We start from the raw sequence: 144179 nt of genomic DNA, 5'->3' as shown, positions 1-144179 counted from the left end.
TTTATATTAGAGTTGGGTTCAATTATCCACTTAATATAAATAGAAGAGTTAGGTTGGGTTTGGTTTATTTTAGAATTTGGTTCGGCAAACTCCTCCCCTTCAAACCCTCACGCCGAACACCCTTCTTCTCTCCTTCTCTCGGTGCCAACCACAAGGAAGACCTAGGGTTCTCTCCCTAGGGCCCCAAGGACATCTTCCGGCGATAACTCCGGCACGAGGACGCTCTCCTTCGCGAGGGGAACGCTTAGACGCGAGAAGATCATCGAGAAGTCGTCTCCACCGGAATTCTAGCGAATAGAATTGTAAGGAAATTAGCGTACGAGGTAAGAAACCCCTCACCTGCAGTATAAGTAGCTCCGTTTGGGTTTTCTACGCATTAGTTTAGCTATAAGCAGATTTTTATCAACGCATAGCGTGAAATTGACCCTCCTCGCAGGTTTAGGGATTTAGTGAGCACTTCTAGATGGGCCGGACACGTAATCCCTCTTCAGTGGGGGGTTTCTAGACGTTGTCGAGTGCCTAGAAGTGGTCTCCCTAATAGAGAGGAGAGTTGGGGCACACTAAGTGTTCGATAAAATAGCTAGTTAAGTAAAAATGCAAACTAGGCATTTTAACAGCTCAGTTGAATGCATTAAAAGCATCTAAATCAGTAAATTAGTTTATTCTAGCTTATATGGGACTACGGTCCAATGGGTGGGCTCCCACAGTCGCCTCTGGGTTCAGACAACCTAGCTCTAGGTTCAGATAACCTAGAAACAGCAAATTAGAACAGTTTAGCTATATTCAGTATTTTACTTTTCAGTTGGCACTGTACCAGATTAGATATCTATTGGGTTGGACTCCCACAGTCGTCCCTAGGTTCAGATAACCTAGTAAACCCTACTAAATTCGGGACTTGCAAACCCGGATTTAGTTAGAGATGCACGCACAGTAAGTACAGTTGCCGGGCCCAACAGCACATGATTATTATTTTGATCTACTATGCTATTAGTTTTCAAAACTCATAAAATCAGTTATGTTAGTTGAGTTTGATTCCAGCTTCAGGTTAGCTTCAGTTAGCTTAGTTCTCTATTATTGTTTTATGTGATTAGCCTGCTATGCCATACTTCAGCTTACATGTTCAGTTATTTCAGTTTATGCTTGCAACCATAGTATGTCATGCCAGTACATGTTTTCAAATAGCATTCTTTAAAAGCATGTTTGCATCGTTGCATGTTTTAGTGAGGTAGTTAGTTTCTTACTAAGCTTTAAGCTTACAGATTCTACTTTCCTTATACTGCAGATAAAGGTAAAGAGAAAATGGACTAGCAGAGGAAGCTAGAGTTCAATGCAAAGATGTGTGTGTGGCAGGAACTGGAATAAAAGATCCTCAGGGGTTTTAGCAAGTTTAAATAGTTGAATTATTAGTATTTCTTCTTTCATGCATTTTTAGACCTTAGAATGTTTAAACCATGGTAGATTTATTTAGTTTGTTAGTAATTATGTTAGAATGCTGGTTAATAGTTGCTATAATATATTCCAATTGATTTTAGAATTGTTGTGTGAGGTTTTGGCACGCCAGAGTGCTGAAATCAGAGTTCCAGTGCGAAATCAGAAACTCTGATCGATCTACGGATCGTTCAGAGTGGAGTTGTGCCTCTGGATCGGTCAGCTGACCGATCCAGTTGCGAACAGAGAGTTTATGGATCGGTCAGCCGACCGATCCAAATGCGAACAGAAGGTGCAGCAACTCACTGATCGGTCAGCCGACCGATCAGTGAGCCACTGGATCGGTCTACCGACCGATCAGTGTGCTCCTGGATCGGTCGGTAGACCGATCCAGCCGCGTACAGTAGCGATGAAGCTTGTGGATCGGTCAGCCGATCGATCCAGAGCCTTCTTCCGTGCCATTATCAAGCTGGATCGATCACGGGATTGATCCGACAGCCCAATCGATCCATGGATCGATTGAAATGCCTGATTACAACTAGCAGGACATCTGAAAGGCATAGAATATCTCCCCTAGCATGTGTACGACTCCTAGGTACTCTTAGAATATTGAGTTCAGTTTACAGTAATTGGTTTAGTAAAAATTTTAATCAATCCAGATTTTTTTACAATAGTAATTTAGCACAGCATTACGTAACGATCGGCCTCGCAGCCTAGTCAGTAGGAGGTGGGTCGTTACACCCTGACCATCATAAAATCTAGATGCGGAAGCTGTACTAATTTAAATTTTTGCTAAACTGTTACTTTTCTTGATTCTATACATGCTAAAGGGTGTAATCTAAAGTATACCTAGCATATACTACATCCCCTATGGTCAAGGAACTGAAATAAATGTTTTCCAGCTGTTATCAGACCTCCCAATCGATCCCCAGATCGATTGGAATAGTTGATCGATCCAGTGATCGATTCAGCCAGCTACTGTAGGCGGGACATAGGTTGGATCGATCCAGTGATCGATCCAGCACGCTACTGTGCTCGGGGCGATATTCTGGATCGATCGGCTGATCGATCCAGGCTGGTCAATCGATCCAGTGATCGATCCCAGAGCTCTCTGTTCGCGATATAAATTGCTGGATCGATCGGCTGATCGATCCAGAAGCCTACTGTTCGCGGAGCAATTTGCCCAATCGATCAGCTGATCGATTGGGACCCCCCAATCGATCCACCGATCGATTGGGGTTTCTGCTTTTGCAGTTAAGCTCTGATTTCAGCACTGTTTCGTGCTTCAATCCTATTACAAGTTCTAAAACGACTAGGAATCACTCCACCACTAACAAATAACATTCTAACATCATAAAAGAAGTGTTCTAAGCATAATAAAGTGCATGGTTAACTAATTCATGGCAATTAACATACTGAAGTACAAAATACTAAAACACTGAAAAGTTCTAATATTTAAACAACTTGCTAGAGTTTCCTAAGATCTTCTTTCCAAGTTCCTGCCCACACACATCTTCGTAGCATTTCCCTCCAGCCTCCGCTAGTCCATCTTTCCTTTACCTTTATCTGCAGTATAAGGAAAAAGTATCTATAAGCTTTCGCTTAGTAAGAAACCATCTACCTCACAAAACATGCAATCGATGCAAATCATGCTTTGAAAACATGCTATTTAAAACATGTACTGATTAGGCTGAAACATGGCATGCTATCATACATAGAAATCAAAGCTAGTCATGGCATACTATCATCTAACATGTGTAACGAAACTGAACATGAACACCAAAGCATGGCATACAAAGCTAACCATAAACTATCATATGTATCAATAAAAAAAACTGAACTGAACATAAACTGAGCTAGACTGGAGCTGAATTCAAACTCAACTAACATAACTAATCTTTGTGAGTTTTGAAAAACTAATAATGTAATAGATTAAAGTACATAATCATACTGCTAACGGGCCCGGCAACTGTACATGCTATGCGCGCATCCTTAACTAGACCCGGGGTTGCAAATCCCGAATTTAGTGAGGTTTACTAGGTTATCTAAACCTAGGGACCGACTATGGGAGCCCAGCCCAATGGATATCTAATCCTGTACAGTGCCCCTACTGGAAGTAAAATACTGGATCATAGCTAATTAATTTACCTTGCTTTTACTAGGTTATCTGAACCTAGAGGCGACTGTGGGTGCCCACCCATTGGACCGTAGTCCCATATATGCTGTGGGAAGGCTAACTAAACTATTTAAATGCTTCTATTGCATTTACTGAGCTATTAAAATTCCTAAGTTGCATTTTTCTGTGCTAAATAATTTAATCGAACACTTAGTATGCACTAATTTACATCCTTGTGCCGAAAGTCTACATAGTACTAAACTAAAACATGGAATTCACACGGAAGCTACTTATACTGCAGGTGAGGGGTTTCTTACCTCCTGTTCGGATTTTCTTACGATTCTAATCGCTAGATTTCCGAAGGAGACGATCCTTTCGACGATCTTCTCGCTTCTATGCGTTCTTCTCGCGGAGAGGAACGTCCTCGTGTCGGAGATGTCGCCGGAAGGTGTCCTTGAAGCCCTAGGAGAGGAACCCTAGGCTTTCTTGTGGTTGGCGCCGAGAGAAGGAGAGGAGAAGGGAAGTCGGCGGTGAGGGTTTGAGGAGAGAAAAGCTACGATCCAAAATAACTCTTCACTTAATTCCTCCCTATTTATATTAAAGGATTAATTCGCCCAATTCTAACATAAATTTAATTGCCTCCCTTTCCTTTCAGCACGGCCCTGCTGGGTTCAACTGGTTACTAAAATTATCCGTAAACCATAGGTCTCGGGTTCAATTCCCGCTTAGGCCGTTTTCGTTTTCTATTTATTTTTGCTAACTCCGCTTCTCTAAAAATTCTGTAAAAATATCCTAAAATTCCAGAAAAATCATAGAATATTTCTAAAATAGTTTTGAGAATTTTCGGACGTTACAGTTATATTAGGTAAATTATTTTCTTCATCAAATATTACATTAGTTGTTTCTTCAACTTTCAAGGTGTTTTGATTATATACTCTAAAGGCTCTACTGGTTGAGGAGTATCCTAAAAATATTCCTTGGTTAGATGTGGGTGTAAATTTTCCTAGGTAGTCTTTAGTATTTAAAATGTGAACTTTACAACCAAATACTTTTAAATAGTTTAGGTTGGGAATTTTATGATAGTAGAGTTCATACGGTGTTTTGTTGTGATATTTGTTTATTAAGATTCTGTTTTGAATATAATTTGCCGTATTTATTGCTTCAGCCCAAAATTGGTGACTTAACTTATATTCGTTTAACATTGTCCTAGCGACTTCTTGTAGTGTTCTATTTTTACGTTCTACTAGTCCATTTTGTTGGGGGGTTCTAGGACATGAAAATTCATGTTGGTATCCATTTATTTTACAAAATTTGGTAAACCTATGATTTTCAAATTCTCCCCCGTGATCACTTCTTATTCTTTTAATTTTAGTATCTTTTTCATTTTCCGTTAATTTGCAAAAGTTACTAAATATTTCATAGGTTTCATCTTTTGTTTTTAGGAATTTTACCCATGCATACCTGGAGTAGTCATCAATTATTACTAGGCAATATTGGTTCTTGCTTAGTGACTTGGCTCCATGTGAGTCAAATAGGTCAATATGAAGAAGTTCGAGTATGATGTTAGCTCTTTCCAGATTGGTTGATTTGTGGATTGACTTGGTTTGTTTTCCTTTTTGACACGCATCACAGATTGAGTTTTCAATGAATTTTAATTTGGGCAAACCTCTAACTAGACCATTGTGACTCATTTTTGAAATGAGTCTAGTGTGAGTGTGACCTAGCCTTCTGTGCCACAGTTGGGTTTCCTCTTGTTGTGTCAAAAGACACTTTATTGAGGATATTGATAAGTCAATCGTGTAGATGTTATTCTTCCTAAGTCCCTTAAGTCTAATTTCAGGGTTTTCTATGTTTTTAACTAAACATCCAGATCTGTCAAAATTGACTAGATATCCACTGTCACATAATTGACTTATACTTAGTAAATTAAAGTTAAAATTTTCAACCAATAAGACATTTCGAATAATGAAATCGGAACTAAGTTCAATATTACCTTTTTCGATTACTTTAAGTTTACCGTCGTTGCCGAATGCAACCGATCTTAACTTTTTGTACTTCAGTTTTGTAAACTTCAACTTATCTCCAGTCATATGTCTAGAGCATCCGCTATCCAACATCCATTGATCTAACTCCTACACATGAAGGAGTTTGAGTTGGATTTAAATGGATTTAAAGATGGCTTATTTGAAGTAGACTCCTTAGATTTTCTATTTTACTCAATTATATTTGAAGTAATTCAGCAGATACTTAAACCTATTTTGAAGTTTTGAGTTGATATAATTAGATTTTGACAAGAATAATAAAGATAGTTTAGTAATTTTGAAATTTAAGTTTTTAAAATAATTTTGAAATTTAAGTTTTTTAAAATAATTTTGAAATTTAAGTTTTAAAATAATTTTGAAATTTAGGTTTTTAAAATAATTTTGAAATTTAGGTTCTTAAAATAATTTTTTTAATTGAATTTGAATTAATTATCAGTTTGATTTTAATTACTTAGTCATCTCACCCGATCTAAATTTTCAATCAGGGAATCCTATAATTTTTGTAAGATGAATTATGGTTGAATTTTTAGGGTAAGGTTTAACTTTGTGTTAGATTCAAGTTTAGCTTTGGGTTCAACAAGTAGGCATTCTTTGGATAAACTTCTGGACTATGGTGAGTCACAAGGAACTCATTAAAGTAACCATGCCTTCGAGGTCTTCCAAATAGTCCTACCCATTGAACTTAATACTAATCCTTGGTCTAACTAGTTAGGATCCATTTAAGGGTAGCTTCGGTCAATTCCACTTGGCCAAATGCACCAGGTCGAAGCCATATCTTTCTAGACATGCGATGCCCAAGCTTCCCTAACGTACTATCATCCAAAAACTTCACCAGTACTGTGGTTCAAGTTAAACTTATCCCATTTTAATCTGACCTTAATTACCCTGCCGGGTACCCTGCCGGGTAATCTATTCTTGTTCTACCCATTCCGGGTAAATTAGGTTCAGTTACCCTGTCGGGTAGTTCAGTTGGAGGTGCCAGCTAGTTTGGATCCTCCATCTATTTTTCAATTTTGAATTTATAATTTGTAATTTAATTTTGAATTTTTAATTTAATTTCGAATTTTGAATTTAGAATTTAGAATTTAATTTTGAATTTTTAATTTAATTTCGAATTTTGAATTTAGAATTTGTAATTTAATTTTGAATTTTTAATTTAATTTCGAATTTTGAATTTAGAATTTAGAATTTAATTTAGAATTTTTAATTTAATTTTTAATTTTTAATTTAATTTCGAATTTTGAATTTAGAATTTATAATTTAATTTTGAATTTTTAATTTAATTTTGAATTTTTTAATTTAATTACGAATTTTGAATTTAATTTCGAATTTTGAATTTAGAATTTGTAATTTAATTTTGAATTTTTAATTTAATTTCGAATTTTGAATTTAGATTTTTAAGATCGTTTTCATTTTAGCTTTCCCTGGTTCACGGTCTCGATATGGTCTGTCGAGGTAGTATATTTGATCCTTCGGAACCCAGTATTGGCCAAGTCCAACTTGATTGATCAATTTGGACTTGGGGACCCATGCTTGGACTGATTTACTACTTTGTTTGTTTATTAGGGATAAATAAGATTTATATTTCTTTTTACTTTTATATCCTAGCCCAGTTCTATTGTAGACGGCTCTTTGTGTCCCAAGAATTAGGTCCAGATTCTTGGATCCTAAAGAAAACCGTTCTAAGGTATTTTTTAAGTCTTTTACCTGATTTTTTAAACTTGAATTTTCCTCCTCAAGTTGTTGAACTTGAGTTGAATCTTCAGTTTGAACTTGATCAGGTAAGTATTTTGAGTTAGTTACTCCTTTAAGAATAGCAACTTCTTTTAGAAGTGACTTTATATTCATATTTGATTTGGCTAATTTGCGAAGTAAATAATTGACTAAATTATTAAGCCTAGGAATACTTACAGCGGAGTCTGGCCCTTCGGATCCGTGGCTTTGCTCGGAGTCGGCTTCTGACTCGCTCTCGGATTCGATGATCTGGTCCCGGACCATCAATGCGAGTAAACTCGTTTGGTCGAGTTCGTCGTCTTCGTCCTCCGAAGAAGATTCGTCCCAGGTTGCCTTTAGGGCCTTCTTTCTTCTTTGCTTCTTGGCTTCCTTTTGGTTGGGGCAGTTGGCTTTTATATGCCCCTTCTGGTTGCACCCGTAGCAAGTGACTTCGAATTTTACCTTTGAGTTCTGTTGGGCTTCCTTAGTTTGAACTGCCTTCTTCATATCTTTCTTGTTGAAGCCCTTCTTCTTCTTGTAGAGCTTCTTTACAAGATTCACAAGTTCGCTGGTCAGTTCATCTTCTGAATCTTCTGAATCGGGTTCGTCTTCTGATTCCGATTCAATTTTTCGCCGTCCTCTTGATTCCCGTGTTCGACTCGTTCCTGCAATCAAAGCAATACCTTTCTCGGATGGCTGTGCATTAGTTTGTTCATGGAGTTCAAATTCGCTAAATAACTCATCTAATTTTAAGGACAACAAATCCTTAGAGACTTTGTAGGCATCTACCATTGATGCCCACAATGTACTCCTAGGAAATGAGTTAAGTGCATACCTTATTATATCTCTGTTTTCTACCTTCTGCCCGATTCCATGAAGGGAATTCAGGATATCTTGAATTCGAGCGTGTAAAGAACTTGCCGTCTTGCCTTCCTGCATTTTCAAATTGTATAGTTTATTAAGTAACAAATCACGCTTACTTACCTTGGTTTCCGAGGTGCCCTCGTGAAGTTCGATCAGTTTCTCCCATAGTTCCTTTGCGGAGGAGAATGGACCGACTCTGTTGAGCTCTTCTTTGGTAAGACCGCACTGGATGGTGCAGGTGGCTTTGGAGTCGGCTTCCACCTTTTTGATAAATGCTGGCTCCCAGTTCTCACAGGATGTAGGCTTACCGTCGGTATCAGTTGGTAGTTGCAGTCCTGTTTTGACTATCATCCAGGTGTCGAACTGGATCTTCAGATATATCTCCATTCGCCCCTTCCAATATCCGAAGTCTTCTCCGGAAAATAGTGGGGGACGAACGGTGCTATATCCTTCTTGTTGGGCCATTTAGATCTACAAAAACAGAAACAACAAGATCTATTCCAAGACTAAGTCGTGGATTAGTAGTGCGGGAGGAAGGAAGAAAAAAATAACAGGCTCAAGTGGTATTGACCAACTTTGAGCAGAAAATCGATTCGTGAAAAGAAATTAGAATATAGCTATGAGGTTAGATTCTAATCGACCAAAAAAAATGAAAATACCATGTGAAAATTATTTTGAATAGTGGTTACACTGATTCAAAACGACCCCGCTCTGATACCAATTGTTGGATCGAGACGCGCTAGAGGGGGGGTGAATAGCGCTCGTGGCTATTTTGTTCGATTATCGGAATCGTAAGAATTATCGGAGTAATTAAGCAGCGGAATAAAAAAAAAACAAGCACACAGAGACAGGAGGATTTTTACTTCGTTCGGAGCCTTGATCGACTCCTACTCGAAGGCCCGCGATCCTTGATCACTTCCGGTGGGCAAAAACTATAAGCTCGATAAAATGATTACAAGATGAAGTACAAGTAAATGGAAAAACTAGTTATACCGACGACAAGAGTAGAATTTTGAAGCTTCGGGTCGTCGGAGACTTGTGGTAGCACTTCCGGGCGTCTTTCGGAGCAGCACGTTGAAGAGAGAAGACTTAGAATGCGTTGTCCTGAAGTGCTAGTCGAATCCCCCTTATAAAGGGTGTTCAAGGCGCCTTGAGGGCTGTTCAAGGCGCCTCCATGCTGCCTGATCTTCCGTGTGGATCAAAACTGACCTGGTCGAATTTCATCCATTCAAGGCGCCTTATATCCCTCTCAAGGCGCCTCCCAAGGCGCCTTCTGCCTGCTTCAAGGCACCTCCAGTGGTGCTTCGAAGCCAGCTCAGCTTTTGCACCCGAGGCGCCTCCAAGCTCCATAGAGGCGCCTCAGACACTGTTCATCCGAGGCTTTAGGTTGCTCCTTTGCAGCTGCAAGATACGTTAGTCCCAAACACTATCCTGCAACACAAAGTTAGCACAATACACATGATAAATGAAGTATAGACAGTCTCCGGACTGTCCGAGTCTGACTTCGGGTTTCCAACCGGAAACCCTAGGTCGACTCGACGCCTACTGTTCCCTCTTCGGGGAACGCGTCCTCACCTACTCCACTCAGGAGATTTACCTGTTTCCAGTCGATCCTCTAGATTGGCTGGACTTTTGCTCAGCACTCGATGCTTCCGGACTTTCTTGCTGGACATTCGCTTCCCTGGCTAGTCCAGTCTTTCACCTGGTTCGCGACACCAGGACTTTCCACCTAGGGTTACCACCCCCTAGGACTTTTGCCTGAAGACATCGACCTACCAAGACTTTCTGCATAGGGTTACCACCCCCTATGACCTAGGGTTACCACCCCCTAGGGTTTTACCCTTTGCCTAACTGCAGCTAGGACTTTCCTGAAATCCTCAAGTAGACTTGTTAGACTACAAACCATCTTAACTTTGAATTCTTTGCCATTATCAAAACAGGAGTTCGATCGTCGGATGCTTCCCGCACCAACACAAATTAGAACTATAAGGGTTAACCCAACCATCCACTTGATCAAGTAATTGGTGACCCAGACCTAAGAGTCCAAAATAGATCATCCTTTAGAAACTTAAGTCAAATAGCTTTAATCTCTAATATCGATCCCAAAACAATAGAAGAATCATTAAGTGATCCAGATTGAATCTTAGCCATGCAAGAAGAACTAGCCCAATTTGAAAGAAATGAAGTATGGGATTTAGTTTCATTACTAGAAAATAAAAGGATAATTGAAACCAAATGGGTCTTTAGAAACAAACTAATGAAAAAGGGGAAGTTGTTAGAAACAAAGTCAGATTAGTAGCAAAAGGATTTATCCAAATTGAGAGACTTGACTACGATGAAATCTATACACCAGTTGCTAGACTCGAATAAATTAGAATGTTTTGAGTTATGCAGCCCATAAGAGATTCAAATTATATCAAATGGATGTTAAGTCAGCCTTTCTAAATGGACTGATTAAGGAAGAGGTATATATAGGTCAACCCCTCAGGTTTGAAGACTTAGAATACCCGAATCATGTGTTCAAATTAAAGAAAGCCTTGTATGGTCTAAAACAAGCCCTCAGAGCTTGGTATAAAAGTCTAACCACATACTTAATCTCAAAAAGCTTCAAACAAGATCAAATAGACTCAACCCTTTTTGTAAAAGTAATTAATCAAGATCTATGTATAGCTCAAGTCTATGTGGAAGATATACTATTTGGATTAACTAACTCAAAATTGTTACAAGAATTCATAACTCTAATGAAACATGAGTTTGAAATGAGTCTAGTAGGACAACTAACATTCTTCCTAGGTCTACAAATCAAACAAACAAATGAAGGTAACTATGTTTATTAACAAAAATATACACTTGAATTAGTTAAGAAATTTGGAATGGAAAACTCCAATGGCTACCAATACAACCCTAGAAAGTGACCCAAGTGGAAAACCTATGGACCTCAAATATTATAGAAGTGTCATAGGAAGCCTACTGTACCTAATTGTAAGTCGACCAGATATCTCATTTGTAGTCAGTATGTGTGCTAGGTACCAGACTTGTGCTAAGGAATCACACTTGGCTTGTGTTAAAAGAAATTTTAGATACTTAAAAGGTACGTCCAACGTAGGAATGTGGTACCCTCAGGTAGAAAATTTTGAACTCTTAGGATACTCTAACTCCGATTATGTCGGCTGTAAACTTGATCGAAAAAGTACAAGTGGTGGTTGTCAACCACTTGGATCATCACTTGTCAGTTGATTTTATAGAAAGTAGTACTGTGTTACTTTATCTACTACTAAGGGAGAGTATATTGCAATAGGAGAATGTGTTGCACAACTATTATGGATGATGCACACCTTAAAAGACTACAATCTAAATGTTAAACACAAAGGTGTTAATTGATAATATTAGTTTAATCAACTTAATAAAAAATCCAGTGCATCATTCAAGAACTAAACACATTGAAATAAAACACCACTTTATCAGGGATCATGTCGCTAAAAAAGATATTGAACTCAATTATATTGATTATATATCCAACTTAGCTGATATCTTCACCCAATCACTCCCTAAAAGTGAATTTAGCAACTTATGATGATAACTAAGAATGTGTTTCATAGAATAGGACTGCTATTTTTACTTTCTTTAAAACAGTTTAAAAATTCTAAGGAAAAATCTTTACTTTTATTTTCTTAAAATTCTCATTTTCTTAGACTTTCAAAATTGATTTTAGCCTTAGTCTAGATCAGATCTATAGAAAGAATGTTCCTATAGATCTAGGACTTGAGCATCTCATAAATACACTAGGACTCCCTTGATTGTGTATTCCAAAACTTAGAATGACATGAGATGCGTAGGCCCTTTGCCTAAACTTAAAATGCTTATATTTGTGCATTAACACAAGTTTGGGCGAGAAGTACTAAATTACAGTGATTAGGTTAAGTAATCCATCTTAGTTAAATACTAACTGGACATAAATACTTAACTTGACTAACCAAGTGAACACTACTATCTTCTGATAGTTAGTTAGTAACTATTGGTTAGACATGGAAGGACACTTTCTAGGTGTTTAGATTATTTTTAATATCAGATTCAGGGGGAGGATTTTAAAACTAAATTTTCAAAATAATTTTAAAATACAAAGTGTCTTTGAAAAACTACTTGAAATATACTTTGAAAAATGTTTTCGAAACCACACTCAAACTTTTCCAAAATTCTTTTTGAAAAAATTACATTTCTAGATAATGTTGACTACATTTTACAAGTAGGTTGAGAAATATAATACAACTTATCTTAAGATATCTTGAAGAAATTATGAAAATGTTTTCAAATTCTTGTTTTGGAATTCCTTATTCAAAAATTCTTCAAAACTTTTTTTAAAATTATTATTTTTATAGAAGTACTTTTCAAAACCACTATTATGCTACTTTTGAAAATTACCTTGAAAGTTTCTTCAAAACTATTTGAACTTTAAACTTTACCGTTAGTTTTATAAAAGTTATCTTTTAAAACCTAGTATAAATTCTAAACTTTCCTTGCACAAAATTTTGATATTTTTTATATAAAATACAAGTACTTCAATGAAAAATTTTTTTAAAGGTTTATAAAACTCCTTTAACTCCTTTCCCCAATAATCCTAAAAAAAATTTGTTGAAAAATTTTATTATTCTCACTAATTACTTTACTTATCACACATTTTTTCTATTATCTACTCATTTTTTTTATGAATGTCAAAGAGGGAGGGTTAGGGGTTAAGTTAGAAAACAAACGAAAGAATAACTTAACTGTTGGATCGAGAAGCGCTAGAAGGGGGGTGAATAGCGCTCGTGGCTTTCACTTATCATATTCGAAAACTTAACGAGAGTTAAGCAGCGGAATAAGAACACAAACACAAAAAAAATGCCAAGTATTTATTTGGTTCAGAGTCTAGGGCGACTCCTACTCCAACGTCCACGCTCGTTAAGTGTTTACTTTGGGCAACAACTATATCGTGTAAAAGGTTACAACTTTAGAGTACAATATTAGAACTGAAATAATAATTATATCAGCGATGAAAATAGCAATCTTGAAGCTTCGGGTCGTTGGGGTCTTGTCATAGCTCAACCGGATCATCTTGTTAGCAGTACGCAGCTCAAAGATGTCTTGAAATTTGTTGTATGCAAGTGCTGGTCAAGGTCTCCTTGTATAGCTTGCTGAGGGCGCCCTCAATCCCCTTGAGGGTGCCCTCATCCGCGTCGAATCTGCCGCGCGGATGAGCTCTGAAGGAGTCCTCGCTGATCCTCTTGAAGGCGCCTCCATACTCCTTGAGGGTGCCTTCAAGGTTGTTCAAGGCACCTCAAGCCTCCATGAGAGTGCCTCCAGCTCTGCTGCGCACACCTCTGATCCTTTGCAACCGAGGTGCCTCCAAGCTCCATGAGGGTGCCTCGAGTACTGTTTACCCAAGGCAAACTTTGCTCTTTTGACCTGCAAGACATGTTAGTCCACAAAATAATAACATATCCTACAAAACAAAGTTATCACATAATAATAATAGCATAAAAATAAATGTATGTCAGTCACCGGACTATCTGGTTCTGACTTCAGATTTTCGACCGGAAACCCTAGGTTGAATCGATGGCTACTGTTCCCTCCGCGGGGAACGCGTCCTCACCTACTCCACTCAGGAGATCATACCTGATGTCAATCCGGTCCTCCAGACCGACTAGACTTTCTGCCTAGGGTTACCACCCCCTAGGGTTTTCGCCACCTAGGGTTACCTCCCCCTAGGACCTAAGGTTCCCCCCCCCCCCTTACGATTTCCACCACCTAGGATTACCACCCCCTAGGACCTAAGGTTGTCACCCCTTAGGGTTCTCCACCACCTAGGGTTACCACCCCCTAGGACCTAAGGTTACCGCCCCTTAGGATTTTCCACCTGCATAACCGCAGTTAGGACTTTCCTGCAAACTCATTCATACCTATTAGATAACACTTAACCTTAACTTTGAATCCCTTTGTCATTATCAAAACTTAGGTTCGATCGTCGAATGCTTCTCGCATCAACAATTTCCCCCTTTTGATTATGGCAATAAAAATTTAAAGTTAAGAAAAAATAATGCCATAAAAGATTATAGTTCAAGCATAAGCATGATAGTATAAACATAAAATTAAGAACAGAGCTCTCTCTTAGTCAAATCTCCCCCTTTAGTCAGAGCTTAAAGACTCCCCCTTAATAAAAGCTCCTCTTTAAGCTTGAAATAGAATTTCTTTGAATTTTTTTACTTTCCCCTTTTGCCATATATCAAAATCATCAACAAAAAGAAAGCTACTAAAGACTAAGAAAGTGATCATCGGCCTTAGCTAAAAATTTAGCTAATAAATTCGAAAAACATATTAGCTTTTCAGAAGGTTTTGAAAAACTTAGCTTTCAAAAAACATAGTTTTAAAGATTTAGGCTTAGAAAACTTTAGCTTTTTACAAAATCTTCTAGCTAAAACTTAATGAAAATTTAATAGCAGACAAGTACGTAAAATGTAACAACCCGGCCCCTCGGCCCCTTGGGGGGCCTAACTGACGGCCCATTTGGCGGCCCCTTAGCGGTCCCTTGGGCGGCCCAACTGACGACCCCTATGTCGTCAACTGACAACCCTCGACCGTGTCGTTACTCACTAGCACTTCCCACCCCTGGCCAGTGGATTTTTCCTTCCCCAGGATTCGAACTCTAGACCTCCAGGCTAAGTACTTAGCCTGGAGGTCTAGAGTTCGAATCCTGGGGAAGGCAAAAAATCCACTAGCCAGGGGTGGGAAGTCCTAGTGAGTAACGGCACGGCCGAGGGTCGTCGATCGATGACACAAGGGGTCGCCGGTTGGGCCGCCCAAGGGACCGCCAAGGGGCCGCCAAATGGGCCGCCAGTTGGGCCACCCAAGGGGCCGAGGGGCTAGGTCATTACATAAAATATTCGGATAAAACACTTAGCTTTTGGGAATGAATTTTCTTGAAGGCTTTTTAGCTAAGTAAAAATACGTTTTATCAAAAGCCAGGTATGGAGCTTGGTTAGAAAACCAAGTTTACAAGAATATTTTTAGCTAAAGAAAAGTTTTTGACTTGAAAGGTGACTTAGCTAGCTTTGAGTTAGAGAAACTTTTGACAAGACACTGTTAAATCCTTAATTATTAAAAGAAGGGAGTATATTAGAATAAATACTTAGCTTTTGAAATAAGTAATCAGATTTTTAAGAGAAACAAATTACTCAAAAAGGTTTGGAAAGAAAATTTAGCTAAGAAGATGATTTATCTTTGAAAAGATCACTTAGCCAATTTTGAGAAAAAAAAATTTAGTTTAAACGAAATTTTTTTTTTTAAATACTTAACTTAAAAATAGTATCAATTTGTAAAATTTTAACTAAGGCCATTTTCACTTAGAACCATAAAGAGTAAGAAAAGTTAGTTCTCTTTCCAAAAAGTCCTAACGCCCAAGCATGAGTAACTTAATTTCCTTAACAACATGTCTAACCATTTGCTACTAGCTGTTTACCTAGAGGGCAACAGTTTTTACTTGGTTAGTCAAGTTAAGTTAGTGATCCAATTAGTTTTGACTAAAACAAGATAACTTAACTTGATTAATGTAATTTGGTATTTAACGCCCAGACTTATGTCGATGCACAGACATAAGCATTCTTAAGTATAGGTAATACCCTATGCATCTCACACCATTCTAAGTATTTTCAAATACAAGCAAGTTAAACCTAGTGTGCTTGTGAGATGCTTTGGCTTTTTCTAGGGGTACATGCTTTATAGGGGTAATTTCCTAGGCTAAACCAGACTTTTGAAAAAACTAACAAAAGTTGGAATTTTGAAACATATTTTTCCTAGAATTTTAAAAGAATTTTAAAAATGAACTGAATTAAAAGTATAGTAAGCAGAAATAAACTCTATTCTACTAAGCACATCCCTATTTGTCTTCTAAGAGCACTGAACTCAAGTTTAGATAAGGGTTTTGTGAATATATCAGCCAGGTTTGATTTGGACTCAACATAGTTAAGCACAACATCACCCTTAGCTATGTGATCCCTTACAAAATGGTGTTTTACTTCTATGTGTTTAGTTCTTGAATGTTGAATTGGGTTCTTGGTTAGATTAATTGAACTTATGTTATCAATTGAAATTTTCATATTTTGATATTCTAGTTGATAGTCTTTTAGGGCATGCATCATCCATACTAATTGAGATGCACATTCACCTAGGGTTATGTACTCAGCTTCAGTAGTAGATAAAGCAACACAGTATTGCTTTCTGCTTGACCAACTCACTAGGCATTGACTTAGAAATTGACAGCTACCACTTGTATTCTTTCTATCTAGTTTGCGCCCGGTATAATCTGAGTCAGAATATCCAGTTAGATTAAAGGTGCAAGACCTATGGTACCATAGTTCTACGTTTAGGGTTCCCTTAATATACCTAAGTATTCTTTTGACATATGTTAAGTGTGACTCTTTTGCATAAGATTGGTATCTTGCGCACATACCTATTGCAAAAAGAATGTCCGGTCGACTTGTAATTAGGTACAGTAGACTCCCTATCGCACTTTGATAGTATTCCAAGTCTACTGGTTTTCCTTCTACGTCTGAGTCAATTTTAATGTTTATAGTCATTGGTGTATTAATATTTTTTGAATTTTCCATTCTAAATTTCCTAATTAATTCCTTAGCATATTTTGTTTGGAAAATATAAATTTCATCTTTGGTTTGTTTAATTTATAAACCTAAGAAGAAGTTAAATTATCCTACTAAACTCATTTCAAATTCATTTTCCATTAATTTGATAAATTCTTTTAAAAATTTAGAGTTGGTGGAACCAAAAATTATGTCATCTACATAAATTTAGGTTATAAATATGTCTTTTTCTAAGGTTTTTACAAACAGTGTTGGATCTATTTGACCTTAATTAAACCCTTTAGATATTAGATGATTTGATAAGCATTCATACCAAGCCCTAGGTGCTTGTTTTAGTCCATATAGGGATTTCTTTAACCTAAAAACATGGTTTGGATGTTCTAAGTTCTCAAATCCTGGAGGTTGGCTTACATATATCTCTTCTTTGATAAATCCATTTAGATAGGTAGATTTTACATCCATTTGATATAGCTTGAATCTTTTATGTGCTGCATAGGCCAGTAGTATCCTAATAGATTCATGTCTGACTACAGGGGCATAGGTCTCATCGTCTAATCCTTCTATTTGGTTGAACCCTTTAGTAACTAATCTTGCTTTGTTTCTAATTATTTCTCCCTGATCATCTAATTTGTTCCTCAAAACCCACTTAGTATCAATTATGGTCTTGTTAATGGGTTTAGGTACTAGTTCCCTGACCTGGTTTCTTTCAAATTGGGCTAATTCCTCTTGCATTGCTAATATTCAGTCTGGGTCTAGTAAGGCTTCGTCTATAGTTTTGGGTTCAATTTTGGAAATCAAGGCTATTTGACTTAGGTTTCTATAGGCTAACTGTAGCGGCCGAAAAATTCTCAAAAATACTTTTAGAAATATTCTATGATTTTTTCTGGAATTTTGGGATATTTTTATAGAATTTTTAGAGTAACGGAAGTAGCAAAAATAAATAAGTCGTAAAACAGCCTAAGCGGGAATTGAACCCGAGACCTACGGCTTGCGGATAATTCTAGAAACCAAGTGAACCCAGCAGGGCCGTGCTGAAAGAAAAGGGAATCAGTTATATTTATATTTGAGTTGGGCCGAATTACCCACTTAATATAAATAGGGAATTTAAGTGAGGAATTGTTATTTTCTTAAATGAGAAAAACTTTTCCCTCAAACCCTCACACACCCGCCGACCCCTCTCCCTCACCCTCTCGGCGCCCAAGACCAAGGGACCTAGGGTTCCCTTCCAAGGTCCATAGGAACACCTTCCGGTGACGACTTCAGCACGAGAACGCTCTTCTCCGCGAGAGGAACACGTAGACGCGAGGAGATCGACGAAGGGATCTTCTCCACCGGAAACCTAGCGTTTAGATTTGTAAGAAACTTCGAGCAGGAGGTAAGAAACCCCTCACCTGCAGTATAAGTAGTTCTCGTATGATTTCATGCTTTAGTTTAGTAGTATATGGATTTTTGGCACATAGGGTGAGCAATAGCGCAGACCAAGTGCTCGATAGTATGTGCAGCCCATTTAAAATGCAACTTAGGTGTTTTAATAGCTTAGTTAAATGCAAGAGAAGCATTTATTTAGTGCAGTCAGTGTTATTACAGCTTATATGGGACTACGGTTCAATGGGTGGGCTCCCATAGTCGCCTCTAGGTTCAGATAACCTAGCTCTAGGTTCAGATAACCTAGAAATAACAGGATAAGAAAAATTCAGCTATACTAGTATTTTACTTTATTAGTGGCACTGTACTGGACCAAATGTCCAATGGGTTGGGCTCCCACAGTCGTCCCTAGGTTTAGATAACCTAGTAAACCCTACTAGATTCAGAATTTGTAACCCCGGGTTTAGTTAGGGATGCGCGCACAGTAATTAAGTACAGTTGTCGGGCCCATCAGCAGCATGATTATATATTTTAATCTATTACGATAAATAGCTTTCAAAAACTCACAAATCAGTTGTGTGTACAATTTAATTTCAGTTCTAGCTTAGTTTTAGTGTAGCTCAGTCATGCTTTAGCTTAGCTCTTTCTTATTGATACATGTGATAGTTCTATGATCAGTTTTGATTCTATGTTTTGTATGATAGTATGCCATGCCATGCTTTAACATGTTCAGCATAGATTTCAATAGCATGTTTTAAAAAGCATACATTGCATCGTATGCATGTTTTGTGAGGTAGATGGTTTCTTACTAAGTTCTCAAGCTTACAGATACTTTCTTTTCCTTATATTGCAGATGAAGGTAAGGGAAAGATGGACTAGCGGAGGCTGGAGGTCAATGCTAAAAAGATGTGTGTGGGCAGGAATCTGGAATGAAGACCCTTGGGAACTAGCAAATTTAAGGAATTAGAACCTTTTGTTCTTTTCAATGTTTATGCACTTTTAGAATGTTTAAGAATTTTGAATTGTGAAACCATTCTTATGCCATGCCTAGGACACTAGCTAGCTGATTGATGAGTAGTAAATCATGCATGATGTTAGTGAAGACTAATTACAATGTTCTCTAGGTATTTTAGGTTTATTATATTGAGTTGTGTATGATCGAGCTCTGAAATCAGAGTTCTGTAGCGAAATCAGAAACTCCAATCGATCGACCGATCGATTGGAGGGACCTCAATCGATCGGTTGATCGATTGAGAGCTGATTTCCGCGAACAGTAAGCTCTGGAATCGATCGCTGGATCGACCGGGGAATTAGCCTCGCGAACAGAGAGCTTCTGAATCGATCACTGGATCGATCAGTCGATCGATCCAGAATATTACTCCGTGCACAGTAGCGCGCTGAATCGATCAATGGATCGATTAGTCAGGACGGATCGATCAGCTGATCGATCCAGGATCTTGTCCGTGTACAGTAGCACGCTGAATCGATCAGTGGATCGATCAGACTACTCCAATCGATCAACCGATCGATTGGGAGGTCTGATATCAGCTGGAAACCCTTAGTTCAGTTCCTTGACCATGGGGGGATGTAATATATGACATGTACATCTTAGATTACACTCCTTAGCATAGGATTGATAATCAAAATAGTGATTTGAGTATAAATTCTGAATTTAGTAGCAGTTAGCAAAGATTTTAATTAGTACAGCTTCCGTATCTAGACTTAGTGATGGTCATGGAGTAGCTTAGCACAGCATAATGTAACCCCGGCCTTACAGCCTAGTTAGTAGGAGGCGGGGCGTTACAGAGTGGTATCAGAGCAAAAGTTCCATACTTCCTACACACACATCAGCATTGCACCTGCAGTTTCCAAGTAAGAACATCTCTCACTTTATTTGTGCTTAGTTTGTTTTCATGTTTATAGATGACTAGAGCTTGTTTTTACATGATAACAATAGCTATGCAATATGATCCTATTAGTTATGTATGTCCTCTATTTCTTTAGAAAATGGTACGAGGACGCACATCTAGAAAGACACCAGCTACTGAGCCCCAGCATGAGGCAGGCAATTCAGTGCCTTCTCCAGACCTTACAGCAGTAGTGGCTCAGTTACAGAAGCAACTAGCTGAACAACAACAGGAGATAGCCACCCTCAGGACTAATCAGCAGAACACTCCCACTATCACCCCAGAACCCAATTTAGCAACCCCAGCAGTAATAGCGGTTCCACCAATCCAACCTACCGCACTAGTAGCCCCAGCAGCAGGGGCAAGGAGGGAAGCTTATCTGATCCAGTGGCAGAAAATTAAGCCAGAGAACTTCTCAAGCACCAGTGAACCATGGGATGCTCAGGCCTGGTTCAAAACACTGGAGAGTACGATGGAGCTTCTGGACTGGCCAGAACATGAGAAGGTGAAGTGTGCCTCCTTTTGCTTGACAGGGGATGCACGTATGTGGTGGGAGAGAATTAAAGCGAAGCGCCTAGTGAACCAGATGGCATGGGCTGACTTCGAGAAGAAATTCTTCGAGGAGTTCTTTCACATGCGGTTACAAACCGCCACTACGATGAGTTCACGGAATTTCGCCAGGGCAACCTTTCAGTGGAAGAAGCCGTGAAGAAATTCAACAGATTGGCTCGTCTATGCCTTGAATTAGTCAGCACTGAAAAAGAACGAGTCCGGTTGATGCTCAAGATGCTAAGGCCGGAAATAGCAATGAACGCGACCAGCGGCGTCCATAGGCCGCAAACCACTGAAGAACTAGTAAGCAGTGCTTTGACCACCGAGCACTACCAGAACAATATCAGACAGCAGAAGCAAGTCCTCTCAAAGCCAAAAGGTCAGGGAGGCTCAGATACTCAGAAACACCAGGGCCACAGCTCCCACGGCTCTAATTGGAAAGGGAACTCCAGCAACAAACGCAAACCAGGGAGTTACTCAAAAGGAGGGCCAGCCAACAAACAGCCTAGTTATCCCAAGTGTTCTACTTATGGGAGATTCCACCTAGGAGTTTGTCGCAAAGGCACATGGGGATGCTTCGAATGTGGACAAGAGGGGCATATGGCTAAGCAGTGCCCGAACAAGACCGGTTTTCCTCAACCACGACCAATTCAACATGGAGGCCAGCCAGCCCAGTTACACCTGATGTAGGCTGTTTTAGACGGTCCATCCATCAGCCAGGGCAGACTAGAAGCCCCCTCAGCCACGACGAACGCAAGGATCTATTCACTCACCAGAGAGGATGTAGTGAATGCCTCGACAGTTGTCACAGGTCAAATTAGTATTTTACAGCAAAGTGCAACTGTCTTATTCGATACTGGGGCAACCCATTCTTATATATCCAGGGCATTCGTCGAAAAGTTAGCAGTACCCCCAGAGTTATTCAGTGGTCAGTTTTTGACTACGCTACCTTCGGGAGAAGTTATGGCATCTACGCACTGGCTTAGAGCAGTGCCAGTCATTATAGCAGACAGAGAGCTGTTTGGTGATATGATAGTGCTAGATATGGCTGACTACGATGTCATCGTGGGAATGGACTTTCTGATCAAGTACGGGGCTTCCATAGAGTGTCGTAAACAGAAAGTCATATTCCAACCTGAAGCAGGAGTATAATTTGAGTACAACGGAGAATTAAAGAGAAAAGCCAAGAAATTTCTTTCAACTCTGAAAGCACAGAAATTGCTAGATTCAGGATGTACGGGATTTTTAGCGCATGCAGTCAATACCAGTCAGGACAAGGACCAAAAGCTAGAAGAGGTTCGAGTTGTATGTGACTACCCAGCAGTCTTCCCTGAAGAGTTACCAGGCCTAGCACCAGACAGGGAGATTGAATTCGAGATAGAACTCATTCCTGGTACAAATCCCATCTCCAAAGCACCCTATCGCATGGCTCCAGCAGAACTGAAGGAACTTCAGGAGCAACTACAGGAGCTGCTTGACAAGGGCTTCATACGTCCTAGTCACTCACCATGGGGAGCACCTGTACTGTTCGTGAAGAAGAAGGACGGGAGCATGCGCCTGTGTATAGACTACAGAGCACTAAACCAAGTCACGATCAAGAACAGGTATCCTCTTCCCAGAATAGATGACCTGTTTGATCAGCTAAAGGGAGCAGCTGTGTTCTCTAAAATAGACCTCAGATCAGGATATCACCAGGTTAGAGTTAAAGAAGGTGATATACCTAAGACAGCCTTCAGGACCAGATACGGACACTATGAGTTCGTAGTCATGCCCTTCGGCGTGACAAATACTCCAGCTACATTCATGGACCTCATGAACAGAGTATTCAGACAATATCTAGATAAGTTTGTTATTGTCTTCATCGATGACATCCTTATCTACTCAGGAACTCAGGAAGAACATGCAGAGCACCTGAAAATAGTACTGCAGACCCTTCAGCAGAACCAGCTGTACGCCAAGTTCATGAAGTGTGAATTCTGGCTCAATCAGGTAGCCTTCCTGGGTCACATCATCTCCAAGGATGGTGTCATGGTAGACCCCAGCAAGATAGAAGCTGTGAGTAACTGGAAAAGACCCAAGAACGCTAGTGAGATCAGAAGCTTTTTGGGACTAGCAGGTTATTACAGGAAATTCGTAGAGGACTTCTCCAGGATAGCCTCCCCACTGACAGCTCTTACCAGAAAGAACAGAAAATTTCAGTGGACAGAGGATTGTGAGAATAGCTTCAGCGAGCTAAAAAAGAGATTGACCAGTGCACCTATTCTGACTCTACCAGAAAACACAGATAGCTTTGATATTTACAGTGACGTCTCTAAATTGGGACTAGGAGCAGTACTGATGCAAGAAGGTAAGGTGATTGCCTATTCCTCTAGACAACTCAAGGATTATGAGAGGAACTACCCTACTCATGACCTCGAGCTTGCAGCAGTCGTTTTCGCTCTCAAAATGTGGAGACATTACCTGTATGGAGCTAAGTGTAGAGTGTATACAGATCATCAGAGTCTGAAGTATTTCTTCACTCAGAAGGATCTGAATATGCGACAGCGCAGATGGCTCGAGCTGGTCAAAGATTACGACATAGACATCCTCTACCACCCAGGAAAAGCTAATAAGGTGGCAGACGCACTTAGCAGGAAGTCCAGTGCTACCTTATTATCTCTAACAGCTATGTCACCGCCCCTACAGAAGGAGATTACATATTTCAGCCTCGAATTAATCGTTGGGCAGCTCTCTACTATGACATTAGAATCTACCCTGTTTGATGACATCCAGACAGCTCAGGAACAGGATCCTGAATTTCAGAAAATCAAGCAAGGGTTAGCAGAATCAGAAAGTGGAGAGTTCAGGGTGTCCGATAGTGGGGTGTTATATTTTGGTGACAGACTTTGTGTTCCAGATCAGGAGGAACTACGGAGGAAAATCCTAGACGAGGCTCACAGGACTCCTTATGCGATGCATCCTGGTTCCACCAAGATGTACCAAGATCTGAAGAAACGTTTCTGGTGGCCTGGGATGAAAAGAAACATCGCTAGATATGTCAGCACCTGTCTAACCTGTCAGAGGGTCAAGGCAGAACACCAGAGACCAAGAGGAGTTCTGCAGCCTATCCAGATCCCAGAATGAAAGTGGGAAGACATTTCTATGGATTTCATAGTGGGACTACCCAGAACCACGAATGGTTTTGATACCATCTGGGTAATAGTTGACAGGTTAACTAAATCAGCCCACTTCTTAGCTATCAGGATATCCTACTCCATGGAACAGCTAGCTCAGTTGTATCTCAAGGAGATTGTTAGACTACATGGAGTCCCACGAACCATTATTTCAGACAGAGACAGTCGATTCACATCACACTTCTGGGAGTGTGTACAGTCAGCATTGGGCACCAAGTTAAAATTCAACACAGCTTTCCATCCTCAGACAGATGGTCAGACGGAGCGAATGAATCAGGTACTCGAAGATATGCTCCGAGCATGTGCCCTAGACTTCAAGGGAAGTTGGTGCAAATATCTGAGTTTAGCAGAATTTGCATACAACAACAACTATCAGGCCACTATCGGTATGGCACCTTACGAGGCTCTTTACGGGCGGAGGTGTAGATCTCCGATCTGCTGGTATGAGAGTGGTGAACGGAAAGAGCTAGAACTTCAAACAGATCTAGTAGCAGATACCACAGCAGCTATACAGCAGATCCGCCAGAGGATTGAGACAGCTCAGAGCCGCCAGAAAAGCTATGCTGATACACGGCGCAGACCTTTAGAGTTTTCAGTTGGGGATACAGTATTGCTCAGAGTAGCTCCCATGAAGGGAGTAATGCATTTTGGGAAAAAGGGTAAGTTAAGTCCCAGATATGTGGGACCATACCTTATCATTAGAAGAGTTGGCAAGGTAGCCTATGAGCTAGAGCTACCTCAGGAGATGTCAGTTATCCACAATGTATTTCATGTCTCCATGCTGAAGAAGCATATCCCAGATGCCACCCAGGTGATTGAGCCCCAGTCAGTACAAGTCCGCGAAGACCTCAGCTATAATAGTCGGCCTATTCAGATAATAGACCGAGCAGTTAAGAAATTACGGAATAAAGAGGTACCATTAGTAAAAGTTATTTGGCAAAGTCACACAACAGAAGAGGCAACTTGGGAGACAGAAGCCAGTATGAGACAGAAGTACCCAGAGTTATTCTAAGTTCGAGGACGAATTTTTTATAAGGTATGGGGGATTGTAGCGCCCGAAAAATTCTCAAAATACTTTTAGAAATATTCTATGATTTTTTCTGGAATTTTGGGATATTTTTCTAGAATTTTTAGAGTAACGAAAGTAATAAAAATAAATAAGTCGTAAAACAGCCTAAGCGGGAATTGAACCCGAGACCTACGGCTTGCGGATAATTCTAGAAACCAAGTGAACCCAGCAGAGCCGTGTTGAAAGAAAAGGGAATCAGTTATATTTATATTTGAGTTGGGTCGAATTACCCACTTAATATAAATAGGGAATTTAAGTGAAGAATTGTTATTTTCTTAAACGAGAAAAACTTTTCCCTCAAACCCTCACACACCCGCCAACCCCTCTCCCTCACCCTCTCGGAGCCCAAGACTAAGGAACCTAGGGTTCCCTTCCAAGGGCCATAGGAGCACCTTCCAACGACGACTTCAACACGAGAACGCTCTTCTCCGCGAGAGGAACACGTAGACGCGAGGAGATCGACGAAGGGATCTTCTCCACAGGAAACCTAGCGTTTAGATTTGTAAGAAACTTCGAGCAGGAGGTAAGAAACCCCTCACCTGCAGTATAAGTAGTTCTCGTATGATTTCATGCTTTAATTTAGTAGTATATGGATTTTTGGCACATAGGGTGAGCAATAGCGCACACCAAGTGCTCGATAGTATGTGCAGCCCATTTAAAATGCAACTTAGGTATTTTAATAGCTTAGTTAAATGCAAGAGAAGCATTTATTTAGTGCAGTCAGTGTTATTACAGCTTATATGGGACTACGGTTCAATGGGTGGGCTCCCATAGTCGCCTCTAGGTTCAAATAACCTAGTTCTAGGTTCAGATAACCTAGAAATAACAGGATAAGAAAAATTCAGCTATACTAGTATTTTACTTTATCAGTGGCACTGTACTGGACCAGATGTCCAATGGGTTGGGCTCCCACAGTCGTCCCTAGGTTTAGATAACCTAGTAAACCCTACTAGATTCAGAATTTGCAACCCCGGGTTTAGTTAGGGATGCGCGCACAGTAAGTACAGTTGTCGGGCCCATCAGCAGCATGATTATGTATTTTAATCTATTACGATAAATAGCTTTCAAAAACTCACAAATCAGTTGCGTGTACAGTTTAATTTCAGTTCTAGCTTAGTTTTAGTGTAGCTCAGTCATGCTTTAGCTTAGCTCTTTCTTGTTGATACATGTGATAGTTCTATGATCAGTTTTGATTCTATGTTTTACATGATAGTATGCCATGCCATGCTTTAACATGTTCAGCATAGATTTCAATAGCATGTTTTAAAAAGCATACATTGCATCGTATGCATGTTTTGTGAGGTAGATGGTTTCTTACTAAGCTCTCAAGCTTACAGATACTTTCTTTTCCTTATACTACAGATAAAGGTATGGGAAAGATGGACTAGCGGAGGCTGGAGGTCAATGCTACAAAGATGTGTGTGGGAAGGAACCTGGAATGAAGACCCTTGGGAACTAGCAAATTTAAGGAATTAGAACCTTTTGTTCTTTTCAATGTTTATGCACTTTTAGAATGTTTAAGAATTTTGAATTGTGAAACCATGCTTATGCCATGCCTAGGACACTAGCTAGCTGATTGATGAGTAGTAAATCATGCATGATGTTAGTGAAGACTAATTACAATGTTCTCTAGGCATTTTAGGTTTATTATATTGAGTTGTGTATGATCGAGCTCTGAAATCAGAGTTCTGCAGCGAAATCAGAAACTCCAATCGATCGACCGATCGATTGGAGGGACCGCAATCGATCGGTTGATCGATTGAGAGCTGATTTCTGCGAACAGTAAGCTCTGGAATCGATCGCTGGATCGACCGGGGAATTAGCCTCGCGAACAGAGAGCTTCTGAATCGATCACTGGATCGATTGGCAAGACTGGATCGATTAGTCGATCGATCCAGAATATCACTCCGCGCACAGTTGCGCGCTGAATCGATCAATGGATCGATTAGTCATGACGGATCGATCAGCCGATCGATCCAGGATCTTGTCCGTGCACAGTAGCACGCTGAATCGATCAGTGGATCGATCAGACTACTCCAATCGATCAACCGATCGATTGGGAGGTCTGATATCAGCTGGAAACCCTTAGTTCAGTTCCTTGACCATGGGGGGATGTAATATATGACATGTACAACTTAGATTACACTCCTTAGCCTAGGATTGATAATAAAAATAGTGATTTGAGTATAAATTCTGAATTTAGTAGCAGTTAGCAAAGATTTCAATTAGTACAGCTTCCGCATCTAGACTTAGTGATGGTCATGGAGTAGCTTAGCACAGCATAATCTAACCCCGGCCTTACAGCCTAGTTAGTAGGAGGCGGGGCGTTACACTAACCTAGTTCTAACTCCTAGAGTTGGGTCACCCAAAATTTAGTCAGATGGATAATAAGTACTTACTCTTGTTGGTCTTATATTTGGGTCAGTTTCTAGTTCTTGTAATTCACTAGGTTTAGGTTGAATATCTTCATCATCTTCTATGTTCCTAATATTTTTTGTATTAATATTTTCATTTGTTACGTTGGAAAGGTTAGTTTCTTCATCAAAGAATACACTGGTTGATTTTTCAATTTTTAGGGTGTTTTTGTTAAAAACTCTATATACCCTACTGGTTGTCGAATACCCTAAAAATATTCCTGGGGCTATTTTTGACATAAATTTTCCTAAGTAGTCATTGGTGTTTAGAATGAAAACTTTATACCAAAACACCTTTAAATAGTTTAAGTTGGAGATTTTATTATAATATATTTTGTAAGGTGTTTTATTTTAAACTTTATTAATTAAAATTCTATTTTGTATATAACAAGTTGTATTAATTTCTTCAGCCCAGAATTGATTAGATAGGTTGTATTCATTCAACGTGGTCCTAGCGACTTCTTGTAGGGTTCTGTTTTTACGTTCTACTAAACCATTTTGTTGGGGGGGGGGGGGGGTCCTAGGGCATGAATATTCGTGTTTATATCCATTAATTTTACAAAATTCAATAAATTTGTGGTTTTCAAATTCTCCCCCATGGTCACTTTTAATTCTCTTTATTTGAGAGTCTTTTTCATTTTATATTAATTTACAAAAGATTTTAAAGACTTCGAAGGTTTCATCTTTAGTTTTTAGGAATTTTACCCAAGTAAATCTTGAGTAGTTATCGATTATTACTAAGTAATATTGGTTTTTGCTTAGTGGCATAGCCCCGTGTGAATCAAACAAGTCTAGGTGAAGGAGCTCAAGTATCGAAGTTGTTCTGTTCAGGTTGGTTAACTTATGGTTTGACTTGGTTTATTTGCCCTGTTGACAGGCATTACAAATTGGGTTTTCAATAAATTTTAATTTGGGCAAACATCTGACTAAACCATTTTGACTCATTTTTGCAATGAGTCTAGTGTGAGTGTGACCCAGTCTTCTGTGTCACAACTCAGTTTCCTCTTGTTGTGTCAAAAGATACTCTAGTGAGAAGGTTGGTAGATCTATTGTATGGATGTTCTTTTTCCTAATTCCCTTAAGTGTGATTTCAGGATTTTTAATATTCTTAATTATGCACCCAGTTTTTGAAAATGTGACTAAGTATCCTGAGTCACATAACTGGCTAATACTAAGCAAATTAAAACTAAATTGTTCAACCAATAAGACTTTTTGAATGTAAAAATTGGTATTTAATTAGATATTACGTATTTCGATTACCTTAAGGGTTCCGTCGTTGCCGAATGCGACAGACCCTAGGTCCTTGAGTTTCAGCTTAGTGAATTTCAATCTATCTCCAGTCATGTGTCTGGAGTATTCACTATCTAGCATCAATTGATCCAAATCTTTATATTCTTACATAAAGTTATCTGATTTGGGTCAATTAAATGGATTTAGAAGATAGCTTAATTGAAATCAACTCCTTAATGTTCCATCTCACCCAGTCTAGATGATCAAGCATGGTATTTGATAACCATGATTTTACTGCATTATTTTGATTCATATATGCATGGTTTGATGTTGATTTCATAGTTTAAATCATGGTTATATCACATTTTGTGCATAGTGTGTATTTTTAGACTTAATTACAAATTATATTATTTTTGGTGTTATTTGATGCTAATATTTGATTCTTATTTTGTAGGCATCAAAGGATCTTAGATTTGGATCTATTTGGACCGGAATTGGGCTCGAATCGGAGTTCAAAAGACAAGATCAAGCTTTGGGTCGATTTGGGCCGTTTATCAAGAATAGGACAGATCTGGACCATCCGTTGAAGATCTGGCCGATCCAACCTAATGGGGAGCAGATATTAGCCATTGATGAAGATCCAGAAGTTTTGATCCAGATCTGAGTTCATCTAGCCATTGATCCAGCTCGAAACAATCTGGGCCGTTCATTGAAGACTGGGCAGATCCGGGCCATCCAGTGATGATCTGATCGATCCGACCTACGGGAGGGTAGATCCAGATCCTAGATCAACATCAGTACTTTTGGATCAGATTTTGGGCAAGCTTTCACCGTTGATTTAGCTCCAAATTGCTCCCAGCCGTCCGATCAGATCCAGATCTGATTTAAATAGAAGCTACAGTAGCTACAGTGCCTTGGTCGATCTCCTCCTCCGCACAGCTGCGTCGCGCGTTCTTCTTCAACGAGTTTCGGCCCCTTTCCTTCTCCGACCAAATCTATCGAGCTTCAACCTTGGTGGAGAGTTTCTCGGCAGCACATCCCGATCATCTGGAGCCTCCGGCGGGTGTTCCCTCCGGTGAATTCTGCACTTCCGGCATTCTCTGTTTTCGCCAGATTTGGAGGTGGTCTTCCAAATCTGCGCTCCGATTCCATTCAGTGACGCTTGGAGGTGGTCCGCCGGCGTTATTGAGCTTCATCCGATGCCATCCGCAGTCCGCTACATCATCTCAAATCCAGAGAGCTCCGGAATGCAGATTTCCAGCATTTTCGGCCATTCATGGGGTTTTGGGTGTTCTTAGCTCGCCGGGGGTGGTCCGTCGGCACTTGTGAGCATTCCTCGAACTGATTTGCAGCTTAGAATCTTCATTGAGGTCCAGAGTCGGGTGGTTTCGACTTAGGCACTCTTGTGTGACGGCAAGAGTGTGAAGCTTGTTAGATTGGTTGTGAGTTGGATTGGTTAGGGTTTTATTTCATTTTGTTATTGTTTTTACATCTTAGAACATATTCATTTGATGTTTGTTATGATTTTAGCAAGTAATTTAGTATTTCATTACCTTGTTAAAGCTTGGTTTAATTTTAATTTGTTGCTTGGTTAAGTGTTTAGAGTTTAAATTCAAGCTAGGGTTTTAATTGGTGTTGTAGATCAGATTTATTTGCATCTTGTATTTCATTCCTTAGTTTAAGAGTGTGTCAATGATTTAATCTCAATGTAGGAGTGACAATACGTTAAGGTTTGATTGTTGGCACATAGGTAGGTTTTAGTTATGCTTTAGATTAATTTCTTTACTGCTGTGTTTTCCTTTGTAGATTTATATTCAAAGCTTTAAAACCCCCAACTCCATTTTTATATCGAAAACCCCAAAAATAGGAATAAAAAGACAATCCTAAATTACATTCTACCGTTGGTTCCTCGGATCGATCCTGGGCTCGTTACTACGACATTGTTGTTTAATTAAGGGGTTCAGTGAATATAATATACATTTGTACAATTTGATTAGCGGATGTGACAGATTCGTTATACCAAATTTTGGCGCCGTTGCCGGGGATTTTAATATGCAATGTTTAGTAATTTTAGGATTATTTTGATTGATTTCATGTTTATATATCCATGTGTTGATTTTATTTGTTCCTGAGTCTTCTAATTTTATTTGCTAGTTTTTCAGTGTAAGAACAGGAAATTCTTGTGACCATGGATCCATATTATCCGTATTTTGGAAATGGGATGGAGAATTATTTTTATCATCCTCAGACTCAGTTCTATCAGTCCTACCTACCTATGGAGCAACAGAATAGGTATGAGGATGCACAAGAACAAATTGAAGAATCAATGTGGAAATGCAATGAAGTTATGCAACAAATGAGAGAGCATCAAGAGCAACAATTTGCAAGGATACAAAATATTCAGAGTCAGTTAGATCAGATTGCATCGTCCATCAATCAGTTACAAATACAAAACGCCAATGAAGAGGTGGATTATGGAGATCTTGTCAGGCCTGACACTACTTCTTTTTCTTCACAACAATTTTCTAATTTTATTTGTGATGATGATGTAGTTGTTCAAATTTCTGAATCTACTGATGATGTTGCTTTAGATGATGTGAATGATGCAGGTATTGTTGCAGAAGATGATTTAAGTGTAGGGGATTGCTTACTGGAAGCATTACCTCAAGAATCACCAAGAATGGAGGATGTAAGTGTAGGGACTTGTGCTATGGAGCCAAGCACCCAAGAATCACTACATGAAGTTGAACCTTCACCAGAACAAGAGGTTGAGTCGTTATTTGATGATAAAGAGGTAATAAACACCACTCCAGGTACCTTTCTAGATGACAAGGTGAGAATTTTGTGTAATTTTTCATTAGAGAATTTCATAGATATACCATTTATTGATTTTATTAGATGTGATGCATTTCTTGATATATGTTTTACCCACACTAATTTTCTCCTATTTTATTTTAATCCCACATGCTTGTGGGAGGTGTTTTCTTTGATTGATGTTGTAGGAGAACATAAGCGTCCAGAGTGGATGCTTACACTAAACCGACTTAGACCTCCAGAGAGAATTTTGAAAGGAAAAATGAGTAATAAGAAGAATTTGAGTAGAACCATGATTACTCCACTTCCGGGGTGGCTTCTTTTGTTAGATCTTCTTCAACCACCGGGAATTAAAGGGGAGTTGGTTCCAATTTTGCTTGCTTTTGCATTTTAATTCATGCTTTGTGTTAATAAATTCGTTATATGTTTCTTTGATTTAATACTTTGCAATTGTACTTTGTTTTTACATTTTGCATTTTATTTCCACATTTACTTTCATAATTTATATTTAGTTTGGTATACATAGCATGTCATTTGAATAAAATTCTCCATGAATTGTTTAGTAATATTTTTAAGATGGTAAAAGTTTCTTTAATTTGATCATCAATTTTAGGTCATATGACATGATTGAATGCTCTACTCACATGACATTGGTTAAAATGGTGGTGGATTCCAATTTGATCAATTGGGCTTGATTGCATATAAAAATTACCTAGAGAGGACCACCCTAAGCCTACACGTTATTTTCTTGTTGTGTGACATGCACTTACAATAAATGAAACTCTAGAACTTGCTTAGTTTCTTTTCAAAGTCACAATAGCATTTGTGTGCATGGAAATTGAGGATTTTGTCAATTTTGTTCCCCTTCATACTTTCCAATTTCTTTCCTCATGTTTATACATTCTCATCTAGCATTTTAATTCTTGATAATCTTTGCTTGTCATTCTTTTATTGAGTGTTTTGGTTGAATACTTGATGAGTTAGATTTTGCAAGATGACAAAGGATTAAGTGTGGGGGAGGATTGGTATACATTTGAAGATGTTGAATGTTTTGGATGGCTTCATGAGAATTGACCTTTGATTTTCGAGCATGAAATGGAAGTGACAAGAGTTCTTCATTTGTATGATTTACTGAAACTGCTGGACAATTATCAGAAGCTTAAATTGCTGAGTTAAAAAGTTTAGATTTCGAATGGAGTTTGTTCTTGCAGAAATTGAAGCAATGTAAATTCATTATGGAAGTTTTGAATTTCTAGCAGTGGAAGAAACAAGTGGATTGCTACAAATTCTAATTGCTGAAGCTGAAAACTGGAGAACAAGAATTCAGCATATTGAAATGTCAGTTAGGAAGTTGTGTGTGCTAACAAAGATGCTGCAGAATTTGAAGTTGTGTGCACCAAGATTTCTTTTAATAAGTAACAGAGCAGAATTAATTTGAATTGCTGGGAGGTGGAGTTGGAATAAGGGATTCATGTAATCTGAATTGTAAATGCTAGCAGTGCAGTGCCGTTTGAATTTCTGTTATAAGCTGAATTCTGAATGTGTTGTTATAGGATTCTGGATTGCAGGGTTTCAGAGGTGGTATTTCAACTCTCAACAATTCAATTCATACCTTTTTCAATCTGGATTTTACAGAATCTTGAAGATTTAGGTTGCTTAAAACAGTGAAGTGAGAAACTGGAAATCAGAATTCAGTTTGAGATTGTTATCAGAAACTAGAAGAATCAAGTTCTGGAAATAGAAGATTTGGAAATGCAGAAACAATGAACTCTTGTAGCCACTAGAATCTAACATTGGGAAGAAGAATTCGAAATTAAATTGATTCGGATTTTCAAGACTATTAAACTGTGAACTTTGAAACAAAAGCTATGATGAGGTCATACTTGTTTGATTTCTGAATCAACTAGATATGAAATCAGAAACAAAGTTCAGAATCTTGGAATGAGTTTTTGAAATGATTGGCACAAAGCAACAACGAAAGAATTCGAGTAAGAATCAAAGCCAATTGATACAAAAACAGTGATGATGAAGAATATGGAAGATAGCCACTGGAAACAGATTGGTTGAAATCTGATGGCATCCTTCTGTAGGATCTAAATCACAACTAAAATGTATTTATAATTCAACAAGGAATGAGTTCTAACTACAGATGAAGAAACCAATTGTAAAAGCAGAAAAAAAAAAGAACTGGCAGAAATGCATAATTTTGGAATCAATTGCAAATTGATTGGTGTAAAATTTTGTTCCCTTGTTTATATTATATGCTTCAAGCTGAATTCACTTTAAGTATTCATTGCTGATACTTAATTCAGCAAGTTGAAGCTGTTTGTATTTTTTGGAATCTGGAGAAATTGGTCACTACATAAACAGAGAGGGATTCTGAATTTAGAGTGTCAATTGTGTGCCAAGCTTTTCTTATAACTCTCTGATCAGTAAATGATGCAAATGAAAACTTTTATTCCTCATTGACAAATGGAATTCAAGCTTCAATAGTTGAAAATCTGGAAAATTCAATTCTGAAGATCACTTCTGGCAGGTTTTTGAACTCAGATTTTTGAAGATCTAAGAACCTTCAATAGCCCTTGAATTCCAGCTATGAGACTGAAATCTGAAATCTCAAATTCAGAATTCTTTATAAAGATCCAGTTCTGCATCTAGCTGTGCAACAATTCAGAAGTCTCAAATTCGGGGATCATTCAAAGATGTGGGATGCTAGATGTTTGCTACCAAGCTGCAAATTCTGAAAGAAAACACTGATTAGTTGTTCAGTAACAAAATTTGTTTGCAATAATCAACTTCTAGTTTCAGAATATGCACTACCAACTTCTAATGTGCCATTTTGGTGAATATCAAATCTGTGCAGGAATTTGGCAGCTGCATTTTAATGCTGAAATCAGTGAGGTTGGTTGAGTTATTAAGCTGGATGCTGATCAGGAATCAGTTCATTAAATCATAAACCTGCAGATTTCTAATAAAGAGAAAATTAGAGTGCTTGAAGTGATATTGTATTTAATTATTTCATTGATGATTGTGGCTAAATCTTGTGAGCAAGGTTGTTGTTGGTGTTCCACTAATTACAGATCAGTAAAACCTGCTATCATTAGAACTGATATTCTGAATTCAGATTCATGACACTATTTTCTGATATCAAGTAAGTGGAAACTTCAAGAAATTGGTACCAACTCACTAAGCACAGCAAGGGATGAGCATGATATATGCTGAAAAATCTATTGTTCCTTTTATTTAATCAGCATTTCTGGAAATGAGAACCCAGAGTTAGCTCTGAAGTTATTCTTTTGGGTCTTTTGAGAGGTAACTGAGGCATTAAAATTCTGGACAGTAATTAAGACTTGAATCTGCAGAGCATGAAAGTGCATAAACAAGGAAGCTGGAAATTATTTTGTATCAAATGGAGTATCAAAATTTAGGAACAGCCTTAAAACCAATGTGAAACTCAAGTTAAGTTCAGTATTGTGCTGAAACAAATGTATTCTTGCTTCTATGGCATCTGCAAAATAAGAAAGGATGAAATTCAGCACAGAATCTGGACACAGAAAGGCAGAAATAGGGAGTTTTTGTAGCTACTGAAATTTGATTTAAATGGACCAGAATTCGGAATTTAATTGGTGGGTGTAATTCCACTAATGAAGCATGTGAGCATAGCGTCAATTACTTTGAAAAGTTGGAGGAAAGGGCAGCAATTGGAACTTAAAACAGTGAGATGAAAAGCTGGAAACAGATTCAGTGTCACATGTGGTATTAAGTGTGTGCAAATTTTTCATCACTAGCCCTTAAAGTCCTTGGGAATTAATTGCAACTCTTGTATTTCCAAAAGCAATTGTTGTTTATCTCCTTTAAATTCTTTTCAAACCTGCTGGATAGAATTCGGATGGTATCAAATGTGTAGAATTCTGAATTTGCAGCAAGCTTTCTAATTGATTTTGTAAGCTGAAACAAGATGGAAATCAAGCTATTATTTGTTTTAATGATTGTAAAAGTTCTATGGGAATAATTGATGAAGCTTGAAGTGAGAAAGTTGTAACATCAGATGAGGATATTAAGTGTACAAATCTGAAATCCAGAATTCTGTGGGGTGCAGAATTATGCAATTCTGATAAGCTGAAAGCTGTAAAAGTTGAGAGCTATGGAGTATCAAAATTTATAAAATGATATCAAAAAAAGAAGGAACTGAGATGAAGTTCTTATTCAATCATTATCAAGTGGTAATATCTCCTTCTCAATGCCTTCTTGTTTCAAGGACTGAAATGAAACTTCTTTGTATCAGAATTCCTGAATTTCCAGAATCGTTTCAAACTAACTGCTTTTGATTTATATGGAATTGAGTTTCTGCAACTGTTCAGTTTCATTGTGTTCGGTTGTTGGACAGTGATGGGTTAAAAGTTATTCAGTGATATTTCATTCTAAGATTATAATTTCAGTTTGGAAGTCGAACAAATGAAAAGAAAAAGACATGTTCACTACAGGCACAGAATGATACATTAACCTGCAGAAAGGAACAGATTTGAGGAGCATGCTTTCAGGAATTTGACAATAGAAGCAACAAACTGATGCTGAATTGATTTATGGAGAATAAACAAGAACTGCAGCTGATAAAAGTGTGGATTGCTGATGTAAAAACACATTTTTCTGTGAACCTGATTTATGTTTAATCTGAGAATCTGAATTATGTTGCTGTTGGTTCTTGATTATGAATCTGGAAACTGAGCCCTCGGTTTCTGAAGCTTACTAATTTAAATCTGTAAAAGGCTGTAGGACCAAAATCTTGAACAATGACATGCTTGATACTAGTTTTGTGCCAATCCTTTATTCTATTTTCTGCAGTTAAAATGTCAGAAGAATGATTGTTATTGCTGTGGAAGTTTCTAAAATTCTGTTCTGAAATCTGCTGCTCTACAGATCCAACTGTAATACACAAGCTGACAACCTAAGTTGTTACTTTGGTTCTGATTTTGTTGACTGTTGTTGCATCTGATTGACCAACAATGTTTTTCTGCAGAAATTCAGTTCTGAATTTTAAGTAACAATTTGGTCTTTGGTGGTCAATTTCTATTAGAAGTATGAAATCTATGTGATAAGTTCTCATTTGCAGTCTTGAAGTAATAAGAATTTCTGATTAGGAGCAAGGGACTGAAACTATAACACAACAGAAAGGCTGTGGAAATTTGCAGGAATTGAAGAGCAGGGCTGAAAAGTTTATATCAGTTCTGTAAATCTCTAAGTTCATAACCCATATTGCTGAATTTCTTGAATCTGATTTTGATTGGATAGCTTTGCTGAAATTGTTTCTGAAGTTCTGATTTGCAGCTTAATTAATTGAATATCTTTTGAACTGCTGGAATTTTGCGAAATGTGCAGAATTGTAGTATTAAATTGGTGTACCAGTTGTGTACCAAGATATGTTACAAGCATTTGGCATAAACAATGGAAGTAGAGGCCATTGGTTCATGAAAATTTGGAAACTTGGCTGCTCAATCAGTATTGAGTTTATCATCTTGCAATCCAATGCTTGAAACTGAAGTTTTGAATTGATTATCTGAACATCTGTTTGCTTTAAATCTGTTTATTGTTGAACTGTTGAAATGCAAACAAGGATTTCCATCAGAGAAAGCTCCCTTATTAATGAAAGTATTAATAGTGAATTTCTGAAGTTGAAGTGCTTAAGAATGGATCAATTTTTGCTTCAAAACTTGAGTTCGAAGGGTAGATGGTTGCTGTTGGAGGGGAAACAATAGTTTGGATCTGCAGAAAAAGGAAAAGGAAGTGACATATGGTGTGATATGAATTGGAAAGGATGTTGTATTTTCATTGTCCGAGACGGCCAAAGTTTAAGTGTGGGGGAGTGCGTTCTTTGTTAGTTGATTGATTATTTGAGCTTCCAAATGCTAGAATTGAAGTGGAAAAACAGTGAAGTATAAAAATTTAGAAAATTGGCACATCAAGAGTGTGTCAAAGGTGGAAGATAGAGTATCAAGATTCTTTGTTTGCCATCAAATTGAAGGAGAGATTAGCTTGATATGTTGAATTGGTAATGACAAATGGTATTCATCTCTTTTCACATCAAAATGGTCAACTCATCAAGTATATTCCTCCAATACTCTCATCTTCTCATTTTCTTCATTAAATACTTTTCTTTTGCCATTTTCATTCACTTTTATTGCTCTTCTTGCTTCTATTTCAATTCTTCATGATAAATTCCTTTTGATTCATGTATGCTATGTTTATAGTGGTGGAGAATTAGAAAATAAGCAAGCTTATGGTAGTGAAATGTTGTGAGTTGCATTGAGTGAGCTCCACTTATACACATGCTTGAGTGTGAGAGATAGATTAGGTAAATCCCTTGTGAGATTGCAACTTGCTTAATTTTTCAATTGGATTGAAACTACCGTACCTACTAATTATTGTTTGGATTGTATTCATGATTGTTTGTGATCTTTAGATGGTCTTAATTAAATTCTTTTTACTATCTTCTAGGTATTGCTAGGGAATTTTCTATGGAGATGATTTTTAGTTTTCTTTACTTTCACGGGACTTTCAAGACTAAGTGGGGGATTTGATAACCATGATTTTACTGCATTATTTTGATTCATATATGCATGGTTTGATGTTGATTTCATAGTTTAAATCATGGTTATATCACATTTTGTGCATAGTGTGTATTTTTAGACTTAATTACAAATTATATTATTTTTGGTGTTATTTGATGCTAATATTTGATTCTTATTTTGTAGGCATCAAAGGATCTTAGATTTGGATCTATTTGGACCGGAATTGGGCTCGAATCGGAGTTCAAAAGACAAGATCAAGCTTTGGGTCGATTTGGGCCGTTTATCAAGAATAGGACAGATCTGGACCATCCGTTGAAGATCTGGCCGATCCAACCTAATGGGGAGCAGATATTAGCCATTGATGAAGATCCAGAAGTTTTGATCCAGATCTGAGTTCATCTAGCCATTGATCCAGCCCGAAACAATCTGGGCCGTTCATTGAAGACTGGGCAGATCCGGGCCATCCAGTGATAATCTGATCGATCCAACCTACGGGAGGGTAGATCCAGATCCTAGATCAACATCAGTACTTTTGGATCAGATTTTGGGCAAGCTTTCACCGTTGATTTAGCTCCAAATTGCTCCCAGCCGTCCGATCAGATCCAAATCTGATTTAAATAGAAGCTACAGTAGCTACAGTGCCTTGGTCGATCTCCTCCTCCGCACAGCTGCGTCGCGCGTTCTTCTTCAACGAGTTTCGGCCCCTTTCCTTCTCAGACCAAATCTATCGAGCTTCAACCTTGGTGGAGAGTTTCTCGGCAGCACGTCCCGATCATCTGGAGCCTCCGGCGGGTGTTCCCTCCGGTGAATTCTGCACTTCCGGCATTCTCTGTTTTCGCCAGATTTGGTGGTGGTCTTCCAAATCTGCGCTCCGATTCCATTCAGTGACGCTTGGAGGTGGTCCGCCGGCGTTATTGAGCTTCATCCAATGCCATCCGCAGTCCGCTACATCATCTCAGATCCAGAGAGCTCCGGAATGCAGATTTCCAGCATTTTCGGTCATTCATGGGGTTTTGGGTGTTCTTAGCTCGCCGGGGGTGGTCCGTCGGCACTTGTGAGCATTCCTCGAACTGATTTGCAGCTTAGAATCTTCATTGAGGTCCAGAGTCGGGTGGTTTCGACTTAGGCACTCTTGTGTGACGGCAAGAGTGTGAAGCTTGTTAGATTGGTTGTGAGTTGGATTGGTTAGGGTTTTATTTCATTTTGTTATTGTTTTTACATCTTAGAACATATTCATTTGATGTTTGTTATGATTTTAGCAAGTAATTTAGTATTTCATTACCTTGTTAAAGCTTGGTTTAATTTTAATTTGTTGCTTGGTTAAGTGTTTAGAGTTTAAATTCAAGCTAGGGTTTTAATTGGTGTTGTAGATCAGATTTATTTGCATCTTGTATTTCATTCCTTAGTTTAAGAGTGTGTCAATGATTTAATCTCAATGTAGGAGTGACAATACGTTAAGGTTTGATTGTTGGCACATAGGTAGGTTTTAGTTATGCTCTAGATTAATTTCTTTACTGCTGTGTTTTCCTTTGTAGATTTATATTCAAAGCTTTAAAACCCCCAACTCCATTTTTATATCGAAAACCCCAAAAATAGGAATAAAAAGACAATCCTAAATTACATTCTACCGTTGGTTCCTCGGATCGATCCTGGGCTCGTTACTACGACATTATTGTTTAATTAAGGGGTTCAGTGAATATAATATACATTTGTACAATTTGATTAGCGGATGTGACAGATTCGTTATACCAGTATTCCTATGGGTGGTTGTGAGATGGTTTATTAAGTTATATTCAAGTTAATTAAGTTAATTTAATTAAAGTTGATTAAGTTAATTTAATTTAAGTTGATTAAGTTAATTTAATTTAAGTTGATTTAGTGTTAAGTTAAATTAATTTAGTCTAAATTCATCCTAGATCCATCTCACCTTATTCTAAGTTATCAATCAGGGAACCTTAAGTAGTTTTATGAGATGGTTATCTTTAATTTAGATGATTTCTAAGGATTAATTTACATTTGAATTAGACTTAGATTTTCCAATTAGTCAATTAAATACATATTTCAAAGATTGGCTCTCAGGCTGTGACGAGGCACTAGGCCTTCTTGGGTATGAGATCATCCACCACTTCTAGACAGAGCCTTTCAAAGAAATAATATATTTAATCTCCTTTTTGAAACCACTATGTAGCGACCAACCTCCTTACTACTACCCTGAGGTGACCGCTACTTAACTTCTAACTATACTTGACTATTATGCTTACACTAATGATAGCACTAAACTCTAGTCATAAACTAGCAGTAACAAATTGAAGCATGCAGGCATACGGATAAATAAATCTCAGCTAGTTCGAATGTTGCTAATGTTGTTCTCAACTAGTTTAGTTCAAGCAACCTGGACAAGTGACTCTCTACACATTTTCTGATACAAAAGTAGACAGATCTAATCTCAAATTTGCAATGCATGCCATTTTAACTCAACGACAACAAACCATATAAGGGAATTAGCATAACCTTCTTCAAAAAAATAGAACTTTAATACTAGGACTAAAGTAATATACATGACTTATCTCAATACCCGGTTCATGATACTAAAGCAAAGCAAAGCATGCCCAACTACTATACTAAAATTAATACTCACGGCAGTTACTATAAGCAGTAGTAATAAGCCGAATTCCAGGAAATCAGAATGAATTTATCAACTTCAGCAGCAGGTTCGGATAGAAGCATTTCCAGAAAAAGAACTAACCAACTTCTTAAAGATACCGTGTAAACAATTCAAGCAAAGCTAAAGAAATCATTTCCAGCAGTGCATGACAATACAAGTTTAACAATGCAAACCGAAACAGAACAGGAAACAGTAATAAACTCATCTACCAAATCCTAGTAGCAGTAATACAAGAAAACTTAATCTTTAGCAATGCAAAAGAATCAATTCATAGGGAAACTCTTAACATTTTAAGGAAGACTCTAATCAATTCTTAGCAGTAAGGAAAAGAGAGATCAAATTAACTATATATCTAACGACAAGGAAAGAGTTTAATTATATTCTTGACAATGTCCCAAGCTTCCATAGTCTCGAACAACACACAACCACATCCGCATCCCCTTGACGCCTCCTTTCATACTGTTTTGGCTTTTCCTTTATCTACAGTAGAAGGAAATGCAAACTATAAGCAAAAAGCTTAGTAAGCGCTATCTAACTCACAAAAACTCGATATGCATGTATATAAATAAAAACATGCTAAAACTGAATACTTAAGAAGAAAGCTACTCGTGCTAATAAACCAATAAGGAAAGCAAATGAAAACTAATACCGTATGCTTAGAATTAAAAGAACTAAACTTCCTAATTCTAGGCATATATGAAGCTTGTTTCATTTACTTATAGTCTTCTATTTGAAATTAATATTTAATTTTCTCTTTTCTTGGGCCCAGGCTTAGTACCATCTTATGCGCGTTCCCTAATAGGTTGGGGTAGCGAGTCACCAATCCTAAAAGAGCATATCTTGGTCTACCAGGGCCAAGACCTTGGAATTGGACACCTGGATTTGTTTAACGACAACCTTGGAAGTTGGGTACTAGCCTCTTTTAATGATTTACTTGTTATCTTTTCTTCTCCAGACCTTGGTCTTTCCTTTACTTATAACTTCTCATAAATCCCTAAAAGGATTTTATAGAACACTATATGTACATATAAATTCTAGAGTTGCATAGAACGAGTTCAATTCGTTAAGACTTGCTGTGAAAATAAGGAATTTGCATCTAACTAAATATGTTGTCCAATAACAAAGAAATCTAAGATTTTCATGCTTTAAAATAGACCATTCAAGCTCACTGATTTGCAAGGAAAATAAAACTACAAAGCTAAAGAGAAGGCCGGTTGTCCGTGCTTAATAATCTTTGCAAAAGAACTAAACTGAATTGTTGACCTAAAGTTATTCATACTCATTAATTTACCAAAGAAACCACATCTGACACGCTAACTATAAGGCTGTTCTTGCTTGTGGAATTAATCTTCATGCTTCTACAAACATTTACAATGTACGAGCAATGCACAGATGCCACAACACTAGAACTGAAATGCAAGGGGGGAACTGTTCGGGCATGGTAAAACAGCAACTAGAGGTTTACTACATGCTCAAAGAAAATAATTAAGGAACTGTTCGTGCCCTTTAAATGGCACTAGATATAAACAGTATGGGAAATCCTCCAAAATTCTATGCCCCTTGCCTATCAGGAAGACCTAAGCAGGTCATGCCCATTAAGGTAACAAAGAACATCTAAATCTGAGGTTTAGGGTTTCCACACGCAACAAAATTCTTAAAAACATGCGGCGACGGTAAACGAGAGGAAAACAATTCCGGAAGCTACTCCTACTGCAGGTGAGAAGCACTCATCGAGATGTTCTTGGACTTACAACTGAAGAGGATAATTCTAGGGTTCCCGGAGAAGTGCCTCCTCGACGACTCCTTCGCGTCCGCGTGTCCTCTTCGACGAGAGGGATTCGTAGATGTGAAGATCTCACAAAAGAACCCCTTGGCCGGCCACCGGAGGAGGAGCCCTAACGTCGGCGTTGATTTTCGCCCGAGAGGAAATCGCCGCGCGAGAAGTGAGGAAGAGAGGAATTAGGTCTCGGGTAAAATTTTCCCGATCCCCTCTTTAACCCATCCTTAATACCTAGGGTTTACTTCCGGTTTCTAAAACCTCTTAAATACAATTCGGTTGGGTTTTCTTCTTGAAACATCTTCTGGACACTTGGTCATCCGAATTAACTTAAGGTTCGGTTCGAGTCTGAGGTCGCGGGTTCGAACCTCGGCTCGGCCCTTTTATTTTTGATATCTTCTTTCGTTTAGTAAAAATACCAAACGACCTCCAAAATTACATAAAAATACTCTAAAAATTCCTAAAAATCTTTAGAATATTTTAAAAGCATTTCCAAATATTTTTAAGGACATTTAGAACTCGAAATAAGGAAAATTGGGTCGTTACACCCTAGGTTTAACTAGACAAGTATAAATTATGCCTAGGTCCTTAATCTATCCTAATCTAAATATGTATATTATAAAGAAAAGGAAATAAACAATCATCAAGCAATTTTATCTATTTATCAAGATAGTTTTTCTATTGGCTCCCCTTGGATCATAGCCTTGATATGGTCTATCAAGGTAATGAACTTGATCCTTGGGGACCCAATATTAGCCAAGTCCAACTTGATTGACCAAGTTGGACTTAGGTACCCATGCTTGGACTACCTTTCCATTCGGTTTGTTAACAAGTGATAGATAAGACCGGTACTTTCTTCTAGCTTTAAACCCTAGTCCGAATCGATTGTATACGGCCTTCTGTTTTCCAAGAATCAGGTCAAGATTCTTGGAACCCAGTGTGAACCGTGTTGGGGATCGAACGGCCGACTTGAAGGGGGGTTGGATAGACGGTGCCCCCAAATCGATCGCTTTCTATGTATTTGTTAGTTGTGCAGCGGAATACAAATAATACAAACACAAATACGAAAGCTAAATACAAATACAAAGAACAAGAAAGAGCAAGCAAACCAACACACGCCGATTTACGAGGTTCGGAGATAAAGCTCCTACTCCACGGCTGTCCGTAAGGTGGACAATCCCTATCCGTCGGTGGATAACTCCCCAGAAGACCTCCGGCTAGCTCACATAGCTCCTTGTGGGTGGAGAAACCTCACCACAACTCTCACCAAGGACTCTTTACAAGCTAAGGCACAAGTATACTACTAATAGAGATTAACCACCTCTATTTTATCAACCTCAACCAAGCTTCCAAGGCTTGGCTATATAGGCCAAGGGTTGGAAAACCCCGCCTACCAGTCGACTGCTAAAACATGCAGTCGACTGCCCTCTGTGGAAATTCGACCGTTACATCCCAACGACTCAATTCCACACTAACTGAGCGAACAGAGACATTCTGTTCGCTGCCAGTCGACTGCCCCAGTCGACTGCACCAGTCGACCGCTAAAACATGCAGTCGACTGCTATAGTACTGCTACAGTAGCGCTACAGTACTGCTACAGTAAAGCCCTAAAACTAAGATTTACTCCGATTACAATCTCTCATGCACTCGTACCCTCACCCTTATGACTCGTTTGACACTTCCTTTGCAGCTTTAACCTCTTGCCTTCAAGCCTACTTCCTTTGGCTCTCACCCCTCGGATGCATTCAATCCCGCAGCTCATCCTCAATGCCATCCTTCGCGTATGCCTCGAAGTCGCTTCTCTCGGCCCTTATCCTCGCTGCCTTGTCCATGGTCCCTCGGATGCTCCATCCTTCACCGGACCCGAAGATGTCAACCTGAGTCACATGTGTATCCTGCAGTCCTGCACAACTCAAGTACACATATCAAATAACAAGGGTGAACCTAACTTAAACCCTTTGCCCAAACACCAAAACACATGATCGCAAGGACCATTGGGATTGCTCCAACAATCTCCCCCTTGTTGGTGTTTGGTAATACGTTTAAGTTAGGGAAAACAAATAGCAAATAAACATGCTAATACATACTATGGACTTACGATGCCAAGGCTACACACTTGGACTTACTCCGCCGAATGGACTTACGTTGCCAAGGTTACACACTTGGCAACCGCCGTAACAATGCATCATACATTTGAACATATCCCAAGGCTCCCCCTACACCTACGCTCCCCATGAGCTAGGATTTTTACAACGGGCTTTTTAAGAACCTATCCCAAGGCTCCCCCTACACAAAGGTACTTTCAGGTTTTCCCAACTAAACCTTACTTCTCCCCCTTTTCCTAACATTCAAAAAGTTCTCCAAAAATATCCCAATTATTGAAAACTTGTCATCCAAATGACCCTAAACTCATGTATGTATCCCCCATGGATCTCATACATCTATATGAGCTGACCCGGTCAAAATCCAGTGCTGAAAACACTTTCAGACTGGTATCAGTCGACTGCAAGAAGTACCAATCGACTGCCCCCATGAAAATGAGCTTACAAAGAGATTCTGTGCTCATGAACAGTGTTACCAGTCGACTGATAACTGTACCAGTCGACTGGTACACTATTCATGAAAAAATCAGCCTTTCTGACCAACTTCAGAAATGCGCCAGAAATTTCACAAACCTCCAAAAATTCCCAAATTTTATGGAGAGGTATATTATATCAATATCTATTTGGGAAAAATATATATAAAAATATATCTATCACCAATCCCAAGATTGACACAAAACACAAAACTAGCTAAAAAGTTCAATTGAACCTTGACCTAAAGTCCTAGTTTTGGTTTCCTCTTGATGTATTTGTCCATACTAACCCACAATGCATCCCTAGCATTGGTTTATATGGCATATATACATCCAAAATCAATTATCATGCTATATGACCCCAATATCATATTTTCAAGCATGAAATATAACCCATGTGTGTCAATTCCCTAGGTTTGAGACTCAAGTACGTCTCTAAACCACTTGGCACATTCCATGACCTAACCTAGACTCCCAAGTAAAATCCACTTGAGATCCATTGGCCATGGGTCCCAAATTGACTCTTTGAGCTCCCCCTAGAGCTCTTAGCCTTAGTCACCTCCCTAGGTGACTCATCCACAATGGCTAGGCCATTCCGGTGCACCTCCGGTGACACTTGGCCTACAAATATAACTTTCTTAACCTTGGACACTTTGTCCTTGGTTAATTTCTCCTTACCATTAAATGGCTTTCCCTTGCCATTTATTGGCTTCTCCTTGCTATAGTCATATGCAACCCTAGCATAAGACTTTCCCTTAGCTTTGGAGGACTCTCCCTTGCCATGATCATTTGCCACACTAGCACATGATCTCTCATTAGCCTTGGAGGAACTAGATCGGTATCCCAAGCCCGATCTATCATGGTTGGGTCTTTGGCTACCCAACATCATATTTAATTTCTTAGATCCAACATTGAATCTCTTAAGGAATTGTTCTAACTTATCAAGCTTTCCCTTTAAGGCTTGATTCTCCTTCTCTAGGTTCCTAACCCTAGAGTTAATTTGTCCAAATTGGACATTCCTAGACCTACCCTTTCTAGGCATATGTCTCCCCTTCTTGGGATTAATGCCTTGGGTCTCCTTAGGTCTACCATTTCTAGATTTTTCATGAATGGGTCTCCTAGGGTTTTGATCTACAATTACCCTACTCCTATCATGATATTTGAAACCAAAATTTTACATGGGCATATAATGATTAACATTATTTTTCCTAACATGCATGGGAATATAAGAATTTGAATTTGAATTACACTTCAAATTAGGGTATACCTCCCTTACCCTTGAAGCTCCCCCTTGACTTGAGCTCCTCTTCTTCTTCTCCCACTTCTTTAGATGCTCCAACTTCTTGAACTCTCCCTTCCTTGAGCATCTTGTGTGGTAGTGTCCAAGTTCTCCACACGTGAAGCATCTAATATGCTTCTTCTCCTTCTTCTTCCTACAACTCAAATTAGATTCTAAAGAGATTGAATTGAGTTTCAGAGATACCTCTTTCTTACCCATAGGACATCTACTCTTGTAGTGTCCCTTCTCATTGCACCCGAAACAAATGATGTGATCTTTTGACTTTGCTTCGGTGGAGGTGCTCACTAGGTTGACTTCTTCCAAGATTTCTTCTTCTTCTTCTTCACTTGTCTTGGATTCTTCTTCAACATTTAATGATGTAGATGCTATATCTTCCTCATCCACACTTGTGGATGACCTTTCTTCATCCTTTTCCTCAAATGTGATGAAATTTACTTCCTCTTCTTCTTTTGATGTTGAATTGGTCTCCACATCCGATTGGTCCTTCTTCTCCTCTTGGACCACTTCATCACTTTCTTCGGATTTTTCTTCTTCTTCTTGTGTAGGCCAAAATTCCTCCCATGGTAATTTCTTCACTTTGCTCCACAATTCTTGGGCGTTCTCATATTTACCTACACCACTTATCACATTAGGAGGCAATAAATCAATTAAAATTGCTATTACCTTTGAGTTTGCCTCCGATCGTGAGGTTTGCTCCTCTGTCCAATGTCGTGTTCGGAGCTTCTTTCCTTTCTTGTCCTTTGGGACTTTGAATGGCTCCTTTACTACCATCATGGCGTCCCAATCCATGTTGAAGAAGATCTCCATCTTCATCATCCAATAGGTGATGTCCCCAAGGCTTCCTCCTTCAAACTTTGGAGGTTCAATCAAGCCAGTCATCTTTTGCCTCCTTGGCGGTTAGGCCAATAGAGAGCATCCTCGCTCGGATACCACTTGTTGGGGATCGGACGGCCGGCTTGAAGGGGGGTTGGTCACTTCTTTAAGGAATGTTACCTCCTTTAGAAGTGATTTGATCCGAATGTTGGATTTATCTAATTTATGCATTAAATAATTAATTAAATTGTATAGGCGATAAATACTTACAGAGGGGTTAGGCCCTTCGAAAATAAATATGGATCTGTGCCTTCTCTCGGACTCAGCCTCCGATTCGTCCTCGCTTTCAGATTCGTTGATTTGGTCCAGGGTCGTCATTGCAAGGAAACTCGTCTGTTCGAGTTCTTCATTGTCGGACTCTTCTGAAGAGGACTCATCCCAGGTCGCCTTCAGAGCCTTCTTCCTTCTTGGTTTCTTCACGTCTTTCTAGTTCAAACAATTCATCTTGATGTGCCCCTTCTGGTTGCATCTGTAGCAGGTGACTTCGACTTTCATCTTTGAGTTTGGTTGGACCTCCTTGGATTGGATTACCTTTTTGACATCCTTCTTGTTGAAGCCTTTCTTCTTTCTGTAGAGCTTCCTCACAGGTTGACGAGTTCGACCGTGAGCTCGTCATCATCGTCACCTGAATCCGGTTCTTCTTCTGACTCCAGTTCAGTTCTGCGTCTTGGTTTTGACTCACGTACTCTGCCTGTACCTGTAACCAAAGTTATACCCTTCTCGGCTGCATGTGAGTTAATATGTTCATGCAATTCGAATTCTGAAAATAACTCATCCAATTTAATTGAAGAAAGATCCTTGGATATCTTGTAAGTATCTACTATGGACGCCCACAAGGTATTCCTCGGAAAATCATTTAAGGAATACCTGATGATATCTCTATTTTCTACCTTTTATCCGATTGCGTGGAGACCGTTGAGGAGGTCTTGGATGCGGGCATGCAATTGGCTTGCTATTTCTCCTTCCTGCAACTTAATATTAAATAATTTATTAAGAATTATATCCCTCTTACTTACCTTTGTATCGGGCATGCCCTCGTGCAACTCGATCAGCTTCTCCCATAATTCTTTGTCGCTCGAGAATGAGTCGATGCGGTTCAACTCCTCCTTCGTTAGTCCACATTGAAGGGTGTAGGTCGCTTTGGCATTGCCTTCTACTTTATTGATTAAAGTCATGTCCTAGTTCTCATATAGTATTGGTTTGTCGGCGCCGTCAGTTGGTAGTTCGAGCCCGATTTTGACGATCATTCAGACTTCAAAGTGAGTCTGAAGGTATACCTCTATCCAGCCCTTCTAGTAACCGAAGTCATCTCCGGTGAAGAGCGGTGGGGGAGCGGTGCTATAGCCTTCTAGGAGAGCCATTGAAGATCTAGCACAAAAACAAAAAAAAAATGTGTCCTAGGACTTGATCCTGGATTAGTAGTGCGGTTTAAAAGAGAAGATACTACGCGATCTCGAGAGGTATTGCACCAATTTCGAGACAAATTCGATTATGAAAAAAATAGATCAGAAGATGGTAAGAATACCGATTCCGATCGACTCCGAAAAGCTAAAAGACTCCATGAAAATGTGCTTGACTGGTGGTTGCACCAAATCGAAGCGACCCCGCTCTGATACCAATTGTTGGATCAAGAAGTGCTAGAGGGGGGTGAATAGCGCTCGTGGCTTTCAATTATCGTATTCGAAAACTTAACGAGAGTTAAGCAGCGGAATAAGAACACAAATACAAAAAAACGCCAAGTATTTACTTGGTTCAGAGCCTAGGACGACTCCTACTCCAAGGCCCACGCACATTGAGCATTTACTTTGGGCAACAACTATATCGCGTAAAAGGTTACAACTTTAGAGTATAATATTAGAATTGAAATAACAATTATACCGATGATGAAAATAGCAATCTTGAAGCTTCGGGTCATTGGGGTCTTGTCGTAGCTCAGCCGGGTCGTCTTGTTAGCAGTACGCAGTTCAAAGATGTCTTGGAATTCATTGTATGCAAGTGCTGGTCAAGACCTCCTTGTATAGCCTGCTGAGGGCGCCCTCAATCCCCTTGAGGGCGCCCTCATCCACGCCAAATCCGCCGCGCAGATGAACTCTGAAGAAGTCCTCGCTGATCCTCTTGAAGGCGCCTCCATACTCCTTGAGGGTGCCTTTAAGGTAGTCCGAGGTGCCTCAAGCCTCCATGAGGGCGCCTCCAGCTCTGCTGCGTGCACCTCTAATCCTTTGCACCTGAGGCGCCTCCAAGCTCCATGAGGGCGCCTCGAGTACTGTTCACCCAAGGTAAACTTTGCTCTTTTGACCCTACAAGACATGTTAGTCCACAAAACAATAACATATCCTGTAAAACAAAGTTAGCACATAATAATAGCATAAAAACAAATGTATGACAGTCACCGGACTATCCGATTCTGACTTCGGATTTCCGACCAAAAACCCTAGGTCGAACCAACGCCTACTGTTCCCTCCGTGGGGAACGCATCCTCACCTACTCCACTCAGGAGAGCATACCTGATGCCAGTTCGGTCCTCCAGACTGACTGGACTTTCTGCCTAGGGTTACCGCCCCCTAGGATTTTCCGTCACTTAGTGTTACCTCCCCCTAGGACCTAAGGTTACCCACCCCCCCCTTACGATTTCCACCACCTAGGGTTACCACCCCCTAGGACCTAAGGTTGCTGCCCCTTAGGGTTTTCCACCACCTAGGGTTACCATCCCCTAGGACCTAAGGTTACCGCCCCTTAGGGTTTTCCACCTGCCTAACCGTAGTTAGGACTTTCCTGCAAACTCATTCATACCTGTTAGATAACACTTAACCTTAACTTTGAATCCCTTTGCCATTATCAAAACTTAGGTTCGATCATCGGATGCTTCCCGCACCAACATTAACTCCAAAAATGATAAAGAGAAACGAAACTAACTATCTCATTTTTTTGTGTTGCTTCTCTTAGAATAATATTGTGTGTATTTGTTGTATATTTTTCCTAACTTAACTCAGGTTATCATTGCATCTAAAAGGGGGAGATTATTGGTGCAGTTTGTACTAACAATTTAACTCAGATTTTGATGAATGATAAGTGAGTTAAGTTAGGATTTTGTGATCTAATTACTTTACCGAGTGTGCAGAAATTGACAAGTCCAAAAGACCAGACATCAGGCTGAAATCCAGCTAGGTCCGCCGGACCAGATAGCTAGTACGAAGTCCAGATAGGTCAACGGGCCGACCAAACTTCTGGCAAAAAGTTTGATTGGGTATGAGGGATCAGACAACCGGTAGAAGTCCAGTTGGGTCTGCGGACCGGACAACTTACATGAAGACCTGGTGGGTTAGAAGACTAGTCAACCAACTGCAAGATGGTAAGTAAAGGTAAGTCACTGGAGGAGAGTGACTTTGTGAGGACGCGTCCTGGTTGAGGGACAGTAAGCGTTGGTCCAGGTTAGGTCCATTTTGGATCCCTAATATGAGATCTTGACTAGTTCCTGGTCCTAGGACATGAGCTAATTACTACTTATTTTCACTGTGCTAACTTTGTTTTGCAGGTTAGATGTTTTAGTTTTGGACTAACACAACTTGTAGGGCAAAAGGAGCAAAAAGCCTTCTAATTAACAGTACCCGAAGGCGCCTTCAAGCATTGGAAGGTGCCTTCACACTATTCATGGAAGGTGTCTTCAATGGCTTAAAGGCACCTTCTAAGGGATAAAATTTGGATTTCAGCGCAGATAAGGTACAACAAAGTTTAGATAAAATTTCTCTCATTGGAGGTGCCTTCAACACCAATGGAAGGCACCTTCCATGCCCTGTTTAAGGCAGTCTCGACCAAGCTTCATTCAACAACTACTATACGAGCTATCACATATCTATTTGAGGTTCTAACTGCTCCGACATCCTACTACGACTCTGCTGTGAAGGTGTTGTGCCTGACTACTACTCCGAGAACTTCCGATCATGACTTGCACATCAACACCAACACTCGAGCGCTCTTCACTTTGATTCATATGTGTCGGTAACGAAAGTTATTTTTTTGTAATTAATTATTGCAAAAGAACAAGTGAAGGGTGTTGCACTTGTTCTAACTTTCTTTGTACTTGATTTCCTCTTCCAGAGGTACCGAATGAGGCATTTTAGTGGATTATCCATCGATAGATCCACGAGACCTGGGTCTTGGAGTAGAAGTCATCGAAGGATCCAAACCAAGTAAAATCGAACACGTGCTTTCTTGCCTATTTTTCTACTTTATTTTATAAATTCTTTTTCTACTGCATTAGTACTTTGATTTGAAAACTTAAAAAATAAATTTTGAAAATCACGTGATTCACCCCCCTCTCACATGCAACTCTATCCAACACCTAACATTTTCACCAGTAATTAAATAACATTAAATTCATATTTAATTCACCTAAATGTTTTCCATATAGTAATCATTAGTTATCTAATTTTAAGGGTTATTATATGCATCAAAATAATGAAAAAACTACATAAAATGTTAAAACTACAAACCATGTTCTGATTTCATGAAATATGAAGGAACCTAACATTTTCACCAGCAATTTAATTACATTAAATCCATATTTAATTCATATAAATGTTCTCCATATAGTAACCATGAGTTCTCTAATTTTAAGAGTCATTATATGCATCAAAAGAATAAAGAAACTACATGAGATGTTAAAACAACAAACAATGTTCTGATTTCATGAAGTATGAAGGAACATTTTCACCAACAATTAAATGACATTAAATTCAGATTTAATTCACCTAAATGTTTTCTATATAGTAACCATGAGTTATCTAATTTTAAGGGTCATTATATGCATCAAAAGAATGAAGAAACTATATAAAATGTTAAAACTACAAACCATGTTTCAATTTAATGAAGTATGAAGAACCTTAACATTTTCACCAGTGATTAAATGTCATTAAATTCAGTTTTAATTCATCTAAATGTTCCCCATATGGTCCCTTAATTTTTCATATTGTAAGTAAGATTTAGAGCATCTAGAAGACAAAGAACATGTACAAACTTATAAAGTAGAAGCATTATGGGCAACCTTTAACATTTTGTGAGGAAATTATCCCTTCAAGAAATCTGAAACCCTCTATTCATACAAACCATTTGGGGCTTATGAAAAGAACGTAAAGAGATGGTATCATGCTCCCCAAAACAGCTAAGAATATCAAACTATGGTACCCGAAATACACAAACTATAAAAACTAACTAGAGTATTAACAAGGTGGGAAGCATGCCTTTGAATCTTTAGCTATTACCCCCACTTCTTGTCTTCCCTTGGAGCTATGAACCAGTGGAACTTGGTGAGGGTGAGAGGCTTAGGGCCAGCGGAGATCAAAAAGATCCGGTGGAGTTTTATGTGAGGGTTTTATATAAGGTAGGGCCATTAGGACTTGTTCTAAATCTTATTCACTAAATCATGTAAATTTTCATACTAGATAGATTTTATAAATGCTAAGTCTTATATATTTTACATGTTATACACGATATGTATAAGCTATATTAATCCTTTATTTAATTTTATGTACACAATATAAATTTAATACTTGACTTCTATATTGATTAGATATAAAATTTTATAAGTCTCTAATAATTTTATGCATATTTATATCCTACTATTTTTTTTAATGTAATTGATTAATAAATTATAATTAAATCTAAATTATTCTTAATTGAGCTATTGGGTTTTAAAAAGATGGATCTTAGGACTTTGTCTAAATTTTATCCACTAAGTCATATAAATTTTATTATACTAAGTCATAAAAATTTATATTCATATGTTATATAAATTTTTATCTACATACCAAGTCTTATAACTTTTATAATGCTAAGTCTTGTATAATTTATTTTTATTATATATATATAAATTTATATCCCTATGTTATATAAATTTTTATCTACACACTAAGTCTTTATAAATTTTATTCATAATAAAAATTTATTATAAAATGGGTTATATAAAATTTTATATATTTACTAAGTCATATAAATTTATATAAAAATTTATATACATGGATTATATAAATTTTTATATACACATTTGATTTTTAATTAAATTTTATATATTTATATTCAAATTCCATAAATGTAAGCTAACTTAATTAATTAAATCTAACTAACTACATCTTTAAATTAAATAAATTCTTAATTAAATCATAAATAATTAAATAAATCCTCTTAATTCAATAAATTCTAAATTTTAATTAAATTACAATTAATCTAATAAATCTACCTAATTAAATAGATCTGAATTCTAATTAAATTATAATTAATCCAATAAATATCTTTAATTAAATAAATCTAAATTCTAATTAAATTATAATTTAACCCAATAAATCTCCTTAATTAAATAAGTAGTTTCGGACACTACAAGAGGTCAAAGGAAGAAATCCATGGATGAGTTCCCTAATATTATTGATCCTTCTTCTTTAGTAAGAACAAAGGGATGTAGGAAGATATTGAAATCATCAAAGGAGAAGTCAATCTCCAAGTCCTAGTTATGTCGTGGATGTAGGCATCGAGGTGTGTCACATGACAAGTATAATTGTCCAATTTTACAACAAGGGTATACATCGACTAATTCTCCATTTGTATGATAGTTTTATTTGTAAATCAATTACTTTTATTAAATTGTGTAAATATGACGATGTGTTGATTGTCATATCAACTTTGGATAATCATCATAACAGTGATGATGACACATATGAAGAAGAATTAGCATCAATAATAGTTAAGTACTATCAAAGTTTAATTTAAAATTAGTGATTGATTGATTGAGATATTAAAATTAATAATTGTCTTTATTATTGTAGGTTCTAACAATGAGTGCTAGCCAATAATTCAATGGGGTAATATTAGACAGAGTCTAAAGCTTGGTCAATATAGGAAAATCCATGTTGAAGGTTTCTTTTTCACTTTTATTAATTATGTATATTTAGTTCCACAGAAGATGTCTACACAATTTATTTCTGATTTGTTAGTTATAACACTTGTGTTAGCTTGATTTGTACTTATGAATGCTCTTATTAACATTTGAGTGAACATTTGTTCACTCAGGCCTTATAATCTAGAGAACTTTATGAAGCTCACATAGCAGTTGCAGAGACAAGCATCTAAATCTAAAGTTGCAGCATCTAAAGGTGGAGAAGACGATGACATCCTAGACCTAGTGCTTGGAGAGACATTTGAACAAGCTTCATAAGTTTCACATTTGAGCAGACTATTGTGAACTCTTTAATCATTTCTATATCTGTTTAAGATTTGCAAATTCTATCATTTTTAACGTGGTGTTCAAGAGTTTGATGGTTGTGTAATCTAGGTTATTGAACTGCTAGTATCTTTGTTTGCAATACTCTAAATTATTAAGAACATGAGTTCTTTGGTCTCATTTTGCCATGCCTATATATATATATATATATATATATATATATATATATATATATATATATATATATATATATATATATATATATATATATATATATATATATATATATATATATATATATAGTTGATGCTTGGCCATAAATTCTTTCAATAATGATATGGTTGATTGAGGGATTATACCTATCAGATCAAGATGATCAGGCAAAATCAGGAATTGAATGCATGTCACTCTCTGATGTTAAAACATTATTTGCTAGGAGTTGGATGCATGAGAGTTTGGTTAGGAATGAGAGTGTAAAATACCGGGAAAATGGCGAATAATGATAAGGGAATTTTCTGGAATTTTTAGAAATTTTTCAGTAATTTTTCGGAGCTCGTATGGACGAGTTTACGGGGACAGAAACAGGGCCCGGGGAAAGCCTGTTTAGGTTACCCAATTTAAGCAAGGAAAAGTTTCATTTTTCCTTTTTGTTTTCTTTTTTCTTTATTTTATTTTTCTCCTCTTCTGTCGTCGTGCCCCAAACCTCCCCGGCGTGCCATTCCTCTTCTCCTCCGCCGAACTCATCCCGTGCCCTAACCTCCTAGCGCCGGCAGTTTCCTTCTCCTCTATCCTTGCCCAAGCGCCGGCGAGCACGAGCCACCGCCGGCCGAGCCGTTCCTCATCCCTAGCGTCGCTGCCTCCCTCTCCCCTCCAACGACGTCGACTTGATCGGTCGGCACCACCCGATTTCCGGCGGCCATCTTCCTCTTGTGCCCCAGCCGCCAGCCACCGAATTCCCCGAGCCACTGCCGGCCGAGCTCGTCCCCCTGCCTAGCACCGGTGCCCTAGCCGTCTTCACAGCCGCTCTTCTCTCTGCCCGAGCCGAGATTACAGTGACAAGATGAGGCTGAGCGCCGCTGTCTGTGAGCCCTAGCCGGCCGACCGTGACTCCCTCCTTTTCCTCCTTCCTCCTCGTGCCTCTGAATTGGAGCGATGGTGATGTTCCTCTCTGCACTAGTGCCGGTAGTCGTTCTCTTCGCTTCTGGCAAGTGCCACCGACCTCTCTTGTGACCTAGGCTCCATCTCCTTTTCAGAGTAATGGGGTTTAAGTAAGGTAACGGCAAGGTGAGTTGGGTTGATGTTTGATCCGTAAACTCCATTGCTTGGTCTTGTTCTTGATTCGTTTAATTCCAACAGTAAGGTTCTTTTCTGCAGGGTTGTGTGATGTGGATCAACTAGCAAGGTTGGGAAGAAGGAAGTTGGATGTTTGTTTGGGTAAGGAACTGAATCCGATTGGACATCTAGTTGATAATCTTTAATTGATTTTGAATTTATTAATCTATTGAGATTGGAGATTTGATTTCATTTCCGGTTGTGGATTTAACTAGAGTTTAGTTACAGATTTAGATTCATTAGTAATCATTTATTTGAGGAATTGTTAAGGTGGATTATGTTAACAGAAAATGATTATCAGGTGTTGGATGAGTTTTGGAAGAAAAGGGTGAGGTCATAAGATTGGATTCATTAAGGTTTCGGCTTGCATTATCCGATCTACGATAAACCTAAGTGTTGATTGTATATTTATTTCAGGGTTTTGATTTGAGACAAGAGCTCTGATTAGAGGACATACAACACGATCTACATTGGAGGCGAGTACCTCTTGACTTATCTTTTATGATATTGTCATTGGATATGCATAGTATTTTATAACTACAAGCAATGAACATGTTTGCCTTTGGTATGTCACTGTTTGATATCCATAGCATGTTAAATTTGTCGCCTGTGAAGTATCCGTACTTATATCTCATGATTTGTTACCATGAGTATCTTGTTGCCATGAGTACTTTATTACCATTAGTATCTTAGTTTCTAGAGTGACATACCATGCTTTACCGAGGTTAGGACTAGGCTCTGGATTTTTGTTTCTGGCATGTGTATCCAAATTATCTGATACTTAGGTTTTTATGCCATGCCTGGATTGTGTATTTCTATTAGTATATCATATATGATTCGTGTACCTAGACCTTGTGGCTTTGATCTGTGCATATTGTTGGTACATATGCTATGGAAGGGGGATAGGTTTAGGATCTAGGTTGTTATACCATAGAGGACCTGTATACCCTAGATCTGTGGATTTGACCTACTGATACTGTGGTACTCATATTATGTATATATGGATTTTTCTATGCTGATCAAGATATTCCATACTTATTATGTTCGGGACATAGGTTTTTTTGATATTCTATCTGACCTGTGTACTCTAGATCTTGGTATGTGACTATCGATTTTACAGTACTCATTTTGTATATATGGATATGGTTATGTTGATCAGTTTTGCTATGCTTAGTGTCATGCATCATGATTGCATGCTGTGCGATTGTCGGCTCCACTATGGTTGAGCCCATCGCCAGTTACATGTACTGCACACACCACCACTCATGGATTAGTGGTTTATCAGGCAGGTGTGTGGCGGTTCTGCTGTTTGGCTCCGTTGGTCAGGTGACTCAGCGTGGTAGCCGGCAGAGATTCCTTCTGTTTAGCTCACCGGCATTTAGTGTAGCGGCGTGGTAGCCGGCAGATGGTGGACTGTTTGGCTCCGTTGGTCGGTGACTCGGTGGTGGCGTGAGATATCCTCCCGTCGTCGTGTCAGGGAGATGAGCATTGAGCTCCCCATTTATGATTTGGGGTCGGAGGACAGGAGTACTCGTACACTCGGTCACTGTTCAGGAGCAGTGATGTTAGAGTGCACGGTCATCACATGCATTGATTGTATTTATTTGTTTGTGTTTGCTGCACTTATATGCTGCATTTTGGTGGATGCATTTGTTTGACATGCATACAGGAGACATACTGCGTATCGGTTTGATGACCCTTTAGTTCAGGATAGGAGTTCCTGGTGAGTACAGCTTCCTTGGTTACTTTTCAGTTTTGTATATTTCCTATATATTATTCGGAAGCTGTATTCCATGTTTATTGCTGTTAGATATATCTTACTAGGCATGTCTATTGGTATTCGCTGAGTTTTTGAACTCACCCCCCGTGGACACTATATTTTTCAGGTACCAGGTTATTTATGGTGTCGCTTGGAGCATCCTGTTTGCTGGTCCCCGCGTCTCATCAGAAGACATGTCGCTGTCTTTTTGCTGTTTTATCATGGTATATGATATGTGAGTTTTTGGTTCTGTGTTTCGGTTTTGTTTCTGGAAATGTTGCTTTGTTTATTGTGTAAGCCTAGCCGGCTAGCAGTTTTCGTTTTGGGTTGTATGTGTTATCTTTTTCCGCTGTGTTTTTGGTGTTAGTACAGCTGTGTAGGCTGTTAAATATATATATAACTGCGTGGTTGTTTATTTTGTTCCAGCCGAGTGGGCTGATGATATAAACTGCGTGGTTGTGTGTATATTCCAGCCGTTTGTGGCTGATGTATATTTTGTATGTAGAATTGCTTCAGATTGTCACCCGTACAGGGGAGGTGCTGCCGAAATTTCTTCGGACAGGGACTCCCTCGGGGCGTGACAGAGAGTAATATGAGGACATGAGTTGGATGGAGATGGTTCCTGAGGAGTTTGATCATGTTTAGTCTTATTTTATGTTTAGCTGAGGTAATAATCTAATGTGTGAGTTTAGCAAGGTTGGTGAGCTTTTAAATGGTTGTGCAATTGATATTGAGAATTGGGCTTCGCTATGCAATGCTCACAAGGGTAGGCAAACTTGATGTGTGATAATTACTAGTTGTGTCGACCTAGATGGTGAGGCATAATTTGAATGGTCGAAGGGTCATTAGCTAAGTGAAACACGATTATTGAAAGAATGTAAACACACTAAAGTTCTTGCACAGAGAATAGGATCAACTGCACTTTCAATATGCAAAAATTAACTGTATATAATGGCAACTTAAGCATTTGAGGAAGCTCTTTGAATATGACTTTCAAGCACATCCCATGTTAGTGCACTTGTAATACCTCCTGCATTTTGCAAAATCCGCAACTTAATCATATTACTTGTAACAACTTAGATAAAACAATTTAGATTAAATCATCGTTTTAATTTCGATACAACACTTGCAACCACTCAAAATAAAATCAATGTGTGAAATTCAACTTATATAACAACTTGAAACATGTCTAATCATCATCATTATCATCACTGATCAGAAGAGAATCCAACTTATGCCTATCTCTTTCAATACATCTTTCAACTTAATAATTTTTTTAGTTTTCAAAGTTTTCTCTTTAAATTTGAACTTACTTTTAACTTGAAGTTGCACATGATATTTTATTTTGACTAGAGGCAAAGGAAGTTCATGCAGATTTCTTATCTATGTGTCAAAAGTTTTTTGTGTCTCCTCTCTACTTTTAAAAGTTGTGTATAGCCCTTAAAGCCAATAACATGATCAGAAGCTTCTTCCCACATTTCATAAATTATCGGTTCATGTCAAACAAATACAACATATGTTTTTCCCTACATTAAAACAATATCCAAAATCTTATATAAACAAAATATTAGAACTTAAATGAAATGATTTATCATGGATTGTATATATAGAGTTGAAGTTTTGTAAGTTTTCTGTAATTGTAGAACCAAAAGAATATAAGTTATGAAAGAAAAAGACGTTCAAATCCAAATTTCACAAATTCTAAAACAAATAGACATAAAAGTAAATTAAAATGATATTTGAGCTTTGAATTCTCATAATTGATGACGGTTAAAATGTTTGTGCATATTTTATAGAAAATATAGTCTGTCACAAAACTCACCAGTCGAGTGCATCGATATTACCGTTAAACTAATAAATTTACTATGTGCATATAAGACATGTCAACTTTAGAGGAATTGCATAAATAATTGATTGGTATAATATTAATGCATCCTATAGACAAAATCATAACCTTTCCCACCTTATACAATTGAATTTCCAACCTCTCAATTCCTATAATTGGTATAGTTGCACGGTGTTATTATTAACTAAATTTCATTCATAACACTTCATTTTTTGAAGAACATTCATAACACCTCATTTTGATTAAGGAACATCATTCATAACACTTCATTGGTAGAAAATAAAAATAAATAAATAAATAAATAGTTTATAATTTGTTCATGCAGATAAATTATAAATATTACAACTTTAACATGTGGTCATTATATTATATGTTTTAACTAATCAAATTAAAGCACTATGTTGTGACCAACTAATTCATGGCTAAATTATACACAACAAGAAAACTAGTGTCATTAGAAAAATGTAATTATCATGGACAATCTTTGCTCATGGAGGATTTTCAGGAACAGGCTAGAAGAATTCATCCTCTAAAGGCTCATGGAAATAAAAATGAGAATGACCATAACCAACATGATTTTTATAGAATACATTGAGCCCAAAGATGGGAAGAGAGAGAAACGATGAGCAATGGGAAGTAGAAGAGGGACCCAGGAAAGATAAGGAGTCACGGAGAGGGGTTGCGGTGGCTAGAGGTCGGCAGCCTTGAAGGATGGCATCCCATAGGAAACCCTAAGATGGGGTGGTGAGGGGCGCGAGGATCTAGAAGCTTCGCGGCCGGATGAGGATCTAAGAGTGAGGAATATCAGAGGGACGAGGATGGGATCGCGATGGAGAAATAATGTTGCCCTAGCTTCTCTTCAGATGTTTGATGAGAGAGACAATGAGAAGCTCAAGAATTTAGAAGCTTCACAACCGTACGAGGATCTGAGAGCGAGGAGCATCAGAGGAGCAAGTACAGTGAAATAGGATTGTCCTAGGTTCCCTACAAAGGTTTGATGAAAGAGACCGGCTTTGGTTGCGAAGACGAATGTATTATGTGAAAAATGCAAAAGCAAAAGAAAAGTAAAACGTGTTATGTGAAAAACACGCACGCCAAAGAAAAGCCACGCACACAAGCCAATGGAGCCATCGCGCACAGGCACGTATTATAAGTCCCATATGGTAACGGCTTTGTATATACATATATATAACCCTATCACCATATTTCTATAATTATTATATGTGGATCAGGTTCAGCACAATCTATCGTTTTTTTTTAAATATTGGATTTAGAAAATTAAGTCAAATAACTTTTAACAAAATGTAAAATAAAACTACCATATTTCTAATTAATTCAAATAAAGAGGTGAAGATACAGATTATTACCACCAATGTAGCTTTAGTGCTCCTAAGAACTCATCCATTGTATTTAAAATTACACTGTTTTGCCCCAAAACCAAGGAGCTTCAGTCTCCGTAAGCATGATCACTCCGACCTTGTTCACAGATTTATTCAAAGATCTCCATGACACATATCTCATCCTCTGAGCAATTGTTCAAGGAGTCGTATATCGAGCATCGGAACCTGTAGGAATTAGGTGCATCCGGATACCTTGTGGCCAACTCATTTCTGTCCTGGTTAAAATGCACATGCTGCTCTGGACTTGCAAGAAACTGGAGTTTATCTACTCGTCCGGCTATTCTGTTCAAAAGCCTCATGGAAAATATAATGTCGAATTCCTCCTCCCCTCTGCTGTTCTCAAACACTTTGATCCCTACATCTGCTCTAAGGGAACTGACTAACCCAAAGAATAAGGGATGCCCACCTGTTGCCCTATCATTCAAACTGCAGACCTGTGGAACCAATTAAACTGAGAATAAGCACTTACAGAATCGTTTTGGTATTTAAATCGCAGACAAGATGAAATTTTTTTTGTTCAATGTATCTAACGAGACACTAGATTCAAATCCTAAGATTGAGCGACTGCATGAATGATAATAGGTAGGAAACCATTATGAAATATAATCTGAACCAAAGCTAGGAATCCAGCCTCGAACCAGGTGACTCAAAAAGAACAAGAAACTCCAGTTCAAACAAAAATCACACTACTTGGACTGCTTCAGACATAATCCCAGCCAAATCTTTTATTGAATGATGCATGACCGAGCAAGTAAGCAAAGGAACTTTAAACATTTGAACAATATGAGTGAATCAACAATTGGTGATTATAGTACATTGACAATAAGTTTTCAAAACATTACTAAACCAATACCCAAGGATTATAATCTCAGCCAAGTTTCCTTGAAGAAAAAATGATTTTGGCAACCCTATTCCTACTCCAGTGGAAGAAGGCAAAAGGCGAAACATGCAAAATTAAATCTGGGATAACATCGCAAATGGAGTATGTGAATGTTTTGTATGTGAGAGAGAGAGGGAGGAGAAAAGTGTTTTAACATTCAATTTGTTGCTGCAAGTACAGCTTTCTGTTTCCAAAAATGGTTACAGGTTAAGGAGACAATCCAAGTGGAAGGGGTATATGTGACTTCATATCCTTCCTCTAAATTTTCAGTTATTTTACATTCCTGTCTCCCCTAAAACTGGCCCAAGATTTAATTGGTGTGTTTTGTGATTTTTTATTGAGACCAAAATAAATATTTCACATTTCTAATTTACCTTATTCTAGCAACATCAGAATTGCAAACAAGATCCTTATCTCTCTTAGCCACATTATTTGTTGGTACATATCTTTTTTTCTGTCAACACTTAATCAGTTAGAGTAATCACTTATCACCTTTGTCTCTGTTTTGATTCGTTCCTATTTGCTTAAGTTAAGAACACATACTAGCGTCAACAAACAGCATATACATGGAACTTTTCTACATCCACTCACCTCATTTAGAACAATTGTACATAGGTAATGATTTGAGCACGCCAATATCAAAAAATCTCCTAAAGCACGCCAGATTGATCTAAACATTGATAATCATGACCTTTCTAAAAGCCTTATCATGGTTTAAGCATCTGGAATTCAAAATATTCTTTTGCAAAATAAACAAATGACTCTGGCCTCTATCTTGATCATACTATTGGCAAAGGCATTGGATCTTATTTGAGATCAAGGACCACCTTCTATAAGATACAAAATAATCTCTTATTTGAAAAATAGGAGCAAAGTTCACAAAAGGAATGGTCAGAATCCAGGATAAGCTTCTTGACTGTAGAATTTTCCTCCAGTTTCCTCTGAAAAGGATAGGCTTATTGATATATGATGATTAGGTAAGACAATTGACAGTACTTGGGACTAATATGTTTTAGCATTCAATGTACAATTGTTTGTTTAATGCCATGAACATGTGGCCATTCAGTATATGCCATAGGTGAGTACTTGTCTCTCTAGATTCTATGATTCCAAGATGATTTTAAATAATGATCCAAAAAAGGTTTAAGTATAGCACTTAAAAGGGTTAGAGAAATGATTGTCAAACCTCGACAAATTCAACACCTATTTCACACAGCTGAGCCAGTATATTGTTTGATAACAATAATCTGAAAAATCCTCCAGAACCAATGGGTGCTTCTAGTAGTTCCCATAAAGACTTCAAGAGAATCTTGCTGCTATTTTGATCTACAGGCATGCTTACAATTGGTAATTGTACTTCTTCTAAGAACCAAACCTGAAACCGAGAGAACAAACATCACCCTGTCAGCACATCATTCATTACGTTAATCATACAGTCAAAACTCAAAACCTTTAAACAACAAAAGTAATAACACAAGTCAATACTAAAGGAAAATCTGCCAAGACCTGTGTGGTATACGTTGTGTTAACCTACCAAATTGAGAAGGCCCATACAGGGTCACTAATGGAAAGAAAGGAACTACCTCGGACTTGGAAAATAACCAATCTAAGAAAATTTAATTTTTTATTAACTATGTTAAGAACTTCACTTTTCATGGTTTAGAATGTATTTTTTTTTTCTTTAAGACTGTTACTCATAAAGAATTTCACTTTGAGTCACGAAGCATGCAGTCAGATTGAGCCAAAGGAATAAGAATGGTAGTCACTTCAGATAAACTGAACAAGTGTGCCGATAAATTTGGTCAAATTGAATGAGTTTCAATCTGTTCAACTAAAGTAAAGAAGAAGAAAAAAGAAATCATAAGGTGCTAACCATAAAGGGTCAACCTCATGAAAATCCTAAGTTCCTACTAAAGCTAAAAGAAATACTGACGTATAAGCCATAAATGGTCAATCTCATAAACATCCTAAGTTTCAACCAAAGTAAAAAAGGAAACAGTGAGCTATAAAACATAAAGAACCTATCCATAATGATAATAAGTTCCAACTGACGTAACAAAGAAGCAGGTGAGCTATAAGCCATAAAGAGCTAATCTCATGAAGATCCTAAGAACCTACCAAAGTGCAAAAGAAACAATGAGCTATATGCTGTAAAGAGCATCTTATAAAGATCCTAAGGGCTTACCAAGTGCAAACGAGAGCTAGAAAAGACATTACCTTCTCACTGTTCATGCCAAAATAGTTATTGTCCTGTAAACATTTTTCATAGGAATTGATTAAATGAGCTGGAGAAACCACAATGAGAGGAGCAGTCTTATCTTCTTCTACCTGATATGCAAACAAAAAAAAAATATCAAACCATCAGTCAAATGTGGTGTAAAAGCATGTTGATATTGATTTTGATTCAATATGATTTCCCACGAAACCGCAAAAAGAAAGGTGCAAAAAACAACCCAGTAAAAAAATAATAATGAATTCAAATACATTTTTCTAATAACAAAAGATTGGTATCATTTCAATATATATGAGAAAAAAGAAAAACAATGCAAATTAAGATGAATGAACTGATCCACCAAGGTTTTGGGCGCATTAATATGGATCAATATATGGATAAGTTAATGCAAAACGAGTTTTGATGAGCTAATGCAATACAAATTTATAACTTCAATACGACCATCAGAAAAATCCAAGTATTTGTCTTTCAAGTATAATACAACCTATTCTAAACTACAACAGATTATTTGTCGCAGTATCCTAATTCAATAACTACCTTCAAGTATTTCTCCTAGAAAGGGGCAGGCAGGCAGGCGATCAATGAATTTAAAAAGTATACCTTCCTGCATTTCTTCACCAATATCAGTGCATACACGTTCATCCAACTTTTCCATTATATCATGTCACAGGAGTATGGTATACTTGTGTAGTATAAAGAGAAACAGACAACTTCATGACAAAATCAAAGTTTTTTTCAGACAGGAAACAGCATTTTCTTTACACTACGCAAGTAGGTAATATTATTATTTAAGGAAGTCGTGTGTTTAAAGTCATGCACATAACAAATCAGTCTTTTAAAGGAATAAAGTTATTATTCTTCTGCAAAATTGAATAGGTTTGCCTACAAAACAGTCAGATAAATTAATATGAAAATTTTGAATGTTGACCATAATCCTTTTAACTAAACAAAGTTGAGCAATGAGCACCAACCCAGAATTACATTTTACATAATGGATGTATTTGTTGAATATATTTTTCAGGGCTGCTAGATTCCTGTTAAACATCAATTTTTTTCCAATGTTAGAAAAGTTTCTTGTAGAAATGATTTATTTTAGAGGGTAGAAAAAAAAAGTTCTTAGATTTCAGGTTCAAATTGGTAGATCATACTTAGGCAAACATCATTGGAAAATTCAACTCTGCATATCTCCATGTACAAAAATTTGCACATACCAAAGTTATAACTTTGAAGAGACATACGAAACAGGTCAGCCACAAGAGATGGATATTTTAAGTACTAGTTTAAAGTTTAAACCTTGTTGCACAACATTATAACCAGGACAGAAGTATGCAAAAAAGGATAAATTCATGAATAAGAGAATATGAAACAATGGAAATCAAAATGATACATGAGAAAAGTATCAGATATCTCACCTTCCAAAACTTACTGCATCCAAGAAGCACATTCTCAAACTTGCTAAGAGAAGATTTAGAAACTCCATTTGTCTCAATAGCTTCTCTATTGTTTCCCTCTTCATTTACAATCAAAACAATAGCAGTTTTAGATTTTGAGAGTAGTTGCAGACCCTCTTTTTGGAATATATAGTTTGAATCTTCCTTCTCTTCACTTGCACAATTCATGAGGTACTCTAGAGATACCCTGATTGGACTCTTAAGAGAAGTAGCTGAGTTAACACTTCCAAACTCTTGAAAGCTGTAATAAGTTACAAATCAAAATTACAATACTTGAAGGCCCAGTGAGAGTTGACGTGCGCAAATAAGTCAACAGCCCTTGTCAAGAGCATAGATTGAGCAGTGGTCTGCTGATTTAACCTTGGGGAATGTCCATGCATGCTTATATAGAGTAATATTGTTACAGATTTATGCATAACCACCTCTATTAGGTATGATAACTTGAACGCATGACATGATTTATTTACAGTCACTATTAGTTGTTATGATGGCCCGCTCAAACTTGACTGTGGAAATAAAATGTTCAGTTTGGAATGGAAGAGGTAAACTGGAATGGATTCACAACAAGACAATGCCTGCAAGGGTACAAGGGTGTTGCACAAAAGAGTAAGCCAACCAGAATATTTGCAATTTAGAAGGAATTAAGCCGACTTTATAGTGTGATTGGCGGTACTGGAGCAACACTATTCTTGGAGCTCCTAACTAGATTATTGCAAAGGAAGATAGGAAATATATAGGTAGAGAATTGATCATCAAGAGAATCAACGAAAAATCTACATCATGATAAGTATGCATAAGTGCATGGGTAATGTCAAGTAAAAGATGATATCACTCACCTCAAGCGGTTCAGTATCGCTGGCCCCGCGACAAGATACGAAAAGGTAAATCACGGAAGGTATTTTGCCCTAGCAGAGCGGCCCTTTGTATGAGGGAGGTCAAGCACTCAATGAGACATTTTGCACCCACTAGGAATTGACCCCAAGATTTATTGAAGCAAACACTCATGTAGGTTGATCATGCTCCAAGATCCTCAAAGCTTACTCGCCGGCTTACTCGTAAGAAATTTGACCATTCTTGAAGAGATTGTCGTCAGGGACAACCCCCAAGATCGATCCCCTCTTTAGAAGAGAAGTTATCCTTTTATACCTTTCTTGTGGACTCTTCTTCTTCCTCTTATTAATGATGTTGCATTAAGTATAGAGGATCTTTGTTTATTCTTCTTCTATGTATTTAATGAAGCTATAATAGATGCATAATTAATGAAGGAGACTATTGTTTTACTTTTCCCCATGCACTAAACAATTAATAATAGGTATTTAATGTAGGCGGCATTAACTCACAGAAATAGTGTCAAAACAACATTTCCCCTAATTAAAGAAGGTATATGTTTCCTGGTTAGTGACTTAGCTACAAGAGATTGGTCATACCAGCACCTCAAGAATTTCCTTTGGGCACATGAGAACATGTTGTTCATGCCCGAGCAGACCAATCGACTTGATGAACGCCCAATCGGGAGGTGTAACTAGCAATCGGCTAGAATCCCGATCGACTTGAGGAACACCTGATCGGACAGTACAACTGCCGATCGGCTAGAACCATGGCTTGTATTAATCGTGACCTTGACGACCTTGATCAGGAGGCACTATAGCTAGTCGGCTGAGCAAGGTTTACATTGACTGCGATCGTGATTCTCACTATCAAGTCATTCCTTATGTTGACTGCCACGTCATCTGACGTCACAAGCCTCTCCCTCTAGTCCAGTCGAAGGAGGTGTGAATCTACTTGAGATATTGACTTAGTCTAAAACCTAAGTACGCTTACCACGTGGAGAGAGAGAGTGCGCGGAAACCTTCTGTATTTATTGAAGCACATACCGAAGGATTGTACATTTATGAGGCGTGGCACTTATTAATGAAGCGTGCCACGCTTCGTAAGTGATTTGTGACGTCAAATCCTAGTTGGGCCAATAGCCTTACTAGGATTGTGTACTTGATTGAGGTCACATCTGTTGGTATCCCAAGATAGTTTTGATGTGATCAAACAAGTTAAGTTAGGTCCTATTGTGTTTAACCTTGTGTCTAAGTGTGCAGGAACTTAGGAGCACAGGGAGTCGAGCAAAAGGCACAGCTAGCGAGAAGGACGGTACTGGAGAGAGCCGACGGGCTCGATGCGTCTGAGAGACGAGGTGCTACGGAAGAGTACGCGGACGGACAAGAAGGAGGCACGCGACATTTCCGAGGGACGAAAAGCCGGAGCGGAAGATTGCTCAAGAAGGCCAGAAATTGGGTTCGGGTGAGCCCTATTCCCGATGGCCGAAATCACCCAAGCGAGCGGAAAAACCCGGACCGAAGCAAGCGGAGCTGAAGCTGGAGGCCCAGAGAAAGTCAACAAAACCCCTTCGGGGCTCTAGAGCAGTCTGGGCACCCGAAACCCAAGTTTTAGCCATTTCGATGTAGTCTTTGACCGTTGCATCGGGGATAAGTTTTTATCCCACTCCAGACGCCTGGAACCTTCCAGGCGCCCCGACCAAGGCTATAAATACAGCCTTGGTCCCAGAAGCTAAAAACAAGCATTTTGAGAAACAACACTTGTACGCTTCTAATTTCGTTTAGCTTCATCTTTTTGTACGATCATTGCTGTAAAGAGGTTTCTCTGCCTGAAGGAGATATTAGTACGCTCCACTTCCTTGGATTAACAACCTCCCCGGTTGTAACCAAGTAAAAACTTCTGTGTCTCTGTCTTTTTGGTTTCCTTATTCTTTTTTATGCAAGTGTTTGTTTAAGTTATAAGTTGAGGAAAGTATTTTTGTTTAATTTGTGCAGGGGCTATTCACCCCCCTCTAACCGACCGCCAAGGGTCCTAACAAGTGGTATCAGAGCAAGGACGCTTCAGAAGGATTGACCGTCAATCGAAGCACCAAATCGATGGACGGACCAAGTATTTACCCACCGAACTTCGAAGGGGAGTTCGCGAATTGGAAAAAGAAAATACAGGTATTCTTTAAAATCGATTTTGAATTACTTTTAATAATAAAGTTCGGTTTTGTAACACCCGAAGGTAAGGAAGAATACCAGTGGACGAAGAAGGAGTAGGCCGACTTTGTGGCAAACGGCATCTGCTGAGCGTCCTACCACCACAAGAAGTCAACCGGATCGACGCCTACAACCAGTGTTGCACGGATACGGATACGGGTATCGTATTGGATACGACACAGATACGGGGATACGAAAAATTTTAAAAATATAGGACACGATACGGCTAGGATACGACGATTATTAAAAAATAAAAAATATTATATATATATATATCGTATTAAAAATTAAAAATCCTATAATAGAAAATCATGTTCATATTAGATCAACCATAATATCCATTACAAACAAAAAGTAAACATAACAAAATGCAATACACCAAATACATCTTAAATAAACAAGTAAAACTGTAAAAAAAAATCAAACATCCATATCGGGCAGAAATAACAATTAAGAAATAAGAAGCAACGCAGGGACTGGGGAGCCTATTGTTAAACTTACCAGAAATCGTACCAAAATCAAAAACAAATTCGTGATCTCAAAAGAAAAAACAAAAAATTAAACTTACCACTTTACCAGAAAGAGGGCACTGGGCAGAAAGAGGGCAGCAACGGGAGACAGTGGGTTGTTGCGAGCAACGAAGGGAGACGGTGAGCAGCGCCGGGCTGCTGCTGGCTTCTGCGAGGGCTGCTGTTGAGCAGGCGACTGCGCGACACCTGGCTTTTGCAAGCAGCGGCGACAACGCTGTTGAGCAGAGAGGCGACGCTGGCTGCTGGGCTTCTGCGAGCAGCAGCGAACTGCTGCTGGGTTCTGCGAGCAGTGGAGTTGTGGCAGACTTCTTCGAGCAGCAACAGGCGACGCGGCGAAAGCACAGGGGAGATGGTCGCGTCTCGCAGCGTGAAACAATTTGTCGCGATGGAGAAAAGGAATCGGGAGTGGGGAGAGTAATTTAGGGTTTTTTTTTCATTTTAATAATTAGTCCTCATAATTTTATTATTTTTCATTTTTACCCTCGAAATTTTTAATTTTGTTACAATTGTGCCCAAACGTGTCCGGAAACGTGTCTCAACCGTGTCCTAGCCGTGTCTGGCTGGTCAAACTTGGAAAAAGTCAACGACACGGTTTTTGCCGTGTCCGACATGCGTATCTGCGTGTCGTGTCTGTGCCCGACACACCCAAAAAAATTTTTTTAGGGGTGTCCGTGCTACATAGCCTACAACTCAGCAAAAGAACTTTGAGAGAAGTTCTTGAGCTACACGAAGGGACGTCCAAAGCCAAGCTCGCGAGACGAGATCTGCTAAGGAACCAACTGAGTAACATAAAATTGGAAGCAAAAGAAACCGTTGCACATCTTCACTCGAGAATGAAGGAACTAATCACCGGGCTCATAAATCTCAGAGAAAAGGTAAGCAACCAAGATTCGCTAAGATATGCTCTAAATGCTTTCCCTAAAAATACGAAATGGGCATCATTAGTAGATGCCTACTATATCTCTAAGGACTTAGAATCTGTTATCTTAGAAGAGTTATTTTCAACGTTTGAAGCCCATAAATCGAGATGTGCAAATTTAAAAAAGGAGCCAAAGCACAATATTGCCCTCAAGGCGAAGATGGATGAACAAGAGTCAGAATCTTCTTTCGACGCGAGGAAACGACGATGATAGTAAATCAATTTAAAAAGTTATTTAAATTTAGAAAAACTAACCATCTGCAGGGTAGAAAGAGAAGAAAAATCAGATGCTATCACTGCAATGAAGAATGGCACATTAAAGACAACTGCAATAAATTGAAGAACAAGGACAAAGGCAAGAACAAAAAGCCCGTCCAAACGAACAAATACAAAAACCTGAAGACGACGTGGGACGAAACATCGTCTGAATCAGAGATTGAGGTTTTCTCTGTCTCGCGTTAATAGAAAGCTATCAAGACGATGAAAATGAAGCAAACTCGTCCGAAATGAGCATCGAGAGCATTGATGAAGGGGGAACGACATCGGAAGAAAGCAGCACTTCAGGAGGAGCTACGGATAACAGGATCGACAAGGTAAATCAGGTACGATCTCTTCCTCCTGATAAGTCGTTTAAGTTTATAAAATATTTATCAAAGAATTGTTGCAAGCTAGAAAAAGAAATTAAAGAATTAAAATTAATTCTAGCAAAATCTTGTCCATTATAACAATTTCATAAAATAAAATTGAAAAATGATAATTTACAAAATGAAATAAAGAACTAGAAAAATCATGCATGCTTGAATGTTAGAACTCAAAATTATAATAAACTAAGCTGGCATCCTAGATTTCATAAGGGGCAAATTAGAAAATTTTCAAAAAATATGTTCCTAAAAAATTCTTAATTAATCCAGTTGGCTGGAACCTATATTAGGTTCCAAAGTCTTGTCTAACTTGAACTTTAATTAGACTTAGCACTTTCGGCAAGAAAATTAAACGTTTGAATTTCTTTAAAAGGCTTTGTCTAGAAAGTGGTTGTTGCTCCAATAACCAAGAAGGTCTAGTGCCTCGCCACAGCCTGGAAGCCAATTAATGAAATAAAATATTTAATTGACTAACTGATAAAGTATTTAATTGTAATTAATGCTTAAAATAATTAATCAAATATTTTTTAATTTAGAATTTTTTTTTAAAAAAAACTTAAAGTTATTTTTACTTTACCAAAATTATTTCTACAAAATTAGTTTTTGCAAACTTAGAAAATTATTGATATTTGTTGTTGGTGATATAAAAAAAAAAATTACTTAGAAAAGTTTTTCTAAAAATTATTGCAATTTTTTTAGTGCTATCAAAATTATTTTTTAAAATTTTCAAAAACTTGATAAATTTTTTCAAAAATATTTTTAAAAAAAGTTTTACTATTTTTTGAAAAAGTTACCTTAGATTTTCTTTGGTACCTTATTTTTTATGTGATCAAAGGGGGAGAAGGGAAGATTAAGTCTAGGGGAAGGTAGTTTAACCTTTTTAATTTTTTGCACTTTAATTGCAAATTTATTACTTTAACTCTATGTTGGTTTACCCTAACTTAACTTGGGTTGCTCACATCAAAAAGGGGGAGATTGTTGGTACCCCAAGCTAGTTTTGATGTGATCAAACAAGTTAAGTTAGGTCTTGTTGTATTTAACCTTGTATCTAAGTGTGTAGGAACTTAGGAGCACAGAGAGTTGAGCAAAAGATGCAGCTAGCGAGAAGGACGACACGGGAAAGAGTCGACAGGCTCGGTGCGTCTGAGGGACGAGGTGCTGTGGAAGAGTACGCGGGCGGAAGAGAAGGAGGCGCGCGACGTTTCCAAGGGACGAGAAGCCAGAGCGAAAGATTGCTCGAGAAGATCGGAAGTTGGGTTTGGGTGAGTCATATTCTGGATGGCCGAAATCATCTATGCGAGCAGAAAAACCGGGACCGAAGCAAGCGGAGCCGAAGCTGGAGGCCCGAACCCCTTTGGGGCGTCTGGAACAATTTCTTGCCTCCGAAACAATTTTGGGCGCCCTGAACAGTCCGAGAGCCCGGAACCCAAGTTTTAGCCATTTCGACGTGGTCTTTGACCGTTGCGTCGGGGATAAGTTTTTATCCCACTGCAGGCACCTGGAACCCTTCCAGGCGCCCCGACCAAGGCTATAAATACAGTCTTCGTCCCAGAAGCTAAAAACAACAAGCATCTTGAGAAACAACACTTGTACGCTTCTAATTTCGTTTAGCTTTGTCTTTTTGTGCGATCATTGTTGTAAAGAGGCTTCTCCGCCTGAAGAAGATATTAGTGCGCTCCACTTGGATTAACAACCTCCCCGGTTGTAACCATGTAAAAACTTATGCGCCTCTGTCTTTTTTATTTCCTTATTCTTTTTTATGCAAGTGTTTGTTTAAGTTATAAGTTGAAGAAGGTATTTTTATTTAATTTGTGCAGGGGTTATTCACCCCCCTCCCCCTCTAGCCGACTGCCAAGGGTCCTAACAACATCAAGTGATATGACAATGGAGGTTTGATTTACAGATAAGAATAATGTTTAAGGGAAGATTCCTCGATAGCCACGCCAAATCCAACAGACCCAAATTAATCCCGCACACCATTGACCCCTAATCCTACAGTTACCATCGAAGAACCAAAGGTATATTAGTTTTTTAGGGCATTCTCTTCTCCCCTTCTCCCAATGCCAATCTTCTGCTGCAACTTCAACAATCCTTTCCTCTCCGTCTTCCTTACCCCTGTCTTTAATCATCGCGTAAATCTCCTATTTACTCCTCTTATTTCTATAGCTTTCATCGCTTAGACTACATTTAGCACTCGCACCCTTCCGTATTCTCTAATGTCCTTCATTCTGTGGTACAAATCCACTCATTCGCCCATGACTGGGGAGCTTCGAGAGGGGCTTAGGCTAGATTACGGCATCCCCCTGAATATGTAATCCGAATACCTTGAGGGGACTAAGTACCCTGTTAGGACGCTTGACGGCCGGCTATAACCAAACGAACCTTTCTCGACTTATAACTTAATTAACATAACACTTGCATAAGAATAATAAAGGAGACTAAAAGGAAAGAGACACAACAAGTTTAATTGGTTACAACCAAGGAAGTTGTTAATCCAAGGCAAATGAAGTCGCACTAATTTCTCCTTTAGGCAGAGAAGTCTCTTTACAGCAATGAATGCACAGAAACAAAAACTAAACAGAAACTGAACGAGTACAAGTGTTGTTTCTCTTTTTCTTGTTGTTTTTAGCTTCTGAGAGCAGGGTTGCATATATAGCCCTGCTCAGGGTGCCTGGAAGGGATCCCGGCGCCTGGAATGGGATAATATTTTATCCCCGACGCAACGGTACGTGCCACGTCGAATGTGGCTAAGTTTCGGGTTTCAGGCGCTCGACTCCGAGCGCCCCAGACTAGTCCAGGCGCCCCGAGCCCCAACCACTTTCTTGGTTATTGGAGCAACAACCACTTTCTAGACAAAGTTGCTTAAGGAAATCAAACATTTAATCTACTCTCAGAAAGCCCTAACTTTAAAGTTTTAATCCAGGAATGATTTTGGAACCCAATATAAGTTCCTTCCAACTGGGTTGATTAAAAATCTTTTAGGAATATATTTCTGAGAAATTTTCCTAACTTGTCCCTTGTGGTAATTAAGGTAGCAATTTAGACCATTAAATTTTCTAATACTTGTATTATATGAGCATATATGATTTTTCAAGTTCTTTATTTCATCTTGCAAATTATTATTTTCCAATTTTATTTTGTCAAATTCTTCTAATGGACAAGATTTAGTTAGAATTAATTTTAAGTCTTAGTTTTCTTTTTCTAGCTTACAGCAATCCTTTGACAATAATTTAACAAACTTGAATAATTTATCGGGACGCAGAAATCGTACCTGACTTACCTTGTCGATCCTGTTATCCGTAGCTCCCCCTGAACTGCTGCTTTCTTCCAATGTCGCTCCACCGTTATCGATGCTCTCGACGCTCATTTCGGACGAGCTTACTTCATTTTCGTCTTCTTGATGACTTGCCACTAACGCAAGTCCGGCGATGGCTTTAATTTCCGATTTCGACGATGTTTCGTCCCATGTTGCCTTTAGCATTTTGTACTTGTTAGATTGGACAGGCTTCTTGTTCTTACCCTTGTCCTTGTTCTTCAACTTAGGATAATTGTCTTTAACGTGCCCTTCTTTATTGCAGTAGTAGCATTTGATTTTTCTTTACTTTCTACCCTGCAGATGGTTAATTTTTCTAAATTTAAATAATTTTTTAAATCGTCTTACCATCATTGTTGTTTCGTCATCGTCGTCGAGAGAGGATTCTAAATCTAGTTCATCCATCTTCGCCTTGAGAGCAATATTGTCCTTCGACTCCTTCGAATCTGCACATCTCGTTTCATTTACTTCAAATGTTGAAAACATTTCTTCTAAGATGACAAATTCTAAATCTTTAGATATATAGTAAGCATCTACTAATGATGCCCACTCGGTAGTTCTAGGAAACGTATTAAGCGCGTACCTTAGCGAATCTCGGTTGCTTACCTTTTCTCCGAGATTTGTGAGCCCAGTGATTAGTTCCTTCATTCTCGAGTGAAGATGTGCAACAGTTTCTTCTGCTTCCAATTTTATGTTACTCAGTTGGTTCCTTAGCAAATCCCATCTCGCGAGCTTGCCTTCGAACGTCCCTTCATGTAGCTCAAGGAACTTCTCCCAAAGCTCCTTTGCTGAGTTGTAGGCGCCAATTTGGTTGACTTCTTGTGGCGGTAGGATGCTCCTTCTTCGTTCATTGGTATTCTTCCTTACCTTCGGGTACTACAAAACCGAACTTCATTATTAAAAACAATTCAAAATCGGTTTTAAAAAATACCTCCATTCGCTTTTTCCAGCTTGTGAACTCCCCCTCGAACTTTGGTGGGTAGATGCTTGGTCCGGCCATCTCGTGTACTTCGTTTAGCGGTTAGTCCTCCTGAAGCGTCCTGCCTCTGATACTACTTGTTAGGACCCTTAACGGCCGATTAGGGGGGGGTGAATATCCCCTGCACAAATTAACCAAACGAACCTTTCTTGACTTATAACTTAATTAAAATAACACTTGCATAAGAATAATAAAAGAGACTAAAAGGAAATAGGCACGGCAGGTTTACCTGATTACAACCAGGGAGGTTGTTAATCCAAGACAGAGCAAGCGGAGAAGTCTCTTTACAGCAATGAACGCACAGAAACAGAAGCTAAACATAAAACTGAACGAGTACAAGTGTTGTTTCTCTTTTTCTTGTTGTTTTTAGCTTCTGGGAGCAGGGCTGGCCCTGATCAGGACACCTGGAAGGGTTCCAGGCGCCTGGAATAGGATAATATTTTATCCCCGACGCAACGGTACGTGTCACGTTGAATGTGGCTAAGTTTCGGATTCCGGGCACCCCCGGACTGGTCCGAGTGCCCCGAGTCCCAGAAGTCAGCCTTTGCTGACTTTTGGTACCAACCTCATGCTTTGGTTCCACTCGCAACAGTCCGAATCTTTCGCTCCGGCTCTACTCGTTTGGTGATTTCGACCATCCGGAATAGGGCTCACCCGACCTCAACTTCCGGCCTTCTCGAGCAAGCTTCCGCTCCGGCTTCTCGTCCCTAGGAAATGCCGCATGCCTCCTTCTCATCCGCCGCGTACTCTTCCGCAGCACCTCGTTCCTCAGACGCACCGAGCCCGTCGGCTCTCTCCCGTGCCGCCATTCTCACTAGCTGCGTCTTTTGCTCGACGTACTGTGCTCCTAAGTTCCTACACACTTAGACACAGGGTTAAACACAATAGAACCTAACTTAGCTTATTTGATCACATCAAAACTACCTAGGGGTGCAATACCCTCTATGCCTTTGTCGGGATTTACCACCCTTTTCCACAAGCAAATTGACAGTGGACTTCGATTCTCCGTTCTTGAATTTTTCCATGATATTTCTGCATATTTTGGCATCTCCTTGCACCAGTTAGCTCCCAATGTCATTAGGATATTGTACGGTGCCGCTGTAGTTTTCCGATTGTATAACATCCCTTTGACTCCTACCTTTTTCCATTATTTTTTCCACCCAAAAAGGGTAAAATTAGCAGTATTCCTGAGCATGATGCAAGTTTTTAGACAGAAACTCATCCTCACACAAAGGCTGGAAAAATATATTCTTTTATCTGAAACCTTCAGCCCCCTTCACTTTCCCGATCGGCTGGCGAGGAGAGCTCCCTAATCCATCACCACTTGGGAAGAATAAAAAAGACCTAGGATATTTACATGCTATGGAGACATTGATTGGCTTGTGCTTCAATTGCACTACCATCATCTAGAATGAAGGTTTGCTCAACCAAACTCATTTAAGCCCTACTGCGGCCTGTTGGGCTTCAATCAAAGTCCCACATTGAAAAGATTTAGAAAAGATCATGAGTTTAAAAAGGATGTAGGATATCTCCATTAACATGAGGCCTTTTGGGGAGAGCCCAAGAGCAAAGGCATGAGGGCCTAGGCCCAAAGTGGACAATACATGTCATTATGGAGATATGTGGGCATCCTTTGGGCACAACAAATGATATCAGAGTTATGGTCCAGATTCGATACAATGTGGGGTGGCCTTGAACGAAGTTGAGGGTGGGTCTGGAGTAGGTCAGGGTGACCGGATGCTTGCAAAGAGACTCAGAGTAAGTCAGGGTGACTGAAGCTCGCGGGGAGGCTCGAAGTAGGTCAGGGTGACCGGATGTTCGCGGGGAATCCGGAGTAGGTCAAGGTGACTAGATGCTTACAGGGAGGCCTGGAGCAGGTCAAGGTGATCGGATACTTGCGGGGAGGCAAGTAAGTCAGGGTGACTGAATGCTCGCAGGGAAGCCCGGCCCGAAGCAGGTAAAGATTGACCGGATCCAGCTGCTTGCGGGGAGGCTTGGAACAAGTCAGGGTGACTAAATGCTCACGGGGGGCAGACCATGAGAGTAATGGTGGTCCTTCGTTTGAGGGGAGGATTGTTGGGGTTCAATCAAAGTCTCACATTGGAAAGATTTGGAAAAGATCATAAATTTAAAAAGGATGTAGGATATCTCCATTGGCATGAGGTCTTTTGGGGAGAGCCCAATAACAAAGTCATGAGGGCATAGGCCCAAAGTGGATAATATTATGTCATTGTGTTGATATGTGGACATCCTTTGGACACAACATGGCCGACCTAGAGAAATCGCTCAGTAAGTCTTCCTTTCTACTCATTTTTTGTGAGAACTAACTCAAGTTTCTTGTTTGCTTGCAGAGAAGAACATATTGGATGCCTCAATGAGCAAATTGTCGAAGGCGGAGCGAGCACCGTTTCAGGCGTTAGCGACACCTGAAGTTTCCTTAGATGTCATTGATGGGGCATCCACTTAAACCGATCTACCCCCTCCTCGAGGGCCCATGAGTGTGGACGTGGAGGTGGGATCCTCTAGCCGAGCGAGAGCAATTGAGGGAGGCTCTTCAGTGGTGTCTCCTTCAGCTGAAAGTGCTCCTCTGATCGAAGAGGTGACAAAAGAGCCAATCGAAGGGGACACCGAACCGCCAGCTCCTCTTCCACTAATAAGAAAACATAATGCCTCACATTGTCCGATCGAGCAGTGGTCTCCCTCGAAGAACCATCTTACCGACCAGGCGCAGGCATTATAATCAGAGAACCTTCGGCAAGCTCTCCACTTACAAGTCCTATACAATCAACTTCTGAGATACCAACCGGCGTACCATCAAACTCCACAGGAGGCGAGTCTATTCCTAAACTAGAGGTATCCGCCGGATCAGCCTTTCCCTGCATTCCCCCGAGTCTAAGTCGATCTGAAGAGTTGTCACGCCAAGTCGGTGCTAAAGCTTTTTAAGACTGGTGATTATGCTAAGTCTCTGTAGAATTTAGATGTAATCAAGGTCAGCCGCCACTCTAATGCATCCATGATTAAGGTACACATGCGAAATTTAGCGCCACTAATTTCGTTATGCATCAATTTAACTAACGTATCCTTTGTAGTTATGGACAAAGTAGCTACACGTCCATAGCTGCATCCCAAACCTAGTGAAACAGATCGAGCAATTGCTGAAACGAGTTGCCAATCTGGAGGAATGATTATCAGAATCATCCCGTTCATTGGTGGAGGCCACTCGAGATAAGGAAAGTCGTTTACAAGCAACCTTAGCCGCCAGTCTCCATGAAAAACTAGAACTATCCAGAGCACAAGTATTCTCCATACAGGCTGAGCTAGACGAAGCTACACAGAGAGGAAAAGCCTCTAACTTACAAATAAATTCGCTGACAACCGTACAGGATGAACTTTCTGCAAGAGCTACTGCTCAGGAGGCTCGACTTGCTAACCTGGGCAGAGAAATTTCCAACCTGCACGGCCAACTAAACCAAGCGAAAGAAGAGGCTACCTCTTCTCAACAACAAGCAGCGGCAGCCATCCAAAGTCAGGTAATAGCACAGAAGAGCAACTTGAACTGTTCTCCTACAAGGCTTAAGAGGAAGAACGTTGAGCGAGCTTCACAGCGAAGTTCCTAAAATTAGAGGAGTGTTATGAGTTGTTAGCTGCTCAAATTTTGAAAAGAATGAAACAGGGCTTTGAAGGAGCTACTCGTCAGTTTATCCAAGTTGGACTAGTACCCCAAGGTAATGAACTAGAGTTCTTGGACTTAGGCAAAGTATGGGAAGAATTGCCAGAGTCAGAGAAGACTTTGTAAATGCTTGATAACTCTCTCGAACTTGATAAGCCATAAGGCTTTTTGACTTTTTGGTAGATCAATTGTTGTTTATCTACTGATCTATTTATTGGGATTTTTCATTCAAATATGTCGATAGATTGTTGTTTCATGCATCTTAATGTCTGATTGGGAATAGTACAATATTCTTGATCAATATCACAGCCACCATCCTGAGGGCAGAACACTTAGCCACATTTGGGCCTTATAGGAGAATCCTGGGAGGGTTGAACCCTCGCGCAGGCGGATAACTTTGTTAGCTTCCACTCGGAAAGGTTGAACCCTCGCGTAGGAGGATATCTCTATTAGCTTCCGCGCAGGAGGTTGAACCCTCGCGTAGGAGGATAACTTTATTAGCTTCCACTCGGGAAGGTTAAACTCTCGCGTAGGAGGATAACTTTATTAGGTTCCGCTCGGGAAGTTGAACCCTCATGTAGGAGGGTATCTCTATTAGTTTCTGCTCGGGAGGTTGAACCCTTGCGTAGAAGGATAACTTTATTAGCTTCTGCTCGAGAAGGTTGAACCCTCGCGTAGGAGGATAACTTTATTAGCTTACGCTCAGGAAGGTTAAACCCTCGTGTAGGAGAATATCTTATTAGCTTCTACTCGAGAAAGTTAAACTCTCGCTTAGGAAGATAACTTTATTATCTTCCACTCGGGAAGATTGAACCCTCACGTAGGAGGATAACTTTATTAGCTTCCGCTAATCTATATGTTGATTAACCCAATAGAAGCTTTTATTTTCATATGATCAAACATTCTTACAAAAGTAGACAATAAAAAAAGGATATTAACTCTTATGAACCTCTGTAAGGCAGCAAATGATTAACACTAAGGTCGAGGTATCTTGCTCGATTAAGCTCTTCTAGATAATAACTCCCCGTGCTCAACTTCTTGGTAATTCGGTAAGGACCTCCCCATTGTGACTCTAGCTTATTGGCATCGCCAACTAGCTTAACCCTTTGCCACACTAAATCCCCGACTTGGAATGATCGAGGAATCACTCTTTTATTATATGTTTGCATCATCCTCTGTCTATAGGTTGTAAGCCGAGTGGCAGCTTTATTTCTGACTTCAGTTACCAAGTCAAGGTCGATGAGGCACTATTCGGTATTATTTGCTTCCTCAAGATTTCGTCGCCGAACGGACTCTTCTCCAACTTCTACTAGTACAACAGTTTCTCCTCCATATACTAAGTGAAAAGGCGTTTCATCAGTACCTTCTCTTGGAGTCATACAATATGCCCAAACGATGCTTGGGAGCTCCTCAACCCAGCTGTCTTTAACCTGATCCAGCTTGATTCTGAGACCTCTAATGATTTTCTGATTTACCACTTCAGCCTACCCATTGCTGGTAAGTTACAGATGTGAAAGCTTATTGAATAGTCAGTCCCTCACACTATTCTCGGAGCTTAAGTCCCTAGAATTGTCTTCCATTATCTAATACAAGTTTGTGAGGAATTCCGTATTGGCAAAAGTGCTTCCTCTGTAATTCACGCTAGAGCTTCCGCTTCTACCCACGCTGAAAAATAATCCACTATGATCAATAGAAACCTTTTCTGCTAGGGGCCGATCAGGAATTGTCCCACTATATCCATTCCTCACTGATTAAAGGGACAAGAGACAGTGGAGGTTTTTAACAGTTCAGTAGGGCAAAGGGATAATGGTTGATGCCTTTGACAATGTTCACAAGTAGCAACAAATTTAGCTGTATCTGCCTACAACGTTGGCCATAGCTCTTCTGCCTAGATGATTGCCACAGATGCTTGCATGAATCTCCCGCATGACATAATCAGTCTCATTGGGCCCGAGACATTTGAGAAAAGGGCGAGCAAAAGCTCGGCGGTATAAATGCTCCCCGATCATTGTGTATCAAGGGACTCTTCTTCTTAATAAACGAGCTTCAAACGAATCAGCTAGTAATGCTCCATGTTGGAGGAATAAAATTATAGATGTCCTCCGGTCTTCTTCCTGTCAGTTTGGTCTATGTGCGCGACATATAAGGTGTGAGCGACTGTATCCTCTAAAGTCCAAGTGGCCAAGGCACTTGCCATCTTTGCCACTCATCTTCCTTGAGGTTGTCCGACGGGAGTATTTTCTTAAGGATTACTTCTTGAAAACTAGTCTTTAACGGTTCATAAACTTCCACATACCGTTTCAGTCACTCGTTTCAGATCTCGAACGTACCCTCCAATTATTGAGCTACCAGTTATGAATCAGAGTGTATAATTACCCAAGTGGCTCCCACTCTTTTTGCTGCTTGAAGACCGGCCAATAGGGATTCATATTCTGCTTCATTGTTGGATGCTCGAAAGGCAAACCAAACGGCTAATTACAGAATGTCCTGTCGAGGAGAAATCAGCAATACTCCCACACCACTAGCCAGCCGATTGGAAGAATCATCCACATATACTTTTCAAGTTTTGTTTGAGTTGGTATTGGAAATTTCTGCGATAAAATTGGCTAGAGCTTGTGCTTTGCTTGTCATACAGGGTTGATATTGAATATCATATTCCTCGAGCTCCATTGTCCATTTAACCAGCTGTCCCACGACTTCAGGGTTTACCAAGACTCGACCAAGCTAACTATTTATAAGGACAATTATGGGATGAAAAAAAAAATATGGCTTCAGCCGCCAAGTGGTTAAGACCAATCCTAACACCAACTTCTCCAACACAAGATATCTACTCTCTGCATTTTTTAATAAATGATTAATAAATGACTATAAAAATAAATAGGGTATTGAATCATACCTTCTTCCCATAATAAAACTGATCCAACGGCTTGCTCCGTTGACGATAAATATGAGAATAATGTTCTCCCACTATAGGCTTGGATAGTACGGACAGACCAGTTAAATATTCCTTTAGCTCATTGAAGGCTTGATCACCTCTGGCGTCCCACTCAAACTTAGATGCTCTTGTAGAGGACTTTGAAAAATAGTAGACTCCGATCGGCCATTCAGGAGATAAATCTAGACAGAGCTATTATTTGGTCCACTAATCTGAGTTTCTTGAAGATTCTGTGGAGGAGTCATACGTTGCAAAGCTTCTACCTTTTTTGGGTTAGCCTCAATGCCCTGTTCGGTCGCCATATACTCCAAAAAAAATTGTCTGCTCTTTACTCTAAAGACACTTCTTTGGATTCAATTTGACCATGTGTCTCCTCAAAGTATTACAAATTTCTTGAATGTCTGCAATTAAATCTTCGCCCTAGATTGTTTTATGAGTATGACATTCATATAGACTTCCAGTTCCGCTCGATCTGGTTTTTAAACACCCAATCCATCATTCTTTGATAAGTGACTCCTGTGTTTTTAAGACTAAACGACATAATAGTGTAGCAAAATGTTCCGTCTACAATGACGAAACTTACTTTTTCTTAATCACTAGGTCCTGATACGCATCCAACATACAGATATACTCACATTCAAAGGTTGAATCTACCATCTGGTCTATGCAAGGGAGGGAAAAACAATCTTTCGGGCACACTCAATTGAGGTCCCGAAAGTCAATATAGACACGCCACTTGTCACTTGGTTTTGGTACCAACACGACGTTTGCCAATCAAGTTGGAAATTGCACCTCTTATATGTCCCGCCTAAGGGTTTGTTTACCTCTGCCCGCATAATCTTGTTTTGCTGAGCACTAAAATGCCTCCTTTATTTGACCGGTCGGGAATCGGAAATATATTTAATTTATGCTCCATCAACTCAGCAAAAATACCCTTGACTTCATTTGCTGACCAGGCAAAGACATCATAGTTTTTCCTTAGGCAGTCTTCTAGCTTTTGCTTTAAGCTTGGTTCTAGATCTACAGAGATTCGGGTGACACCATCTTCCCACTTAGGCGGATGCAAATCTCCTCTTGTTCATCTTCCTTCAGTCGGTGAGGTTTCTCCTCTTCAGTCGGTCGAGGAAGGTCTTGTGCAATTTGCAAAGTTTCCAGAGTTCTACGAGATTTTCGGATTCCAACCGCATAATATCCACGTAACATTTTCGGGATGCTAGTTGATCACCCCTCACTTCCACCACTTGGTCTCCCATTGGAAACTTGATCTTCTAGTGATAAGTGGAAACGACTGCTTAGAAAGCGTTTGGTGCAGGTCTCCCCAAAATTACATTGTAGGAGGAAGCGATGTCGACCACCATAAAAGGTGATCTCCTGGTCCTCTCCAAAGCAGCATCTCCAAGTGATACCGAAAGGGAGATCATCCCGAGCGGCTGTACTTGATGTCCGGTAAACCCGATCATGGAGTAGCTAAGGGTTGCAATTCTTCATTATCAATTTGCATTTGATCTATCGCCTTCTTGAAGATAATGTTTATGAAACTCCCTGTATCCACAAAAATCCTTTTAACAGTATAATTTGCAATTAAAGCTTCAATTACCAAGACATCCTCATGTGGTGCTTCAATGCCTTCAAGGTCTTCTGGCCCAAAGCTGATGGAAGGACCGACTCTTTTATCCCAGCTAGTTTCCACCACATAGACTTCTAATCGGCGAAAATGAGTTATTCTGGATTGGTTGGAGTCACCATTAGTCGGCCCTCCCGAAATCATCCCAATTAAGCCTTTTACAGGCCCCGAGCGATAGCTTTTCCCTTTTCTTGTTTCCTCTGATCTTTGTCAGACAACTGTGAAGCTTCTTTTTGGCGTTTGAGGGGTTCTTGTCCTTGTTGTTCTTACCGTGTTGATCGACCATTTTCTTGGGTCGGTTGAGTTGACCAAGAAGAAACATATCTTGGCTTCTTGTACCACGTCCGAGAGGTAGCTCTTTGCTAGTGATTGTTATAGTTGTAGCAGTCTTCAGTGGCATGCCCACGGGACTGATGGTAAATGCAAAATCTCTCCTTCTTTGTGAGTCTGGGCCCCAAATGTTGAGCTGAAGGGGTGGCTTCTATGTTATCGGCGGCTCCCTTCGCTCGGCAATCCTTATGTTTGTATGAATAAGGATCTACCACTTTCAAAGGAAGAGGTGCCCTTCGCTCAGGTTGACTACTAAGTAAGTTAGGGATTCCAAGGTCTTTTCTTCAAGCAAATTGAACTTCCTCAACGTTAACATATTTGACTGGCCCACCAAGTAAATCATCAAAACTAGTAAGCGGTTTTCTTACTAAAGATTTGAAAAAATTCCCCTCAAGGAGGCCTTGTGAAAAGGCGCTCATGAGTATCTTTGAAGTGGCTAAAGGAACATCTTGGGTCATCCTGTTAAACCTTTGAATGTAAACCTTCAATGTCGCTTTTGGCTTATGTTTCAAGGCAAATAAATTCATGGAGGTTTTGTGATACCTCCTACTACTGACAAAGTGATGTAGAAATCGAGTCCGAAATTCTTTAAACGAGTGAATGGAGTTTACTGGGAGTCGGGAAAATCATCTTTGTGCTGTCCTGAAAGCATAGTAAGAAATACCCACATTTCACCCCATCTGAATATTGATGCAGCAATGACATATTCTCAAACTTGTAGAGATGGTCTTCGGGATCCATAGAACCACTATAGTCTCCTGCAGTTGGTGGTTAAAAATGACGGGCAATGGATCTTCTAGAATGTCAGGGCCGAAAGCAGAGATGGCTAGATTCCCTGATCGATATTTCATAGATGCCTGAGCTCGAGTGGAATCGCATGGAGGAGTATTCCTAGCGGATGATTCGATTGATCGAGCACCCCAGGGTTCCCGATCGAGTTCAATCTCGCGCCGCTAATTTGCCTCGAAGTCGATCGAGATAAGTAGGGTTGTTCTGTTTGCACGGGAGACCCCATTCTGGGTGGAGGAAGGTTTTCTTGCTCCTAAAGCCTTGTCGCCTGTTGATATTGTACTTAGTTCACTTAAAGCTGCAACAGTGCATCTCTCACAATGTCCGCTACGATCTGGGTCAACTCTACTTGAATTAGAGTAATACGCCTGATGTCTTCCATGAGTACATAGTTCAGGGGTAGATTCCGACATGGGACGCCAATTTGATCCTGCTCCAAGATCCTCAAAGTTGACTCGCCGGCTTACTCGTAAGAAATTTGGCCGTTCTTGAAGAGATTGTTGTTAGGGGCACTGCCAAAGATCGATCCCCTCATTAGAAGAGAAGTTATCCTCTTATACTTTTCTGGTGGACTCTTCTTCTTCCTCTGATTAATGATGTTGCATTAACTACAAAGGATCTTTGTTTCTTCTTCTTCTATGTATTTAATGAAGTCATAATACATGGATAATTAATGAGGGAGACTATTGTTTTACTTTGTCAAATTGTTCCCTTTCCCCATGCACAAAACGATTAATAATAGGTATTTAATGTAGGTGCCATTAACTCACAGAAATAGTGTCAAAACAACATTTCCCCTGATTAAAGATGGTATAGGTTTCCTGATTGATGACTTAGCTACAAGAGATTGGTCATACCGGTGCCTCAAGAATATCCTTTGGGTGCATGCGAGCATCTCGTTCATGCATGAGCGAACCAATCGACTTGATAAACGCCCGATCGGGAGGTGTAACTACCGATCGGCTAGAACAGGGCTCGTATGCCCAATCGACTTGAGGAACGCCCGATCGAACAATACAACTACCGATCGGCTAGAACCAGGGCTTGTATCAATCATGACCTTGACGGCCCCAATCAGGAGGCACTATTGCAAGTGAGCAAGGTTTACATTGACCACGGTCGTGATTCTGACTATCACCTCATTCCTTATGTTGATTGTCACATCATCTATGTTGACTTCTTGATCCCACGTGGCACCTTTTTTGAACCGCCGCATCATAGGTACCAACTGCACCAACCCAGGGGGGGCATGGATAATGCCAATCTAGAAGATAGAGTAAGGATTTCTTAATAAAGAGTGAATTCATTTAGCACTGCCCCAATAAGGTTTAGAAGAAGTGCCTGAATTGCAATAACAATTGATGATAACCGATGATCAAATGAATGATAGTGGCATACTGTTGTTCTCCTATTTTACTCCTTTAAATTGTTGGATCGATCAACAATAATAATAACAATCAAGCCTTATCCCACTAGGTGGAGTCGGCAAATTGTTGGATCAATCAAGAGAGTAAAATGACAAAAGTTCTTGTTTCCAATTACAAAAATAAACCACAAAATTATGGCTAGGGATGGGGAATAAGATACTAAACCTCTTAGATGGATTGTTGAAACTTTGAATAGCATGCTGGAGCATTTTAAAGTCAATGTTTATAATCTGTCTAGCAAGCAAATTCTTTTGAGCCTTCTCTCCAATTCTCAGTCCTTCTAGTACATGCGTCTGACCCATTTCAGCTAGCTTTCTTTTAGCTACAGCAAGATGTCGCTCTAACTTCTTTCTTTCTTTCCATTCCTGTAATTATATAAAAAAATGAATTGCCAAAAAAATAACCAATGGGTAGCCAACCATAAAACAAACTCTACGAAACTCCAGAACAGTCTTTACACTTTCTATGCTATGCACTTATGTTCACACAAGTATTTCAGTAAATGTTTAATTAAACTTTGCATCTGACCTGATCAGAGCACATGTAGAAACATTGTAATAGCACATTGATAGCAATATTGAGAGGAGACACAGACGAAGCGAAATAGAGACTAAGATGTAAATAAATAAAACGATCTGAACCCAGAAAAATAAGGGGCAATTCACTTCAAGAATACAAATTTAAAATAACAAGGTGCAAAGACTCATGTTTTTGAGTTTTGACTCTAAGGCAGAAAATATAAATAATTGGCGCACCAAGGTAAAAAAAAAAAAAGAAGAAGAAGAGGCAACCCCGAACACACTGCACAAAAAGAAAATAATTCCAATGGGACCAATTTGAAATTTTGTGTATTTGACCTAAAAATAGCATAGATTTAATGCTGATGTAATTACTCTGAACCTAGTGGAAGGAAAATATTCCTATTCTGAGATACCAAGGAAGCAATTGGTTTCTAAGATATCCTGCTTTATAGACTGCCAAAATTTTCCGACATGGATGGCCATGCGACTTAGTTGGAACTGCTTGTTAGCTCTCAAATAAAATTTTAATAAATTTTCCAACATAGTATGATCCAAGTGTGAACTTTTTTTTGTTTCAAACATACAAAAGTCTTCAGTCATTTGTCTCAGTAAGGGATCCCTTTCCTTGTCTAAGTGGACTGCTTGACAATATATATATATTTCCAAAGATGTCAGATCTTGTGAATCCATTGATGATTAAGGGGGTGTTTGGTTAAATGATGGGAATGACTATGGATATGGGTTTGATAGTAGAGTGGAATGGGAATAGGAATGGAAATGAAACTCATCAAGTTATATGGGTTTGGGATTCCCATAAATCTGGTAATCATTCCCAAAATGTGATTCCCAAACCCACAATCCAAACACTATCTTTTACTATCATTCCATTCCTCCATTCCCAAACCCATCAACCAAACACCCCTTAAGTAATATATAACTACCACATATGCATACACAGCATACAGGTGGGTATAGGCAGGTAAATACGTGCCCGAATGAACCACATTTTAGGACAATGTTTCTAGGGTAACAAATGTCAGAAAGTTTTTAAACAACAAATACAATAAATCATAATCAAATGCTACTGGGATAATAAAAAAGAGCAGACCTAACCAGCTGTCGTCTTTCTTTTTTTGGTCTTGTATCTGGACGCAAATTCAGCTCCAAAAGACCTTTTGGTGGAGTTATCAGCATTTCTCTCTTATCCATGTCAACATCAGGAACTATTGCTTCCACAAATGGAACCCATACATGTTGAACATGGGAATTCAAATCTGGTTCTTCAGATAAATTACCCCAATCTTGGCTATCTTCAGTTGCAAGCATGACATGAAGAAGATCACTAGCACCATAATTGACAACCTTAGTCACCATACCCACAAGAGTTCTTGATTCCTGAAAGAAAATAGGGAAAAGTTTTAGTTGGCTAGGAATGAAGATGTCCTCAAATTATAGCCAAAAAAGCAAGCATAAAAGTGAATTTCACATAAAGATTAAATAAGGGGAAAGGTATAGTACACCATATACCAAAGAAAATAGATGAGACTCACTCAAGATGGTCATTGGAAACACATCCAAAGATGAAAAGTTTCAAAAAAAAAAAAATCAAATCAAGACCTCGCAGATTTCCTAAAAAATAGTAGAATTTGAAGAAAGAAAAAATCCTTTGAACTAATATCCACGTTGAATAGTTGCTTAGTCTAGCATCTATTTGTTCTGTTTTATACTTCTAACAAGTAAATATAAAATCATATTGCTAAATTAATAAGAAAAAATCAAATCAAGACCTCACAGATTTCCTAAAAAATAGTAGAATTTGAAGAAAGAAAAAATCCTTTGAACTAATATCCACGTTGAATAGTTGCTTAGTCTAGCATCTATTTGTTCTGTTTTATACTTCTAACAAGTAAATATAAAATCATATTGCTAAATTAATAAGACAATTCAGAACTCAACCTTAAGAGCAACTCGCATCCCAACAAGATCACGAGTATAAAACTCGCCTTCTTCCAGGTCCGGTCTGTCTGATTCTCTTACCAGCAAAGTTGAGCCAACAATTTGTTTAGCCTATATCAAATAATAAGAACTAGTATGAAGAAAAAATCATGAAAACCAAAGGTTTATAATCTCACATTGGTAATACAACAACAGATACTTATCAAGAATCAGTATGGTACTACATAACAATGAACCATAGCATATTTTATCAACAAAGAGAAAGAAATAATAAATAATGGTTTTGAGTTTATCTTAGTATGTTATAGAATGAATTTCACTAAATATATTAACTAAGCAGAAAATACTATGCTCTGGGAAAGAATAAAGAATTGTAAGAATATTATGGCCTTTGAAGAAGTATTTCCAAACTACCTGAATATCAGTTCATATCTAAGAACTTTATCGACTAGTTAATATAATTGATGGGCCTTTGTTTCACAAAAGAAAGTTCTTCCCAAATGATTCATGTTTCACATCAAAGAAGTTAATGTACACATCCTGTAAAATCTAATAATGAAGTAGAGTCAAATAGTAATGATAATGTAATTATCATACAAAACAATGCTTTGTGTTTAATTTCCAACCTAGTAGTTCGCACTGTCCACTTGGTTTATGAGAATGTTTGATTGTTGTGTATAACGCTACAATATTAATCTGGATTGTATTTTATTCCTCCAACCTAGATAGGCAACTTCCATATTCTAATCATTCTGCAATTATTTGCATTCCCAGGTATTAAGTCCACGTAACTAACTACTTGGATCTTGTAGCAGAGGTTTTTTAGGATTAAACGTATTTGATTTCTTCAAGACAACACCTATACAAAAAATTCAGAAAGAAATCCTTACTTTGTCCATTGTGTCAATCCCACTAAAACTAACAATCCAGCTCTTCTGACCAGAATGGCCTCTCCCACCAGTAAGTTGCACTTGCGATATTAACTCCTTCCCTGAGACGCGGGTCTTTAACCATCGTATTCCAGGCTATAGTAAAAGATATAAAACAGTAAACAAACTCAAAGGTTATATCAAACCACAATCCAATAAAGCACCAAAATCTAATCTTTTCTGCAAAGCTTTGCCAAAGCTCGGATCTTATACCGTGCAAAACCTAATTTCCGGGAAGTCCGTCAATGGCGTCACTCGCACCTCGCCTTTGATCCCATGTATGCTACTTATGTACCCGACTTGAACAAATTCGCACTCTTGGAAATCTCCTCCACCTCCTTCTCCTCGTCCTCCTTCCCCTCCTCCTCCTAAGCCAACAGCATCTTCAGCAGAGACGGCTACCGCTCCTAGTAAATAAAGTCAAAAGACAACTTCAGCAAAGAACTTCACCCAAGCTACAACAAAGGAAGAAACTTCTTCGTACTGGGGCCGGCAAGCAAGACAGGGACGATGCAACGAGAGGCGGAAACAATGGAGGCAAACGGGAGTCTGTCCACAATTTCGGGGTTGGCCAAGAATCTCCGACGGCTCGGGAGAAGGGGGAGCCGACAAGGAGTTCCAACCAGAATCGAAGGCTTCATCGAAATCCAAATGGCCTCAAGGCAGAAAAAAAAACAAAACAAAATGGATAACGAGATGTAAGCGATCAAGTCAAGCCCATTAGCGACTATATAATTTCTAAAATTTAACATATTTTTTTTAAAGAAAAAAAAAACTACCTTAGCATTTATAATAAATCTTGGTCGTTGATGCTAACTATGATTAAATCCCGATCGGAAAAGAATCCCCCATAAGAAATCTAATGCACAACCTCTAAATAAATTTTGCATCTAAGATATTACACCGCCTTGAAGATAAACTCATTCACTTGTTAGAATTCCATTAATATTGTATATGATTTAAAATTTGTGTCATGTTGATATGTATATATATAATGTTTATAATATGTCTTTGTTAAAAACTAATTGTATTATTATTGAAAGTCCAAGTACAATATAAATTCATGGAAACATATGTAGATTGTTATTTGTGATTGATGAAAGAAAAGAATACGATACATTGAAAATATAATGATGCATCAATCGGAACTAATTATCATCAATCTTTACATCTTAACATTAAAACCAAATGAAATAATGGCAAATCGAAGGGCGGATCTGAATTAAGAGCCAAAGCCATTGAACCTGAATTGTTGTTGAACGAACATGTGATCCTAGCAAAAGGGTCTTCTATAGGGATGGCAACAACCAAAGAGTTCTCTCAATGGAGAAGACAGGAGAGAGTCGATTAAAGATATTCAATTGATTTTGACTTCCTTCTTTTTATATTCAGCTAGTCATATGACGATCATCCACATAAAGTTTATGATTCATTAATAATTTATTAATATTAATAAATCAGATAATTAAATCTACCCATCCAATCTACATTTAATAATCTAAACTCTTTCATAATGATAAAAGATGAATACGTTCATCCCAGCGTCTCCCGCTAATCCATCCCAGGGCCAACATGGAGGAAGTAAATAATCTAAACCCTTTCATTGTGGCAAAAAGGTGAATACGCTCGCCCCCAGCGCCCCCGAATCTATACCCTTTCATGCACCATACATTAGATATTTAATTGGGGCTTAATCCTAATGGCAAATGTTATGTATTATTAATTCAAGTTTAGCCCACCAAATGAAGACTTAATCGTTCAATTTCTTACTTGAGTTATATTTAATATCGTATACACCACACAACACCTTAGTTAAACTTAACATATTAAAAATTTATGGACTAAATACCCCTTAAACAATCTATAATTGTAACACAATAACTAAATAAGTTATAATTACTATAATTGTAACAAAATCTAATAGTAATAATAGTACTAATTTCATTAACGATATAAATCAAATGTGGATGTGTAATATGAAAATGACACAAAATTATTGGTACCCCAAGGTAGGTTTGATATGATCAACCAAGTAAGATTAGATCCTGTTAGTTTTTAACCCTATGTCTAAGTGTGCAGGAACTTAGGAGCATAGGAAGTCAAGCAAACGACACAGCTAGCGAGAAGGACGACATGGGAGAGAGCCGACGGACTCAGTACGTCTGAGGGACGAGATGTTACGAAAGAGACGCGGATGGACGAGAAGGAGGTGCATGGCGTTTCTGAGGGATGAGAAGCCGAAGCAGAAGTTTACTTGAAGGTCGATAGTTGGGTTTAGGTGAGCCCTATTCTAAATAGCTTAGATCACCCAAGTGGAGCCAGAGCTGGAGCGGAAGACTCGGACCAAGGCGAGCGGAACCGAAGATGAAGACCGGGACCGAAAGTCAACAAGAGGTTGACTTTCTTATTTCGGGCGCCCGGACCCAATCTGGGTGCCTGGACTCTATAGGATCGAAAGCGTTAGAGGGGGTGAATAGCACTCTTGGATAATTCGTTGGTTTCGAGTAAACTCAAAGTAAATATGCAGCGGAAATAAGAGAGAGACAAACAAAACACAAACACCAAGGATTTACTTGGTTCGGAGCCTGTGGTGACTCCTACTCCAAGGCCCTCACGTGAGAGTAGTTTCAATGGGCAATCACTATAAGCTCGAGAATCTTTTACAAATAAGTAAATACAAGTATTAAACTTAAAAGATTATACCGACAATACAAAAGATGACAGAAGTAGTCATCAATTGTCGAAACAGCAGCTGAGCGTCGTTAAGTCGTTCCGGTGTAGAGCACAGCTTCGAAGATTGCTTGTAGAATTGTTGTTCGAAGTAGCTGGCTGAGACCCCTTTTTATAGTAGCTTCAAGCCTGATCCAGATCCACTGATCTTCATGATCAAGCCTTAACTCGACCCAGATCGGTCGACTGATACCCTGGTTTGGTCGACCGAACCTGCTGAACTTGCCTGACCTTCTGTCCAGAAGTAGTCTCTCTAGATAGGGCCTGCATTCGTTCGATCGATCTCTCTGTTCAGTCAAACAATCAACCGATGGTCTCTGTAAAATACGGTGCCCAAATAATTAATAAATAATAAGGTTATTCGAGAAATAGTCTTATTGGATTTTTCAGGAATTTTTAGAAATTATTTGGGATTTAAACGGAGTCCGTATGACCCGTTTGAGGGGATGAATCGGTGGGGCTAGGTGGGAGCCTATTTGGAACACCATTTAAGTGTGATTTGATTGAGGAATCAACTTAGGGTTTAATAAATTAAACCCTATGTATAAGTTTATAAGTTTTGCCCTAATACTTCCTCTCACCGCGCCTCACCCCGTTTCCGCCTCTTCTCTTCCCCGATCGCATCTCCTCCTCTCCTTATCACCGCGAAGCTGAACCGCCGTCACCTCTTCTGATCTCCTCTTCCCTTCCTCTCAAATTCCACTCTCCGTTGCTTCTCTTCTGCTCATCTTCATCCGTCGCAGCCACCTCTCGATCCCCAATCGCTTGACAACAGCAGACACTCGATCGATTTGCATGAGCTATTGAGGGAGTCTCCGGTCTCGACCTCACATGTGCCCTAACTTCCATCATCGACGTCGACTTCTGATCCATCGATGCCGACTCCCGATCTACTGTTGCCTCCTCCCCATTTACACGAAGACCTAATCGGTGATTCTGTAGTTGTCGCCGCCATCCCTCCTCACAGCTGTAGCCATCTCAGAGTCATTGCCACCCTTTGTGCCAGAGGCAGTGCTCATCCCAAGAAGCTACTGTTGGATCACTGTTGCTCCTGTTCGCGTGAGGTCGACCCGATGATGCCACCACCATCGCAAGACGTCATCGTCATCGTGATATTTCGTCGACGATTGTAGACTGCCTCTCTTCCCCTTGTATCTGTGATGCGTGCCTATGCTGGTCTTCCCCTTTGTTGTGAGCACAAGTCGATGCTGCCAACCCTCTCCAGCACAAGCAAGCGACTGTGATCTTCCTTGTTGACACTCTTTGTCGGTAATGTTCTCAGTCAAGCCACGTCGGAGCTCTAGCCACTACTGGCACAACCTGACTTGGTCATTGCTGTCACCTCCAGTCGACCATCGCCAGCTGTCGTGGGCTACTATGAGAGAAAAAGCTATGGGTAACGAAAATCTCTTCCCTAAGTCTTGTTCATTCACAAATTTTAAATCTGATTAGTGGTAATTACTAGAGTAATTAATCTTAACATATTAATATGAATCTGGTTAGCAAGTTGGGGAGTAATTGTTCTGTTAACACTTGTTGATGATACAAACTCTATTATACCGATTTAACATGGTAATTGAAAGAATATAAGGCTATTGCTAACCGATTTGATTAACTAACAAGTTATGGGTTAATCACATATTAGTTTGAGCTATGAAATGTTGAAGCTGATATCATTATCGGATTGAGTTAACTAGATTGATTAATTGAAAATCAGATTAAGATGAAAAGAGAATCACAAGAGGTGATGGTTTACGTTAATGAGATTGGTTAACTATCAGATTTGGGGTTAATATTGAAATGGAATTAATGTATAGATTCCTATTCAGATTGGTATAAGTTAGTTATTTGGTTTATGATGGATTTAGCTAACTAATTCTTACTTGACTAGTTATATTATACCCTATGTGATAGCAGGACTTGGGTTCGGGATGAGCGTCTCGACGTGAGATTACTTGACACGATCTATGTATAAAAGTGGGTATTTCTTGCTTTATCTCTTTAGCACATTGATCTTAGTGCATGAGCTAAATGTTCAGATAGTTATTGTGTTTATCTTAACTCCACTCGTATTTTTCCTGTGCTTGATACTTATCTACTCAATCTTTGAGTTATTCGTTTCTATATCTATACAGTCTCACGTTACTATCCATGATATTTAGCAGATACCGGATTACCAGATACTAGGTATTAGATATTGGATATATGGATACTATATACCATGTTTACTTGCTTTAAATGTTGTATATTTACATACCTTATTGAGCATGTCGCCTTCATGTAGCATACATGTTTTTCTGTTTATATATATATGATGACTGCTGCATTTTACGCATCATGTCATTGCATGCATGCCGGCGACCATGTCTCACTTGTGGTTGAGAGGGTCGTTGGCCAGGGTCGCACGCTCGGCCACTCATGGTGTAACACCCATAGGATCTCTAATAATGTCATATGAATTTTATGCATGATTAAAATAGGCCTTATGTGGATTTTTCAAAAAAAATAAAAGAAAATAGAACTAAAAAGATGCATGACCAAGGTTTGAACCTTGGACCTCTTAGTAGATGCATGTATGTGTTAACCAGTAGCCCCAGCAGGGGAGTGCTATTATGAAAGAGAGGGACATGATAATTAAAGGTAAGGAAAGGCTCCCTCCACTTAGAAGGAAAAGTTGGAGTTTTCTTCTACTACCTTCCATGAGAAGATGGTTTTGTCTTCTTCCTTCATTTAGCATAAATAGGAAAAAGAGAAAGGGAATTTCATTTTTCCCTCTCTTCCTCCTTCCTTCTCCTACCGAAATCCCAAGCCTCCTCTTCCTCATTGCCGAAATCAAACAAGAGGTCTTCTTCCTAGGAGAACTTCACAAGCAAGGTTTCTTTTCATTGTAAACCAAGCGAAAGGATGTAAGTATCCCCTCACCTGCAGTACAAGTAGTTTAAGACGTTTCTATGCTTATAGGTTACTTGAAAACTAAGATCTTGCCATATGAGTTTCGGCCATGATGAGGTTAAGGGACTATCTATGGATGTTAAAAGTTTTTATGCTTCATGTTGTTGGAAAATTTGGAATCCTACTCATTTAAGGTTTCGGCCAAGATGTGACAAGAGGTCTAGAGAAAAGTTTGAAACCTAACTATGCTTGTTTTATGCTTCCACATGATGTATGATTTTCTATACCATGTTGGTTAAATTTCCATGTCTTATGTTGCCTCAAAAACCTAGAAGCTTATCCTTAGGTTTCGGCCAAGGAAAGAAAAAGGAACTAGAGACAGTTTTAAATCTAACTACGCTTGTTTTATGCTTCCACATGATGTATGATTTTCTATATCATGTTAGGTTAAATTTCCATGTCTTATGTTGCCTCAAAAACCTAGAAGTTTATCCTTAGGTTTCGGCCAAGGAAAGGAAAAGGAACTAGAGAAAGTTTTAAACCTAATTTATGCTTGTTTTATGCTTCCACATGATGTATGATTTTCTATACCATGTTAGGGTAAATTTTCATGTCTTATGTTGCCTCAAAAACCTAGAAACCTTACCTTTAGGTTTCGGCCAAGGAAAGAAAAGGGGCCTAGAGAAAGTTGTAGACCTAAACTATAATTGTTTTATGCTTCCTTATGATGTATGATTTTCTATACAATGTTAGATTGAATTTCCATGTCTTAAGTTGCATGAAAAACCTAGAAACCTTACCTTTAGGTTTCGGCCAAGGAAAGAAAAGGGGCCTAGAGAAAGTTGTAGACCTAAACTATACTTGTTTTATGCTTCCTCATGATGTATGATTTCCTATACAATGTTAGGTTAAATTTTCATGTCTTATGTTGCATGAAAAACCTAGAAATCCTACCTTGAGGTTTCGGCCGAGGTTGAATGTTAGAGTTAGAACCTCACTTATGGTTACCAAGGGACTCACTTGCTATGCTATGTAGGTTGCAAAAGTTTCATGCTTTAAATTGATTAAAGAAAATTTTAAAACATGCCTTCATGTTTCGGCCAAGATAAGAAGAATGAGGTTAAGAAGCTACCTAGGGTTCCTAAGGTCTTACATGTTATGATTAATGATTATGAGGACTTAGGTAGTTGATTTCATGTCTCCATGTTATTTGAAAATCTATGATGTATGTTTATATGTTTCGGCCAAGCATGATTTAGGGCTTGTAAGAAGTTTCAAAACCTTAACCATGCATGATGTGGACTCTTATGATATGATATGAATTTTATGTCACCATGTTAATTGATATATGCACTTGTGTCATCATGTTATGAATTCCTATGAGATGCTATATGTTATGTGCACTTCATGTTATCATGTTATGTTTTTTATGAGATGCTATATAATGTGCACTTTATGTCATCATGTTATATTTTTTATGATATGCTATATGTTATGTGCACTTGGTGCCATCATGCTATGTTTATGCAAGGCTTATGTAAGATGAAAAGCCTAAGAGATGATTCCCTTAAGTTGGGATCAAGAGCACTCTTCATGATATGACAAGAACATGAAATGTTATGATATGACAAGAACATGATATGTTATGATATGACATGATATGACATGATATTTTACTTTGTATGACTTGTACCAGGGATGAGCTCCTAAGTGCCCCTAGGTCGATGGTTAATGAAATGGGCCTAGTAAAAGGGATGAGCTCCGTAGTTGCCCCTAGGTCGATGGTCTATGAAACGGACCTAGTTCCTAGTAGGTTCAAGATTAGCTACCTTGGATCTACTTAGGATACGCGCATTTATGTATGTATGTGGTACAAAGTCGGGCCCTCATGTTGAGATTATGTTTAAGTACCTATATGATATATGTTTTCAAAAGAACATCTTGCATATTCTCATTTCATTCTATATGTACATGTTTTCAAAAGAGCATCTTGCATCCACATATCTCATGCTATATGATGCCTTATGCTTTAGAAAAATGCTCTATAGAGATACTTTCATGTTATGTGATCTTTATGCTTAGAAAGATGCCCTTGAGATATGATTATGATGTATAGATGTACATGCTACTATTTTATGCTTATGCTCCCACATGTTATGCTATGATATGTCTTATGCTCTCACATATTATGATATGATTTACCTTATGCTCTCACATGATATGCTATGATTTCCCTTATGCTCTCACATGTTATGCTATGATATGTTTTATGCTCTCACATATTATGATATGATTTACCTTATGCTCTCACATGATATGCTATGATTTACCTTATGTTCTCACTTGTTCTATTTATGATTTGCCATATGCTATGTTCATGATTTATGGATTTTGTGAGTAGGAAAGGAACTTACTAAGCCTATGTGCTTATAGTTTATATTTCCTTGTACTGCAGAAAAGAGTAAAGAATGACTAAACTAAGGGGAGCAGCAGGAAAGGCAATGATGATGTGTGTGGAAGTGGCATGGTGGAATAGATCCATTTATGTTTTAGAACCTATATATGTCTAAACTTGCATGTGAACCATGTTTTGATTTCATGTTGGTATGCCTATGCTTAAGTTATAGAATTATGAATCATGTTCAAGTATTATGCATGAATACTAGTATGTAGCATATCCATCATGTTATATGGTTATATTACTCACATGCCATGTTTAGTACAATGCATATGATAAATTAGAAAATTTTAAATACACCTTCCGCTGCCATGAATTCATATGCATATGTATGTCACGTAGTCCAAGTAACACCAGTCCCTTCTTAGAGTAGTACTAGCATGGGAGGGGCGAGCGTTACACATGGATAGTGGTAGCTGGAGCGTGCTGCTTGTCCTGTCGTGCTCCCACTCTCTTACTCATGGGTAGTGATAGCTGGAGTTGCGAACAGTAGAGACCCCCGTCGTAGACATAGCTAATTAGCTACTATGCAACTGTCCCCTCGATCACTCGAGAGTAGTGGTAGCTGGAGTGGTGTACAGTCTGTCACTAACCCGCCCTCTCGACCATACAGGGGTCATGATGCAGAGGGGTGGGCGGGAGTGACCATCCGTGCATATACTGTTATTATTATACCGGTTGATGTTGTTGCTTACTTATGCTGCTATTGCTTATTTACGCTGCTGTTGCTTACTTATGCCGATATGGTCACATAAGTTGAGATATATATACCTGAGGTATGAGTTTAGACACTAGTTTGCTTATTGGTAATATGTATATACCTCACATGTTACCCATGTAGTTATGAGCAGTACTGTAGCAGGACTTTGCTACACCTGACCTTCTATTACTAGCCTAGTATATGATTTCAGGTATTGACACTTATTATAATATCACTGTTGTATCTGTTATTTATCTCTCCGAGATTATATATCTTTGTATCTCTAGTTCTTTATTATGTTCATGCACTATCTGTCTATTACCCGCTGAGTCTTAGTACTCACCACCCTGTAAACTAGTTTATTTCACCAGGTAGCAGGTAAAGGATTTATGGAGTCACCTGGAGATCCTTTGTGTAATAGGGTTCTGTCGACCGATCAGGTTGTTCAGTCGACCGATTAAGGCTGAGTCCGACATTGTAGAACTGTTAGGTTCCTACAAAATAGAGTTAGGCAAATAGAGCAAATAATATTAAACAATTAAGTTGACAGCCTTTGGACTGTCTGATTCTAACTTCGGATTTCCTTCGAAAATCTTAGGTCGAACCGACACCTATTGTTTCCTCAACGAGGAACGTGTCCTCACTTGCTCCTCTCAGGAGAGTTTACCTGTTGCCAGATTGATCCTCCAGACCAACTAGACTTTTGCTCAATGCCCGAAACTTCCTGTCTTCATGTTGGGCGTCCACTCCACGACCCACCCAGACTTCCACCCAATTCGCGACACCAGGATTCCAACTTATAGTCCCCAACTCTAGGATTTTACCTGAAGCTCTCAACCCGCCAAGACTTTTCACTTATGGTTACCACCCCCTAGGACCTAGGGTTACCACCCCCTAGGGTTTTCCACCTGCCTAATCGCAGCTAGAACTTTTCCTCACCTAGGGTTACTGCCCCTAGGACGTAGGGTTACCACCTCCTAGGTTTTTCACTTGCCTAGCTGCAGCTAGGAATTTTGCCTAAGAATACTTAGAACTTTCCTACAAGCTCATTAAAAGTTGTTAGATCACAAGACAACTTAACTTTGGGCCCTTTGACGTTATCAAAACTCAAGTTCGATCGTCAGATGCTTACCGCACCAACAATCTTCCCCTTTTTGATTATGGCAACACGGTTCAAAGTTAAGTAAAACATAACAATAAATAAAGTTTGTAAAAAAAAACTCCCTTATGCTCCCCCTTCCATAAAGGTTATGTTTAAATTCTTAACTTTGACTTTTCTCTCCTCCTTTGACATAAATAAAAAATAATACTAAGTAGAGAGAAGGTAGTTTTTGTAATAACCCAAATTTCCTCATTACGAGTCCTACTAATACTTAAAAATATTTAGAAATACTTTAGAAATATTCTAGAGATTTTTAGAAATTTTTAGAGTATTTTTATGTAATTTTCGGAGTTCGTTTGATATTTTTACCAAAAGAAAGAAGTTACAAAAAATAAAGAGGTTCGACCGAGGATCGAACCGGAGACCTCTAGTTAAGCAAAGTCTTAAGTTGTTTCGGATGACCAGGAACCCAGCAGGGCCGTGCTGATTAAATATATAGCGAAATAAACTTAAGCAGTAATAGAAAACAGAAAATATTAAGTATAAAAGAGTTTTGGCCGAGGTTCGAACCCGCGACCTCCGACCCGGTCCAAGACTTAAGCGAAGCGCGATGACCAAGCGCCCAAGTGGGCCGTGCTGAGCAAATATCGGGCAAAATTAATTTAAGCAGTAGTAGATAACAGAAATACTAAGTTATAAAGAGGGATAAGTTGAGGTTTTGTTTCCGTGACCTAAACCTCTCCTCTCCTTTTCTCTCTCGCGTGCGACGACCATTTGGGCGAAAACAGAGAAGAGAAGCTAGGGCTTCTCTCCGGCGAGCGGTTGAGGGTGATTTCCGAGAGGTTTCTTCACCATCACGATCCTCTCGGCGAGGAGAATCCATAGGCACGAAGAAGAGGCTGGAACTTGCAAATCTCCAGAACCCTAGAAGCCTTGTTTCTTCGGTTGTAAGCTCAAGAACGAGGTAAGTGCTTCCTCACCTGCAGTAGAGTAGTTCCGGATTCTTGTTCTTCTTGTTTTCGAATTTTGTTGTGAAGATTTTTGGTTTAAGGCTTGCTGCTGTGAGACTCAAAGAAAGAATATGGAGGAGTTAAGTATGTTGAGCAATTTGTTCCTTATAGTTTCCTTGTTGTGGCATGGAATAAGAGGATTGTTGTTTTGTTGGGTTCCAGTAGCAAATTCTATACTACTTGCAATTCTATACACTGTTATGTGTTTATTGGTTTCTCCAGGCTTTGGATTTAGTATTTTAGTTGTTGAGTTAGATTTTCTGTTTGTGACCTTGAGGAGCATGTTCAGACCATATGAAAACTAGTAATGTTCTATTTTTGTTGTTGCCGTGGCACTGGGTATGAGCAACAAACATGGTTCTAGATTTCCAATAGCAATGTTTCCTTACTAGTTGCATTTTGGTCTTCCTTGCCGTGGTACAAGGCATGCAGAATAGTTGCATTTTGGGTTCCTTTTGGTTTCCTTGTCGTGGTACTGAATAGGAGAAGTTATGTGTGGCACTTTGGTTTGTTTTTTTTTTGTTTCCTTGCCGTGGCATTGAACATGAAGAAGGATTATTGTTTTTGGTTCTTTTTAGTATGAGATAGTTCTATGTTTTTAGGTTGCTTGTGACCTTAAACAGATTTAGTTTTGGTGTAGAATTATTGAGCATGAACATTCTTGCTGTTGGTTTCGGTTGTGCTATACAATGAACAAGAACAGCCCATTAATCCTATACCAGCTTTAGAGCTTATAGTGCAGAATTTTGATTAGCATAGTATGCAGAATTTTATTAGCTTAGTATGCAGAATTTTGATTAACATAGTATGCATAATTTTGTTAACAAAGTATGCAAAATTTTGATTAGCATAGTATGCAGTTTTTCTTTTGTTAAAGCTTCGAATGCAGATTTTTGTTTAAGCATTTCAATGTTAGAATTTGTTTAAACATATCAGTTTTGAAAGAAGCATTATTTTATTAGAAGTATTAACAAGTATAAGTATTTTACTTGAGAAGGCTAGTACCCGACTTCCGAGATTGTCGTTAAACAAATTCAGGTGACCGTTTCCAAGGTCTCGGCCTTGGTAAGACCAAGGTCTTTACCCTCATAGGACTGGTGGCTCGTTACCCCAGTTTCTATTAGGGAGCGCGCATTTGGTACTAAGTCTGAGCCCAAGAAAGAAAAGATTATTATTTTCAAGTATAAAAGTATAAATTTTAAACAAGTGAAATAAGCTTCACATAAGTTTAAAATTCAGCAAGTTTAGTTTCTTTTATGTTAGCATGTTATTTAGAATTTCATACTGTTGTTAAATGAGCATGAGCAGCTTTACATGTTTAGCATTTCAGTATGTTTGATTCCTCTATTATCAGATGAGCATGTGTAGTATTTCCTTTAAAGCATTTAGTTTTAGATTTATTCTTATTCACATGCATATTCGAGTTTTTGTGAGTTAGATAGCGCTTACTAAGCAATTTTGCTTATAATTGCATTTCTTCTTACTGCAGATAAAGGAAAGGAAAAGCTATAGCGAAGGAAGGCGACAAGGAGGTGCAGATGGATGTGTGATGTTTGGACTATAGAAGCCTTGGGACTTAGTTTTAGAAATTTATTAAGATTTTGTATTTAGAATGTTAGAATTAGTTTTCCTATGATGTTAGATTTGCTTATGAAATAATTATGTTTTAGAATTCTTTTGTGGTGCACATTAGTTCTATTTATTTGAGTTGTAGTATTATTGCGTGTATGTTCAGATTAATAGATGTGTGTTTAGCATGTTCAGATTGATACGCAATGTTAGTTGTGAACACATGCTTGTGAATATGATAGGATGAGTTGTTTAAGTTTTCCGCTATCACTAATTGCATGTTTAGAGAGTTTTATGTATTGATATTTACATGTGAACAACTCTAATTATGTTAAGTTAGTAGTCCAGTAGCACTCTACCCTCACAGACTAGTAGTGAGGAGGGTGGGGTGTTACAGTTTTATTACTCTGTTTAACTTTAAGCTCCCCTGAAAGGTAGCACTTAGCTAAACTTAGCTTTGAAAATAATTTTTTTGAAAAATACTTAGTTAAATTAGAAATTCTTTGAATATACTTATCTTTTTTTTTAAAAAAAACTTAACTAAATTTTAGCTTTAAAAATAATTGTTTGGACAAACACTTAGCTAAAAACTTTATCAAGTACTTAGGTTTTCACAAGAAGTTGATAAAAACTTAACTTTAATACTTAGCTTTATAGAAAAAGGCTTAGTTAAAAGTACTCAGCTTAAAATTTTTTTGATAAAAGCTTAGTTTAAAAGATTTGATAAAAACTGAGTTAAGTGCTCAACCTTTTTTTTTTTAAAAAAAGATTTTCAAAAAGCTTAGCTTTAAAAAAAGATTTTGATAAAAACTTTAGCTTTAAAAATATTTTGATAAAAACTTAACTTTAAAAATATTTTCTTGTAAAAATACTTAGCTAAGTAAATGATTTTTTTAAAAAAAAAATACTTAAAAATACTTAGTTTCTGTTTAAAAAAAAAACAATTTATTTTTATTCTCAAAAATAGTTTAAAAAATTGAACTTCCTCTTTCAAAAATATTTTGAACTTTTGAAAAGTTTAACTTTGAAAAATAATACTTAATAAAAAATTAATGTCTTAAATTTCTTTGCACTCCCCCTTAATTAATGACAATGAATTTGTTTAGGGTCATAGAGTCCAAGCATGAAAAAAATATAAAAGTTATTATTTATTTTCCTAATTTTCCATCTCACCTATTTTATGTTATCAAGCATATTCAGTTCATGATTGTGTGAGAGACGGAGTAAAGTGAGGTTAATTTTATCTTTAACTTTGAAAAATATTTATGATATTAAAGTATATTTCAAAAATAATTTAAGTTAAATTTTGATTTTAAAAGTAAAGTATAAGTTTGAATTTGAAAACATATACGTTTGAGTAATTAAATTTTTTTTAAAACAATATTTAAAAATAATTATGATTAATATTTTGAAAATTAAATCATTTGAAAATAATCTACTTTGATTATGTAACGACCCAATTTTCCCTATTTCGAGTTCTAAATGTGTTCAAAAACATTTAGAAATACTTTTAAAATATTCTAGAGATTTTTAGAAATTTTTAGAATATTTTTACGTAATTTTCGGAGGTCATTTAGTATGTTTACAAAAAGAAAGAAGTTTTGACAAAAAATCGTTGAAGATGAGACTCGACGAACCCATGACCTCAGGTCGAACCAAACCTTAACCGAACCCAGCCAACCAACTGGTCTGCGATTGTTTTGTGATTAAGAAGGGAAGCGAATTTATTTAAGTTGTAATTGGAACATTTAAAATAAAGGGCGCGACTGAGAGATCGAAGTCGAGATCCGTGGCTTCGGTTAAAACCGGCTAACCAGCTATTCCGTGGCTATTTTTGTGAACAAATAGAGAACGAAATAAATTTAAGTAGCGGTTATAGATAAATAGAAATATAAAGTTGCAGGAAAAGGGCCGAGCCGAGGCTCGACCCGAAGACCTCCCGACCGTAGCGAAGCTTTAAGCGGAGCGGCTAGCCAAGTGATCAGCGGCTGTTTTGTAAACATTTTAAGAGCGAATTTTATTTAAGTAGTAGTTGGTTAATAGAATACCTAGTTATAAAGGGAGGTTTATTTTCTCCCGTAACCTAAACCCTCGTTTCTTCTTTCTCCTCTTCTGCGCGGCGTCGCGACTTCTGCTCGGGCGAAAGAGGTGGCGGAGCTAGATTTCCTTTCTCCGGCGGCCGGCGAAGGCTTTCTTCCGGCAAACCTTGCCGATTTTGATCCCCTTCATCGAGGAGAAGGTGAAGACGTAGAGGAATCGCCGAGATCTTCACCTCACCTGAAACCCTAGAAGCTTTAGAGCCCTCTTTCTCCGGTTGTTAGTCCAAGAACAGCGAGGTGAGTTGCTACTCACCTGCAGTAGGAGTAGTTCCGCGAGTCTTGATTTGCGAATGAGCTCTGATTTGGTATTTCTGCGCCTTCCTGTTGTTCGGCTGGTTTCCTTTTGGTTCTTGCGATTTTGGTGTTGCTGCCATGGGTTTCAAAGAAGGATCAAGAAATGGTTTAGTTTAATTGAGCATCTAGATTGAATTAAATAACAAGAAATAGTTACATATAGATGTAGTTATATATAGTTCTGTATCTTATGGAAATGAATCTGCAAATGTTTAAATGCCATCTTGTAGCTTCATTCTCAGATTGAGATGCGGACATACTTCAAAATAGGTTGTGATTAACTTAAATGAATTTTAAGTTCGTGTTTACCTTCGACTTGGGTTTTGTAAGCCTATAGCATTCAAATTGTCAATTAAGGTATAAGCTATGAACAAATGGAACAAGTTTTACATATGTTTGAAGATCCCAGTAGGTTTTAGCTTGAGTTGGAGCTTGCTGTGAGGTTTCGGTTTGTGCTGTGGAAGGGGCACGAACAGTCTTATTTTCTGTGGTATTTGCAGTAGATATGGACAACTCCAATTGGAGTATAGAATAGCCTTCTTTGGTGTATTTCTGCAGATACGGGCAGCTTCATTTGGAGCATAGAACAACCCTCCTCCTTGTGTAGTTTTCCATGTTTCATTTAGTTCCTTAACAATAGCCTATGTTTGTTATCATGTGTACGTGTACAGAAGTTTTCATTGCTATCAGTTGAGAATGTGCAGCATCTTAGTTTTGATTCCTCCTTGCTAATTACCATACATGAACAGCCCCTTATCTTGAGTAGATAGTTTAAGAAGTTTGTTAGTATTAACAAGCATGAATAGATTCTTATTATGTTAGTATGAATAGCATTTTAGTTAGATGTTCCTTTGCAATTAACTAGCATGAACAGCAATATTGTACATTACAAGTTTGGTTTTCTTGCTGGTTTACTAAGCATGAACTAGACAACTTGTATGAAAGTAAGCAATTTAGGCTTCTTTAAGTTCCAGTAAGTTAAATCTTTTGTTACCATGCTAGTATTCAGTTTTAAGATATTGTTTTTAGCCATTTAATTTTAAGTAGGCAGAATTAGATTTTTTTCTTGCTACTACACAAGCATGTTAAACTCTTCTAGAAGATTATGAGAAGTAATAAGTAAGAAAAGACCAAGGTCTTAAACCTGATCCTAAATTCCAGTATTTGAGGATTAGCAGCACGCAAGGTGCTTGAAGAAATGCCAAGGCATTTTATATTAGAAGAGCTAAAAGAATAACAAGTATAAGGAAGTTATAGTTAAAAAGAAAATAAGTATTTTACTTTTAAATGACATGTACCGGACACAAGGTCCATTGGGTGGGCTCCTAGATCGCCCCTAGGCACAAGATCGCCTAGAAGTACCTTAGTAGTTTCGGGATTAGCTACCTCGACTCTTATTAAGGATGCGCGCAAATTGGTACAATGCCGGGCCCAAGAGAAGTTTATTATTATTTTGAAGTATAAAAGTATTAAAGTATAAGTATTAAACAGGTGAAACAAGCTTCACATATGTTTAGAATCAGTAAGTTTAGTTCTTCTTATTTCTAGCATGCAGTATTTCAGTTAGTATGATTCCTTTATTGGTTTATGAGCATGATTAGCTATACATGTTTAGTATTTCAGTTAGTATGATTCCTTTATTGGTTTATGAGCATGATTAGCTATACATGTTTAGTATTTCAGTTAGTATGATTCCTTTGCTATTTATGAGCATGAGTAGCTTTACATGTTAGCATTCAGTTTTAGCATGTTTTCATTTATATACATGCATATCGAGTTTTTGTGAGTTAGATAGCGCTCACTAAGCTTTATGCTTATAGTTTGCATTCCTCCTACTGCAGATAAAGAAAAAGCCAAATAGATATGAAAAGAGGCGACAAGGGAAGGCTTGATGGGTGTGTGATGTCTGGACTGTGGAGTGATATAAGAAGTTGTTAGTTCTTTTTATTAAGAGTCTTAATTGTTAAAAGAATTTAAAACTTGTATATGCTATTTTCTTGGGATTGTTTTATCGTGTATTGCTGGAGTTGATCTTTTGGTATTTTGCTTCTTTTTGTTATATATAAACTGCGTGATTGTTTGAAATAAGTTCTAGCCGTCTGTGGCTGCGTATATAGTGTTTGTATATCAGTTTAAGGTCACCGGTACAAGGGAGATTTTGTCGAAATTTTTCGGTAGGGTTTTCATGTGGTTTTTAATCATACCGGTTAGGTAGAGTTAGTAGTTAAGTAACGGTCACCTTAGAGAGTAGTAGTAGTAGTGTAGAAGGTGGGTCGTTACAGTTGGTATCAGAGCAGTTCTCATTCTCCAGCATCACACACATATCAGCATCATCTTTGCCGTCTTCAAGTAAGAAAGTATTTAAATTCTTTCTTCTATTGCTTTCCTTATTATTAACTGCAGTATATAGTATTTGCTTATATGCGCTCTAGTAAGATAGAAGTTTTGTTTCTCTTTATTCATACATATGTATGTTTAGAAAGGATTATGTTTAGAAATGATAGAGAAGATATCAATTTTTTTTCTCTGCATAACAAGATGTCAAGAAGAGGACGTCCACGTACCGTTCGTACTGAGAACCAAGATCAGGAGAACGAAGATCTTAGATTAACTGAGCTCAATCTTTCTGAAGTTGTTGCCCAACTCCAGAGACAAGTAGTAGAGCAGCAACAAGTGATTGCAACCTGATGGCAAATCAGCAGCCAGCTCCTCCCACTCCCCCAACCATTAATGTAGAGACCCCAGTGGTGACTGAAGTCCCATCAGCTGCCCTGGAAGTCGCCACAACACCTAGAAGACAAGAAGCATCCCTGATACAGTGGTTGAAGCTGAAGCCAGAAAGTTTCTCAGGCACGATAACCCTGGGATACCCAGGCTTGGTTCAAGACACGGGAGAGCACAATGGAGCTTCTTGACTGGCCAGAAGTCGAGAAGGTTAAGTGTACCTCTTTCTGCCTATCTGGAGATGCTCGTATGAGGTGGAAGCGAGTTAAGAGTAAGAGAGCAGTCAACCAGATGAGCTGGGTTGATTTCGAGACAGAGTTTATGAACAATTTTTCCGTCAACGGATCACCAATAAACATTATGAGGAGTTTATAGAATTTAGACCAGTTGACCTACCAGTAGAAGAAGTGGTCAAAAGATTCAACAGGCTAGCTCGTCTTTGCCTAGAGTTAGTAAGTACAGAGAAAGAACGAGTCAGATTGATGCTCCGAAGGCTGAGACCAGAAATAGCACTTAATGTGAGTAATGAAACTCACCGACCATAGATTGGTGAAGAGCTGGTCAACAGGGTATTAGTGAGCACTATCTGAACAGCAACAAGGCACAACAAACGCAACACAAGCCAGTCAAGATAGAAGACAAGACAGCGGGGAAACAAAGAACCCAGTCAAGTAATCAGAACTAGAAGGACAAAGATAACAAGAAAGACCCAAGCAGGAAGATGTTCGGGTAGTCTGTGAGTATCCAAAGGTATTTCCAGAAGGGCTACCTGGACTACCTCCCAACAGAGAAGTGGAGTTTGAAATTGAATTGGTTCCTGTACTGGTCCAATTTCAAAAGCTCCGTACTGAATGTTTTCAGCATAGCTGAAAAGAGTTACAATAACAACTTCAGGAGCTACTCGACAAAGGCTTCATTCGCCCTAGTCACTCACCTTGGGGAGCTCCTGTGTTGTTTGTCAAGAAGAAGGATGGATCTATGCGGATGTGCATAGATTACAGAGCTCTGAATCAAGTGACCATCAAGAACAAGTACCCCCTTCCCAGGATCGACGACTTATTTGATTAGTTGAGAGGGGCAACAGTGTTCTCCAAGATAGACCTGCGCTCTGGGTACCATCAGTTGAAAGTGAAGGAAAGTGACATACCCATAACAGCTTTCAGGACCAGATACGGACACTATAAGTTTGTAGTCATGCCTTTTGGTGTGACTAATGCACCTGCAGTTTTTATGGACTTGATGAACAGAGTGTTCAGAGAATACCTTGATAAATTTGTCATCATGTTCATCGACGATATTCTAGTCTACTCCAGAACCCCAGAGGGGCATGACACGCACTTGAGGATAGTATTGCAGACCCTTCAGCAAAAGCAGCTGTATGCTAAGTTCTCTAAGTGCGAGTTCTGGTTAGATCAGGTGACGTTTCTAGGTGTCATAATTTCTAAAGAAGGTATCCGAGTGGATCCAGCCAAGATAGAAGCGATCAACGATTGGCATAGACCCAAGAATGTCAGGGAGATCAGAAGCTTCCTTGGTTTAGCTGGGTACTACAGGAAATTCGTGGAGGACTTTTCCAGGATAGCCTCTCCACTAACAGTCCTCACCAGAAAGAACAAGAGGTTTGAATGGTGAGACAAATGTGAGCTGAGTTTCCAAGAACTCAAGAGGAGACTGACCAGTGCTCCCATTCTGACCGTTCCAGATAGTGACAAGAGTTTTGACATCTACGGTGATGCTTCCAATATGGGCTTAGGAGCTGTACTCATGCAAGAAGGAAAAGTCATAGCCTATACTTCCAGACAACTCAAAGACTACGAGAAGAACTACCCACTCACGATCTTGAGTTGGCAGCTGTGGTTTTTGCACTGAAATTCTGGCGACATTATTTGTATGGAGTTCAGTGTAGAATCTTCACAGACCATCAGAGTCTTAAGTACTTCTTCACTCAGAAGGACTTAAACATGAGACAGCGTAGATGGCTAGAGTTGGTCAAAGATTATGACTGTGAAATCCTCTACCATCCAGGCAAAGCTAATATAGTGGCAGATGCACTAAGCAGAAAATCCAGTGCATCCCTGATGTCTTTGTCATCATTAGCCCTACCATTGCAGAAGGAGTTGTCAGACTTTGGAATGAAATTATTTATGGGCAACTTTCTGCATTGACATTAGAGTCCACATTGCTTGAGGTTATACAAAGAAAGCAAAGCGAAGATCCAGATATCCAGAAGATCAAGCAGGGGATACAAGAAGAAGATACAGAGTTTCGAGAATCAGACAGTGGAGTTCTTTATCAGGGGAACCACCTTTGTGTCCCCAATGATGAGGAATTAAGAAGGAAAATTTTAGAGGAAGCTCATAATACACCTTACTCCATGCATCCTGGTTCTACCAAGATGTATCAAGATGTGAAATAGAGATTCTGGTGGTCTGGATTCAAAAGAGATGTTGCTAAATATGTCAGTACATGCCTGACATGTCAGAGGGTCAAAGCAGAACACCAGAGAACAGGAGGAGTTCTACAGCCTCTTCCAATACCAGAGTGGAAGTGGGAAGACATATTCATGGACTTCATAACAGGTCTCCCAAGAACCACAAATGGATATGATGCGATATAGGTAATAGTGGACAGATTGATCAAGTCTGCTTATTTTCTAGCCAGTAAGGTGTCCCACTCTATAGAGCAGTTGGCATAACTGTACGTCAAGGAAGTGATCAGACTTCACGGAGTTCCTAAATCTATTGTTTCTGATAGAGATTGACGCTTCACCTCACATTTTTGGGAGTGTGTTCAGAATGCACTAGGCACCAAACTCAAGTTCAGCACAGTCTTCCATCCTCAGACTGATGGACAGACAGAGCGAGTAAATCAGATTCTAGAAGATATGCTCAGAGCTTGTGCACTAGATTTCAAAGGAAGTTGGTGCAAGTATCTATGCTTAGCTGAGTTTGCCTACAACAATAGCTATCAAGCCACTATCAAGATGGCACCATATGAGGAAGTGCAGATCACCCATTTGCTGACAAGAAACAGGTGAAAGAAGAGAAATGGAAGTGGAACTGGGCATTCAGACAGAGCTGATGGATGAGACTACTCAGGCTATCCAGAAGATCAGACAGAGAATTGAGACTGCCCAGAGTAGACAGAAGAGTTATGCTGACACACGCCGTAGGCCACTTGAATTCCAAGTAGGGGATTCAGTCTTTCTCAAGGTTGCTCCTATGAAGGGAGTGATGAGATTTGGCAAGAATGACAAATTAAGTCCTCGTTATGTAGGACCTTACCTGATTAAAGAGAGGATTGGAAAGGTAGCATACAAGTTGGACTTACCACAAGACATGTCAGCCATACACAATGTATTTCATGTCTCCATGCTAAAGAAGTGTCTCCACGACCCTAACCAAGTGATTCAGCCTCAGACAGTGCAGATCCAGGAGGATCTTAGTTATGAGAGCAGACCTACACAGATAGTGGACAGAGCAGTTAAGAGATTAAGAAATAAAGAAGTGCCACTAGTGAAGGTCATCTGGCAGAACCAGAAGCATGAGGAAGTCAATTGGGAGCGTGAGGACAGTATGAGACAGAAATATCCAGAATTACTCTAAGTTCGAGGACGAACTTTTTATAAGGTATGGGGGATTGTAACGACCCAATTTTCCCTATTTTGAGTTCTAAATGTATTCAAAAACATTTAGAAATACTTTTAAAATATTCTAGAGATTTTTAGGAATTTTTAGAGTATTTTTACGTAATTTTCAGAGGTCGTTTAGTATGTTTACAAAAAGAAAGAAATTTTGACAAAAAACCGTTAAAGGTGAGACTCGAATCCATGACCTCGGGTCGAACCAAACCTTAACCGAACCCAGCTAACAAACTGGTCTGCGGTTGTTTTGTGATTAAGAAGGGAAGCGAATTTATTTAAGTTGTAATTGGAACATTTAAAATAAATTGAAAAATAAAGGGCGCGACTGAGGGATCGAAGTCAAGATCCGTGGCTTCGGTTAAAACCGGCTAACCAGCTATGCCGTGGCTATTTTTGTGAACAAATAGAGAACGAAATAAATTTAAGTAGCGGTTATAGATAATAGAAATAAAAGGTTGCAGAAAAAGGGCCGAGCCGAGGCTCGACCCGAAGACCTCCGACCGCAGCGAAGCTTTAAGCGGAGCGGCTAGCCAAGTGATCAGCGGCTGTTTTGTAAACAAATTAAGAGCGAATTTTATTTAAGTAGTAGTTGGTTAATAGAATACCTAGTTATAAAGGGAGGTTTATTTTCTCCCGTAACTTAAACCCTCGTTTCTTCTTTCTCCTCTTCTGCGCGGCGTCGCGACTTCTGCTCGGGCGAAAGAGGTGGCGGAGCTAGATTTCCTTTCTCCGGCGGCCGGCGAAGGCTTTCTTCCGGCAAACCTTGCCGATTTTGATCCCCTTCATCGAGGAGAAGGTGAAGACGTAGAGGAATCATCGATTTTGATCCCCTCCATCCCTCTCTATGCTCGTGCCCTAGCCAGCCACTAGCCACCACAACCGACGCCGACTCCCTCTGCCACCTGATCGCCGTTGCCAGCCAGCCGTCACAAGAGCACCGTCGACCACTAGGTTCGACCCAGCGCCGTCGTTGCCTATGCCCTAGCACCGCCGCCGACCCATCTCCTCTCTTCTTACCGCCGGCCAAAGCTTCGAGCAATGCTTTCCCCTCTTTGCCCTAGCCGTCTTCCGTTCACCACTGGCTATTGTCGCCGCTGATCGGTCAACACCGCCCAGAATCGCTCAGCACCTCTTGGCGCAGCCGACGCCTCAACACTCTTCACTGCGTCAATTCCGCCAGAGAGGGAAACTGTCGGTTGGGTAAGTCCGTTTACTTTTGGGTTCAAGATTCGTAGAGGTTTGCGTTTTGATATCCTTATGGGAATGGTCTTACTATGAAGGATGCCTGCAGTGGTTCTTGGGTAGTGACGACAACAAAACTGTGACAGCAGTAACTCCGACCACAATTTCCAGCAATCACTTGGCTGTGAGTTTGAGGTAAAAGGTTAAATTAGGTCGATTTAGGTTTTTAGTATAATTGATGTGTGAATTAGGTTTATGTTTATGTGTTGATTAGGATTTTACCCTAATTTAGGTTTAGAGATTTTATTTAGCTATTTATAAGAATTGTAGCTAAATAAAATATATTTAAATTGGTAATACAAGACTTTAATGTGAGACGAGCATCTCGACGTCGGATTTGGATCAGATATGATTCTCTTATTGGAGACGGGTACTTTGACTTATCTTTTTAGATATGTCATTTGATATGCATAGTAATGTTTTTAACAAATAGTAATGATTATGTTTCTTATCTGCATCGGTTGGTCACTACTCGATACCTGATTATGTCATTTGTTTTTGGTTATTATACTTACTTGTATTGGTGCCAAATAAACTAAGTATAATAGCGTCCTTGAGTAGAAGATTTTCACCTATATCAATCGGTTAGTTGAACCGATAGTGAGATGATATAGGGAACACTACTCTTAATCATTCCTAGTCGAGTATTAACATTCAGGGACAATGTTAATGCAATAAGACTAGCATGTAGGTCAACTCGATGACTTGATCTCACAAGTCATGGATATAGAGATATCAAGTTGACACATGGGTATGCATTGGAGAATGTATACTGAATGATCCGCCATGAGAAAGTATCATGGATCGTTATATGAGTGTTATATACTTTCTCATGTGGCTATTAGTATGACTATTAGTCCTTGGACCTGAAGTCACCATGGTTCCCTACATAAGGAGTTACATACTTTGGCTTCGTCAAACGTTACCCGTAACTGGGTGGACTATAAAGGCGATTATTGTGTATGTAACAAATTATGCGGAGGGATGTGAGTGATGTAGATGGGATCTATCCCTCCTATATGATGGGAGTGACATCGATATTCTTGATAGAGTGAGACCACGAAGTGCATGACCATGCCCAAATGAGTCAATATGAGATATTGAGCTCATTTAATTTATTGAGTCTACTTGGAGCTCAAGATTTAGATTGGTCAGAGGATGACACGGTTTATACCTCACATTGATCAATCTAGATGTCTAGGATAGAAGGACACTTGTCATATATTGTGAGGAGTCACAATTAGTAGTCACAAGGTAATGTTGGATCTAAACATTCTTGTAACTTGAGTAGTAATGATGTGTTGCTAGATATCGCTCATTACTTATGCTCCTAAATGGGTTTAGGGGCATTGCCAATGTTACAAGAACCTATAGGGTCACACACTAAGGACAATTAGATGGAGATTAGGTTCATATGATGAACCAAGAGGATTAGATTCATGTGATAAATCAAATTGAATTAAGAGTAATCTTAATTGGGCTAATTGAGTTAGACTCAAGTTGATTCATGTGTTCAATGAGTCTAATTTAGATTATGACTCATTGAATCAATTTAATTAAATGAATTCGATTCATTATATTAAATTTGTTTGAATTAAATGGTTGGATTAGATCAACCATGAGAGAGATTGAGTCAAGTTTGACTTGACTTGAGAGGAAGAGGAAGAGTCAAGTTTGACTTGACTTTATGCCACATCATTAGTGACTTGGCATTAAATGGTCAATGATGATGTGCCACATCATCATGTTTAGCACATGTGTGTGCCACCTCATGGAGGTTACAACTCTCCTTTAATGGCTACATTAATTGTGAATGGAGGTTACAATCCATGAAGGTGGCCGACCACTTTTGATTGTGAATGGAATTCATTTTTCATTCAAGGCTCATTCAACTCATCTTCTTCCTCCTAAAGCTCCCTCTTCTTGTTCTCCCTCTTCTCCTTGGCCGAACCACCTAGGTGCTAGCACACCTATTGTTTGGTCTTCTCCACCTAATTAGTTCGTCTGGATACGCATAGAAAGTTGTCTACTTTGACAACTTGAGATCCGACATCTCTTTGGACAAGCGGGACTCGCGAAGGGCACGCATCAAGGGTAAAAGGTTTTCTCCTTGTAAATTTAGTTTAGAACTAAGTCTAAGAAACTCGTACTCGTAGTTTTTCGAAAGTTTTATTGTTCACACGGATCCGGTGGCGGGGTTTCGGGGTTTCCGCGATGCGAAAAAGCGGTTTTCGCGGCCCGAAAAATCCAACAGTGGTATCAGAGCCACATGCGAAGACTTGTACGAGTTTAGTTTGTATTTTTATGAAAAATATAGATTCTATAACATTCTGTAATTTTAAGTATTTTATGGTTTTTATGGGTAATTTTCTCATAGAAGCGAAGCACAAGTGTTTCGACACTTGTAGGCTTCGACTATCGAGAAGATTTTTCCGAAACGGCAAGATTTCGCCCCAAAACTTTTTGGGACAGCGGGCTAAGGCGCTGTAGGATCGCTAAGGAACCCTCACGATGGTTAGATCGCGGGTAGGGGCGCTGCCTCTGGCCCCGCAAGGGGATTCGTTCCGCGATTGCGCCCGAAAACCGCTAAACGGGACCGTCGGAAAATTTTACACGTAAAAATTAGTATTAAAATTACAGAAAATTATGGAAATTACATAATTTTGAATTATGTATAATTTGTGATAGTCATGGCCCAAAAGACCCAATCTGATTGGATTTGTGTTGTAATTCATATTACGGCCTGCACGCCGTAATTTGTGTTATGTGTGCTGTATATTTGATACGCGACCTGCGCGTCGTGCCTTTCTCCATTTATTCTTGTTGTAAATTAGTTTAGACTCGAATGTAACTCAAGTTTCAAAATTGTAATGTACAAAATTGGAGCGGTGGAAGGTCCACTCGAGACGGAATTACGAGGAGGGCACGAGCATCACAAGGTGGTCAAAGGGAGGAGCTTGAGAAGCTATTGACCCTAGGTTGACCATCCGATCTTCTCATTGGCTTGAGAAGATCGTAGTAGGGCCATGACTAATCACAAATAATTTAATTAATTGCTTGTGTGTATGTGATGCATAATTAGTAATTAATTAGTGCCTAACGATTCGATTCGATTCGATCAATCGCGTATATGATACATCTCGACGATTAAATTAGATCTAAGTCGCGCACATGATGCACCTCCTCTACGATTAGATTAGATCTAAATCGAGTATATGATACACATCGTCGATTAGATTAGATCTAAATCGCGTCAACTCTAAAATGCCTACCATGCCGTGATATCTATCACTACCTCGATCACATGTGTTGTTGAATCTGCCAAAGCAGAGCAACACATATTATCTTGGTAGGGTACGGAGGGACAATCTTGGTCCCGCCTATCAACGCATGGGTGAGTAGAGACTCAATTTATTTGAGTACAACTAGTTAAATCGAGTTTAACTGTAGGCATTCTTCCAACGGTTGGAAAGATAGGACATAAATCACATTTATATTAATTCTTGGGCGTATTAGCCAAAGCTAACTCAAGTTTTAATATAATTGCGGATAATGATCCTATAAACAAGAGTTGCATAGAGATGTAATTGGTAAATCGTTACCTACCGATCATACTAAGTCTTGGGCGATTTAGCCAAAGTTAACTCAAGGGTTAGTATGATGTGGATCTTGTTCCACATGAATTATAGAATTCAGTGGGAGCATCATTTAGTTAAAGGCCTAATTAAATGATTTAAAAGAATATGATATTTATTTATTTTCTGCATTTTTCTGTTGTAGATAACCATGACGTCGAATACGAACTCTTCCCTGCGTTCAGTCCTTGAGAAGGACAAGCTCAACGGAGCAAATTTCCTGGACTGGTACAGGAACTTGAGAATAGTTCTCACCCAGGAACGTAAACTGTACGTTCTGGAGCAGCAGCCCATTTCGGAGGCTCCTCCTGCCAATGCCACGCGAGCAGACAAAGATGCTTACAAGAAGAATCAAGATGACGCATTAGATGTGTCCTGTCTAATGCTCGCGACCATGAACTCTGAGCTTCAGAAGCAACACGAGTTCATGGGTGCTTATGATATGGTTGAATATCTTTGTCAACTATATCAAGGACAAGCGCGGCATTAGAGATTTGAGATCTCAAGGGCACTGTTTCAATGCAAGATGTCGGATGGGGCTCCCGTAGGCCCATATGTACTCAAAATGATTGGGTACATAGAAAACTTATAGAGGTTGGGATTCCCGCTTGGCCAAGAGCTGGCCACTGACCTGATCTTGCAATCCTTGCCGGATAGCTATAGTCAGTTCGTTCTAAACTACAATATGAACGAAATTGACAAACCACTGCCCGAGCTGCTTAGCATGTTAAGAACTGCTGAGCTGAACCTTAAGAAGGCAAAGCCCCACTCTGTTCTGATGGTTCAGAAACACAAGGGCAAGGGCAAGCCCAAAGGCAAAGGAAATTCCCAAGCCAAGGGCAAAGGCAAGGCACTGAAGCCTAAAGGAGGGGTCGCCAAGGATGCTACCTGCTTCCACTGCGGTCAGACCGGACACTGGAAGAGGAACTACAAGGTGTACCTGGAAGATCTTAAGAAGAAGCGAAGTGAGACTTCCACTTCAGGTATATATGTTATAGAAGTCAATCTATCTATTTCTTCATCATGGATATTAGATACCGGATGTGCTTCTCACATTTGTATTAATGTGCAGGCGCTGAGAAATAGCAGGGCATTGGCGAAGGGCGAGGTGGACCTACGCGTAGGCAATGGAACACGGGTTGCTGCTGTTGCTGTAGGGACTTATTTTCTATCTTTGCCCTCTGGGCTTGTATTAGAGTTGGATGATTGTTGTTATGTGCCTACATTAACTAAGAACATAATTTCTGTTTCTTGTTTGGACAAGAAAAGTTTCTCTTTTATAATAAAGGACAAATGTTGTTCAGTTTATTTAAAAGATATGTTTTATTGTAGTGTACCTCATTCTAGACCTTGAAAGCTCTATCTATAACATAAATACCAAGAGGTTCAAGTCAAATGACATGAACCAAACCTATCTCTGGCACTGTCGCTTAGGTAATATAAATGACAAGCGCTTATCTCCATAAGGATGGTATGCTGGACTCATTTGATTTTGAATCTTATGAGACGTGCGAGGCATGCCTATTAGGCAAGATGACCAAGACTCCCTTTAGTGGGCACAGTGAGAGAGCGACTGACTTGTTAGGTCTTATACATAGTAATGTATGTGACCCTTTCAATGTCGCTACTAGAGGCGGTTACATGTACTTCATCACATTTACTGATGACTTCAGTAGATATGGTTATGTGTACTTGATGACACATAAGTCTGAATCCTTTGAAAAGTTCAAAGAATTCAAGAATGAAGTACAGAACCAGCTTGACAAGAGTATTAAGATACTTCGATCAGATCGAGGTGGAGAATACCTTAGCCATGAGTTTCGTGACTATCTAGCTGAGTGTGGGATTCTATCCCAACTCACTCCTCCTGGAACACCACAGTGGAATGGTGTATCCGAAAGGAGGAATCGTACCCTATTAGATATGGTACGATCTATGATGAGTCACACAGATCTTCCGATATTCCTTTGGGGCTATGCTTTAGTCACGGCAGCTTTTATACTCAACTGAGTTCCATCCAAGGCCGTGATAAAGACACCATATAGGATATGGACTGGGAGAGATGTCCAGGTGTCTTTTATGATGATTTGGGGTTGTGAGGCTTACGTTAGACGTCAAGTCTCAGACAAATTAGGATCTAAATCCGACAAGTGCTACTTTATTGGATATCCCAAGGAAACTAAGGGATATTACTTCTACATTCCCGGTCAGTATAAGATAGTTGTGGCAAAGACTGGGGTCTTTCTAGAAAGGGGCTTTGTTTCTAGAAAGACTAGTGGGAGCACGTTCGATCTTAAAGAAGTTCAAAATGCGAACAATAGCACTGAAACCTCGATGAAAGTTGAACTGGAACCACAAAGTGTTGTGGATGATGTTGTTCCACAAGGAGTTGAGAAACAACAACCAGTTCAAGTAGACATACCTCTTCGCATGTCTGATAGGGTACGTCGTCAGCCTGAGAGATACTCATTTCTCTTGTCTGACCATGATGACGTTGTGCTCATAGAGGATGACCCTACCACCTATCAGGAAGCTGTGATGAGACCAGATTCCAAGAAATGGCTAGAGGCCATGAGATCCGAGATGGAATCCATGTACACCAACCAAGTATGGACTTTGGTTGATCCACCTGAAGGGGTAAAACCCATTGGGTGTAAGTGGGTCTTTAAGAGAAAGACTGACATGGATGGACTTATCTATAAGGGTCGCTTGGTAGCTAAAGGTTTCAAGCAGATTCATGGTATTGACTATGATGAAACCTTTTCTCCAGTAGCGATGTTTAAATCCATTCTAATTGGAAACCTGCTCGAGGATGTGTACATGACACAACCTGAGGGTTTTGTAGATCCACAACATACTAGCAGAGTATGCAAGCTGCATAGGTCCATTTATGGACTAAAGCAAGCTTCTCGGAGTTGGAATCTTTGATTCGATGATGCGATCAAACAGTTTGGTTTCATCAAGAATGAAGATGAATCTTGTGTCTACAAGAAGGTTGTAGGTGGCATAGTTGTCTTCCTCATATTGTATGTGGATGACATACTACTCATTGGGAAGGACATCTCTTTGCTTCAGTCTGTCAAGACCTGGCTAGGGAGTTCCTTCTCAATGAAGGACTTAGGTGAGACATCCAGCATTCTAGGGATACAGATCTATAGAGATAGATCTAAGCGATTGCTTGGCCTAAGTCAGAGTACATATATTGACAAGGTACTCCTACTGTTTGCCATGCAAAACTCCAAGAAGGGATTTCTGTCGATGTCACATGGCGTGAGTCTTTCGAAGACTTAAGGTCCCTCTTCTAGAAAGGAGAGAAACCGCATGGATCAGATCCCTTATACCTCAGCCATAGGATCTATCATGTACGCTATGCTATGTACTCGACCTGATGTCTCGTATGCTTTGAGCATGACAAGCAAATACCAGTCAGATCCAGGTGAAAGTCACTGGATAGCGGTCAAGAATATTCTTATGTACTTAAGAAGGACTAAAGAATATTTTTTGATATATGGAGGCAATGATGAGCTAGCTGTAAAGGGTTATAGTGATGCCAGCTTCCAGACCAATCAGGATGATTATCGATCGTAGTCAGGGTTCGTATTTAGCATAAATGGTGGTGCTGTGAGCTGGGAGAGTTCGAAGCAGGACACAGTAGCTGATTCTACGATAGAGGTCGAGTACATTGTTGCATGGGCTGCTCCAGAACGTACAGAATGGGCTGCTCCAGAACGTACAGTTTACGTTCTTGGGTGAGAACTATTCTCAGGTTCCTGTACCAGTCCAGGAAATTTGCTCCGTTGAGCTTGTCCTTCTTAAGGACACATCGCAGAGAGAAAATGTTCGTATTTGACGTCATGGTTATCTACAACAGAAAATTTGCAGAAATAAATATCATATTCTTTTAAAATCATTTAATTAGGCCATCAATTAAATGATGCTCCCACTGAATTCTATAATTCTTGTGGGATAAGATCCACATCATACTAACCCTTGAGTTAGCTTTGGCTAATACGCCCAAGGCTTAGTATGATCGGTAGATAACGATTACCAATTACATCTCTATGCAACTCTTGTTTATAAAATCAATATCCGCATTTATATTAAAACTCGAGTTAGCTTTGGCTAATACGCCCGAGAGTTAATATAGATGTGATTTTGATCTATCTTTTCCAACCGTTGGAATAATGCCTATAGTTGACTCAATCCAACCGAGTAACTAGGAATACTCAATCTAATTGAGCTTGTATTCACCCATGCGTTGATAGGCGGGACCAAGATTATCCCTCCGTACCCTACCAAGATAATATGTATTGCTCTGCTTTGGCAGATTCAACAATACATGTGATCGAGGTAGTGATAGGTATCACGACACGGTTAGGCATTTAGAGTTGGTTCGATCGAGATCTAATCTAATCGAAAAGGATGCATCTTGTGCACACTTAGATCTAATCTAATCGCAAGGGTGCATCATGTGCACGACTTAGATCTAATCTAATCGTAAGGCACTAATTAATTAATTACTTATTAAACATGCATCACATACACAAGCAATTAATTAATTTATTTGTGATTTAGTCATGGCCCTACTACGATCTTCTCAAGCCAATGAGAAGATCGATTGGTCAACCTAGGGTTAACAGCTTCTCCAAGCTCCTCCCTTTGACCACCTTGTGTTGCTCGTGCCCGCCTCGGAACTCCGTCTCGTGTGGACCCTCCACCGCTCCAATTTGTACATTACAATTTGAAACTCGAGTTACATTCGAGTCTAAATCTAATTTACAACAAGAATATAAGAGAAAGGCACGACGCGCAGGTCGCGGAAAAATAAAACATACAACACGCGCAAACACATAACGGCACGCAGGCCGTATTATGAATTACAACACAATCCAATCATATTGGGTTTTTGGGCCATGACTATCACAAAATTAATATATAATTCAAAATTATATATTTTCATAATTTTCTATAATTTTTAAAATAATTTTTACAATTTTACGAGTAAAATTTCCCGGCGATCCCGTTTAGCAGTTTCGGGCGCAATCGCGGAACGGATCCCCTTGCGGGGCCCAGGGGCAGCGCCCCTACCCGCGATCTAACCATCGCGAGGGTTCCTTTGCGATCCAACAGCGCCTAAACCCGCTGTCCCAAAACGATTTGGGCCGAGACATTGCCGTTTCGGAAAAATCTTCCCGGCGGGTTCGTTTTAAGCGATTTCGGGTGCGATCGCGAAGCAAATCCCCTTGCGGGGTTAGGGGCAGTACCCCTACCCACGATCTAACCATCGTGAGTTGCTCCTTTGCGATCTAATGGCACCCAAGCCCGCTGTCCCAAACGGATTTGGGGCGAAACGAAGCCGGTTTTGAAAGATCTTTCCGGTAGCCGAAGCCTACAAGTGCCGAGACACTTGTGCTTCGCTTCTACGGAAAAATTACCCATAAAATCATAAAAAACTAATTTTTACAGAAAATCACAGAAGGTTTTATTTTTCATAAAAATAAAAACAAACTCGTACAAGCCTTGCACGTGGCTCTGATACCACTGTTGGGTTTTTCGGGCCGCGAAAACCGCTTTTCGCGTCGCGGAAACCCCGAATCGCCCAAGCCACGGATCTCGTGCAAGGTAAAACTTTTGAAAAATACGAGTACAAGTTTAAAACACGATCGACTCTTAGATCTACAAGGGAAAAACATTTACCCTTGATGCGTGCCCTTCGTAATCCCGCAACGTCCAAAAGGTAGCCGGATCTCGAGACCGTCATGCGAACGGTCCTCTAGCGGTATCCACACGAACAAGGAGTGGTCTTCTACCACTCAAAGATGGAGAGGAGAACCCACAAGTGTGCTAGCACTTTCTAGGGCTCTCGGATTGGATCTAAAAGGTGAGAAAGGAGAGAAGGGAAAAAGGAACTCACACACTCCTCTAGGTACTCTCCTTTTGTGACCTTCACACCACCTAGTTGCTTGGAATCAACTCTCACTTCTTCTCCACCATGAAGCCACGACCATTAGCAAGCTCGAGAGAGGGAGAAGCACCCAAGAAAGAAGAAGCATTGAACACCATTCAATTACCACCAAATGAAACCCTCTCCTCACTTAGTGTGGCCGGCCACCACATGTGTAACCCCCACATTAATGTGGCCGACCACATTAAGAGGATTAATGGTGTGTAACCTCCATGAGGTGGCACACCATTATATAAGGGGATGATGTGGCATGCCATGTAGGATGAGTCATCCTCATGATGTGTCAATTCATCAAGTCAAAACTTGATGTGTCAACCTCTATTTGGTCAAGTCAAACTTGACCAATGCTCTTCCTTGTTGAGTTAAATCCAAGCTTTGATTCAAGTCAATTTTAATTTAATGAATCTCAATTCATTAATATAAATTGACTCATGAATCAAATTTAAATTAGACTCATTCAACAATTGAATCTAATTGAGTCTAACTCAATAAGTCTAATTTGAATCCAATCTTTGATTCATCATATGAATCTAATCCTATTGGTTCATCATATGAACCTAATCTCCATGCACATGTTCTTTGTGTGTGACCCAATAGGTTCTTGTAACGTTGGCAATGTTATAAACTCCTTTAAAAACATAAGCAATGAGCGGCATCTAGCAATACATCATTGCTACCCAAGTTACAAGAAATGTTGAGATCCAACATCACCTTGTGACTACTAATTGTGACTCCTCACAATATGTGACAAGTGTCCTTCTATCCTAGACATCTAGATTGATCAATGTGAGGCATAGACCGTGTCATCCTCTGACCAATCTAAATCTTGAACTCCGAGTAGACTCACTCAATCAAATGAGCTCAATATCTCATATTGACTCATTTGGGTATGGCCATACACTTCGTGGTCTCACTCTATCAAGAATATCGATGTCTCTCCCGTCATATAGGAGGATAGATCCCATCTACATCACTCACATCCCTCTGCATAATTTGTTATATACCCAGTAATCGCCTTTATAGTCCACCGGGTGCCGTTTGACGAAACTAAAGTACATAACTCCTTATGTAGGGATCCATGGTGACTTCAGGTCTAAGGACTAATAGTCATACTAATAGCCACATGAGAAAGTATATGACACTCATATAACGATCCATGATACTTTCTCATGGCGGGTCATTCAGTATACATTCTCTAATGCATACCCATGTGTCAGCTTGATATCTCTATATCCATGACTTGTGAGATCAAGTCATCGAGCTGACCTACATGCTAGTCTTATTGTATTAACATTGTCCCTGAATGTTAATACTCGACTAGGAATGATTTAGAGTAGTGTTCCCTATATCATCTCACTATCGATTCAACTAATCGATTGATATATGTATGAACATTCTACTCAAGGACGCTATTATACTTAGTCTATTTGGCACTAATACAAATAAGTATAATAACCAAACAAATGCCTTTATTAATATACAAGAATATGATATACATGAGTCCATACAATCATCAAATGATTGGCTCTAGGGCTCTAACTAACACAGCGGCACCTGTGCCCCCAGTATATATAGTGTACCCAACACCTGCACCAGCGGTACCGGTTGCTCCATTTCCGGTACCACTACCTATCGTACCTCCAGCCGCGACCACTCATATCCACCCTGCAGTACCACCAGTGGTATATGCCCCAGTTTATACAGCAATACCGGGAGTACCTCCCCCAGTCTATCCAGCGGTACTACTTGTAGCACCAGCTCCAGGGATTCCGTCAGTTCCTGCGTCGATCCCTACCCACCTCACTGATATTGTCGCGGCACGAGCCCGGATTCCAACATTAGTAGAGTCGATGAAGAGTCGATTCACACTATTCCGCGGAGAGACCGATTCGAGTGTGGCCTAGTCTTGGATAGAGACTATGGAGCAGACCCTTCCCAAGTTAAATTTCGACACCAACATTTAATTCACTGAGCATGGTAGGCCAGAGGATGACCTATTAGCTCAGTTGGTTAGAGCGTCGTGTATTTATGAGGGAGATTAGTAGATTACCCACTTTTAGACCGTAGTGACTGACCATCTATCTACCATCCGGTGATACTTTGGGCGTCACCCAGGAGGTCAGAGATTGCTGTTAGACTTTGGCAACAAGATACTTACGATAGATCTTTTAGTACTAGAAATGGTCGACTTTGATATTATTCTTGGCATGGATTGTTTGTTAGCATATCATGCCACTGATGATTACCAAACGAGGGTGGTCACATTTCGGCCTCCGAACCAACCCTCGTGGGATTTCACTGGCATCGGAGACGGCGATATATCGACTATTTCGACGATTCAGGCTCAGAAGCTGCTGTCACATGGTTGTCAGGGTTTTCTATTATCTTTGATTCATACTGAAGATGGCAGTAGTTCTCAACTCTCTTATGTTCAGTAGTTCGAGAGTATCTGGATGTATTTCCAGAGGAGCTACTAGGTTTGCCTTCCAGAAGGCAAGTGGAGTTTGCTATTGAGTTGATTCTGAGAACCGTGCCGACATCGAAAGCTCTTTATCGTATGACACCTAAAGAGTTGAATGAACTGAAGGTTCAACTCCAGGAGCTTTTAGACAGGGGATTTATACGCCCTAGTGCTTCTCTATGGGGTTCTCCGGTATTATTTGTCAAGAAAAAGGATGATACTTTGAGGTTGTGCATAGATTATAGACAACTAAATGCAGTGACCGTCAGAAATAAGTACCCCTTACCATGGATCGAGGATTTGTTTGATCAGCTCAGAGGTACCTCAGTGTATTCTAAGATTGATCTGCGGTCCGGATATCATCAGCTGAGAGTCAAAGAATCTGATATTTAGAAGACAGCATTCCGTACCAGATATGACCATTATGAGTTTTTGGTAATGCCATTTGGGCTTACCAATGCTCCAGCGGTATTTATGGATTTGATGAACCGCGTCTTCTTGGAGTATCTTGATCAGTTTATTATCATTTTCATCGATGACATATTGGTCTACTCGCGTTCCAAGGAGGAACATGCACAACATCTTCGCACAATCTTGGAGACTCTTCGACGACATCAGCTATACGCGAAGTTCAGCAAGTGTGGTTTCTGGCTATCCTCAGTCGGTTTTCTGGGACACGTGGTCTCGAGCAGAGGTATTTCAGTAGGCCCTCAGAAGATTGAGGCTGTCACCAGTTGGGAGCAGCCGAAATTAGTTTAGGAGATCCACAGTTTTTTGGGACTAGCTGGATATTACAGACGGTTCGTCGAGGGTTTCTCCCGGATTACTATGCCACTGATACGCCTGACCAGGAAAGGCGTGAAGTTCACGTGGTCCGAGGACTGCGAAACCAGCTTCCAGGAGCTGAAGTAGAGATTATTGTCGACTCCGATTTTGGTATTACCCTCCGGAGAGGACGGATTCGTGGTCCACACCGATGCATCTCTTCAGGGTTTGGGCGCTGTTCTGATGCAACATGGTAGAGTAGTCTCCTATGCTTCTCGTCAGTTGAAGGAGCATGAGAAGAACTACCCTGTACATGATTTGGAGCTAGCCACCATCATCTTTGCTTTGAAGATTTGGCGGCATCATTTGTACGGCATTACCTTTGAGATTCTTACGGATCATAAGAGTCTCAAATATATTTTCACCCAGAAGAAACTTAATCTCCGGCAGAGGAGATGGATGGAGTTCATGAAGGATTATGATTGTACCATTAGCTATCACCTAGGGAAAGCTAATGTGGTTGCCGATGCACTCAGCAGGAAGTCCAGAGGGACTTTGGCTTGCCACCGGACTTCAGTCACAGACTTGATTCAGGATTTCTCTGAGTTAGGCCTTGAGGAGCAGGGACAGATAGAGCAGGGTATTCTTATTACTATGGTTGCTCAGTCGTCGATCAGGACGAGGATCCGAGAGGCCCAGGAGAGTGATCAACATTTTCAGTTCATTGGCAGCCAGATAGCTTTCGGGTAGCAGACCGAGTTCACACGAGATGAGGAGCGTATTATATACTTCCGAGGCAGATTATGCGTACCTCAGTCTCACCCGGTCTTACAGGAGCTACTTCAGGAGGCTCATCGCTCTCGATTTACGATCCATCCAGGTGGGACCTGCATGTATCGAGATTTGAGGCGTTTCTACTGGTGGAACGGTATGAAGAAAGACATTGCAGAATTTGTAGCTAGATGTCTTGTCTATCAGCAGGTGAAGGCTGAGCACCAGAGACCTGCCGGATTACTAAAACGGATTCCTATTCCTGTGTGGAAATGGGAACATATTACTATAGATTTTGTGGTGGGGTTGTCTAGGACACGACGAGGCCATGACGCGATTTGGGTAATTGTTGATCGATTAACCAAATCTGCGCACTTCTTAGCGATCCGGAAGACTGATTCCCTGGATCAATTGGCATATCTGTATTGCTAGGAGATCATCAGATTGCATGGTGTCCCATTGAGTATTATTTCAGATAGAGACCCACGGTTCACGTCCCGATTCTGGCAAAGTCTACAGCAGGCCTTGGCCACTCAGCTCCGTTTCAGTACAGCTTTCCATTCGCAGATAGATGGACAGTCAGAGCGGACCATTCAGACTCTAGAGGACTTACTGAGATCTTGTGTATTGGATTTTAGAGGTAGTTGGGAGGACCATTTGCCATTGGTAGAGTTCGCCTACAACAACATCTTTCATTTGACTATCCAAATGGCACCGTTTGAAGCGTTGTATGGTAGGCCTTGTCGGACACCCACCCTCTGGGATGAGGTTGGGGAGGCCCAGCTGTTGGGACCTCATAGAGCTCAGCAGGAGGCAGAGTTGGTCCGTACTATCAGACGGAGGATGTCAGGGGGCGCAGGACCGCTAGAAGAGTTATGTTGATTGGAGATGGAGACCCCTGGAGTTCTCTACTGGCGATCATGTATTTATGCGAGTTTCACCCACGAAAGGGGTGAAGAGATTTGGCCTCAGAGGTAAGCTAGCTCCGCGGTACATTGGCCCTTTCCAGATTCTGGAGAGGATTGGAACAGTAGCTTATCGTCTTGCACTGCCACCGTCCCTGGCAGGCGTGCACGACATATTCCACGTATCTATGCTGAGGAGATACGTACCTGACCCGACACATGTGCTGACAGATATCTCAGTTCTCGTTCAGCCTGACGTTACCTGCGAGGAGGTTCCGGTACGGATTCTGGACTAGAAAGAGCGTTAGCTGCGGAACAAGACTATCCGACTGGTTAAAGTCGAATGGCAGCATTATTCGGATGAGGAGGCTACCTGGGAACTTGAGGATACGATCCGAGCTTGATACCCCCATCTTTTCATTTGAGGTATGTAGGTTATTTTCCGTTCAGCATTTATACTTTCTATCTGTTGTTAGTACTTGCTGATGGTAGATAACAAAATTTGGGGACCAAATTTTTATTAGTGGGGGAGAATGTAAAATATCGAAAAATGGTGAATAATCATAATGGAATTTTTTGAAATTTTTAAAAAAAAATTGGGAATTTTTTGGAGCTCGTATGACAAGTTTACGGGGATAAATATTGGGCCCTGAGAAAGCCTGTTAGGCTACCCATTTAAGCGAGGAAATGTTTGATTTTTTTTTTTAAATATTTCCTTTTCTTTTCTTTATTTTTTCCTTTCTTCTCCGCGTACCCGTGTTGTGCCCTAACCTCCACGTGCCGAATCACTCCTTTCTCCAACCGCTGTCGCCCGCAACGCTCCTCCCCTCGCGATTAAACCCCTCGGCCAAGGGTTTCTCTTCCTCTTCATGGTCGAAACCGAACGCTTTCCTTGCCTCTGCCCAATCCTCTTACTCTCTTCTCCTCCGTCCCTGCCTAAGCGCCGACAAGCGCGAACCACCACCGGTTGAGCCACCCTCCCGATCCTTCCTCTTTTTCCCTTCTCCCGATCTCCATCCCTCTCTGTGCTCGTGCCCTAGCCAGCCACTAGCCACCACAACCGACGCCAACTCCCTCTGCCACCTGATCGCCGTTGCCAGCCAGCCGTCACAAGAGCACCATCGGCCACTAGGTTCGACCCAGCGCCGTCGTTGCCTATGCCCTAGCACCGCCGCCGACCCATCTCCTCTCTTCTTACCGCCGGCCAAAGCTTCGAGCAATGCTTTCCCCTCTTTGCCCTAGCCGTCTTCCGCTCACCACTGGCTATTGTCGCCGCTGATCGGTCGACACCGCCCAGAATCGCTCAGCACCTCCTAGCGCAGCCGACGCCTCAACTCTCTTCACTGCGTCAATTCCGCCAGAGGGGAAACTGTCGGTTGGGTAAGTCCGTTTACTTTTGGGTTCAAGATTCGTAGAGGTTTGCGTTTTGATATCCTTATGGGAATGGTCTAACTATGAAGGATGCCTGACAGTGGTTCTTGGGTAGTGACAGCAACAAAACTATGACAACAATAACTCCGGCCACAATTTCCAGCAGTCACTTGGTTGTGAGTTTGAGGTAAGAGGTTAAATTAGGTTGATTTAGGTTTTTTAGTATAATTATGTGTGAATTAGGTTTATGTTTATGTGTTGATTAGGATTTTACCCTAATTTAGGGTTAGAGATTTTATTTAGCTATTTATAAGAATTGTAGCTAAATAAAATATATTTAAATTGGTAATACAAGACTTTGACGCGAGACGAGCATCTCGACGTCGGATTTGGATCAGATACGATCCTCTTATTGGAGGCGGGTACTTTGACTTATCTTTTTAGATATGTCATTTGATATGCATAGTAGTGTTTTTAACAAATAGTAATGATTATGTTTCTTATCTGCATCGGTTGGTCACTACCCGATACCTGTTACATGCTTGTTTTGTTTACTTGTTATGCACTTCATGTTAGTACCTACCTGATTATACATGCTTATAGGGGTAGTGACATAACCATGCTTTATTATGTTCAGGCCCTAGGTTTTTATACCTTATCTGATCTGTGTACCTAGACCTTTGATTTGATTCATTGTCCCATGGTACACAATATGTAAAGATGGATATGTTCAGGATATTTCCATGCTTAGTGTCATGCACCATCTCGCATGATTGCATGTTGTGCAATAGTTGACTCTATTATTATTGAGCACATCGTCAGTTACATGGATCTGCACACACCACCACTCATGGGTTAGTGATTTTTATTCAGGTAGGGTGTGTTGCAGCAGGTGCTCTGTCAAGGGCTCCGTTGATCCACTCATGGGTAGTGTGACGCAGCGTTGTAGCAGGACAGGGATCCCTCCTCTGGACTTTCTCAAGGAGATGAGAGCATTGAGCTCCCCCACTTATGATTTTGGATAGGAGGATAGGTGTACTCCGACAGCATCCCGTCCAGTCGGTCACTCATCAGGAGCAGTGATGGCAGAGTGCACGGTTGTCACATCCCTACCCACTCGGTCTCACCATCATGTGTGAGATGGTTGACTAGCTGTAAGGGTGACCAGGACATGTCATTGGCATCATACGCATTGATGCATTTATTGCTTGTGCTTACTGCATTTATTTGCTGCATATTGGATGGATGCATTTGTTTGACATGCATACAGGATTTCTATACCTTTCGGTTTATTATCCATACACCAGGTCCTGGTTAGTACAGTTGTTCTCCTATTTATTTCAGTTCGCATTTATCCTTCTTATATCAGGAGACTGTACACATGATTAGTCTATTTATTATTTTATTTATTATGCATATCAGTAGTTACCCGCTGAGGAGTTGACTCACCCCGTGGATATTTACTATTTTCAGGTTGAGGCTGTCCGGTGGAGTTCCATTCGCTAATCCCCTGCAGATCGAGAGGATGTGTGTTTTTATCTTTTGGTTTTCTTATTACTATCTAGACTTGTTCTGGTTTTTGACACTTGGATCTTGTATGGTTTTATTGTCGATGGATTTTATTGGATAGGTTTTGCTATATGCCTACCAAGATGGCAAAAGAGGTGTAACGACCCACCTTCCTTACTACTCTCTAAGGTGACCGTTACTTAACTATTAACTCTACTCACTAGTGTTACTTATGCTAATATTAGCAACACTTAAATTTGTCACGCTCCTAGAGAAGTTCCTACCGAAAAATTTCCGGCAGCATCTCCCCTGTACCGGTGACAATATAAGCATATATACACAAGCAAAATAACACCATCCACGCAGTTTAATAAATCAGATCATGCAAGTAATGAATAGCGGAAACATAATGACATACAACTTCTTACTCCAAAATTTTCTTATCAACCTAAATAAAGAATTAATCTAAATAAATTCTTAAACTAAGTCCCAAGGCTTCTATAGTCCAGGCATCACACATCCATCCACACCTCCTTGCCGCCTTCCTTGATTATAGCTTTTTCTTTCCTTTATCTGCAGTAAGAGGAAATGCAAACTATAAGCAAAATTGCTTAGTAAGCGCTATCTAACTCACAAAATCTCGATATGCATGTACATATATCTATAACATAAACTAACTGAATGCTTACTGAAAACTACTCATGCTCATCTAATAGTAAAGGAATCATAACAAACTGAAATGCTAAACATGTAAAGCTGCTCATGCTCACCTACTAGCAAATAACAGTAAGCTAATCTAAATAACATGCTAGCATAAAAGAAAACTAAACTTGCTGATTTTAAAACAAAGTGAAACTTATTTCATTTGTTCTAAACTTATTCTTTTATTTCACTTGTTTAAAACTTATACTTTAATACTTCAAAATAATAATCAACTTCCCTTGGGCCCAGGCGTAGTACCATCTTATCGCGTTCCCTAATAGGTTGGGGTAGCGAGCCACCAATCCTAAAAGAGCAGACTTTGGTCTACCAGGGCCAAGACCTTGGAATTGGACACCTGAATTTGTTTAACGACAATCTTGGAAGTCGGGTACTAGCCTCTTCAAAGTAAAATATCTTATTATCTTAATTATTTCTTCTTTAAATGCCTTGGCATTTTAACAAGCACCTTGTGTGTCAAAATCCCTAAAGTCTTGACTTTGGGATCTACTTAAGGCCTTGGCCTTTTTATTTATTTTCTTTATCTCTCTTATACTTGTTAATACCTCTAATAAAAGAATGTCTCATACAAAACTGCACTAAAATACTTATTAACTCTGCACTGAAATGCTTAACAGAATTGCATGGAAATACTTAATAAAACTGTACTGAAATGCTTATTGAAACTGCACTAAAACTAAATCTGCATACAAGCTTAATCAAATCTGCCTACAAACTTAATCAAAATTCTGCACTATAAGCTTAATCAAAATTCTGCACTATAAGCTTAATCAAATCTGCACTATAAACTCTAAAGAAAACTGCACTATAAGCTTACAAAAATCTGCTCTATGATTGAAGTTCTGCATACAAGCTTAAACTAAATCGAAAACTTGTTGGAATTAAAACCTATACTGCATGCTTCGAATTAAAAGAACTAAACTAGCTGACTCTAAACATATATCTCGGCAATTAAAAATGGAAACTAAAACACCAACACCGAAGACTAAACTATCCATTTCATATATATAGGAAACTAAAACTAAACCATCTCATGCATGTTGTGGCGGCAAGAAAAACTTAAATCTGTGTGCTTGGAATAATCAACAAGACCTAGACTGAAATTCTAAAGCCATAAGCACAAACTAAATTTAGGGTTCGGATTATAGCAATTGAAGCAATCAAGCACTCATGCATTAAAACTAAAATAAAAGAAACTACTAGAACTTCAAAAACAAGAACCCATAGCATGCTACTGGAAACCAAAACTATACATTAAATCTGTACACTTTCTCATGTTAATTGTCTAATAGCCAAATTTGACCAGATTGCATAGGAAAAATTCCGAACAGAAGCTACTTGTGCCCCTTTCACGGCACAGCTTGACTTGCACATTAAGATCACAAACAGAACAGAATCCAACTCACTTTCTGAAAAATGGAAACTAAACTCACTTTCTGTAAACAAAAACCAATTACAAAGTCTGAAAGAAAATCCGAGCATACCACAACAACAATGCAAAGAGGAAACAAACCTTGGTCTCTCTTTATTATAGCTACTCATAAACACCTAATGAATTTAATAAAACACATATTCTTATAGCAACAGATCCTAGGGTTTTCATATGGCAACGAAATCCTTCAAGCATGCTTCAACCGAAAATACAATTTACCTTCCTTTGTTCTCTTTTGAGATTCACGGCAGGAAATTCAAAAGCCACAAACTCTACCGAAAACACAGAATGAAATTGAAATTTGAAAACCACTCTTACTGCAGGTGAGAAACGCTTACATCGTGTTCTTGAACTCACAGCCGAAGAGAATGGCTCAAACTCTTCTAGGGTTTCGGAGGAGTGAAAATCTCGGCTCCTCTTCGTGTCCACGAAATCTCCTCGATGAGGGGATTGTGATAGTGAAGAAAACCCCTTGGAGAACACCTTGGCCGCCCGCCGAAGACGATCCCTAACCTCCTGCTGTGGTTTCGCCCGAGAAGAAAAACGCCGACGCACAAGAAGGGAAGAAGAAATTAGGTCACGGAAGATTAACCCGATTCCTCTCTTAATACCTTGATATTCTTGTTATCTACTACCATATAAATATTTTCCGCTCTTTCCTTAATTAGCAACGCCCACTTGGGCACTTGGTCAGCCGGATTCGCTTAAGGTTTGAATCGGGCTGGAGCTCGTGGGTTCGAATCCTCAGCCGAACCTTTTTATTCCCAATTATTTTCTGTTTAACTACTACTACTTAACTACTACTTAAATTAATTTCGTCCCTTATTTGATCAGCATGGCCCTGCTGGGTTCCTGGTCAGCCGAGACAACTTAAGGTTTTGTTTAACCGGAGGTCTCCGGTTCGAACCTCGGCTTAATTTCTTTATTTTTTGCAACTTGTTTCTTTTGGTAAAAATACCAAACGAACTCCAAAAATTATATAAAAATACTCTTAAAATTTTTAAAAATCTCTAGAATATTTCTAAAGCATTTCTAAATATTTTTAAGCACTATTAGGACTCCAAATGAGAAAATTTGGGTTGTTACAAGAGGTGAGTTACTTTTATCGTTGTGATTTATGTTTTATGGGTGTAGTGGAGTTGGATATAAGTTTTGAGTTTTATGGGTGTAGTTGAGTAGGATTTTTGAGATGATTTTCCTTATCGCTGTATTAGTTTAGTTTTACTATTAAACTGCGTGGATGTTGCTTATTATTTATATATATTGTTCTGGTCGTGTTGGCTGAGATATATGTGGCCCTGAGGGAATTGTAGTAAGTTTCATATTGTCACCAGTACAGGGGAGATGCTACCTAAATTTCTTCTGGCAGGGACTACATGGGTGTGTCAATAGAAGTTGTTGTACTATTTCCTAGCTTCAGGAGCCTTTTTATAGCTCTTGAAAATCCTATCCTTAGCTTGAGGGTGCCTCCATTGAGGCGCCAAGGGATAGAGTTTTATCTCTTGATAACAGTCAGTTTTCCTAGTTGAAGGCGCCTTTCATGCTCATGGAAGGCACCTTCCATGCTCATGGGGTGCACCTTCCATGCTTACGGAGGGTGCCTTCCATGCTCATGGAAGACGTCTTTCCGCCTGAAGGTGGCAGAGGTGCGCAGGCACCTTCAACTCTTGTTGAGGGTGCCTCTAGTAGTCTTCATCAGCTTCTTTCGCTCTTCTGCTACTCCAATCGCTTGGGTGATTGCGTCCAACCGAAATAGGGCTCATCCGAACCCAATTTCTGATCTTCTCCTCGAGTAGGCTTTTGCTCCAGCTTCTTGTCCCTCGAACGTCACGTATGTTCTTCTCGTCCACCGGTGTACTCTTCCCAGCACCTCGTCCCTCAGATGCACCGAGCTCGTCGGCTCCCTTCCCATGTCATCCTTCTCGCTAGTTGCGTCTTCCGCTCAACTTCCTGTACTCCTAAGTGTTGGTGCGGTTAGCACTAACGGTCTAACCCAGGTTTTGATGAATGATAAAATATGTTAAGTTAGTTTTGTTGTTGATCTAACACTCTGACCGAGTGTGTAGGAGAAGTCCAGACAGGTCGACGGGCTGACATGATGGTTGGCGTGAAGCCCAGTTAGGTCGACGAGCTGACCGGATAGCTGGCACGAAGTCCAAACGGGTCGACGGGCTGACCGGACGTTTGGCACGAAGTCCAGGTAAGTCGATAGGCTGACCGGATAGCTGGCACTAAGCCCAGACGGGTCGAAGGGCTGACCAGACGTCTGGCAGGTAAGTAAAAGTAAGTCACTGGAGGGGAGTGACTGTGAGGACGCGTTCCCGGGAAGGGAACTTAAACGTCGATCCAACTTAGATCCATTTCGGAAATCTAAGTTGAGATCGTGACTAGATTCTGGTCTCGGAAAGACAGAATCTAAGTCATACTCATTTATGTTAAACAATGAATTGTACTAATAATATGTTTTGCAGGGTATAATTGTCTTGGACTAATGTGTTTCTTGCAGGAAGGAGTCTGCTGGAAAACTTGGGTCTAGGCGCCCGGGAGGTACCCAGGCGCCCGGAGGCAAAGTTTTATCCCCTTCGCGTCAACGCCACATGGAGGCTCCTGATTAGGTCAGCTACGTCACACCGAGGCGCCCTGAAGGTTCCCAGCGCCCTCGAACCTCCTATATAAGGAGGGTCAAGGCTGAAGCTCCAATACAACTCAGAATTCGCTCTCCTGTGCTCCTGCGACGCTATTAAGCTCCGACAAACGCGCTGCTCTTTTTAGTCTCTTACTTTGTCGATATTGCTTTAATTTTTCATTGACATTTCTCTGTACTTAGTTTGTAATAACTTTCAAACTGCTAGTGAATTGCCCATCGAAAGCACCCTTGTGTGCGGGCCTTGGAGTAGGGGTCGACACAGGCTCTGAACCAAGTAAATCGACCTGTGTTAGCATTGATTTTACTTTTTCGCTGCGTACTTTACTTGACAAATTTTTTTTATCGATATTCACCCCCCTCTATCGACGATCACGATCCAACAAGTGGTATCAGAGCGGGTACCGCTCTGATTTGGTGCAACCACCAATCAAGCAAAGGGGGTGTTTTTTTTAAGAAAATTAGACATCGTTTGTCTTTAAAATAAAACCTTATGCCTTTCGTTTTTCCCCCCAAAACTATTTTTAAAAAATACATCATCATCTTTTCACCATTGTTTAGTATTGACAAAATATTATATTTTCAAAAATTTGAAATAATATTTTTTTAATATTTTAATATTTTTTTCAAAAATAGTGAAATACTATATTTTTTCTCCAACACTGCTAATCCAAGACCAAGTCTTGGGACTTTTTCTCTGTTTCCTTGTGTGCAAGACCAATGTCTCTTCAAGAAGGACGGAACCCCCATGAACCACCACCATACGATCAAGATTTCAACTACTGGAGGTGATTAATGGAATGCTTCTTAGAAATCTTAGATTTCGATAATGTGCTATTATTGAGAAAACCTTCTCAGTACTCGGAACTGAATAAAAATGTAAGTAAAATTATTTGTAATGTTTTACCTAACAATGTTTTATACAGACTAGAAAAGTACAAGAATGCATATGAGCTTTAGACCCAGTTGATCAAACTTTACGAGGAGCCGTTGGAGTTAGACGATCAAGTCGAAATCGAATCCAAACTTGAGTCAGATCCAACAGAAAAGCCTACTGAATTAGGGGTTGCGCTCAAGGTTAGTAATTATCAAAACACCCCTACTAATAGTAGTTTAAAGAATATGCATATTAATTTGGATATTTCTGAAAATATTTGTGCAAATAGTGTAGCTGACAATACTTGCAAAAATACCCCTAGGATATTTTCTGATAAAACAAATCTAATTAATTTAGAAAATTCAGAAAATCTGAAAATAATTAATAACCCTAAAAATTTAAATTTAAACATAAACAAATCTGAAAATTCAAATAACAATGATGATAAGGTCAATATTGATCTGGATAAAATTAATAAATTGTTTAATAATCTAGATCGTATCAATCTAAAAAATCCTATCCAAACTCAAGATAATTTAATTAATAAAAAATTAAGTTTTAAAGATAAGACTTATCTAATAAATTTAACTAATCTTATCAATTTAAAAGGCAAAGAAAATATAAGGATAAAATCAAACATTTTGATAAAGTCAAAGCTAAATTTAATAGACTTAAAACTAAATGTTAAAGATAACATATTAAACAAAGATAATCTAGAAAATTCAAAATTAACAATTAATGAAAGGATAAAAGATAAACCTTTAAGGAAATACAATTTAAATTTAAAAATTAATAAAAACTTAAACATTAACAATAATCTATTAAAAAAAGATAATTCAATTAACTTAATAAAATAAAAATGAAAAGAAAATTTAAATATTAAATATACTCGTTTAAAAAAAAGATAATTTGATCAATTTAATTAATTCAAAATTAAAAACTTAAATTTAAATTACAAATTAAACATTAAATCTTAACTGAAACTAACTTCAATCATACAAAAATCTTAAAAGGAAAGTCAATAATTTAGGGGGAGGCTCTAGAATAGCTGACACCTCCAAAACTAACCTACCCGACAGGGTAATCCAAACAAACCTACCCGGCAAGGTAATTAGGACTAGTTAAAAAGGGACCGAGTTTAACTTGACCCATGGTACTGGTGAAGTTTTGGATGATAGTACGTTAGGGAAGCTTAGTCTATGCATGTCTAGGAAGATATGACTTCGACCTAGTGCATTTGGCTAAGTGAAACTAGCCAAAGCTACCCCTTACGGATCCTAACTAGTTAGACCAAGGTTTTGTACTAAGTTCCGTGGATAGTGTTGGGATCCTTTGGATGGCTAGAGAGGGGGGAGTGAATAGCCTCCACCAAAATCTTAATCTTTTCACAAAAATTCTAAGCGAGTTTGTTAGCGCAGCGGAAAATAAGCAAACAAAAGGGAATTATACGAGAAAAGAACCAAGCACCACTAACACAAGATATACGAGGTTCGGGGATAACTTGCCCCTACTCCTCGGCGTGTCCGTAAGGTGGACGAGCCCTTGATCTTCGGTAGATCACACCCTGGATGACTCCGGCTAATGAAGCTCTCCTTTTCGGTGGAGAAACCTCTCCACAAAGTCTTCTAACAGATTTAAAATGAAGCACACAAGACTTACAGATCACAGTGGCTCAAAGAAAATCGAAGTAAGCTCACAGCCACGAAGATGATGAAGACAGAGTCCAAGAACACAACAAGCTCTCAACCGAAACACACAGCTTTTTACTTACTTCTCGTTCACTTCTTCTTCCCAGCATACACTGCTTCTTCTGTCTCTGCATTCGATTAGCCTGCACCGGATCGCTGCCAACCTGCACCGAATCCCTGCTGCAAGCTACGGCGTCGCCAATCGCTTCTCTTCCTCTTCTGATTCTCTGAGCTCACACCAATAGAACCACGGTCTTCACTGGTGCCTCTGAGCTCGAACCAATCACCAGGAGTTAAGCCAATCGCCGCCTGATCACTGCCAGAAACACAGTCAATCGCAACCTGTAGCCGTTGCTGCTTCAAATGCATTTGACGCAGAGAAAGTAGTGGAAAGATCCTTTGTCTCATTCCTTTGATGAGGCTTAATTTGAAACTAAGCACTGGTATGGTACCTGCAACCTGTATCTCCAAAAGACTCACAGCAGAAGGTTAAACAGATATGGGCAAAAAGAAGTGCGAATCAGAAAATATCAGAGAAAGCGCATGCACAATGAACTTAACTGTGGATCGGTCAGCAGACCGATCACAGACCTTGACCGATCGGACACGGCTGATCGGCTTCGATCGATCGTGGTGACCGATCGATTAGATGTGGATCGGTTCAGACCGATCCAACGCCCTTTTCTTCGCGACATTTTCTCCTGATCTACGCATCGATCAGATGTGCTCTTGAGTGTTTCTGATCGGTCTGCATCGATCAGATTACTCGATGTGCTCGAGTGTTTCGATCGGTCACCGCATCGATCGAAAATTTAGTCTCACTAGATCGGTCTGCGGATCGATCAGCAGTATCCGATCCGTCTGTTGACCGATCCAACGCCTATGTGATATTAGGATTGGTCCGAGAACGAGCTACCGAGCCCTCTCTGACCTAATCCGGTCTAGAGAACGAGCTCCCGATCCCTCTCTGACCTAATCCGGAGAACGAGCTGCCGAGCCCTCTCCGACTTCGTCAGGTCCAGAGAACGAGCTACCGAGCCCTCTCTGACCTAGTCCGGAGAACGAGCTACCGAGCCCTCTCCGACTTCGTCCGGTCCAGAGAACGAGCTACCGAGCCCTCTCTGACCTAGTCCGGAGAATGAGCTACCGAGCCCTCTCCGACTTCGCGTGCCAAGTTTCCAACTTGGACTTTTCCCTTCCACTTGATCAACCTTGATCATTAATCAAACCGAGTTTAATTAACATCTGATACAAACTTAAATCCGTGTCAATATCAAAACAACAGCCAGGTCAGACTGTATCAACAATCTCCCCCTTTTTGTTGTTTGACAACACGATTTAAGTTTAGATCAGAAATGTTCTTATTTTCATAATTTTAGGGGAATCAAGATCCTCCCCCTAAGATGAATACACCACGATGTAAGGAAGTCAATAACGGGAATCAAGATCCTCCCCGTTATCTTCTCCCCTAAAATCAAACCTTCATACATCTCTAAACTTAGATATCCTCTCCCCCTTTGTCAAACACCGAAAAGGTGCGAATGGGGTGATAAGACTCAAAAGACTCCCCCTTAATTCATACTGTCTTTTTCTTAATGCACCTAGAGTTCCCTCTAAGTGTATTATATGACAGTGATAAAGAAATAAGAGGCAGTCAAGACAAAGCATATGAACCGCATATCAATAGCCAATAGGAAATGACACATAAAGAAAAACAGGAAAATGAGCAGCATAAATAGATGAAATAAGCAAATATCCAGGTCATACAAAAATATCCAACAAAATAGCATCCAAAACACAGACAGTCAAAGTGACAAACAGAATGTATCAATCAATGTCCTCAACATGATGAACATCATCATCATCTGCGGGAGGCACGTAATCCTGAGGCGGCATGCTGGAGCTCGAAGGTGGATGACCCGAGAAATGTTGCGGAGGTGGGTAGTTGGCCATCCAGCTCAGAAGCAGCTGCTGCGTCACCAACTGCTGACCGCGTAAGTCATCGTAGCGCTGGTCGATCCGAACACGAAGTCCATGGAGCTCAGCAGACAGCAGCTCATCGTGCTGATCGAAGCGGCTCTCTAGCTCAGCGATCTGCCAGCGCAGATCAGGATCGGCCTCATCAGCAGCAGGAGGAGGAGCAGCAACCTATCGAGGAAGTGCCCGTGGTAACTCTCCCAGACCTCTCCCATCCTTCCATCGAACAGTCCCATTTTGTCCCAAGATACATGACTTGGAAAATGCCCGTTTCCCAAATCTGCAATCCTGTTTGACCATCTTCACTATCCTACCCTTAGACACATCTATCAGAAGGGTCTCGAGCCAATCTGTAATTATATGCCCATAAGGCATATAAATAGTGGAGCTGCTAGGCTGAGTATATGAGATGATCGAAGAATAGATGCTCGACATGATATCAAAATCGAGACGCCGACGCAAACCATAAAGCATCAGGCAGTGGTATGGTCGGATCTCTGCTAGAGGTTTGGATGTGATTGGAAGAAGACAGTTTGTAACTATCTTAAAAAGAATATAGTCAGGAGGAGATAGTCTCAGAGCCGCAAAAGTAGGAAACTCGACATCCAACTCATCCAGTCCATCCGGTCTAGGGTGTCCAAAGAAATACTCATATATAGTGTCAGGTGATACATCAAGTGGAGGAGGTAATGGGACTGGTAAATCAGGATAAATGGGAAAAGGATCTCCTGAACACATTCGGTAACCTAGATACCCAAAGAATTCTACGACGGAGAAATCGATAGTTCTCTTAGCGACTCTGGTTTTATAAGCACCATCACTGGTCTGATGAAGATTGTTGTAGAATTCAGATACTAGGTCATAGTTGATGTCCCTTTCTAGGTAGACTAACGAGTCAAGTTTATAATATGCCAGGGTTTCGGATACAGAGGGACAAAACTCATCCATGTACTTTCGATCCACAGATCGACATGGGAGTAGCTTGAATGTCCTCTATTGAAACGCTTGTTCAAACTGTCGGTTCGGGAATCTCGAAGAAGAGGAAGGTTGAGGTCGGGAGGGTGCCTGGGACTTGGATTTCTCAGCAGATGACTTAGACGTACCCTCACCGGCTGATTTCTTCCTAAATAGGTCAAAAATGGGACATGGTCGGGGCAAATGGGAGTCCACGGGAGCCACAGAGTCGAGAACCGAGACAACACATAGAGATACACTGTGAAAAGAAACTAAAATGCCAAAAATGAACAGATTTCGGGGAGAAAGGAAGTTACCTGGGCGCCATTTGAGGCTTTCGGAGAAGATGGAGAGAAGAGTCGGGACTGAGGAGTGGTTCGACTAGGGTTTTCGGCGTGAAATGAGAGGACAAAGGATTATGGGAAGTTAAAGAGGGTGATCAGATCATAAGATCGGACGGCTGTCCGAACAGGAGAAATCCTGACCGATCAGGGAACGTCCTGATCGGTCGTGGAGACCGATCAGGGAGCCTCCTGATCGGGCCCTGGACCGATCAGAGGTGGATCAGAGGTCGCGTGCCAGAGCCTCCTGATCGGTCGTGGAGACCGATCAGGGAACCTCCTGATCGGTCCCCGGACCGATCAGAGGTCGATCAGTAACTAGTGATACGTGCCAGAACCCCTGATCGGTCTGCAGACTGATCAGATATCGAACAGAGAGGTGGAACTCTCCTGATCGGTCGTAGAGACCGATCAGATATCATCCTGATCGGTCGTAGAGACCGATCAGATATCATCCTGATCGGTCCCTGGACCGATCAGTGTCTGATAATCAGTGATTTTAGTCTCTGAAATTCGTATCGAAAGCTCTGAAACTTGGTTCAACAACTTCCAAGTTCAGAACCTAGGATCTGAAGAGCCCACAGATTATATTCAGTGATACCAATGAATATTTCCTAATGATGAGCTCTAATGATTTTGAATTATTTAGGGCTCGAAAGTTCAGACACTTTATAACAAATGTGTTGAATCTCAAAGTTTCAAAACCAGAGAAGTTTGTTTTGTTTGTTTGCTGAAACTATGATCTATAGTGAACCAAGGTAATAAATCTGACTCAGGCTATCAGTTCAAAATATATCCTTGCTATGAGTAGTTACAAGTTTGTCAAAATATGTCAAAATTTCTTCACCAACTTGTCCTATTTTCAATCAAAATCAGGAAGGTATCAATCAAGGGTATCAATCAACACATGAACAAGATTAGATGATTTCTAGACACAGGTCCAACCAAGATTCCTTGGTTGGAATATATGAGTAAGATCTAGGAGCCAAATACACATGAATTATGTAATGGCATTCCCCATACTCAATTTATGTCTCTTCAACCTAATTATTCAAGGGATGCATGATACATTTTGAATAATTTGGTTGATCCTAGCATCTCACCCCATATTTAGCAACCAAAAATAATTTGTTAAACCTTATAGTTTGTGTGAGATGTCCCCAAGTTGCCCAAATTAATTTCCCAATTTCTCTTGTAGTTTTAGTTGTCCTTATTGATCATGATGAAATCCTAATGGCCTATTGAGCCAAACACATCCCCAATTCTCTCCTTAAATGACTAAATTCATTTTCCGGAAGGGGTTTGGTGAAAATGTCGACCAAGTTTGACTTTGACTCAACATATGTGAGTGCAATGTCTCCCCTAGCTACGTGATCTCTAATGAAGTGATGACGCACTTCAATGTGTTTGGTCCTTGAATGATGGACTGGATTTTTCGTTAGGTTTATTGTGCTAATGTTGTCACACAACACTTGCACTCCTTTATATGAAAGTCCATAATCTTCTAGAGTGTGAATCATCCACAACAATTGTGATACACTCTCTCCCATGGCAATGTATTCAGCCTCGGTCGTGGAGAGAGCAACACAATGTTGCTTCCGACTTGACCAACTAACCAATGATGATCCTAAGAATTGGCAACCCCCACTAGTGCTTTTCCGATCCAATTTGCACCCAGCATAATCGGAGTCGGTATAACCTATCAAGTCAAAAGACTCAGTACGAGGGTACCAAAGACCTACTCTAATTGTGCCCTTGAGATATCTTAGAATTCTCTTAACTGCAGTTAAATGAGATTCCTTGGAACAAACTTGATATCTAGCGCACATGCCCACAGCAAAAAGTATGTCCGGTCGACTAGCTGTGAGATATAGAAGACTACCGATCATGCTTCTATATTGCGTTAGATCAACTGGTTTCCCACTCTCATCATTGTCAAGATGAGTGTTTGTCGCCATTGGAGTGGATACTTCCTTAGAGTCACTCATTTTGAATTTTTTGAGCATCTCTTGAGTGTATTTCGTCTGATGGACATAAATTCCATCTTGAATTTGTTTGATTTCAAGTCCAAGGAAGAATGTCAATTCTCCTACTAGACTCATCTCAAACTCACTTTCCATGTGAGAAATAAATTCATTCAAATATCCCTTGTTATTTGAGCCACAAATTATGTCATCGACATACACTTGGGCTACAAAAATGTTTTCACCATCTCTACGCAGAAATAGTGTTGGATCTATTTGACCTCTCACAAAACCCTTTTCTAGTAGGTAAGTTGACAACCTTTCGTACCAAGCTCGAGGTGCTTGTTTAAGCCCATAAAGAGCTTTCTTGAGCTTGTACACGTGGTTTGGAGCTTCGGTATTCACAAACCCTGGTGGTTGTTCAACATAGACCTCTTCTTTGATGAATCCGTTTAAGAAGGCCGATTTAACGTCCATTTGATAGAGCTTGAAACCTCTATGTGCAGCAAAAGCTAGCATTAAACGAATGGACTCTAATCGTGCCACGGGAGCATAAGTCTCATCATAATCGAGGCCTTCGACTTGACTATAGCCCTTGGCTACAAGTCTCGCCTTGTTCCTTACGACTTCTCCCTTTTGGTTTAACTTATTTTTGAAGACCCATTTAGTTCCAATAATGGTGGTCTTCTTAGGTCTAGGAACTAAGTCCCACACTTGGCTCCTTTCAAATTGACCTAACTCATCTTGCATAGCGATGATCCAGTCAGGATCGTGCAATGCCTCATCAACTATTTTTGGTTCAATTTCTGAGATCAAAGCGACCTCATTAGACTCATTTCTAAAGAATGATCTAGTCCTAACCCCTTGTTGGATGTCTCCCACAATCTGGTCTTGGGGATGACTAGAGGCTATCCTAGATTGCCTTGGTGTTGGCGGTGCCTCATGAATGGTCTCACTAGGCACAGGCAGAGACTCAGTATCAGACAAATGATCAGCCTGAGCCCTTTGTTGCCTTTGCTCATCATCATCAGAGTCAACCTCGACTCTTTCTTCATTTTGATCATTCAAACTTAGATTTCTAAGTTCAAGTTGAATTTCTCCTACATCCCTTGATTGATCATTCGATTTAGGGATTTCTTCAAATGCTACATCTGAGGACTCTTCAATCAATTTAGTCCTATTGTTGTAGACTCGATAGGCTTTGCTGAAGAGAGAGTACCCGACCAATATCCCTTCATCAGCCTTAGTCGTGAACTTTCCAAGATGATCCTTGGTGTTCAAGATAAACACCTTACAACCAAACACCCTAAGATGTTTAATTGTAGGGGGTTTCCCAAACCAAAGTTCATGAGGAGTTTTTCCTAAAAACCTATGTATCAGGACTCAGTTTTGCACATTCACAGCTTCAGCCCACAAGTAGCTCGGTAGTGAGTACTCATTGAGCATGCTTCGTGCAGCCTTTTGCAAAGCTCGGTTCTTTCTCTCCACAACCCCATTTTGCTGTGGGGTCCTTGGAGTAGAGAACTCATGCCTATATCCTTTTTCTTGACAAAACTCTAAAAATCTATGGTTTTGAAATTCTCCACCATGATCACTTCTAATTGTTTTAATTGTTGTTGATTTTTCATTTTCAGTTCTTCTACAAAAAGAAATAAAAATATCTATGGTTTGATCCTTATTTTTCAAAAAGAAAGTCCATGTATATCTAGTAAAATCATCAATAATCACTAAGTAATATCTACTACCATTCAAAGAAATGACACTACTGCAATCAAACAAGTCCATATGCAGTAAATCTAAAACAGTAGAGGTACTTACAGCACTTTTACCTTTATGAGTTGCTTTTGTTTGCTTACCCTTTTGACATGCATCACATAGTTTTGTCTTTTGGTAGTTGATGCTTGGTAAGCCTCGCACTAATCCTTTGTTGGCCAGCTTTCTAATATTCTTCATGTTCACATGAGCCAACCTCCTATGCCAAAGTCATGATTCTTCTTCTTTTGACATGAAACACTTAGCAGAGACATTAGTAGCACTTTTAAAAGAAATTTGATAAATGTTATCTACTCTTGTGCCTACTAGTACCGTGTCAAGTGTGTCAATGTGTTTGACCAGACATTGACTTGAATGAAACTCAATTGTGTAACCCGTATCACACAATTGACTGACACTTAGGAGATTAAAAGTCATCCCCTTGACTAGAAGGACATTCTTGATTTGGAGGCCTTCGGATATATGAATGTCTCCAACTCCTATAACCTTAAGACTACCATTGTTACCAAATGACACATTACCTCTATTTTTGTTTTGAATGGTAGAAAATAGTGACTTGTCCACGGTCATGTGCTTGGAGCATCCACTATCAACAAACCAAGTTGATAGACGCTCCCCCTTTACCAATGCCTACAAGACACGAAAGATAGATGTTTTAGGTACCCAAATCTTGGGACCTAATGCATCTACAATGAAAGACTTAGGCACCCATGCCTTTGTTACCTTCTTCCTAGTCTCATGAACCCTAGAAACATGCGATCTATGAAAGTGGGTTCTTGACACTAAAGAAATAAAGCTAGACTCCTTAGGTTGGTATCATAATCCAGCCTTGTTGTAGACCGCCCTTTGGGCATTTAGAATCATGTCTAGGGTCTTAGAGCTAGTTGAGAATTTTTCAAGTATTTTCTTGAGTTTCTTAACCTCACCCTTCAAGGCCTTGTTCTCATCCTCAAGGACCTCTAGATGTAGGTCATCAACCTCATCTTCCCTAAGGGCCCTCAAGTTTTCTACTTCTTCTTTTAATGATTTATTTTCTGTTTTTGATTTTTTAAGCAAGGTAGACAAATGTGTAATAGTCTTATAGCATTTTTCTAAGTGAGAAGAGGTTACCTCTTCATCATCCGAAGATGATGAAGCCGCGGCTGAAGTGCTTGCATCCCCATCACTCCCGGAATCGGATTCCTCCCT

At 39.5% G+C, this 144179-nt stretch overlaps 1 protein-coding gene and 2 long non-coding RNA genes across 3 annotated transcripts; 2 read left to right on the top strand and 1 right to left on the bottom strand.

Moving 5' to 3' along the window:
- Window positions 1–54938: 54938 nt before the first annotated feature.
- On the top strand, window positions 54939–56089 carry LOC122016280. The gene is made up of 3 exons (XR_006121100.1): window positions 54939–55564; window positions 55655–55714; window positions 56030–56089. It is a non-coding gene; the product is annotated as an uncharacterized LOC122016280 (long non-coding RNA).
- Window positions 56090–60522: 4433 nt separating this feature from the next.
- LOC122014708 lies at window positions 60523–89470 on the bottom strand. Its single transcript, XM_042571089.1, has 10 exons — window positions 89261–89470; window positions 88990–89183; window positions 88738–88872; window positions 87848–87958; window positions 87005–87286; window positions 85536–85735; window positions 65143–65422; window positions 63715–63825; window positions 62684–62872; window positions 60523–61051 (listed from the first exon to the last, which is right to left on the bottom strand). The coding sequence occupies exons 1-10, from the start codon at window positions 89415–89417 to the stop codon at window positions 60707–60709; spliced, it is 2004 nt and encodes a 667-aa protein (XP_042427023.1). The 5' UTR covers window positions 89418–89470; the 3' UTR covers window positions 60523–60706.
- Window positions 89471–92030: 2560 nt separating this feature from the next.
- Window positions 92031–97117, top strand: LOC122017148. The gene is made up of 2 exons (XR_006121282.1): window positions 92031–92902; window positions 96854–97117. It is a non-coding gene; the product is annotated as an uncharacterized LOC122017148 (long non-coding RNA).
- Window positions 97118–144179: the final 47062 nt, after the last annotated feature.

The sequence above is a fragment of the Zingiber officinale genome, chromosome 8B (genome assembly GCF_018446385.1).
Source record: "Zingiber officinale cultivar Zhangliang chromosome 8B, Zo_v1.1, whole genome shotgun sequence".
In the NCBI taxonomy this organism is placed as follows: domain Eukaryota; kingdom Viridiplantae; phylum Streptophyta; class Magnoliopsida; order Zingiberales; family Zingiberaceae; genus Zingiber; species Zingiber officinale.
This window is presented reverse-complemented; position numbering and strand designations above follow the sequence as displayed.

Bases quoted from the DNA above. Each gene is read 5' to 3' on its own strand.
- LOC122014708 (XM_042571089.1), bottom strand. From the start codon at position 89,417: ATGAAGCCTTCGATTCTGGTTGGAACTCCTTGTCGGCTCCCCCTTCTC. The intron at 85,736-87,004 runs GTTAGGTCTGCT...ATATAATTACAG, and splicing joins AAAAAGAAAGACGACAGCTG to GAATGGAAAGAAAGAAAGAA. The intron at 61,052-62,683 runs GTTTGACAATCA...TTGGTTCCACAG, and splicing joins TAGGTGTTGAATTTGTCGAG to GTCTGCAGTTTGAATGATAG.